Below are 121,896 nucleotides of genomic sequence, written 5' to 3' on the forward strand. Positions count from 1 at the left end.
TTGGAGTCCAATTCTCATTAGAAATACAACCACAACAGTGTGCGCCGGATGGAGTTGCATGCCTCCCCTCATCCTTCAGCTATCCCTCTATTCCCAGGTTGTAAAGTCTGTTCCAGTGGCTCTTAGCTCCAGGAAGTTTCACAACATGAGCAATGGTGTGAGGGGAGATAATGTGAGGAGGGCCGGCTCTAAATCTCAGTTCTGCTCATCTCCTCTCATCCTCCGGTTCACCTAGGCGGCCGGCTGACAGATGACACAGTGTGCGGTCCAGGCTGCATCTCTCTTCCTGTTCCATTGCTCCTGGAGTGATAAGTGGCTCTGTCCTGCTGTGGCTCATCCAGCTGCATACACAGTCAATCACAGGGTAGAGCCACAGCACAACAGCATCCTGTGGAGGACAGCAGAGCAATAACAAAACTCCAGGTGACATCTGTATCACCTGAAATGACAAAAATGTTTTCTACTGTAGGTCCAGTAAAGGACTAGTTGTGCTACTTTTGCCACCATAACTTTTAATGACCCGCAGCTAGTTCTGTTCGTCAGCCAGCCGGGTCGCCAGGATAAAATGTTGGCAGTCAATGTTTCTGCAAATCATTGATGCGTCCACTTTTGTACTATCATAAGCTACGTACCATATTGACCTTTTGACACATTACATGTTACATTACATGGCTACATTTGTAAGTGTTTAACCACTGGATGTTTTTGACAGAGGACCAGGTATTTCAACATTTGTAGGCCACCATTCCATCTAAGGGGACAAGTGGACCCAAACCAAACCAAGGAAATACACCCACAGCATGACAGAGTCCTGTTTGTCATGTTTCTCCACTCATTTATTCCATTTTTTTCCTTTGCTTTGTCACCCCCCTTTTGTTCAAGATTCAAGATTGGGTAAGGGGATTCTGTTTGTAATTCCTTAAACTACATACACACACAAACTGATTAATAAACACTACTCAAGTCAGAAAAATAAACTATGGCGGAGTGTTGAGGACAAGTTCAGGAGTCTCACAGTCTGAGGCAAGAAGCTGCTCCATAGTCTGGTGGTACTGCAGCGGATACTTCTGTATCTCGTCAGATGGCAGCAGGGTGAACAGACGGCAGCTGGGGTGGGTGTTGTCTTTTAGTATCCTTTGGGCTCTTTGCAGACATCTCACATCACAGATATCATTTATGCTTTGTACATGGGTAGCAGTGATGTTCTGGGTGGTTTTATTCACCCACTGTAGAGCCTTCCTGCCCTGGGCTGTGCATGAACAATGACAGTCTGTGATGTTTCCAATCAGGATGATTTCTATTGCTCCTCTAATCCAAAGATTTCATAGTACTTTTTTTTTTTTAAATGTGGTTTGAATTTATTTATGCATTCATTTATTTATACATTCATTTATTCGTAATGTGGGTGAACTACAAACCATGGTGTCACAAAACCATGTCCACACATACACACTGTGAAGTTAAAAGAATAGAGCCTGGCTATAACACTGCCAGGACTGTGGCTTGATTCCGTCTGGGATCACCCTTACTAGAGACATGTGCACTTCTGACACTCTAAGATGCTCTGAATAAAAGTGTGTGCTAAGGCACAATCCCTAGACACACACACACACACACACACACACACACGCTTCACAGGAGATAAATGAAAAGAAAATGAATGCAGTCCAGAGCTGAATTCATTTTACATCCCACTGCAGGCTGACCGAGCTGCAGCCTTGTAGCGCTAGATGGCAGCACAGCTGCACTGCTGCACCGCTTCCCGATTGAATATTTAGACATTCACACATTTCACTTGATCATTTGTTTGACATAACATGATTACATACAATGTCTGTCCATTCACCTGCTGTTAGGTTGACATGTTGCCTCCCCTCAAACTCCTCATGTGCTTACCACCCTCCCCAGCAAGAAAAAAAAATCTAATAACATGGCTGACTAACTGCTCAGCCTGCATGTCATGCTGTTGTGAGCTTGCACGGAAAGAAATATACATAAATTAATGTGGAGCTCTGACATCAACTCGTTGGCCTTCTAAACCACCCTCTGGACGTGAAAAAAAAGTCTGACTCTTGGAAGAGAATATTCCTGTTAATCCTCTGGACCCGATCGCACTTCGCCAGGTAATTCCTGGAACTTGGCACTCTATCAGTGAAAGGGAAATTGGGCTTAAGATGTGGGGGCCCTCAGGCCTTGCAGAGAGTCTTTAAGAATGCTGAAGGGGAAGACTTGGAAGTTTGATGTTTACAGTCTGTGCTACTTACTGCTTTAATACTTAGGCTGCTGTTTCTGTTCATGTGCAGGAGTTTACTTTGAACTGAAACACAAACACTTTGTATATTTGCATCCAGAACTCCAAGAATCCACAGGTCATGTCTGGATAGAGACCACAGTCTGTCCATATTGTTGTTGTGAATGCATCATGGGGTGCTGGTGTATACATACTTATCTATTTCTGAGATTCCTGCCTGTCATGATTCATTCCATCATGGTTGACTGTGTTCCCCAGAGCATGAGGGAGAAGCTTATCATCTGTCTCCTCATTTCATGCCCTGTAGCAGGCAGTCTTCAGCCATGGAACAAAGTCAGGATGTAGCCATCATTTGCAAACACACCTTCATTGCTACACAGGAGACATATGCGGGAAGCAGCATTCACATATTTAATCATGGTATTCAAAAGGAGTTTCAGATGTGATATTCTTACAAAAATGTAACCTTTCCGCTGCAGAGTTTTCAGGATAAGGTGAGCTGGGTACAACCTTAAAAATGTGCTGTAAGCTGAGATAACCTATCCAATATCAGCAACTAATGAGGCAGAAAGAGGAGCTGGAGCAGACAGACACTATCATTTCAGCTCCATACGTTTTCTTGTGCAAGATAAGCTTTGTCAGAGGTCAGATACTGTGTGATAGTTTGACCAATTTTCAGCACTATTTCTGGCAACGGCTGTCGATTTGATGGCAGCTTGGATTGCCAGCCGTGGTGAATGATCAGCAGCAGTGCTTTTGGCTCACAGGGGAAATCTGTTTGGGCTGCCTGGAGTTGAACTGCAGAGCACTTTTACTCCTGGTGAGAAGATTGCTCTCATGTTTTATTGAACGTTGCCCCTGGCACCTCTCATCCTTGACAATCTGATTCTACCAAGGTCTACCTCATGACCTTAATGTTCAACCAATGGGGTGTTGCAATTCACTCAAAGTGACCCCTCCATCAACCTCATCAGCCTCATAGGTCCTCTGGGTAGCATTTATGGGCCACTCTGAAACTGGATTAATACCTTTGCTGCCTGCCTGCATTGTACTTAACTGTCCTTGCACTTAAATAACCTGTCATCTTTGCCCTTTAGTTCACTTGTCTGGTTATAGACAAGGCTAGACATCGCTTTATCATCTATTCTTGGTTCGCTCCATTGTTGCAGCCAACAACCTCCTCATACTGAGTATGTACATGTCCTCTTGGCAAACATATTAAATTTGGGTCAAGGCCTCTCAGCTTGCCAGCTACTGAAATAAGAGTCTGTCTAGTCTCCTTGTCTGACCTCTACAGCTGTCACCCAAACTGTATTGTAGTAGAGATTTAATCCACTAAAGCTGTCATGGAGGCAGAGATGCTGCAATGAAAAACAGTCCCAGTCTTTTGTTATCCATTTTACCACTTAACCTCTACACTGTTTCAACAAAAGATTTTATGACCCCAAAGTGGGAAACTACTTCTGTTCCACACCTGCTATCATAGAGCTGGTCAGCCTGTTGGTGTACACAAAGTATACAAAAGGGTGGCGTGTCCATTTTACTGGACACATTCTCACCGAATAGGTGATCCAAGTACAATGAAAATATTATCATTATTAAACTGTTGTGGCATGGAGTAAGTGGGAGGTGTTACTTTTTTCACTGATGCCTCTTAAACTTTTAAACTTGTTTTGAGGTAAAAAGAAGAGTCTATAGCCCTGCTAGCAGTTATGTGAAACTACTTTTGGCACCAAAGAGCTAAAGGCAGCATGCTAATATGCTGATTTTTAGCAGGTAATATATTTCCCATATTCACCAGCTTAGTTTAGCATGTTAGCATGCTATGCAATGTCGGAATGTAACTGACAGTGTTGGGGGTAACTTGTTGCAAAGTAATCCGTTAGAGTACGAGGATTACTTTTTTGTTGTAACAAGTAACATAATGTGTTCTGCAATTCAAGTAATCCGTTATTTAGTTAGTTTTTCATAAAAAGTAATCCGTTACTGCAAAAAATTGCTGTCTTTTCCTTTCCTTTTGTCACCATGAAAATAAAACAGAATCCCTGAAGCATTGTCACTGTCTCTGTCTCTGTCCTGCTGCTCAGAAGGTGGTGCCTGTCAGCAGGAGGTAAACCTACTGTTGTGTCAGGGGCATGTGTAGCTAGCTAATTCAATGTAGCGAGATGGCAGAGAGGACAGCATTAACTTTGTGGGAATATTCCCATTATTTTGAATTTTTGGGTGAAGGACAGGCTATAAGAGCCTAATACCGTATGCCTCTGCCCAGTTTACTGTCAGATTGCTAGCAAAATCAAGAGCTGTAAATGTTATATTGCTTGTCATTCCTATTTTTAGGCTGCAGAGTTAACGACTGTGGGCTGTAAAGAAGGCTACAAACTGAAAGCAGAGTCAATACATTCAAAGGCTCATGTACAGTTGGCTACACGCCGTCTGGACAATATAACCAACAACGAGTCGCAAAGGGGTTTTACTGTAAGTTTTGGTAGCTCTAAAGTACTCTCTCTAAAAAACATGTTACTTTTCTCAGTAGATAACGCAGTAAGGCAAGGCAAGGCAAGGCAAGTTTATTTGTATAGCACAATTCAGACACAAGGCAACTCAAAGTGCTTTACAGGGGCATAAACATTACATTTAAAGCATTTAAAATACATTAAAACAAACCTTAAAACAAGTTAAGAAAAAGGAAAGTAGGCTACAATAGAATAGGTTTAAAAGAGACAAGTTAGAAACAAATAGAAAAGACAAATAAAAAAAAAAAGTTACAGTGCAGTTCAAAGCCTTAAAATTGCTTCAGTGAAAAGCAGCGGCAAACAGAAAGGTCTTCAGCCTTGATTTAAAACAAGTGAGAGTTGGAGCAGACCTGCAGTTTTCTGGAAGTTTGTTCCAAATATGTAATGTAGTAATGTAACTAGTTACTTTTTAATGGTAATAATCTTGTAACGTAATGACATAATTTCAAAAGTAACATTACCAAACACTGGTAACTAAGTACATTTACTCAAGTACTGGACTTTGTATGCTTTACTTTTTTCATTGCTTGTGAGTATGAAATAAAGTTTGAATTGAATTGTACTTTAGTACAATTCTGAGGTACTTTGTACTTGGCAAATATTACTTTATACTCCACTACATTTATTTGATATCTTTAGTAACTAATTACTTTGCAAATTACATGCTGCATCAGAGCTAAAGGAGCATATTTTTAGATTAATTAATTAAAAAAAAAAACTGATTGTGTTAATCTAAAAAAACGCCGAATATCGGATTCAAATAATCTGCCGGCCGATATATGTAGAATTTACTTTTATTTGTACTTTTGATACTTACGTACATTTAATATCAGATACTTTAAGACTTTTACTCAAATACTGTTTGTATGGGTGACTGTCACTTTTACTGAAGTAATATCTGAACATGATATCTTTACTTTTACTCAGGTAAAAGTAGTAGATAGTAAAAGTTGGGTATAACAACACTGGTTTTGGCACAGCAGCACTACACACGGTCAGCATGCAAAAGTGACAGGAAGTACTGTCCTTAAGTACAATTTGAGGTACTTTCCGATTTTTCCACGACTTTATACTTCCACTTAACCCCATTTTAGAGGAGAAAATTGTACTCTTTTCCTCACTACATTTATTTGATAACTTTAGTTACTAGTTACTTTGCAGGTTACATGCTGAATCAGAGCCTTTTACTTAAGTACCATTCCTATGGCTGACTTTCACTTGAATAATATTTTAACATGATCTTTTCTTTTACTCAAATTTACAACATTAAACATTTATTGATTAGCATCAATACAAATTACAGCTAAGGATGATGGGAATGTAGTTAGTTTTGAAGGCATTTCATCATCAAGTATTGGACAAATTATGTTTTTGACCTTATGATGACTCCAGATCGAAATTCACAGCATCACCGGAGTGATTGCAATTCATCCCCGGGGGGCATAAATGAAGTTGCAGTTTAGTTGTTGATAGATTTCAGAAAAAATCCACAAATTTCAACCTCATCATGCCACTAGTCAGAGTCAGAGCAGGAGTCATTATTCAGTTGTTGAGATATTTCAGTGTGGATCATCACTTACATAAATTAGAAATCTAGACATGTTGTTAGCATCGCTAAAAATATAAAAATAAATGATAAATGATAAATGAATGAGAGAGATAGGGATCATCATCATGAGTCTTCTCAGAGATATCTATGCTTAATTATGGCCTGAATACTGCATCACTTATTCTATTTCCTCTACAACCTCCTTAGGATAACTAAACTGGAAATTAATGAGATGATTATTAAAACATGGAGATTCAGAGTGTTACAAATGATCTCGGAGACAAACTAACTGTTTGATAATTGCCTACGATGTATTCTTTTCATCGCCTGGCTCTAAAAGGAAACAAATCTTAAGATGTCAGGACCTGATTATTGTTTTATGTCACTATTGTTCATATATTTCCTGGTTAATTGTCAAGACGGCAGCCTCCAGTAAGAATTATTTGTCTCTCCGAGACATCAAAGCTTCCTCATTAGGCACAAAAGAAAAAAATATGAGAAGGGAGAAATGTTTGCAGAGTGAGAAGAAGCTTTTTTTTTACAGCAATCAAACATCTGGTTTTAACCCAGTCAGATTCCATCTGCTTCGAGACTTTGAGACAGCTGTTAGACTACACAGGGAGATGACAACAGATTTTTTTTTGTTTAGAAATGTTTCCTTGGTTCAATGAGTTTTCACATAACCATCGATTCAGACGGAAAAACACAAATCAAAATTATTCAGGAAGTTTGATGATTTCTCTAGTTAGAACATTTCTCCTCCTCATTTATTAATTAGATAAAACGTTTTTATATGAGATTTCCCTTTGGATTGCTTAAAGGTGGGGTAAGTAAGATTGAAGAAACCAGCATTTTGAAAGTATTCAACCAAAAAAATCCCAACCCCTCCCTTCAACCTCACCGCCAGAGCCACTCCTCCAAAACACATGAATGTACACTGCCTTAATATGTGCAAAATCTGATCTTGCCATGATGGTGTTGCTCCAGGAACATCATAATTAAAATTGCTCTCGGCCATCATAAAAACAGATCTGTTACAATTAGTGGTAAGGTAAGTTGTGAGGACCCGAATGCAAAACACAAAGGGGAGGCAGGATAGAGAACAAAAGGCCAACTTGATATAAACAAAAAGCTGAGAATCCAAAAATCAAGGGGGTCAAATCATGAGGATAAAACTTCATAATAAAACAGGAAACCACAGAAGCAAAACCAGTATCATGACAGTACCTGTCAAGGGACAGCTACCAGATGTCCTAAAAAAAAAAAAAAACACAAAAACAGAGCAACCAAAACAAAACAAAAAGTCCAAAGGAAGCTGGGTGGGTGGAGGGGCTCTGGAGGAGGGACAGAACCAGTCAGGAGGCAACCAGGAGGTTGGGGATAAGGGACAGAACAAATCCGGGGGACGACCAGGAGGTCAGGGTGAGGGACATTCTGAAGGGCCGCCATTCCGAACGTTCAATTTCCTGTTTCAGAATGCCGGCCCTTAATTATTTTTGAAAAAAGGTCGCCATTCTGAACCTGAAACCATAACCCTAACCATAACCCGGTCAGAATGGCGGTCCTTCGGAATGGGTGTCGCCCCCCGATACAGACCGGGGGTGACCAGCAGGTTGGGGCGAGGGACATAACAAGTCCTCTAGAGGCCGAGCAGGAGACCGGTGGCAAAGGCGGAAGCCCTCTGGAGGATGGCTGGGAGTCTGGGAACCACTGGCTGATGTCGGCCGGGCTGCCGAGCTGGGGCAGGGCAGGCTTGGCTCTAAGACACTGGGCAGCGGTGAAGACGAGCACCTGGGCAGCGGCAAGGAACAGAAGACCAGGGAACCAGATGTCAGGAAGTCTGGATGTCTTTGGGTGCTTTTTCAGGGGAGAAACCTTGTAAGCTAGGCAGGTTTCCCAGAAAGGAAACACTTGGGGCCTGTTGGAGGCGTCAACAGTCTTGGTGCCCGTCAGCTTAGAGAAAATCTTTGGCTGGGGGCTAGCAGGCCCTGGAGCTGACGGGAGGCTAGCTGGCTGGTGGCTAGCAGAAACTGGAGCTGATGAGAGGCTAGCATACACTGGAGCTGACGAGAGGCTAGCTAGTTGGTGGCTAGCAGATACTGAAGCTGAGGGGAGACTAGCAGCCTGGTGGCTAGCTGACACTGGAGCTGACGGGAGGCTAGCTGGCTGGTGGCTAGCAGAAACTGGAGCTGATGAGAGGCTAGCATACACTGGAGCTGACGAGAGGCTAGCTAGTTGGTGGCTAGCAGATACTGAAGCTGAGGGGAGACTAGCAGCCTGGTGGCTAGCTGACACTGGAGCTGACAGGAGGCTAGCAGGCGGGTGTCTAGCAGACACTGGAGTTGACAGGAGGCTAACAGGAGGCTAACAGACACTACACAGGCTAGCAGACACTAGACCAAACAGGAGGCTAACTAGCTGGTGGCTAACATACACTGGAGCTGACAGCTGAGGCTGGGGGTGTTGAGAAAGTCCACGGAAAAAGGTAATGATGGAGCACACACACTATATACACACACAAGGGCTGATTACAGACAAGACACAGGTGGACACAGAAAAAGGGCGGGAAATAAACAATGGGAGGAAATGAAAAGCAAAACATGACACATAAAGGAAAGGAAACCACAGAAGCAATACTAGAATCATGACAAGACCAATCATGATTTTGGTAATGTCATAGCTTTGTGACTTGATAAAAGGACCATTAAAATACACACATTTAGCCTCTCAAACAGCTGTTTAACGTTGTAAAATGGTATATTTTAACCACATTTTCCTAAACCTAACCAAGTACTTTTGTTCTCTAAACCATACAGTGACCGAAAACTGATCAGAAACTGAAAATAACCAGTGAACCACAACAGCTTGCTCCATATTTGGTTTTCGGAGCTGTTTTGTAAGTTGAAATGATAATCATGGAGGAACATTAATTATGATCCAGAAACAACACAGACATGAGTCACAGAGCTATGACATCAAAACTTGGGTTAGTTTCAATGACAGTCCTCGAACAATGTCATGCGTCTCTCCGGCCAGCTGAGAGAAATATGTTAGTGGCTCATTCACCATGTTCCACGAGCTCTCTTAGCTTTTTTAGTCCTATAAATACAAACAACTCTGTTAAATACCACAATCATACAAACACAAGCAAAAAACCCTTTGTGAAGTTCCTCAATCCAAAAAGGCTACCTACCGGCTGTAGTTGTGTGCTTTGTGCTATTAGGTTAGCCGCTAACCTCAGGCCTCAGAGGCTGTGTACTGTGCATATGCGCATTCTTGTCATCCATACCTCATGTAACACTCACGTGTAACAAAAAACATTACGATATTGAATGGAAACAAAAAATATGACTATTGTTAATACTCGGGGATACTAGGGGAGTCGGATATTGATCGAAATGACGTCACAATTGACCTTCGAAATCAGAAGTGGAATCGAGGATTTAGCCACGCCCCCCGTGCCAAGAGGGAAAAAAAACACACAGCATGTTGTAGTGTGTCGAGTTAACGTTACCTCCTCTAACCTGAAGCTGCAGCCAATGAGAAGACACCATGGCAACTGCTGATATAGGAGACACATTATCATAGCTGAACTTGAACCCCCTCCCTAAAGTAATAACTAGCGCTATAGGGGTATTTGTAGCATCAGACATGCAACCTTATTCGGTGGTGGAAAACTCTGGTACTGGAACCATGTAACGAAATGCCAAGCAGGTCGCATCTTACCACAAAGGTGTTGCCCTCCATGTATGATAATGTGAAGGAAAAAGTTATTGGAGGTCTGAGCAGTGCAGATTTAGTGGCCTTAACGACAGATTACTGGACCTCCAGAGCAACACAGAGCTACATGACCATCACAGTACACTACATTAAATGTGCACGCTTCACATCTGCAGTTACAAAAGAGCGTCACTAGATTGCAGGTACCCTCCATGACTTCTCTTCTTTTGTTTACATTTAGTTTCCAATGGACTGGTGAAACAAGTTATTGTTACATTTATATTGTTAATAAATTATTTAAATTTGACAATAAGGCCTTAATCTGGTACATTGCAAACAAATAATGGATATTTTTTCACTCATGATATCATGTAGACCATCTAAGAATTAAAAAATGAGTTATCATGGCATAAAACCAATGATCCTACACTAGACTAGTCTAAAAATGGCATTGCCATCTGTGCTAAAAGAAAAAAGAAAAAAAGAAAAAGATCCAGAATCAAATCGAATCGAGGATTTGGGGGAATCATGACACTCCTAGTACTCACTGCTGTCAAGCATGTTAGTATTGGGAAAATTTGGCAGCATTTTCTCTTCCGTTCGTTTACAATTAGCTTGCTAACAGCTTTAGCAATACATCCGCCTCGCCTTGTGGAAGACTCTCTTTATTTTGTTTTTCCTACCCTCCTCTAGCAGTCAGCCTTAAGCTTAATACATCACTTGATTCAGAAGAACCTTGAGAATTGATCAATTTACCTGAATTTCTTTCAAAAAAATTACATCCAATATTTAGTGTTTTTCTTCAGACAGTAAATAGAAAAGATTATTATTATTATTTTTTGCAAAAAATGCTTCTGGAATATCTCACCAACCCTTTTACCAACAAGTTTTGAACAACATGACAAATGTCACGAATCTCAATCACACACATCTCGGTTTGAGTCATTTGTTTTTCTTAACAGAAAATGACTCAGTTTCACTCAAAATACAAGCAATCCACAGCTGCTTCACACATTTTTCTTATTTGTCGAGACATGTAAACATCAATTCAGTCATCAATCATGCGTGAGAGCCAATTTTCATGTAAAGTGGTTGTGTTAACACTGTGTGCACGTGCATGTGTGCGTACACCACAGTATATACTGTTGGTGCAGAGGGCTGCAGAGCCCTGTCCTGCCTGCCATGCTGTGTCTGATTTATCTGTTGTGGTGGTGGGATTACTCCGGGGATTAGCAGGATACTGGCAGCACCCATCGATGGGACGGAGATGACAGTTCCCATCATGTAGTCTCCTGCTTCAACCCCTCGCTACAGCCCGGACTTAAAGTGGCACAAACAGCAGATTACATGAGTACGACAGCAGGGGAAGAAGTCACACATCACACAGTGGAGATTAGGCTGAACAAACTCTTCCTCGGCTGCCTGGGGGTATTCAACCCAAACATGGAGAGCTGTCTCTCATGGCCCAGTTTGGGCTGGATTAGGAAGCTGCAGACAGCACGTCTCTGCACAAGAGTTTGGAAATAAGCACCATTGGTATGCCATTCAATAATAAGCAAGTTTGCAGTTGGAAGCATCACTATTTGCAGTCAAGAACGTTGGCAAGACTTTCATCTCTGTTTCACACCAATGCACACTCTCTACTTCTAAAGACTGTAAATTATCTAACACAGACAGCTTATAATCAAAATCACTGGGATGGTCAAGCGTAAAACATATTTGCATCTACCTCTTGGTGACATCAGCGCAGAGTTAAACTGTACGCCTCTAGGACCCTGCAGGGAAATAAAGACAGATCAGGCTGCCGGGCGTATTTGAGCTCGTGCTTGCTCAGGTCTCTGCTTTGTATGCCAGCTTTCAAGTTTTACAGACCTGCTATTAATGTTTGGAGAGCAGCAACTTGCGTGGGAGTGCAGTGGAGGCTGAGCAGGCCTCTACTGCACTGTAATATGAAAAAGTCTCCAGACGCCTCCCTCCTATTAAGGACGCACGAGCCATTCCTTCTGTTATTTAATAGGAAGGACCTTCCAGCATATCAAAGACCTGTCTATTTCTGTTTTATCCACTGTAGAATATAAAGGAAATCTGTGCTTTAGTGGTATAGTAGAGGGCTCGTTATTCATCGCAGTTTGAACAGTGTAAACTCTTTGAAGATTTATGGGGTGAGAAAGTATAGATGGAGCCTGAAGTGCAGGCGGGAGCACCCTAACTGTAATTGCTTGAAGTGACTGACACGGTTTTAACGCAGCTCTGTTTGATCTGAAGCTTAAGTGGGTGTAGTTGTCAGATTTTATACTTTGCATTATTTTCATTTTGCAGTGCTGAGTGTTCCCATGTTCCATCACAGCCACCACCATCACACCATGCACAAGATCTCCCCGGTTGCCTATAGACACTTATTTGCTATCAAGGTCTATTTGTGTGTTACCGATTCTTCTAAAGTCGTGTCTTATTTTGTACAATCACGTGCCTAGTGTACAGGACTCCAAGTCTGCATTTAGAAAAATAATTAGTGTTAAAATTCAATGTGATGCCAGCCAGGGTTCTTCTGAGTTAATTAAACACCTTCAGCAGGTCTGACTATTGAGCCATATATGCAGAGGTGTTGAATAAATTAACTGAGCAGAAGTTAACTAAAAAAAACCTTGTCAATTCAAATAAGTTACAACTTCACAACAGCGTGAAGCTTTCAGGCTAGCTACGATTCAAGATACATGATTTTAGATGAATTTTCAAGATCAGACACACTTCACAGTAAGGAATGGCACAGTGTTGAGAAGTTTAAATCTGTTTTCATGGGTTCTAAAGGCTCACAATAACATAGAAAGATTAAAAAGTGGTACTACTTTCTTGTGTTTTGGCTGCTGATAAACATTTGGTAAAGCTTAACAAATATGTAATAATTCATCAATAAGAACAACTGTGGTTTGCTAATATCTTTTAAGCTGGTGTTTATTCTCCTCCAACTTTGTCCTTTTAGCTTGTTTTTTAAGTTCCTAAGAAAAAACTCCTCTAAATTGTCTGTGTCCATGTACCTTCTCTTTTTTTCATTTACTAATTATTGGAGGAACAGTTTGACATTTGGGGAAGTATGTGTATTAGCTTTGTTGCCAAGAGTTAGATGATACCGCTTTCATGTTTGTACAGAAAATATGAAGGTACAACCAGCAACCGACTAGCTTAGCTTAGCATAAAGACTAGAAATAGGCGGAAACAGCAGCCAGCGCATCTAAAGCCAGAACTAGCTGCAAAGCAACCACAGGATACTCAAAGAAACAGACGTATAATCATCTAAATTGTCTTTTAGCACTTCAGATAAAAAAAAATAGGCAGGTTTTATTACCTTTACAGAGCCAAGCTAGCTGTTTACGCTAAGCAGAGTAAAGCTAACAAGCTACTGGCTTTAACTTCTGGCTAAGGGACAACTATAAGAGAGGTATTAATTATCTAATATAACTCTCGTCAAGAAGATGAAAAATAAATATCAAAATGTTGAACTTCCTTCAACATAACAACAGCAGACTTGACCGGCTTATTACCTGGGTCTTCAGCAGGGGACCCCTAGGGGTTCTCAGAGTTACTGCAGGGGCACGGAAAAATGTAACCCTAACCCTTTTTTTTGTATTTTCCCAAAAATGTATTTGTCTCATAAAACATACATTAAAATTATTTCAACATAATTTAACAATGATAAATTTGCGATGAAAAAATGATGATAGTTCCTCGTGCAATCGTGTGAGCAAGCTAACCTAACCGTATGCCAAATCAACGTCTATCCATATCAGCTAACTACAGTACGTGTTATTGAAGCAAAGTGGCCAGTTTTCTGTATTATTATCCCAAGTCTATGGATATTCTAACAACAATTTTTTACAATATATGAAGAAGGGGGCTACTGCATGAAAAACACTGAGGATCTCTGTTGTCTCTGACTGTTAGAAAGTCAGAAATTCAGTATTCATTGAAGGGTTAGCAACTTTTACAACTGCATTATTATCACACAGTGTACATTATTGCTAAAAACTAATTAAGCAGATAACCAGCAGAAATGCCTATTGTGAAATCAGTAACATGACTCTATATATTCAACCTTCAATGGTTAGTTACAATGTTGTTGTTAATATATGTAAATTTGAGTGCACTCACTTTCTGAGTTTGCAATGAAAATGAGAATGAAAACATTAGAGCCTCGTGTGTCGCTAAATGCACCTCAGCACGAGCTACCTCTATCTGTCAAACAGAAGGATGATGTACATTGAAAACACATTCCCTTGCTCCTGGCACTCACATCTATCACCGCTTTATGGCCACTCTCCCCACTCTAACACATCTCTGCTGTGACATCCATCTATGTCAACGTCCTAACTTGCATATCCAGAGGCCTGTGTTGTTTCTCTGTCCTTTAAGTGTTCAAAACATACTCTTGACAGGTTTCACCAGATGTTGTCTCTGCACCTGCGAGCTGTTGTGAATGCTTCTTATAGAGGTAGGTCACACAATTGAGATTTTTTTTTTTTGCACATCTTAAATGATGGGTGAATGTGTGACACGTCTGACAAGTGATTCAACTTATGTGCTACATCAGGTGACTAAAAAGGCAGTTTCCTTACAAGAGCATGTTTCGGTGGGGAGATTACTCAACCATTCAGCTGCCAATACCTGTTTAATTTACACAGCAGAGGAAAAATGTGGTTCTTTCAGTTATCAAAGCCTTCAGAATCACATGAAATATTTGTATTTGTATGCATGTATGACAGGCATTCATGTCTTCTTCATAACGTCTCTAGTTCTGTGTCAGTGAGTATGAATGTGCATGCAACACTGAGGGTGTATCTGCACCGCTCACACAACAACTTCAGCACCAGATTTGGGGGCTAAATCTTCTCAGCCTTTCTTAACACACACCATAGTTGCTGTTTCTGTGTGTGTGAGGAGCAGGTAAATAGGAAGGGATCTAAATGATCCTACGGCAGCGCTACAGCATACTGGAGCAACCCCAACACACAGATACTGCTGCTGCTGTTGCTGCTTATCACAGTGCTGCAGTGCTAGGGAGGAGCTCAAATAAGCTCACAGCAGTAGCTTGAAGCAACTTCCTCCTGTCTCCAGATACTGAGAGGTTTGGTCACAGACACTGTGTGTTGATATGTCAGTTAATCCTCTGTATTAGTCAATAAAGTCCCATTACATTTAGCTCCACAAGTCTGCAAACAAGTAACTTTTGTTGAAGTAAAAGAAGTCACTGAGTTCTACAACTGAGCTGTAAATATTAATACTCTGTTTCCATTTCATGATTTCATTCTGCTGAAATCTGCCCCTGCTCCCGAAACATTCTAAAACAGAAAGTGTGGATGGATGCATGAATAAAAATTCTACTCATCATGTTCTCTTTTAACAAAATGAGCAAAAATGTGTTGAAACCTTCTAATTTCTGATGCAACTGGGCTGCAAGCAGAAGTCAGTCACTCACCTTTGCTTTTACTGACATGAAAACTCCTCTTAACCATCAGAGGGCACTAAAAACCAGCCTGATGCACTCAAACATTCAGAGCTCATTACATTTTAAATAGCAGTGGAATTAAAGCTGATCTATTCTTTGATAAACAATATGTAAAAAAAAAAAAAAAAAAAAAAGGGTTCAAGGTTTGGTTATATTTATAATGTAAGAGAAGATTCATCGTTAACCAATCTCTAAATTTTTAATGAACAATAGTAATGAAGTAAGTGTGATGAAATCAGGTCCTAATTAGCCTGATTTGCCCTGGTTGGATTGTGATTTTTACAGCCCATGCACTCTATCAGACAAAGTCTGACAAGGTTGCAAGTGATCAGCCATAATTTGGGGTAAAGAATAAAAAAGTTAGACGTTAAACAAGGCAGAAAACTGAGTGAAATGATGTTGTAGGGAATTATGGAAATTCAGGGGAAGCCAAAGTTTCTTTTTCCAAATTGTGTGGTGATGCAGTGTATGTAAATTAGAAAATCATTCCATCATTAGAGAATTATCAAGTGGAACAAAAATAGGAAAGTATTGATTCATATTTTCTACCACTGGAAATACTTTTCTCTTTTATTTGTATTTGTTTAATCCTACTTTTAATATTTCTACATCATAAAGACACAAGATGAATCTGAGAGACATCCATCATGTCCATGCGTCCAGTTTGAAAGTTTATCTTCCATAATGTCCAAACACTGCAGGCTTCACTGCACTCTGGATCCACATACAATGAAATCCCACATTAAGAGATTCGGTGATCAGAAATCAGCAGTCACATTACGCTTGATCATTTCTTCCGACCTGACATTTAAACCAACGCAGGGTTAATCCTACCAGCAGCGCAATGGACGCGGCTTCCTGAGCGGATGAACAGTGACAGATGATGAGTTCAGTGCCCTGAGGATTGCGCACAAGACAGTCAGTGATCTGCTAACAGCCGTTTAACACCACAGAGTCCCAGCCGCGGAGGCAGAGAGGGAGACCGCGCAAACTGGATGACTTGTTGAGACAACTCGCTGATTAGGCTGACATCGATCGAAACGAGACATTCTCCTACACAGACTCAGCTTGAGACTCCCACATCTCCTGACCGGACTCTTCAGGAGGGACATCTCCAGGATCGTTACGCACAACTTTTACGCACAATCTGCCGATGAACACATCTCGATGCGCTGTCCGTGTTCCGTGCAGAACGGATTACTACAATTTATACTCCCACAGGTGTGATTATGTTAAGCATGCGAACTGCAGAAATGGATGAAACGATCCGCTTCATACTCTGCTGAAACGAGACCAAACCACGGACACTGGGAACGAGTCTGGAACAGCGAGCCGCGCCGGGTGCCAAAATGAGCATTTACTATCAGAGCTGGAGGATCTTACACATATTCTTTGCAACAATTACAGCAGTTCTCACACAAGGTAAGTGTCCTGAGAGTAATTGGTTGTGCGTTGCGTTGCATTTAAATCTAAACTGCCCATCAGGGACGAGTACAACACCAGTTTATAAGCCAAAGCGCGATGTATTAACCTGAAGCCTCTTGGGACTCTCACTGTTTAAGTGTTTATACTGTGTCCACACAGCTCACAGCTCATTAAACCAGCTGAAACCAATGGGCTTTTTGCATGTCCCTCTTGTGCACATGCGACTGATGGGAGGTTGGCCTTTACTCAGCAAAGCCTGCAGTGAAACAACCTCCTCCAGAAGTCTAAATAATATATAAATGTCCTCATTTGTGCCACAAACTTACATCCCACTCCACAGTGATACAGCGTTCAGTGAGCGTAGCATGAGCATACCGTTTGTGTCTTATGTGTGGCAAAGCGGTGTCACAGCAGTGAGTGGGATATAAAACATTCAGGATGAAATTGGTGAGGAGTAACAGACTTGATGGTTATATTACAACTCGTGCTGGCCTTAATGCTCAGTACTTTGCTTCACTTTTAAAGTATTACTTTCCCTTATGAGTGTCTGTTGGAAAACCAGGGAACCCAATTTTCACAGCAAGGCAAAAAAGAAGCAGACAATCTAAATTCCAAACTTTTATAATGGAAAAAGAAGAAAAAAGCACATCACAAAGGCATTTACTCTAAAGCCTATAACTGCCTTGTAGATGGCTATTTCCAGGGAATGAAGGCTGGCTGATTTGTGTGGATAAAAAGATGATAAAAATGGAGAAATTGTGGTAAAACAGATTTTTTAAAGCAGCTTTAAGAGTCTCATGAACATGGCAATCCCTACCAATCACTGCACAAGCTTAAGCCTCTCTCTCTCTCCCTCTCCCTCCCTCTCCTTATCTTTTCCACCCTCTCACTACTCAGGCCATCAGAGCATTACATGCTATATGATCAGTACTACATCATCTTTATATGTTTGTATCAAGCACTTCCAACAGCATGGACGATGAGAAAATGCTGTAAAGACTGCGCCTCGTGAGATCTGACTGATAAGAAGTGCTGTAGTCTAACATTTACCCTGCTCTGGGTACACCGTTTTAAGCACATAATTCACCATCATAACTTGAGGTAAACGGCATGACAACAAATCAGAAACTAAATATACTTCTAACACTAACAACTGATCTTTCTATTGCATTGTGCTCATTGGAACAACCCCAAAATTTGAGAGCACAACTTCTGAACTCAAATTTTTTTGTGAATTCTCATTTAATTGGAACCACAATGCTCCAATTAGACACAAATAGCAGACACCACATTGTAGCACTGCTTACCTTTCCAACACACGATGTCTTCCAGATCTTTTTGGATCCCACTTTCAACATGACCTTTGATAATTAACTACAATGCTGAAAAATACTTTTGCAGCTTTTTTTTTTTAAAAAAAAGAAAATCCTGGGAGAACTAACAGCTTGTCTTCCCTGCTCATTACCTCCTAAGATGACTGCTCAGTGTCTAAGTGTTCCACAAAAGACTCAAATCGTTGTATTTAACAACCTATTTATGAGCAAGCAGACCGATCCGCTTGAGACTTTTTGGTGTTTCATTAAGAGTCAAAAGATAAGAACACATCGTCCTAACATCAGCACCAGACAGAGAATGTTGTCTGTTACAGGTGCTTAATTAGTTCATTAGCATCTGGGCCACTGCCAACATTTTAAGGCTTTTGTAATTAGTTTATTCCTCGATATGTGACCCATAAAAATGTTCAAAAGCCTTCCCAGGAAAGAGAAACTTTAAGACACAAACAACCCTTTTATTCTCCCAATTACCGATTAAAATGCAGACATCCACTGTTGTCTTCTGTGATGCTATTGGGAGTCGACTCACTTCTGCAAGCTGTTTCGCACATATGGTAAAAGTCATTACTGCACATTAGAATTCAAAGGGCTTGCCTGGGCTTTGTGCATTTTAATAGAATAATACAAAGATTGATTACAACTGAAGAAAAAATGCAAAAAGACAAGCACACTGAGAATAAGTTAGCTGACATGCCTAAAGATTCTAATATAGAGCCTTGAAACAAACTCCAGGGCAAACTGTAGCTCATTTGATAAAACCGTGTTTTTATTAAAACTGGTGATGAGGAAAATTATTTTGAAATGAATCTGTAAGTCTCAATCCCAAAGTAAACTTTGGAGATACACCACTGAACACATTTCAGGGACAGTACCACACTTTTCAGAGTTAAGTACCAGGATTATTTTCTTTTTGCATTTTACTGCTTGGCTGGAAAGTTCTTATTGTGGCTAATACGGTGACCCTGAGGATCAAAACACGACATTTTAGAAAAACACTGAAAACTCTGAAATGTAGTTCTGTTTTATAAAATGCCAGTGTGTTTGGTGAAATGGTGTTTTGTCTTCTGAAATCTTGTTATGTTTTCTAAAATATTGTGTTTTGTGACCTTCAGGGCCACTATAGACCAGACAGAAAAACACATCTCAGCACAACTGCGGAATATTTTTCACATGAAAATTTCTATTTCAAAAAGACACATATTCAGTTTGCAAAGAAAATCAGTACCTGAAGCTTACTTTCTTTGACCACTCAATGGTGCTTCAGTGCTAGTTTCAAATAATGTGATAAAAAAACAACTCCTTTATCTAATTTCATACAGGGGGCATTCTCATTTGGACGCAGAGAGGCATGAACAAAGATTTGATTAACATCATGTGATTTAAACCCTGGCATAAAGGGAATCTTGTGTTTTTTTCTCCACAGAGAAAGCACTTAACCTACATACTGTAGAGTAAAAAATAAATTAAAGCAACAAGGCATTGAACATGTTCAGTTTGCAGGAGAGCAGTGTTGGAGAGGTGGCTTTTAGAGGCGGTTGTAGCATCTACACGGCAACACTGATGCTTTCTGACTCGGCCAAGGAGGGAGCGAAGCTCAGGGTCCTCAAAATGAGTGATTTGAGAGGCTGGAACAGCTGGTACAGCGGATTTGCTCTCATGTTTATCAGCTGAGGGCAGAACTGTCATCACGATGAGATGACCAAAAAAGAAGAGTTTTGCTCACATTGGCTACTTGTTAAAAATCTGAAATATTGGCAGAGGAGAGGGATACATATCTTAGCCCATGAGTCATAAACAAACTGTGCCAGAAAAGTCTGCCACAGCCTTCACAAATAGACTTGGTCTTATAGCAACCCAGTCCCCAGAATAAATGTTGTCAGTGTGTGTTTCTGTAAAACCACTGATATGTTGAAACTTGACATTTTTTTGGGTTGAAATTGTGCATTTATTTAGGTTCAATTTTTAATTTTATTTGTGACAACGCTGTGCTTATACTCTGGTTACATTTAGGCACAAAAAACACTTAGTTAGGGCCAGGAAAAGATCATGTGTTGGTTTAAAACACCTGTTTTTGATTGCCACAAACACAGCTGAAGATGTCCAAATGTGCCGTCAAAACAAGAATGTTTTTGTTAGCCACAAACACCTCTGGAGGTCTCATTAAAACCGCCCAGTGTTGTCCCAGCTAACTCGGCTGGAGATGTCCCGACGTCTCATCAAACGTCTTTTCTTTGACTGGAGATATTCAAACTTCTCATCTAAAATATGTTTTTTTTTTCGCTCTAGTATGGCTAGAAAATGTCTCGAGGTCTTGTTAAAAACACCCAGTTCTGTTGCCACAAACATGGTTGGAGATGTCCTGGCTTCCCGTCAAAAATATATATTTTTTTAATTTTTTTGCCACAAACACAACTCGAAATCGTTCCGAGGTCTCGTTAAAACCATCCTGTTTGGTTGACCCAAACAGGGCAGGAGATTTCCTGACTTTCCGTCAAAAATATCTGTTCTTCCTCACTGCAACTGGATGTCATACTTGCAAATGTTGAAGTTATATCTCCTAGTCGGTCACTGGCTTCACTTCCACCTTCAGACATGAATGTTAGCTCATAATCATGAAGTATGAATGTGAAATGACATGTTTTGTTTGTAATATGGTACGTAGCGAATCACTGGTTTGTAGAAATGTTAAGTGCCAACATTTTATCCTGCCCATGGACTGCTTACAGTATGCATTTATTTAAATTGTCTCCTTTGGGTTTTTTTTAAATGAAAAGAGTGTGAAATAACAGGAAGAGCACAGATGACCCATCAAACACGACTGTAAAAGGGATGAGCTTGCATGTGAAGTACTTTGTTGCTACATTGGCAATGCATTCTCCCTGCAGGAGACAGTGAGCCAGTTTATATTCACTCCAGCCAGAGCTGCTGCCAGCCCTGGTATTAAACAGCACATCTGTCACTGTGGCCACTGGTAGGCTAAGCCAGAACAGCCACGTTCCCAGCTCAAGTCTCTCATGCAGAGTGTTGCCCACTCTGCGAACATGACTGACACTCTTGTCCGTGTGTGGACGAGAGGAAAAAGACGACGTCTCTGTTGTCTTTCTCCGAGGGCTGCTCGGTTGACATGATTGTGACGCACAGTGTAGTTATGGCTGTGTGAACTGTCAGGCCATCATGACGGGCTCTTTGCTGAGGTGGATGAGCGAGGATGAAAAAGCAGAAGGGACCGTGATAGACAGACCTGTCAAATGCCAGCAACCATAAGGGACATGACGACTGATAATGACAGCTTCAAACCCTCCTCAATGGATAAATAACTATTAATATTTCAGTGACTTACAGCTCTACAGCTTATCATCACTTCATAAATCTTCCACGGGTGTATGGATATAGATATGTTCTCTGTCGTCAGACATTGTGAGTTTTGTGGGATGATGATTTGTTTATGTCTAAAGCTGTTTTTTTTACTATGCTAATGCAGCTTCTTCCCTTTTGCCATAATCTACAGAGTAAACACCAGTGTTTTTTCCTTCATTCACCAAGTAGGGCAATTAGCCACCAGATAAACAAGTGCACGGTCGGGTCAGCTGCTATAATCTTCATAATTCTATCAAAATGGACGTTTAATGAGGACACATGATGGCCGAGTGACCCCTTCCTCTGAGGCAAACACTCACCATTAAGCTTTTAAACCAGATCAGAGAATATTTGTGCTGTTGATTTGTTTTTACTCACTCATGAAAAGGTCATTCAATGCACTTGTGATCAGTATTTAACAGTCAGACAGTAACTGTTTTAATCGTTGTACTACTACACTGTCCAACACGAAACAACTGACGCATGAATACACTTTAGTGTCAAATAGACAATATTTTTTAGATAGCTTTACATTTTCAATAGAAACATCGTCTTTTACTTCACATAGTTATGCTCAACCACACTTGTTTTTCATGGAGGATCTGCCGTGTACTCACAGCCTGCTGACAATCTGAAAAGCCATTTTAATCCCAGTTTGTGATGGCTGATCTCCACCTTGTGCCAGATGTATCAGATCCCACCTCTACTCCCCATATAGAGAAAGCAGGTCATCCATGAGAGAAGTAAAAGTGGGGCAGTGGAAGTGAACTATGGAAATACGACTTTGAAAAGGTTTGAAAAGTAAATTTGACAGGAAATGTCGTCACAATCTTTTGAGATTATCTTTCTGCGACGTGATTAACTACCTGAACAAAAATTAAGAGATGGTGGAGAAGGGGACAAAAATGGGGAAGGGTTTTGTAATACAATTATTTTCATCGTTCATTATTCATCAATTTTTTTCTTGATTAATTCATTAGTTGTTTGGTCTATAAAACAAGAATTTTTTTTACCTCAAATCGATTAATTATTCATCAAAATAGCCAATTAATTTATCGATTAACAATTTTTAGCTCTATTGTAATTTGTCTTTTCTCTGACTTTTTTGGGGAGAGTATTGTTTAATCACGTTGTGTGAGGAAGGTTCAGTGAGAATATTAATAGCCTTGTGAAGGGCCTTTTTTTCTCGTCTCCGCGTTGGCGATAGCCGTGACCTCAGGCATTATGTTTTTGTGTTGTTTGTTTGTCCATCTGTCCATACGTATATCTGTACATCCCATTCTTGTGAACGCAATCTCAAGAACGCCTTAAGGGAATTCCTTCAAATTTAGGACAAATGTCTGCTATGACTCAAGGATGAACTGATTAGATTTTAGCAGTCAAAGGTCACTGTCCTCTCATGGCGTCTCATTCTTGTGAACACAATATCTCAGAAACGCCTGGAGGCAATTTCTTCATGTTTGGGACAAAAGTCCACTTGGGTCAAGGATGAACTGATTAGTTTTGATTGGTCAAAAGTCAAGGTCACTGTGACCTCACAAAACACATTCTTGGCACTCAACAATTCATACAATAAGTATGACAAACAATTTTACATGTCAACCAGGATAAAAAGAAGAAGTGATGACATTGTATATCCAAAAGGTCAAACTTCACTGTGACATCATAATATTCTGCAAAAGATGCCCTGGTAGTTATTCAACACTATAACTCAGGAATAGAAACTTGACTGGTGTGTTGAGGCATACAACCACTAATTCTAGTTTACACAAGGTTCAGCCCCCCACAACTAGAGCCATACTGATACATCAGTCATACAATTTATTAGCTGATATTAGCTATATTGGTATCAGCTTATTTTATCCACTATGAGCCAATATGAAAACTCTTTTTACAGAACATAATGATATTGATGCTTTGGGTAATTTATAATTACTCAATTCCTACTGATGTTATTTTGGACAAGAAAGTTCATTGTTAAACTGCAAAATATCCTTCCTCCATTAAATATCTGTCAGTGTTTGATACATATGTATAATAGGAAAACATTTGATGATGAAGATATGATATTTGAATCCCCACTCAGTTGGCCTAGTCTGACTTTTTCCTTCCTGGAACTTTGCTGGTACGTGTCAGAGCATTTTAGTGTCAAACACAGTGGAGAACTGAATTCATTTCTTCTGTTTTTTGTTTGAAGTAGATTTCTGGCTGATAAGAAATGTGGCACTATCACATATTCCCATGGCTTTTACCAATAAGTGTCATTTTCTATTTTTACCTTTCAGATTTGAGCAGTAAAGAGCTGCTGGACAGCAGGAGCCCAGTACTCAGTGCCTTCTTGCCGGTTAACTACGAAGTGCGAGATGCTGACTACCTCTTCCTGAAGGAGGCTGGGCAGGACTTCATGAGGAACTCCAGCATGCAGACTCACACGCAGCCCTTCGTTATCTTAAGAACCAGTCGCCAGCCAGCTGTCAACGCCAGCTACGGCACTATGTCCACAGAGCAGCCTGTGTCCCTGGATCTTGTCCAGTCGGTGCAGCTCTTCAATGCTCCAGAGGTCTCTACTTTCAACTGGAAAATCCAGGCCTTTGTGCTGACGCCTCGGGTTTTCTCCTCCAAGCCCAAAGTGCGCGTGCTCTTCTATGTTGCGGGGAGGGACTGGGGCAGGGGAGAAGGAACTGTGGATGAGCTACCATGTGTGACAGTGTTCGCATTCTGGCAGACCCAGGAGGTGAGGGGCTCCTGTGGCATGGGAGGCGAGAGGGGAACCTGCATGGCTGAGCTGGCTCCTGCGCCTGGCTGGTTTGCTCCAGGGTCAGAGGGCACCAGCAGAGAGAGGCAGGACCCGTCTGCTGGGAACCCTGTGGAGCTGTACTACCAGGCACAGCCCAAAGTCAATGGGAAGTGTAATTCTGTGGATGGAAGTCGTTGGGGAGGCTCACAGCAGCAGGCAGAGTATGTTCCCCTCACTCCCATGCAGAGGATTGGCAGCGTGCGTCTTCTGCAGGTGCCAAAAGGAATGGCAACACTCTCCAGGCTCAAGCTTGGCAATGCTATAGTCATACGAACATCCTCCAAACCGCTGAAGAAGACCGACATCGCCACCTTCTACATACTCATGGCCAGCTCCGCTCAGCTGACCAACTTCACTCTCAGGTAAGACTTACAAACATACAAATACTTTGCGACTGTACACTTTTCAGGTATCTGTGCTTAACTATTTATTTGTCTGACACATTTTTACTTTTCCTCCCTCGTTTGAACACAAATATCTGTACTTCCTTCTCTTATATTTTCAAAACAGGCTTATTACTTTAGCTTTCATGCATTTGAGGGGAATTATCGATTATTTTTATTTTGCGACATTGCACGCCACCTTCCCAACATCACAAGACTGATTTCAACCTATCAGTGCATATCATGCACGGCAGATGCAGCGAGACAAAACAATGTAAAAGATGTAACAAGATGTAACAAGTGGGAAACAGACAGAGAGGGAGACTGGAATGGGGAGTCAGTATCTTGTCTCTAGAGACCCTGCAGCCTTCTGCCTGGATTTTTTTATTTTCTCACTTTGTTTCTGTGTTCCGGACACTTTACCAACCCAAAATGTTAGTATTTCACTTGCTGGGAATGAGACTCAACAATCAATTATCTTTGTGGTGCATTTACGAATGGCTCGGACAAATCCTACTGAATCTACCTTTAAGGTTAATAGTCTTTGAATTATATTAATATGATGTGAGGTTCAGTTAGCTTTGGACAGAAATGGTCGGTAGAAATGTCCTTCAGAGGGACACTTTTTACTTTTATACTTTGAGTATATTTCGGAGCCTGTACTTTCTTACTTCTACTTAAGTAAAGAATGTGTGGACTTTTGCCACCTCTGGTTTTCTGTGGTCAGACTGGCTTTAATGTAAAGATGCATCACCATACACTGAAGTGACGTACTGCCTCTGTTTCAGAGGGCCCTGAAATTTGAATTCAAGTCCAAATAAACGAGTCAAGTCAATGCAGGGAATCTGTTCACTGACGGTATTAGTCCTCTTCTGTAATTCTTGCTCAAATCCTGCACCCTCAAAAATAAGGGACTGTTGGAGGAAAAAAGATTTAGCGTGGATTACGGCATTTCTCTGAAAATATGATAGAGGTTATCTGTCTTTCCTGGAACTGTGGTAGGTTATTCAAGTTGAATTAGAGAAATAAATGTTTGAGTGAGCACAGCCTGATGACATTAAGAGTTGTACTCATAGAGGTTAACATGGATCACCTAGAATCACGTGCAGCAGTGACTCAGTGTTGCTCTGCTCTAAAGGGTATGCTCAGGATCTGTGTTTTATCTATATATAACACAGATCCCACAGAGAGCCAATGAATGCATGAAGATGATGGGGATTATCAACATGGCTCAATTTAATTTAAGGCTCTTTTTCCATTTGGCTAATGTTCCTGTTTGACCTGAGATGGGAGCATTTGTAATGGCATCTTAAAGCAATAATTATTCCTCTGAAGGTCTCTGTGACATCCTTGGCAATAGAGGCTAATTTTCCTCAGATATCTTTTTAAAAAAATGTTCCTTTATATTTCCCAAGAATCAATGCCTCATCCTCCGCTGGAAGAAGCACAATACAAATGAACGGAAGAGAGAAAAACAAGATTTAGTCTGTTCTCATGGCTTTTTCTCAAAAGCTGTCAGTCTTCAGGGTGAAATGATGCAACATGGGAGACTGGCACCTCAAAACTGGATTTAAATTAAATGCCTCCTTCTTGCTCTCACCGTTTCATTGATTGGTTTTCATGGTCATCCACAGCGTATTACCTTTTTATTATCATCATCCCAATGGAGATCAAAGAGACCGGCGTTGCAGCGTGGCTAGATTTGTCGAGGTTAGCTGTCAGAGCAGACAAGAAGAGATTTACGCTAGCTTGATTAGAGGCTGATTTTTTTGTTATTATTCAAGACATTATCTGCTTTACTCCTAGCTGGTGAATAATGGACTGTCAGGAGGCGTGAAATGCGTTTTTTGGCATGTCTCAGTTATTTATTTGGTTTGTGTGTAGATTTGAATCATGAGTAAAGTATGTCATAAATCCTTCCTTCAAATGCGGTTCAGTTTCACAATCATAAGAATGTCCATGTTGCTGTGTTGTTGAGTGATTTCAAGTAAGGTATCGTGACTGAAAGGAAAAGTTCAACCAAAACTAAAAAAATTCAGTCATTATCTACTCACTCCCCCATCAGGTGAAGTTTCCCCAAAACATTTTTGGAGCTTCACAGCAAAACAGTGTTAGAGCATTCTCTTAAACAACTGAAGTAGCTGGGGACTTGTTTTCAAAGGTAAAAAACACAACTGAAACTAGAATGGCACAGTAGAGCGCATACATCTGCCAAGGCCCCACAGTCTCCTTTTGTACTCACTCACAGATACCAGCCACCTAAATACATCTGAATTTTCTTTTTTACCAAAATGAAAATGTCAAAAAAATTCCTGTACCATAATGTTAAAGAAGGTAAGAAAAACCAACCCTGGATCTGTCCTTTTATTCATTATTGGGGTCTATCAGCAGTCTATTTAGCGGCGGTAAAAAACATAAAATGGCTCCATACAGCGTGTGCATTATAATCCAAGCTTTCATAAGCCCTGAGATCCCAAATTGATTTGAAAATATGTTCTTTACAGCCTTTATAAAAGGGCCTGTGTTGTGTTGTGCTGGGAGCCGAAAGTTAGTGTATGTTTGCAGACTCTTAATCTAAGTTACTAAATTAACTTTAGCTGCTGTTGCTCTCTGTTAGCGGCGTGGAGAGAGGCACTGAGTCGAGGCACTTGAGAATGTGCATAAAATCACATCCTTTGGACTGTCGTGGTGAATCAGACTTGAGCCCTTCAAGAAGAAATCCACAGTCCAGCAGCATTAATCAAGTTAAACAAATCATCCACAGGCTTGTATAGGTCTCATTTTTCACATCACTTTACGATCCGCTCACGTATGGCCAATAAAATAGTGATTAATACATGTAAATTGCTGCAAATTGTCACGTGGAGCCCCTTTAAACTAAAATCTTCACTGTGGCTGTAAATCTAACAGCTCACAACTGATCTGAAGTGGGTGCATAAGCTTGACTGTGCATTGAGGCTGGAAATAATGTCTTTTCATATCATTTTGGGATCTGAGGGCTTACAGAGACTATAAATACGCCAGGCAAGGGTTGTTTTTCGGTTGTTTTTGAAAAGGTGTGTTTTTTTGTAGCTTTTTTTGTTTGTTTTGTTACGTTTTAATGCCGCTGTAAACGTTCTGGTCCTTTTAGTTAACCTCCTGTCCGTATTGCAGTTCCCCCTCCTTAATCTTCACCACGCAGCTCTTGCCTCTTTCTTTTCTTCAAGCGTTTTTCATCACTTGTGTTTAGAAGAAGAGCCGTTACTGGGCATACTGGAATTGGTGGCTTTCCCGGTTCCAACATAGCCAGTGTAGGTACCAGAACAGGAGGATCCTGCTCTCTACATGTTTCCTGATCAGACAGGATCGCCTCTTTAAGAAGTTCTCCATCGTTTTGTGTTTGGCAAAATTTGAAATTCAATAAACTTTTTAACTAATAAAGTTCTCCGTCGTTATTGGATAAACTGGGAAGGGGCAGCTTGAGCAGGGGGTGGAGAGACATGGGCTACTGACCAAACACTCTCTAACAGTGGTTACTGTTGGAATATGCAGCTGTATAACCCTTTTCAAATAAGAAAATTACACTTACAGCAGCTTTAAAGTCCCTGTACTTCAGTCGTTTAGCAGAATGCTGCAAATCTTTGTTTTTGTGGAACTCAATAAATGTATTGTGGACTACAAATCTTAACCCGGATTTCCATCAGCATAGGGGTGAGTAGATAATGACTGAATTTCCATTTTTGGATGAATTGCTCCTTTAAAAACTGACTTTACAAGAAAGTCCTTGAAGGCAGCTGAGCCAAAAGTGTGTTTGTTCCTGGACAATAGTCACAGTCTCTCCTCATAGATTGAAAACACTGCACTACACGTTCAATACGTAATAAATAATTTCAGAGTTACTTCCGCCTTGACTTGTTCGTAAATGCTTCAGTGGAGGTGAGGAGGTGAGGACACAGTCATGGTTTATTAATTCCCTTTTCACCTGGTCCTGTGTTCATTCACTTAGACAGTCACTTACTCTGATCAATTGTGAATGCGGGAATAAGTAAATATTGATTGAGCGGACAGCTGTGCATGGATGCACTCGCTCTTCTCGGCAGGTTTCAGAGACATTTCTCTCAGGTGTCCTGGTCTCTTCTGGCAGACCAAACAGAAAGAAAGAAAGCTGAAGGTGTTTCATCCCACATTTCATGGATTGTCTGGATTTCCAGGAGTATGTGATCATAAAATTGTGTTACAGATTGTGCATTCATGTATTTTAAAGGGTAAGACCAAGAATTTGAATAAATTAGCTGGTTTCTTTTGCTCTGTCTCTTGATTCATTCTGAGGTAATGAAGCCAAAACAGCAATCCTGATTTCCTCTCTTCATTCTGTCACTTTTAATCACTGCTGCTTTAATTCATTTTCTCAGTCACAAATGTTTCTGAGCAAAAAGCAGAGAGCAGAATGTTGCCTTCCTCTCCATTCCTTTCCTTTCTTCTGCTTTCCTTTCCTTTCTATCCTCTCCTCTTGTTTAATTTACTTTCCTTTAACTCTCCTCTTTATTATCATCTCTTCTTTTTTCCTTTCCTTTCCTTTCCTTCACTTTCCTTTAACTCGCCTTTCTTTCCATTTCCTTTCATTTCCTTGACAGGAAGATTGACAATCTTGTAATAATGTAAATAAATAAATAAATAAAGCAGTAATTCAACTTGTATGATGGGCACCTGTGTCTATATAGTACACATACACATTATATATGTATTGGTGACCAACTCTGAAATTCAATTTCATACATAGTGCTTCCCTCCCCCAGCTTATCAGCACATTAACAAGCCCTGTGCATCCGCTCCTCAACAGCTGTCTGTGTGCTTTATCACTGTCTGAATGTCCCATTAAGCTTTGCTTAATACTCTCTCATCAGCATGATAAACCTGTTATTGATGTCTATAGCTGGAGTCAAGGGACGAACAAATTTGAGGTCGATTGAGAAAAAGACAAGCCACACCTGTCCGTTCCAGCCAAATTAAACCTGTCATTCTTAGTGAGAGTTTGATAAAGGTCATAGATAAAGTATTGTACCGCCGTCATCACACACTCACAAGAAGGCTATTAGATTATCCCTTTAGTTAATGCTCAGGAAGTTGAGTGTCATGAGGCATGAGCTGACGACTTTAACTGCTTTTAAAAGTCAACAATGGAGCAGATGAGTTTGTCTTGTTTTATGTTTTATGCAAAGGCAGCATTTTGGCCATAAATAAACCATAGCCTCTGTATCAATAGGACGTCGTGTCAGTGAGCTCTTCAACTAGGTAGCCTAATCATTCATCTGTGTGACAAATAGGACTTTTACATCCGTTTTTAGTGCTGTGGTGCCTGCCATCTGGCAGGAGTGTTGGCATGAACGTCTCCCCAACTCCCTAAACTGCTCCATAAGTACGATAAGCACGTTGCCGATGGCTGGCCATCAGACTGGCTAAACGGTGGACATTTGCCTGCATAATTAACGATTGCATCTGTTTCCGATTGCACTGGGGTTCACCAATGGTACTGTGGCCCCACAGTGCTGCATTCACAAAGCCAAAGATGGGAACACAAATTATATCAGGGAAGTAATTACAAACCCTATGTAGCATTCTCATAGCAGGCCTGGTGATGAATGCATCTGGGCCAGACTGTGTAGCTCACACGGAGGATAACTATCTTTGATCACATTTAGTTTCTGTTTCACTAAATTAGGTATTCACTTTTTTCTATGTCTCATTCTTCTACTCTCTGTGGTTGGCCATGGCTCTGTGATCTCTCAAATAAGTTTAAAGAAAACAACATTCCACAACTAAGTAAAATAAGGAATTGACTCAAAAAGGCCAAGAGCCAATGTGGTCTGCTTTGAGCATATTTAAAAGTGTGTGCAGCTATTTGTGTCATAGCTTACATGTGTGCAGTCGCAGTTTTACATGCATGCATGTGTGTGTGTGAGTGAATGAAGAGCTTGTAAAAGGTGAAAAAATAGCGCCACTCACGCCTTGCCTGGTCAGAAGTGAGATGGATGGCAGGTGCAGCACCTGAGAGTTGCTTTTCGCACACACTGTCACCTTCAGTCTCCACAGCCATCCATCTTCCCTGCCCTGGTGCCTCCCCCTGCCCGCTGCCTGCTCAGGGCCTGCTAACCAAAGCCATGGACACTGGTTCTTGCTCTCCAACCACTCAGAAGAAAAACGCCTCTTCCAGTCGCTGGGGATGTTTTATTTCTTTTTACACAAGGGGGACGGAGAGAGAGAAAAAAAGGGGCTTCAGATAAGTCCTCTTGTTACTGTCACTTTTTATTAGTTAAACTCTGCTCCACTCAGCTCAATACACGTGGTGTTCAGAGATGTTTCATCAGAGCAGCGCATGTTTTTCAGAAGTCATTACTAGAAAAACTGTCCCCCCAGATTTTCTCATTAATAACCTGAACAAGCCACCCTGCTTACCTCATTGATTATGTCGGATTAAAGTTGCTCCCCATTGAAAGCAAATAATCACATTGCACTTACAGTTCTCTATAGTCAGCATCAGTAGCAAGTGTATACAGAAATAAGAAATGCAGGCTGGAGAAGGCAGCAGCGTTGAAGAAAAACCCAAATAATATTGCACAGTTTGCAAGTGCAATGTTTAATGCATTACATGAGATTTCTCTGAGTCACGCCAGCAGCTCCAGGGATTGCGATGTCTGATATTTGTTACAACGCAATCAGCAGAATAAATGTTGGCATTGTACATTTCTGCAAACCACAGATATGTTGAAACTTTACTTTTATTTCACCTCACAAAAATGGCTGGACATTGTCCACGCTATCAAATGTTACACACTACTCCAACAGTGGTCTCCAGTTACAAATATGTTGTGGTTTCATGCTTACAAAAATTGAAATTCTATCTTTAACAGTGGCCTCTTATTAAAAGCATCAAAAGGTTTCAGGCTTACAAATGTTAAAGCACTGTTTCCAACACTGGTCTCTTGATTTCGATTTTAAATCTAAAAATTGTTTGAAATGAGGCTTCAGTTTTGGCAGTTGAAAACAAATGCAGTATCGACAATCGTGTCGTGAAGTATCGTCCACATCCGGATCAAACTGCAAGTCATTTCTATTGATCAATAAATTCTTAGTGACGTAGCCTGAGATCACATTCAGCTATGCTGTTCACAGATGAATGTGGTTTTAATGTGGCATATTTCCCTGTCGTTGACATTGTGGCAACAGCTGGAGAGAGTAGAGAGAGTAGAATTGTGTGTTGTTACTGCTGAGTTCATGCACGTTACACTGGAGAATTTGTTATCAGATACATACCGTGTCTCATTTACTCCAGTACACAGTTTAAACAACTACTGTAAATGTAGTATGTAGTATGTCTGAGTCAGAAACAGAGCCCGCCAAGCACCAAATGTGGACATAATTTCCATTTGGCGAGTAAATCTTGTAAGACTCTGCCACACTGACAGTTTGTACTCAAAGTCATTCAATAAAAAACTGCTGAGCGTCTCTGCCGTGTTTTGGTGTTGTTTAACTAGAGAGTAGAGTTATCTTTTATTCTCTCCCCTGCTGTCTGTCTGTGCTGGAGTTTGACAGATTTGCTCTTCATGGCGCATTCAGGTGCACGTCTTAAACTCTGAAATCCACATCGCTTTATGCGGCTAAGGATATGTGTGCTGGGACTGGTCATTACGTCACTGAATCTTGCTTTTGGGCCAAACTGTGGTGACAAGTCTATTGAAGTCAATGGAAAATGCATGGAGAAACACATGGAAATCCAATATACAGTATCTACGTTGTATGACTTCTGATGCAGGAGTACCTCCAGAAAATGAAAGAAACACTTCAGAGTAGGTCAACCACTGATTTATTTTATCGACATGTTGTTCGGCCCTCGATTTCGTTTGGGAAAGGCTCCTGTTCACAGTGTAATTGCAGTCTCATCAGGAGAAATCAGTTGGACCTGCCCCGTTTGTTGACAGTATAATCTGCTGTGTCAATCATTTGGGAAAAGAAATCAGTGGTTAACCTACTCTCTGAAGTGTGTTCTTTCATTTTCTGGAGGCATTTCTGCATCAGAAGATATGTTTGGTTTTAGTGTATTTCTTCGTGCATCTCCCATTGGCTTCAATAAAACTGGCACCACAGTCTGGCACCAAAGCAAGATTCAGTGACGTAACGATCCTTCCTTCTTTTTTAGGTTCCTTAGTGCCGACAGGGACGTAATGGTGTGTTCAAATGCACCTCATAAAAACTGTAAAAGCCTTAGTTTAACAAGAGCATTGCCGTCAGTGATGAAAAAATTTCAAATCAAAAATCAAATAGAATCATGGATTTGGAGAATCATGACACCTGAGTTTCATATTTAGAAAATGTTAAAATGCTGTCTCCAACTGTGGTCTCTTGTTAAAACTATCCAGTGGTTTCACTCTTACAGATGTTGAAACACTATCTGTATCAATGGTCTCTCGCTTGGCAGTCGTCTCACCCAGCTGTAACGACACGACCATCCCCTCCACCTCAAGGCGTGAAAGTCAATTCATTCACACATAATATGAACATGATATGACACATATTATAGAGATGTCAATATGATACACACACATTTGAACACATCTGTGGTTTGCAAAAGCGCACAAATGCCAACATTTTATTCTGGTTACTGGACGGATTGCCCGTTCCATCACTTTTGTGGATTTTTGTGATCCTCTAGATTCCTCTCGAAATGTTTTAAAAACGATTGGATGGATTGACACAAAATTTGTTTCAGGTGTTCACCTCCCCCTCCAGATGAATTGAATAAACTCTGGTGAGCCCACATGTTTTCATCGAGCGCCGTCATCAGGTCAAAATATTTCATTCTTCCAATACTTTGGTTTATGACCAAATACCTGCAAAACGAATGACATTCCCATTAGCCTCAGCTTGTATTTGCGCTAATTAGCAAATGACCAGTTTGAACCAAGCGTAGAAAGATGTGAAAATATGGTTTCTTACATCACATGCCAGCTGGGGGTACTGCACACAGAAATGTTCCATTTGAGACTGCATTTTGTATGTCAGTTCAACCTAAATTCAGTCGATTAGAAAATTGCAGAAACCGAAATAATTAACATGCTGTTTCCACCATCGTTTTGTCATTAACATGGCTGACATGGTGCAGCCCCCTTCCTTCTTGCTATCACCTCATCTTTCATCATCAAACACGTATGTATTTCTCTTTGTTCATTCAGCTCAGACTGAGTGTTGGTCCCCTGTGTTGCTGGCTCTGCTGCCTCCTGGGAACCTTCTGACTGATAACAGTGGACTGGCTGACCCTCTCTGTTTATTCACTCTACTGCACAGTACTCTAGTTTCATTTACTAACACAGACCATGCACCACCTACAGTATTTTGTTTCTGTCTGTGCTCCATTTGGTGGAGCCGCTTGGAGCCAGCATTGATTTAATAAGTTAGAGTTGGAGCTGTACGCAATCCCTGTGGTACAGAGTGAGAGGTAAGAGGATTCAACAGAACTACCTACTTTGTAATTAAAATGGTCACTGGTCAAGTATCCACTGACTCTAAAACGGTGGCATTCAGCTGTGACGAAAAGACTTGCAGGTTTACAGCACCAGATGTTTTGACCCCTTGGCCCTCTGCTCCCTGGTTGAACCTCTGTTAATCAGATAAATCGGCTGCTGTTGTTTGCAGCTGGGATGACAACCGTCAGCCTCCCGGGTCATAGCGGCACAAAATTAAAACCACCATTGGGGGGAAAAACACCACTCAATCATCCCTTTTTAACTGTGACCTTCAACCTGTGCTGCACTTGTCTGATTGAGCTTTTGTCACAAATGCTGCAAGATGAGCCAGATTTATTCTTTCTGAGAGAGAGGAAAAAGGAAAAACCTTTCCACTGCTCAGTCTGTGGTTAAAGGAACAATTCACCCAAAAGTGAAAATATGGCCATCATCTACTTACCTCCATGCTGATGGAATGTCAGGTCGAATTTTGTCATCTGCAAAAAAATTCTGCACAGCAAAACAGTGTTCACAGAAACAACTGAAGTAGCTTGGGACTTGTTTTAAAACTCCATACAGCTTGTCCAACATAACTGATTTGAAAAGACATTATCTACACCCTTTTTAAATCCTAACCTTTACTGTAGCTGATAAGCTAAAAGTGTTAGTGCGCAGCCCATCTGTCCACAAGCTCAACTGTATGTCAAACCAGGGTGTAAATAACATCTTGTAAAAATAATTTTCAGCTGTATGGAACACTTTGTTTTGTTTTGTTTTGTTTTTAAAAAAGTCTCCAGCTACTTCAGTTGTTTGGGAGAATGCTGCAGCACTGTTTTGCTGTCAATCTCCAGAAATCTTTTGTGGATTATGAAACTTCACCCAACTTTCCATCAGCGTGGGGGTGAGTAGATAATGACTGGACTTTCATTTTTGGGTGAACTGTTCCTTTAAGATAATGACTGAATCCATAAATTAGAAATGCTAAATAATACATACAAACATAGATAACTGAACTTTAATTGTTGGGTGAACTGTTTCTTTTAGTCACCAGGTTGTGTCAGGCTCTGCAGCAGAAGCTTCTTTCCTAAGATCAGTGGCCACTCGAGACATTTGAGATGTGGAGGAGTCACACATTCATGCACGACTGAGTTTTGTTTTGTTTTTGTTCACACAAAACTCACCCCAAATCCATTAAGTAGTCATCTTAAATATTTCACAAAGGAGATAATGCATGTAGACGGTTCTGTTTCATTGCGCTGAACAGGGAGCAAAGTCTCCTGTTTATTTGCCTGGTTTTCTCAGCCAAAACCCGGCCCAAAGCATGAGAAGTGCTCAGATTGCTGTTGCTCCTATCACAGATTACACTTCCTCAGAGACTCATAATACGCTAAACACTCTGTGTTTATCTCAAAGATTCAGAGATAAACAACACAGCTTTGCATGCAGATGAAAACCAAAGAATTACACGAGGATGTTGTTCTAAACTATTTGAGACAACTTGTCTGAGCTGCTGCTGAGTATTCAGGGAGTCTCAAAGCTCTGAGTTTACAAAGGAAGGAGCAATACTTAGTGAGAGTAGTTGACCATATGGATTAGTATTGTTGCAGCAGAGGACTGGATTTCTTTTTTTTTTATGTGCATGCATCCGCTGGTCTTACTTGATTTCTAATTCTTGGAGAAGAATATCTCATTAACATTTGACCTACATGCAAGCTGCTTATGCTGGGGAGGTCCACCGGGAAGGTTTACATGTTCAGCTGCATAATGCTTCCCATTTACAAATTAGAAGCCAAGAAAATTAATGATCCATTTGTTCAGTTTAAATAATGAGCACACATAAGGAGGAACAGAGAGACCAATGCTTTCTTTTCTGTTTGAAATGCACGCGTACATGAGGGTGGATGAGGGTGGGGTACGGGTGGTAGTACATTACAGGTTTTTGACGTTTTCTTTCTCAGTTTCTGCCATTTTTTGTTTTAATTTGATTGATTGCTCATCTAATTCTAATAAATATTCAGTTTCATCACTATTCAATGCATAATATCTAATATACTGTATGAGGATGTATTCTTGCTATGTTCGATTTATTATCACAACCTGGATAGGTTGTTTGAATTAATAAATCAAAACTATCATTCATCACAAAGAATGAAAAAAATAAGATCAGAAAAATGCAACAAATACGTTTTGGTTAATTGTTAACATTATAGATAACTAGATAACCACTGGTTGTTATAAGTATAGGGCTTCCATTTACCATATTCTTGACCTTTTACGCTTTTGATTTTTCACAGAGCGACAGTAAAGAAAGGTGTGACCTTTCGAACAGCGACACCCAGTAACTCTTTACTGTGGGACATCACTCTGGATATGGGTGCCGACGGAGCCATTGCTGTTGTTTGTCAGAGGAAGGCTCCCATACCTGGGAAAAGGCAAGTCTGTTCTCATCACATTACTCTTTATGCAACTGCATGCTATCTATGTCTATTTTTGTTGTCGCTGGGAGATTTCTCACATATGTATCAGCCTAAATTGCTAAATTCCATTGTTTGAATGGAAATCACATGAATTTTTCATGTGTTGTTGGTCGCCACAGTCTCTAACTGTTAAAAGTGGCACTATTGTAATGTATATTCTCCAAAGCATGGCAGCATTTGTCTCTGCACCTGCGGAGTAAAATACAAACCATCTGTGCAGTATGAGCCTGACAACGGCTTACTGCAGAGGCCTACTGTGCTGTGTCCTGGGAGGACATGTCTTTCAGTCTCTAAGCACAGGTTGGCTGCAGGTGCTCCTGTAAAGCTGCCCCTTGTAAACGGATATTGCTTTTCTCCCGTCATTGCCACTTCTCCTTTCTGCTTTAACAATTCCTAAACATTTACCAGCCGTCCATGTCCATGCATTCCTAGTATGCAGTAAAATATCATATTATAGATATAATATTCTACCCTATGACACAGAACTTTGGTGAGCCATTTTCAAATGTCACACTAAAACTGTTTACAAGACATCTGCAGGTTGGTCTGATCAGCTCTTTGGGCTTTAAGTACTTAATTTGACCCATAACCTCATTAAACGGGGCTACACCCTTTCCCCAACAAGCAGCTTATCTCAGACGTCCTTTCAAATTCAGCTGAGGGCAGCTTTCTTCGCCCACGTCTCCTGCGATTATCGGACAATGTTTTTAAGAAAGGACAGATGACTTTCAAGCCCCGTCTGTCTTACATGTTGGCTTCTTACCTCGATGCCCAACCCAATCGTACGTTTCTGTAAACCATGGATATGTTGAAACATGTTGCAGCTTTATGTCTCTTTAGGTTTTCTATTTCATGTTGTAACAAAGCTGTGTTTATGGTCTGGTTAGGTTTAGGGGCAAAAACCACTTTGCTAAGAAAAAGATCATGTTTTGGCTTAAAACACCTGTTTGGGTTACCACAAACAGGGCTGGATGCAGGGCCGCCAACAGGGGGACACACCCTGCAACTTGTCCCGGACACTGGGTCATGGAAAGGCCCAAAGCTTCAAATAATCTCTAACCCTTAAAATAACAAGCAAAACTATTGGTGGCCCTGGCAGGAGATATCCAGAAATGCCATTAAAAATATAATTTTTTTCCCGCCACAAACATGCTGGAAAGATGTCCCAAGTCTCAAGATCATTTTTGGCTTAAAATACCTGTTTTGGTTGCTACAAACACAGCCAGAGGTGTCCCAACATCGGAACTGAACACTGATTGACCCAACTTCTTGTCAAATATATTAGGTTTTTGCACCACAACCACGGCTGGAAATCTTCCTGAGATTTCCTTGAAAATATCCAATTGTTTCACACTTACAGATGTTGAAAAGTGATCATTGGCTTCCTAGCCTTTTTGCGTGTAAGCATGCTAATGATGACAGGACCCTGCTGTGGCTGTCATCCAGGCGAGCTAATTGTTCTAGCTTGCCATCTAGCTGTCTTGAAAGCAACATTCTATTCATGTTGTTGTAGTGCACTTAATTTTAATCATTGTTTTGCCATTCAAACTTGCCAGTGCCTCTTAAAACTGATCCACTGAGATTGGGCTCAAACAGTAAGATTATTTCCGCCTCTAGAGCAGCTCCAAGAAATGCTTGTAAAACTGACGCTCTAATCTGTGTGTGAACGGTTGGCAGGGCAGGAAAAGAGCAGCCAAAGAATAAGCAGCCAACATTCCCCTGAAAAAAAACTAATATAAGCAGACATTGAACAACATCACTCCAGTGCAGGGAGTGCAAATTTGACTTTAAAATTCCTGAGGCAGATCATGTGGGTTTGTCTGTCAGTGACTCTTCAGAGGTCAAACAACAATAGACACAGCTTGCTTTAAAGCTGAGCCAGAACGCTGACCTTATCTGCGCTCGTCATTATTGGTTTGACCTCATTAAGTTGTTTTCCCCATTTGCCGTGGATTATGACATTGTTTATCACAACTTTATGGGTTAACATGTTCTTTCACTCAGTCATTTCAGCTAATCCGCTCTAAAATGTCATGAAACTAACAGAACCCCTGCAGAGTGTGTGGGGACCCTCTGACTTTTTGTCTTACTGGCTTTAGTGAGCACTAAAAGTATTTGCTGTATCCATACATTAAAGCCTTTTTATCCTCTGTTGCAGCTGCTTGGTTCGGATCTTAATATTAAAGCACTGTTATTCACATACAGACTGCCGCCCGTAAACAAGTTGTTGAAGCATCGTTCGCCTGCAAGCTTCACAAGAATGACTGAGGGCGTAAATATCACAGCAACATCCCCTATCTTATCTGGATATCTGTGTTAATGCATACTTAAGGGGATATAGGCATGCTTATGCGAGTCAAGCATATCTTGTTTTGATATTTGACCAGAATGCCTTTATTATCTTTTAATCTCAGGTCTCTGAGCAATATGCTAAGATTATTCAATTACACTAAATCTCTGTCTTGCTCCTAATAAGGGCAGACATAATGGAGCAGTGAGTGAGATGGGGATACAGAGAAGGGCATTTTTATGCTCTGTTGTTCAGTTTTGGAACTTAATGGAGGATTAACAGAATATGATTTGCAGTTTCTCCAATTGTTGTTGCTTTAATGCAGAGAGGCAGCTGGTATGCAGCCCTTTAGAGGTCATTTTCATGCAGTAAACAGGGCTTACTGTGTGTCTCCACAGCTCTGACACAGATATTTATAACATGTGCACACACAAGTCTGATAATGCCCATGTGGGTAAGCGCATGCGTTTTGTACTTCTATTCACCAGTATATATAGGATTTTTCTATGGTACAATACAGTTTAGAAAAAATCTTACTTGGGCCATGGGAGAAAATTGAATTTATGGCCAAGACACTCTGTTCTAGCTGGCATTGCTGAGAGGCCATTATAAGTTAAGGCTTGTACGTTGTTGTGTATGCAGGACGATGCTGTCCTTGAACCAGCATTTATTCATCTCACATTTAGCAATATCAGAAACTCAAGGGTAGGGTCAGCACAGAGAAATTCAGCTCTGTTCCTGTTTTGTTTTAGTTTTTTTTTTTTAGGGGGATTATGTCTTGTCGCAGCTACTGGGATCACATCCCTCTCCTAAAATCTCTGCATTTTCCATTCATGTGGCCAAATTCATAGCATCTCACTTTGAATTATGAGCTGGATAGCCCCAAAAATCCAGTCTAGATCTTAATCAGGTTACGTTCTGCTACAAAACAGCTTCCTAAATATGAAATAATGGCAGATTTAAAGTCTGAATGAATATATTATTTAACAGTTCAAGTGAAAATTCAAGTTGAAATTTTGTAGTCCATAAAATGTTTCTGGAGCGTTGAAGCATTCTCCTAAACAACAACATATACCACTATAGTATATACTATACTATACAACAAGCCATGCACCCACTTCAGACGGGGTGCGTACTAAAGCTTTTAGCTTAGCAGCTACAGTGAAGAATTCAGCTTTAAAAAGTCTCTAAATAGCTTTCTTTTTAAATCAATTCAGAGACTTGAATTACGACAGATGAGCAGTATGGAGCTGTTTTATATATTAATTGTGTATGTCAAGCTCCAGAAATGTTTTGTTTGACTTCAAACTTCGCACTGCTTTCCATCAGCTAGAGGGTGAGTGAAGCCATAAATGGTAAATGCATGGTGTACGGTCATTGTGACCTATTGCATACTGCCAGTGCATCATACAGTAAATACTATGAGGATAAAGTTTGGTTCAAAATGTGTCAATTCAGCAGTGGTGAAAAGTAACTAAGTATATACACTCAACTGCTGTACTTAGAAACAGTTTTGAGGTACTTGTCCTTAAGTATTTCCATTTTATTCTACTTTATGCTTCTACTCCACAACAATTCAGAGACAAAGATATACTTTTTACTCCACTGCATTTATTTGATAACTTAAGTCACCAGTTTCTTTGCAGATTTAGTTTAATAATACAAACAATAATTGATCATGCTGCATGATAAGTTCTTTTACTTCATGTACTTAAAGTTTGATGTTAATACTGTCATACTTTTACTTAAACTGCCAAGTCTTTACTTTAATGCATCATTATGATGTAAATGCTGATTGCACAATGCAACAGTGATAAAACAGGCCAAAAGTTGGCTCGCTATAAGGTTCACTTTGGCCAGCCAGATGTTTGTGGTCTTTTTTGTGACACAATGCAAAGGTGGTCAACCAATTAAGGGAACCTGGAATCCGAGTACCATATTGCATTTTAACAAAACAATACTAAACAATAACAGTAGGTATTTGCTATTTGGTATGTTTTTACCATAGACCACCATTAAGTTTGAGTTTTGGCCCTCCAAGAGAAAAAGTTTGGATACCCCTGCCATAGAATAATGACAACATCAGCATTTAGATTGGTTCCCTGTAAACCTTGCTTTCACTATGCTATTCTGTCTGCCACCGAGCAGGAAAATGAAGGCTGACTCTTGATCCAGTCAGGCTGGCAGCCTGGCACCTTTTCTATCTGCTTTCACGCCTCCATTATAGATATAATGAATTAATAAACATGTTTTTGTCCTGTGTTGTTGGTAGCTGCTACTCTGAGGAAAACAGAAACAATCCAGTTGTATTTGCAACACGGCACCAACAACAATACCACTTGGAAACGCTTTCACTTTAAGTGACAAGTATTTATGCACAACTTGAACTTGTAAAAGAAAATTTTTACAAGAACCAAAGACTTATTCCTCCGCTGCCACTCAGTTATCTGTTGTTTCACATGTGATGAAAAGCATGCAGGTATTTTAGCAGGTAATACATTCTGTGTATATCAAAGAGATGACGAGCCTAAAGGAAACTAGAGCACAGAGGTTTCTGTGCTGAAGGCATGTTAGCATGCTGATGTTGGCATTCAGCTGTAAGCACTACTGTGCCTCAGAGCTGCTAGCATGCCTGTAGACTCTTAGTCTTGTTTAATGCTATTTATCAAATGAAATTTCTCACATTCTAATTCAAAGTGTGTCTTCATCAGACAAAGACAAAATAGAACAAAAGCACGGTGATGCACTTTCCTTTGGGCTCCCAGCCCATAGATTTGGATCCACACTGACTTGTCTTGCTCTGAGAACAATGAGCCACAGGCTGGAGTGCAGGATACACTGCGGTATAAGCACAGCACTGCACATTAATTCAGACATAATTCTCGACAGGAGTTCACTGTGTGGAAGAAGAATTGTTAGACCCCAATGGTGAAATAATCATATGAAGTATCAGTTGTTGTGGTGGACAGATTCTGTCGTTTTGTTGCTTATTTGCATTTTGAAGGAAGTTAAAAGAATTAGATCCCTCACAGAAAACGCAAATGTAGCACTTCTTGCACCAAATGATACAAACATAGTATGAGAATGGAAGGCCGCAGTGACATATATTTTGTATTGTTTCGCTGATTTGCATATCACTTTTTACACAGTAATTTTCAAGAAACCTTTTAGAAAACCAAGAAAATTTGTTGCAAATTTTGTGTTTCTAACCAATCCTGTTTCTCCTTCAGGCTCGAGAGCAGTCTGCTGGAGGTGCTTCAGATGGACTTCGAGGTGGACGAGCTAAGCAGTCCTCTCGACAGTCAGGTGATCATCTGGAAGCTGGATCTACCATTGACATTCAAAAATGAAGCCAAGACTGAAGGAGCCATGAGGATCTACACAACTCAGAGAGACTTTGTTGGCCTGGCCCCTCTTGTGATGGTGAGTTGGCTGACAGCTTCCATGTCACAACTAATCATTAGGAAAACTGGCATCCAATGCTGTGACAGAGTTTTTCCAATAATGCCAACACTTGGACAGCATCCTTTGAGCGTCGATGCATGAAAATATCAGAAAATGCACTTTGCTCTGATCCATTCCTGTCTGGTTTGCATACACAGAAGACTGGATATGCTTTGGATTGTTTAGTAAATGGGTTCTATTTTGAGCAGAGAGTGACCTTGTGTTGTTGACTGTCAGCTAGCTGATGTCTCTCTTCTGTTTTGTTATGCTCTGTTCTGGCGTGCAATATGTGGTCATCCTTTCCGCCTAACAGCTGCTTCATGTGCTGCTATTTTGGTGCTATTCATGCTACCTCTATAATTAATAGATGACATAATCTCCACTGTTGAATAAGGAACATTAAACAAGAGGTTAAACCACTTTGAATTACAATATTGAATCCGTCACCAGGTGACGTGTTACCAGGGTCAATGGCCCTTTCAGACTTGATATTAACGTCCGTCCTGAGTAATCCGATCACAGGTGGACAGTTCACAGCAGTTTACTGTGTGTAATCAATTCTGCCTGTTGTTGTGACTTCTTCTTCTTCTTGTTTCACAGAGGATGTCAGTTGAGTAGGCGGTCCTTCAGTGTGGCCCAGGACACATGTCCGTACAAACTGCTATAAGAATGTGGTCACATGAGGCCCAGACCACCTCTGAATGTGTTCACACGAGTGATCAGATCTCAAATGTGTCCTCAATGCGTCTTTAGTGCATTCACACGAGTACCTAAAGCTGTCTGCTTGTGATCGGATCACTCAGGACGGATGATAATACAGGTCGGGACAGGGTCAATCTTCCTACACCGCTGATTGCAGGAACAATACATGATCATGACAAAGACATTACACTGAGTCACATAATACACTCAGACTGCTGCTTTCTGTTTCTTAACAGTTGTTCAACCAATTAATATTGATGAAATATGTAATTTATACAATTAAAACGTTAAGAATGATTATACTTTACGTCATACTTTTGGGCAGGATGTGACTTCCATTTCACAATTCTCTCTGCTGCATTTCCATCATAATGGTGCCAAAGTGCTTGAAGTTATGAGGGTAGACTTCAGTGTCCTGATTTGTGAATTTGACATGGTTCATCTCTCTTGTGGATTAGAAGCCGACCTCAGGCAGGGGGCCAAACATGAGGAGATTTGATGGTCTGCTCGAGGGGACATTAACGCTGACTGATCACTCTTAGCCTTGCTCTGTGAACTCCAGCTAGTGCTGCTGCTCAATACTTCTATATAATGGTGAAAGCCTCTCTGACACAGGCTTCAGATCTGTATTTTTTAACTATATTCTAATGACAATTTTAAAAAAATGATGTTCAATTATTTCAGCCTCATTTACACCAGTTTTCACAGTCAAGGGACTCATATCCATCTGCTTCATTTTTGTACTGAGTGGACGAGTGTCTCGTTAAATTTGATTCAACTGATCATTCACAGAACTTGACCGAGAAGCACTTCACTGCTCTCATGCTAATTCACACACATGCACACACACACAATATTGAATTATTTCAACTTCATTTACAACAGTGTGTTTTCTCAGAGGACAACACATATCCATCTGCTTCATTTTCATGCTTTGATTATGCATCCATGCATATAAATTCACATCTGTACAAACACACACACACACACTGCATTTATATAGCATTTTTATCCAAAGCACTTTACACTTTGAAGACAGCTACCCTGCAAGGCGCTGGCCTAATCATCCTGAGCAATAGGGGCTCAGTGACTTGCTCGAGGAGACTTCGACATGTGGCCAGAGTCACCCAGGGATCCAAGCAACCCACCCTGCGATTAGTGGACGACTTCGTTGTACCTGCTACAGCTGCCCTATTTAATAATACATCAGGCATTAAAGGACAGGTCGTACTGTATATGGGGAGAGATTATTCTTAGTCCACGTCCATTTGATCATGTCTGAACTGATAGGTCATCGCTCTGAGGGACATGCCTGTGCAGAAAAGTCCAAGATTAGCTCTTACTTCCACGTGGTGACCTGGCCATCACCCAGCCTTAACTCCCCTTAAGCTCACCCCCTGGCTTCCCACAGGGGGGACCGGCACTTCTTACCTCATCAGGACTGCTGAGTCACTGAGTTACACTTCATCGCTCCTGTCTCATCTACCTTCAGCGTGTTTTTTTTTTTCCTTTTTACAGTGCTCCTATCTCAGAAAACTTTCTTTATTGCATGGAAATATCAGATACCTGCATTGGCACCGATTTCAATTAAAAGTTTCGCCGGGCTGTGAGGACACTCTGCATGCTCTAAGAGAGTTTGGGTGCAGCTTCAAGAGCACAGAAAATCACCGAGAACAAATCATTCTGCGATCACTCATCTGATCCACTTTCTTTATCTCATAAAGACACAGTGATTTTCCGTAAATACAGTTTTTAGCTTTAATTTTATGTGAGATCTATTTTTGACCTTTTAATGTTTAATCAGGGTTTTTTATTATAATGGTTGAGCACCATTATAATAAAAAATAATCAGGCTTAAAATTGAAGATGTCATTAGTTGGGTTTTATTATATTATCTTATGTGAAATCTTGTATTCAAAATAAGTATTTAATTTAATAAAATGATATACCATTCGTTAAACATTGGATTTACATTGTTTAAAGATATCAAAATACTGCTGTATATTTAATTATATTTAAAGGTATGTTAACATTGTGCAAGTGCTTGACTGAGTTACCAGCCAATATAAGTTTACCAACAATATGTCAGTATCAGTGTCCAGTGTATGTTAACCCTTCAACAATTTTTAACACAGGAGACACGGAGTTATTATCACAATGCTGATTAATAGCTGTGACACCCAACTTACCAGTGGTAAAAACTACAAGCAGCACAAAAATAACAGTTATCAACTTACATTACAAACACAAACAAAAAATAACATTTGCATTTTAGAGCATAAAACAGCCACCTTAAACTACACGGCACAAGGCATTATGGGAAAACTGGGCCGTCTTTGATGCCATTAATCTCAGCATTGTCTTACTCACACATTCAAGTGGTGTCTTCACAGTGAAGTTGCTCACTACTTTGTGAAATACACTGCCAGAAAGTTATTAAAAACACATTTATTCAAAGTTTTTATTGTGAAAACTTCCATAATTATATATAAATACAGTATCTGTCAATTAGCAAACACATCAATGTAACTACAGAACCAACATTTCTTTTACTGTTAATTGTCACTAATTGTATCTTATTTAATACATACAATTGCAGTAGCAAACTTGAATGCAACATTTTTAATAATTAAAAAAAACAAAATAATGTGAAAAAAAATTTTCTGTAAAAAAAAGTACATTTTACGAGTATTCACAATTACAGATCTTTTGCGGAAATTTACATTAGATATGTGCATTACATTTACATTTCTTTTTTTTGTATTTTATGGATATGTTCATGTATTTAAAAAATGCAGGGAAAATCTGGAAAAATATAAAGGAAAAATCCTATAAAACTATTGATTTTTTTTTTTTTTTTTTGCAGTGTACATACACAGTTGTGCATGTACTTCTCCCTTACTTTCCACAACAAACCCGTCAGAGCAACAAAATTACCCACTATGTATCATCACGTAGCCTAAATCTAACATCTTTATCTTTTATTTTTCTCTTTCTATTTTGTTTAATGGATTAATATGGTATTTGCACTGGAGAGTGTCCGGATCAAGCCCCACTGAGGCCTTTTTGCACCTCTCCACCACATCTGTTGTTGCTCATGTTTATATTGATCTGTATTATTTGTATATGTGTAAACTAATGTAAACAAACAAACAAAAATTTTAGGCGGGCATAAAACTCAATGGCGCCCCCACAGATGGCGCCTCGGGCTGAATGTCTAAAATGTTAAATTAAAACAAATTCATTGTATGTGTGATTCTATTATATGGAATGATTTTCCTCTCTGCAGGACACAGAGATCCTGAATACAGCTATCCTGACTGGAAAGAAGGTGGTGATGCCTGTGAGGACAGTAGCTGTGGAAGAAGACGGAGTAGTGACTGATGTGTCTGACTACACAGACTGCAGCTCCACTGATGAAGATGTTCTCAAGGTAGGATCTAGTCCTGCTCTTTGTTCCATACTTTCACATACTGTAGAGGAAATAAGTGACCTCTAGCCTGAAATAACATCCTCATTAGTTTCTACTGTTTCACACATTTATGAGTGCAATAGTTTTATTGTAGCGATTTTATAATGAGGACACACTGACAATGAAAAGGCTCTTCATTCAACCTTCACTTTTGCTGCAGAGGAGTTGTGTATAAATCATCTCATCGCTGCATGTACAGTAAATGGTAACCTGAGAACAGAAGATGATTCTAGCAGCAATAGATGGAGAAATGTGAGCTGTCTGTGTCTTGTCCCGCCCTTACAGCAAGTGGCGTGGGGGCAATTTGGAGTGACTGTCCATGGGGGCAAGGTTGGTTTCATGTTTGATAGGTGCGGACAAATAAGTCGTGCCAAAGTCACCTCTGCTCTCTGCCTCTTTTCCACACGGTAAAACAAACTATTAGCTGGGCTCTAACAACATCACCCATCAATCACCCCGAACAACGAACAGTCACTGAGCTAAATCGCTCACCACAGATGACCTCACAGTCTGCCACAGTGCTCCCATCCGGTGACTTGTCCCTTTTATCCCGCAGACCTGAGCACGGCTGACTGCCAAAAGCCGGCTTTGTTTACTGATGAAATTGAAAGTCGGGTCCCTGGACCCTGAGGTCAGAGGCTGTGAATGTATTTACTCAAGGGTAAAGTGGGATTGTAAACAAAGAATAAACACATGCAGTAAACTCCAGACCTCTAATAAGGTTTTTTTTCTGGTCAAATTCATCCCAAAGTAGGTTTAGCAAACAACACAGCTCGGCTAATAATATTCTGTTCAGAGTGTCGCTCTCTGAGGAGATCCACAGTACAGTGTATACAGTAAATGCACATGTATTAAAGTGCAGATGGGTGTCAGTTAGAAGAAAAGCAGGATTACATGAGGATGTCAAGAGGCCGGATGTGGCCTAAATAATTCTTTTCCACCCTGTAATGTAGCTGTCTTTGTTGCTGTCCTAAGCCTACTGTAGCTCTCAGTGTATTTGCTGACCGGAGAGCAGCTTCAGTCACAAATATTCCCTTTAATCTTCTTAGTCTAACAGCTTGACTCAGATATTTTTTCTCTTCTGGTGTGCCTGAAGAGTATCAAATCTGCTAGTGATAGATGGGGAAGGATTTATGTAGAATGGATCGCTCACGTGACAAAACAAAAGCAAAACAACCTCTAATCTGAAGTGATGAAGAGGTTTTTTAAAATATGCATGAATGATGGAGAGACTTAAAATGTGCACAGACATTCTCTTTGTCAGTTTGGGATTGAAGGATTGGCACTTGAACATTTTAAGCAGGGACATATTGCGCATGGATGTCTACATGGTTGATTAATCAGGACGCTTTATGGCATGGTAGAGCAATTTGACTAACTGATTTACATCAAGGCTGAACTCAGTGTAATGCCTGAACTTAATTTGCCCCTTTGCAAAAGATATATTATAGTACTTCTGCATAATCATTAGAACTTATTTAACTGGTGCTATTTGCACAAGGGATGTAGTCACAGTTGTGTCAGTGACGCATGCATTTCAGCGTTTTTAAATTACTGCCAGTCTTTAATACTGTACCCAGTGATGAAAGTCAAATCCCATTTAAATAAATATTTACTTTGACACCAAAAACACTGAGGGATATTCTTGGCTGCAGAATGAGACTGACTAGGATGAGTGGGCGGTTGACACATTAAAATGGCATTCCCTTTCAACTGATGCTTCACAATATTATTTGAACATGGCTCATAGAAGTTCAGTGGAGCTCTTGGTAGACGCTTGTCTGAAAAAGAAGAAATGAGCTCAGTGTCTTAGATCATGGATGACTGGTTGACTGCCTCCACACCCAATTAAAACCATGAGAACTCGAGAGGACTTCACTGAAGTCAGTTCTTGTCTATTGTTCCATGCTTGCATTAGAAATTTTCCATAACAACGGTTCAAGGGCTTTCAGCGCCACATATTGTAAATCTGCTCTTTGGATATAAATCAAGCATAGGATTATTCTCAGAGAAGAGGTCAGTCAGAGCAACTCAGTTAGCAGTGAGGATGACTCACAGTGATGTGGCCATTCTAAGGCTTAAGCTCTGGTCATGGGTTCAGGATGACTGACACTCAGATGCAATGATGACACAAGATCCTCTCAAAAATAGCATATCCATGTGACAGCACATCCTCTAGCTAACTGTTGGCTTCACATAAAATGAGAGCGGGAATGTATTTGCTATTCCTATTGCTCCTAAAGCTATCCGTCAAAGTCACTGCCCCCCCTCCACTCCCCTGTGCACTTCCAGAAGCTAGTGACAGAATTCCAATGCCGTGTTAATTATCCAATTTGTTTAAAGCAGCGGTTGTTGAGACCAAGAAAAAAACCTATTGACTCGTGTCTCAAAATGTCCATGAGATCTTTGAGCAGTCGCCCAAACTTGCCAAGGTCACTTTTGAAATTACGGAGTAATGAATGCACTTGGCTGTGAAGGACTGATGTTCGGCACAGCACCACATGATATTTTGATTTACATAAAATTGCAATGCCGCCTCTTCCTAACGCTTCGGACTGGTGATCATCGCAGTGGTTTATTACAGCAAGCTGACATTACTATGGTAACACATGCAGTGCAAAACTGCCGCAAGGCCATTTGTTGCTGTAAGAATGGCCTATTTGTTAAAATAGTGACTTTTATGAGAATATTTGATTATTTTTTGTCATTGGTGAGATGACTAACATCTCCCACATTGACTACGGTCTCATTCAGAGTTTGATATAGATTGTTTACTCGAACGTACTTACACAAAGTCTTTGATATTATCAGGGAAATTAAAATGATAATATATTCATGTTGTGATGGATTGTTCCCTTTATATATTATTTCCTCCTAACCAGGTGTCGGACAGGTGCGACTATGTTTTCGTGAATGGCAAAGAGACGAGGGGCAAGGTGAAGATGATGGTAAACTTTACCTATAGCTACCTGAGTGCTCAGCTTGAACTGAACGTGTGGATGCCCCGACTCCCCCTCCAGATTGAGGTGTCAGACACAGAGCTGAGCCAGATCAAAAGCTGGAGGGTCCCCATACTGACCTCGAAAAGGTGGGACACACAAACAATCCATTCATATAAAAACTCCTTTTATTTGGTTTCTAGATGAGATTTCTAGAAGCATCCTTTAGCTCACACAAATCCAAATCATATCTCTCCAAGGGTTTAAGGTTTTGATTCCATTACATAATGTGCTGCAATATCTCAATGTGATCCAATCAAGCAAAGAGACGGGCTTGAGTGATTGGAGTATAGCAGCTCAAAGCATTTAACGTGTGACAGGTGTGACCCGCACGTGTGTTTCTGTGCTCATGTCCCAGAGCTGGCTGGAACAGTGAGGAAGATGACAAGAAGGGGAAGGGCTGCATGCTCCAGTTTCAGCACGCCACGGTACGGGTGCTGACTCACTTTATGGCAGAGCAGGAAGACCCTCGGGATCCTAAGGTCTACTTCCTGGGCTCGGATTGGCAGGTGGATGTCACAAGGCTGGTTCGATACTTCATGAAGGTGGAGGACACTCGAGTGGCAAGGCTGCAGGCAGGAAGGGTGCTGTCAGGGCGAGACCTTGGGACCACCAGCATCCAGGTATTAAACTGAAATAAAGTTAAGGTTGGCCTGAGCAGCCTGTGACCAACGCCACAGCAACAAGCAGTTGGTCTTTTGTCTTTTTGTCTGATCAAGGAGTAAAGAAAAGTTGGGTTTAAGGTTCATTGAGCTCAACAGTGACCAATCACATTGGCTCTGGTTCCCAAAGTGAATCTCCTATTGAAATCGAGAGTCTTAAAGAAAAAGTTCACCCAAAAATGAAAATTCATCTACACACCCCCATACTGATGGAAAGTCAGGTGAAGTTTTATATTCCACAAAACATTTCTGGAGGTTCACAGCAAAACAGTGTTGCAAAATTCACAGAAACAACTGATGAACGGGGAAAAAATCCTAAAATGGCTCCATATACCTCATCCAGCATGAAATGACAAGACTTTATTTGCACCCTTCTGTAAGCAGAAATCTTCACTGTTCACTGCTAAGCTTAAAGCGTGAGCACGCACCCCATCTGAAGTTGGTGCACAAGCTCGACCGTGCGACAGTGTCAATACCGCCTTTTAAAATCAATTTTGGATCACAGGGCTTCTGGAGACTAGAACTTTAAAAGCAAGTCCCCACCTACTTCAGTTGTTGAGAATGCTATAACGCAGTTTAGCTGTGAAGCTCCAGAAATGTTTTGTGGACTACGAAACTTCACCTGACTTTCCATCAGCATGGAGGTGAGTAGATAATGACTGAATTTCAATGTTTGTGTGACCTTATCTTTAAAGGCTGGAACCTAGTCAACCAACTACGAGATGAATCTTAACCATAAAAATTTGACTCAGAGATAAAAACAATAAGAAAATAAATCAAAATAAATGGAAAACTGAAAGAGGGCAAAGACATATTATTTATGAATGATTCTTTTCCTGCAACTTCAAACTCACAAACACTCATACAGGGTCTGACTTGAAGTGATTTTCATCTCTTTGGACACTTTTCCTCATCTCTTAATAAGTGCAGCATGTCAGAAAGGGAAATCATGGTCGCTCTGTGGTAAATGTAACTTTAACAATCTGATTGCAGTAGCAGTAACTTGCTAACCACCATGACTTTGACTGACTTGGTAAAAACATCCATGGTAACAGCGAGTTTGACAATTAGAGACATTGCTGTTACACTAGGATTGTGGGTAGTGTGGTACTTCTTCATGACCTTATGAATATAGCATGTTTTTCTTAAAATTTGGTTCATATCATATGGACTTGCAGCCTCGACAGGAGCATATATCATCGTTTCACAATCTCATAGCTAGTGGTAAGTCTATCTCGGATGGTGAAGACATTATGGCTAATAATCATCATCCTCGATTTGAAATACTAATGGGATTTTCCTTTTCAGAACCTCATTGTTCAATTCTACTCAGGGCCAAGTTTAACTTTGAACAGGGGCAACTGAACTGGTCCTGGTAAGGTGATACAGTCTGAGGCACCCTCATTAATTTACTGTATCTGATATTGTTCTGTGACAGGTGTTTTCTCCACTGTCTGACACAATCTTGGCAAAAACAACCATCAAAGTCGTGGATGACAAAGTGACCATCACAGAGTTGGGGGTCCAAATGGTTACAGGCCTCTCCATGACTTTACAGCTGAGCACTGGAAGCAACAGGGCCATCCTGGCTACTACGACCGCACAGGAGGTTCTACAGAGCCCCAAACAGGTAACAGTCCTAATCCACCTAAATGTCTCACAGATGAACCACTGATTAAAAGCACAGTCACAATTTCTCCTATTTTCTGTTCTTTTAGGAAGCTCTGGTGAGTGCCTGGGTGATGTTCAGTGATGGAAGTCAGACACCTCTTGACATTTATGATCCTGCTTACTACAGAGTGACTGTGACATCTCTAGATCAGGGGGTGGTGTCAGTGCAGGGCACGCCTCCAGCTGTGGTAGCAGAGGGTGAAGGCGAGGGAGTCCTGGTCAGAGTAGAGATGTCCATCTGTGAGGACTGCCAAAAGTCCAAACGCAAAAGCACTGTGGCTGTGGGTAACGGCAACCTCAAGGTCAAGTTTCAGGTGAACAGCCGGCGCCCAGGTGGAAATACTAGCAGTAACTACAACAGCACTGTCAGTGGCAAGGACAGTGGCAATGCTAGGAACGATGGGGACGAGGTGGACAGCGAGAGGAAGCGAAGAAGGCCGTCCCAGGATCCTCCTGTGCGCAGCTCAACCTCTGATAAAGAGGAGAGTGCCGTGCAAAAGATCACAACCACCATCAAATCTACACAGCGGACCTTCTTGACCAGTGGGACCCTCGGGGGTGTGGGTAAGACCGGCAATTCAGGAAACCCCAGCAGCCCTACAAGCGTGGTGAATATCAGCATGATGAGCAGCCCCAGTGACAGCAGCAAAGCATATGGCTCAGACAATATGATTGTGGAGGATATGAGCAGTGTTAGCTTTACTAGCACTGTGAAGGCCCCTGGGAACCTGGTAAACTATAATAACTTCCCCACCAAGGTGGGAGTATCTGGGCAGGAGACGGAGATAGAAATTGGCGGTGAAGACTTGATGGCCAACCGGCCACTCACTGACTTGGAGATTGGCATGTATGCTCTGTTGGGTGTCTTTTGCCTGGCCATCCTGGTTTTTCTGGTTAATTGCATCTCATATGTTGTTAAGTTCAGGCACAAGAAGCCTCCCTCTCATGGCCAGGAGCCCACAGGACACAGACATGACTGGGTATGGCTCGGCACAGACGCTGAGCTGGTGATGAGCGTGCCGGGCAGTCCTGTCCAGCAAGGCCCCCAGACTACAACCACCGTCATAGACATTGGGCCTGACAAGTCTGTCTCTCTGTCCAGAAGGCCCAGCTGCCTGGCCTCTGTTACAGACTCTCCCATCAGCTGCGTGGGCTCCCACAGGAGCAAAACTATGCACAGCGAGTCCGTCCACTCGCCCACCAGCAAGAGAAAGAGGGTCCAGTTCACCACCTTCTCCACCATGGAACGCCAACATTCACCACATCTTCCACCCAGGGAGAACGGCCATGGCATCCATTGGGTTGGGAAGCAGGACAGTTGTGAGGAGGAACCCCAAGTGCCCATTACAGAGCCTGGGGAACAGTTATAATAAAAAACCTGATCGGACTTCACATGTACAGTAGATGTGGCTTTGATCACCTCAATGCCTTTGTTAACTCCAACAACTGTCTAATTTATGTGATTTTGGAATTGCCCTTCTCTACATTTCATTACCTATCAAGGCCTTTTACATGTACATGTACTGTATATTATTGTTAATATCAGACTGTGGAGGTGTGTGGTGACGTTTAAGATGGTTGACCTGAAGGACTTTTATTTACACAATGTTTAAAGCCACCAAATGTTAATGCTGCATGTGAATATCTACTTCTCTAAAGTTTTGCACTCACATGCTGGTATATATCGTACAAAGACACACTGAAAAAGTATCCCAAATAAAAATGACAGTATATTGATTACCAGTAATCAGTCTGACAGATATGGGTTTCACCAAAAATGTGGCTTTAATTAAACATAATTCTAACTGAAGTGGGTGTTTCTATTATGTAATATCAAAGACCCTTTGTAAATTTAAGTTGATCTAATTTTCATTTGTTTTTTTCATTAAAATACAATGATCTCAAATATTGCCTTTCACTTGATTTTCTACACGTTTTTACTAGAGCCATATGCAGGTCAGATACTGATGTTTCTCTATATGTTGTGTAATGCTCAGTTTTACAGTTGCATAAAAAACGTGGCACAGTGCAAAACTTTTGACAGAACATTCATGTTTTTCTCACCAGCCATTGCCCCAAAAGAGTCTTTGCTGGAAACTTGCAACCGAACCGTTGCACTTTATTAGAAATGAATGTGGTGGCGTGCAGACTGCAAGCAAAAGACTATTTTTAGGAAAAGTACATTGGACTGTGCAATCAAGATTTAATGGCACTTCCAGAATATTCTGTATGACAAATAGACAAGTTTTCTTAATAGAGGGAATGATCATTTTACAACTCAAACATTTTCAGACATGGCAGTGTCTGAGGGACACAAGGGGAAATAAAAAGGACACCAGCTGCATGTGGTTGCACAAGCATGCAGGAACTTGTGATTGTGAAACAGTTCCAAACCCTGGCTGAGATTAGAATTGTTGTATTAAGATTGAAATGTTAACATTTGAAGTGTTGCAAACTGCCACTGCATCACCTTTTCTCCACTGGAAGGGCACTATATCATGTTTTATCTACCAAGGGGGCGTTCAAGAGGGCACATTTGCAGCTTTTATTTTTTACATGGGGACACACTCCATAGTGCAACAGTGTTTTCAGATTAAAAAAACATGCAGTATTGTAATCCCTTTTTATTAATCCAAATGAATATACAGAGAATAGATCTTTCTATATTTTTACTAAACCATAAATAACAGTACATCGTCAATTTTAAATTCATAAAATATAGTTTTTAAAAAGACAACCAACCACTTCTATATTAGATCTTTGGTTCAAAGTGTTCTGCAGCATATACAGGATAAAACAGGATTAATTGCACTTACACCTTTAAGGTGCAATTTCTTAACATACTGAGAATAAAGACATCTGAGATATTTTTTATCTATGTTAGGAAAATGTCGCCGAAGTTCCTGAGAAAGTATTAAGATTGGGGCTGAAAGCTGTCTCCTTACACTCAGAGCAGAGTGTCCACCAGCCGCTGGTAGGTTTCTCTCTCCTGTTTCAGGCCGTGATGCTCTTCCACGTAGAGTTTTCCATTCCTCACCACTCTCTCTCTCAGCTCATGATCTGACAACAGCCTCTGAGATTGATGCACAAATTCCTGGCGATGATAAAGGCAAAACATCTCATTTACTGCCAAATGCCACTTAAAGCTCACCATTGAAGTCGCCTGAAGATATATTTTTTTAAAGCATAAAAGATAATCCAAGGCAAGAGAACAGAACCCAGATAAAAGCCTGTGTGCTGATTAGGAAATACTTCAAAAATGTCGGCATTTTTGCCAAAGGAAGGATATATTTGCAGCTCCGGATCCAAATACGGCAATAGCTGCCACCTCTCACTGATTAAGAAAGAAAAAACAAAGTGACTGCTACCGCTGACTGCTACAACGATACTACCACAACAGCTGTCACGGGGACAGGGGGAGGAGAAGATGTGGATGAAAATCAAAGATATCGCTCAGCACTGAATGAGATGTGTTGTACCCACACACCATCCTGAATCCCAGTTGCGCATGTGTTGGCCCGGCAGACAGATGAAGTCTCCAACATAAATGAAGTAAAAGTGTCTTAAAGTGTTCCTGTAACATTGGAGCCAACATTTACTGCAGTAAAGAGCCAAAGGGTACACAGGGTACACCAAGTTTTAGCTGCTACTAGTCAGCAGGCCAATTCACTGTACTTCACTTCATTTAATAGATGTGATTACGTCTGGAGAGGCTCTTGGAAGGAAACAGCTCTTGTGCATGGCTATATGAGAGCTACAAATCCTTAGCAAAAGGATTAAAGCTCAACTTATGATCAGCATGCTTATAATAATTTCACTGCTGGTGCAAATTATAGAGGCAGGCAGAGAGTGCTGTTTTTTTTCTTTAAAGCTTTCAAGTACTTGTGTTTCTCTGGACACATTTCTTGATACCTATACTTCCCACGCAATTACATTGAAAGATTAAAGAACCAGAAACACTGTCAATCAAAAATAAGAGAGGATTTTCAAAGCATGCACAAGAGTGCGATCCACTTCAGGAAAAGTTAAAGGCCAATAGACTCACACTCGCTGCCTGGCTGAGGTTTTGGCTTATCCAGCCCAAGTTGCTGCAACCATCTGTGAAAGCATCCTCCTGGCAGATCAGCTGAGCGCACGTGACCCGTCCCCCCCATGGAGAGGACTTATCTCTATAACAACATTACGCTAGAGCATAGTGTCTTGACTGGATGGTGCTCAAGCCCTCTGTCATCTGGCCTTAACATATGCTATTCTCCACGTGCATTAAAAGCCATAGGCACTGTTTGAACTTTAAATTTGGGGCTTAAAATAAAAAGGAGTGTAACAGAAGCTTTGGATGAAAATTAATAACCAGGATACCGGTAAGTATCTCGACTGGGGATATGATGGAACCGAACTCCAAACTGCGAAACACGACAATAAACTAGATACAGATCGAGATATTAAAGCTGTCCAGAGATGAGCCTTTGAAAAAAAAAAGAGTATTGTCTGCCAAAAAATGATGCTGTCTCTAAGCAATCGTATCTTAATGTTCACATATCTGTAAATGAAGTCAATTACAGTCTGATTTCTGAGTATAGGCCTAAACAATATAACCTATAACTTTAATCCCCTAATTGTGTTTACCAGAGGTGGGACATAATGAAGTACAAATACTTTGTTACTGTATGTAAGTAGATTTTTCAGGTATCTGTACTTTACTTGCCTGTTGTTTTTTCTGACAACTTTTTACTTTGACTCCCTACATTTGAACACAAGTATCTGTACTATCTACCCCTTACATTACTTAATTATCTCATTGCACGCCACTTTCCCAACATTAAAAGACTTATTTCAACCTATCAGTGCACAACACGCACTGCTGACATAACGAGACTAAATGACATAAAGGACCCAACAAGACGGAAATAGACAGAAAGGGAGACTTGAATGGGGAGAAAGGGTGTGTTAGTGTCTCCTTTCTGCGGAGACCCTGCAGCCCTCTGCCTGGATTTTCTGATTTTCTCACTTGCTGTGCTTGCTGTCCACTTTACTAAGCCAAAATGTTGGTAATTGACATCCTGGGAATGAGACTCAGCAATCTGCTTTCTTTTTCTGGTGCATGTAGGAAAAGCTTGTTCAAACCCTCTGATTCTACCTTTAAGTTTAATAGTCTTTGAATTATATTAATATGACGTGAGGTTCAGTTAGCTTTGCACAGAAATGGCTAATAAATGTCCTTCAGCAGGATACTTTTTACTTTTATACTTTGAGTACATTTCAGAGTATCTGTACTTCTACTTGAGTAAAGAATGTACAGTATGTACTTTTGCCACCTCTGGTCTTCACTGATTATGCCGTAAACTGCAAACAAAGTCTTACGTTTGCTATTATTGAGGAAGTGATGCGTGGATCACAGATAGCCATAGGCACCGCAGATAATCTGCGGATTGGGCTAGTCGGGTAAAAAAAATTAAGAATGATTAATAGTGGATGGATTGCGGGTGTATGAAAAATATATCATTAACGAGGAAAATATGACTTTACCTGCAGCGGTTGCTCAACAGCAGCGTGTGTCTTCTGTTGCTGCGTATTTACGCACGAGGCACAGCAGCTTAACTTTATTGATTATTTAAATCTCCAACATGCCGACAGCACTGGTCAGGACTGAATGTTCATTAATGTTTTGTGTTCCCATACATGTGCAAGAGGTCACACATACTGCCCAGGTTCATACAGTGAAATTGTTTGGAGTAAAGCACTCCATCAGAGTTTTGTAAAAAATATTTATTTCAGACGCTAAAAGTTTGATTCTGTTTCCTTTGGAAAGTTTCCTCTGTCACAGTCACATAATTAGTTTACCTTTATTATTTTAGAGCAAGGCATTACAATACTGTAAAATATCAGTTCTGTGCATTTTTGGTCACAGCCACTAGGGGGTTCAGTGAACCCCCAGAGCCAATGCAAACTGCGCCTGTGATTGAGCCGTATTAAATATCCGACTGAAGAGTTCTCATGGCAGCTGCACTTTCTTGCATTCAGCTATGTGTTGCATCACTGTGGGGAAATGTGGTATCTTTGCTCTGTCCCTCAGGGCTGCATCTATTGATTCTAATCTAAGCACCTGAGGAAATATCAGCCTCTTTTTATATATTTGTACCTGCTCAGACTGGACTAATGATGAGAATTTCAAGTACAAAGTTTTACAAAAATTATAAAAAGTCTTCCTACTCAGACAAATCTGTGTCAGGAAGGGGACATCTTGAAAGAGTGCTTCAAAAGTACTTATCGAGTACTAAGTACTACTGTGGTCATTTGAGGCGACGGGGGTAGCTGCACGTGCTGTAAAACAAGTCCATCAACACTGTCAGTGTTAGAGCTTAACAGGGCTTAACACATGAGGTCACCTGGTCAGTGTTTGTCATTGTATACCTGAGGAGACGAGTACAGCAGGCCAGTGAGCTCATGCTGCACTATGGCTGCATTTCCTGGAATGTCCCTGGCCAACACGGGTACCCCGAGATCCATGGCCTGTCAGAGAAGAGAGATTAAACAGATTAAAAAGACTAAAGTTACTCACTCGTTCTATTTTTCTTAAGCACCTTGAAAATTGTACAGCTTGGCTCTTTTGCTCTTCGGTGCCTTAGTTCACTTACAGAATTAACAATCCATATCAGATAATACCTTCAGCAGGTTGCTGAGTGAAACATGCTAACACACTAATCAGACTTTAAGCCTACTGTGGATTGTCTTAAACGACAGTCTTTAAAAGAGATTAAGTGGATTTGCAGGTTTTGCTCACTCAGGAATGGGAAGATTGGAGTTAAGCAATTAATTTGGGTAATTGTCCCTGAAGTGGTCAGATAACAGTATAGCTGAGTGAGAAACAGTGAGATAAAGACTCCTGTAAATATTCACAGGGTTTGAACTTTTTAAGGGCTTTAGGTGGCAAATTCTCTATAAATCAAATACTTATTACCAAAATAATATTGTGCACCACAATGCATGAGCTATAAAAAGACACAGCTGAGTTAACAGCTGAATTGTTACCCATGAGCCCTGAAGATGTTTACCTCCAAGATGGCTGCTGACATGCCCTCTGAGATGGAGCTGTTGAGAACAGCGAAGCACCTTTTCATGGCTGCGTGAAGCTCCTGTTGGCTCCTCTCCTGGGCCAAGAAGACCCCTGCTGTTCTGCAGAAGCATAGGCAGAGCTCAGTTCTGCGTGACTCAGGGCTCACACAGGCGTGAATGATGCTAAAGGGCAGTGACAAGCTCAGGGCAGGAAACACGACCGCGCTATGTGTGACATGCACAGAGAGTCCAGGTAACGAGAGAGGGCATCTTCCTGCCGCAAAGATCTTTGTTGTGGTCAGGGCCCTTGGCGATAAACTGAAAGATCAGCTAAGACTTAAGAGTGGGAGGGCGGATACAAAAATAAAGAAGATCTTGGCCCTCCCCTCAGAATTTCATTCTGTTCACATTATATCAAGATACACGTGAATTACATTTGCTTAGGTAATTCTTTTACCACATGGGATGAATAGAAGGAAAAGCAGGCTTCAGATTTCTCTGAGGATAAAAATCTTGAGTAAAATATTGGCAGATCTGAAGCTTTGTTTATATGATATGAGATGTGCAACTGATGGAAAAAAAAGAAAAAAAGAGTCTTACCTTTGAACAACAGCTTCCACTTCAACAGTGAGCACAGGATCAATCTAAGTCAGACACATTACAAAGACAAGTGAAAGCCATTTTCTGACTGTTAAAAGCTCTGTTTTTGTCAAGGATGCCAGCAATGACTTAATCGGGAGGATAAAATAAACAATGACACAATTAATAATTTCTATCATGAGCAAATCATTCTATGAAAATCCTGTATTTTCAGAGATTGGGGTCAGGGTCGGGTGGGTGGGTGGCCAATCTGATTAATTGCAATGTGGGATTTGCGTGCATTAGCCTGCCCACAGTAAAAGTCAAAGCATAGCAATTTAGGTCAAAGATGTCGCCAAGCAAGCTGCTACTTTATTCTCTCTCATTTTACAGCTGAAAGAATTTCTAAATGCAATCTGCTGTAAAGCATGTATGCATTAAAATCAAAGAATATAGACTGAGAATAGTTTTGGAGCACAGTCTAATCTGGGATTTAGCAGACACTGTAAAACCAGCAGGGGATAGATCATGATAAAAGCTGTATTACAACAAACAAATGATTTAAGCACTGATTCTCTACTGTCCCATGGTGAATCCACAGGAAACCTTTGGTACATACGCGACCAGTAAGAAGGGGAAGGCAGATATTAATGCTTTCATTCTTTTATTTCATTTCTATTCTATCTGTCATATATTTCCTGTTTTGTGATAATGGCAACGCTGTTTTGTCTCTTTCTTAATCAGCAAATATCTGGTGCAAAAGCTTGCTAACATTCAAAATCTAACATTACATTTTAGGAATAAGTTTAAGATCTATTTTATCATTAATAATGCAGATTATGCTGCAAAACGTACAGCTATAGAGTGAAATGTGTCATCGCTGACAAACTGACCTGAATTTTCCTCTTAATGACAGATGCTGTGAAGCCACGGTGCTTATTACTTGAATGAAGTAGCTGTGGATTCACAGTTCATCATGACTCTCTGAGTAAAGTCTCATTTTATCTCCTGTTTGTAGATTTACAGTTGCTTCATTTAATCTATCAATTATATTTTTGTTTAACCAAAAATGGAATCCTAGAATTATTACAAGGATCTGGTGGTCAAACAAAAACATGTTTATTGGAATAAAAATAATAATATATGGCTTTCCATTTCTCAGATAAACAAACAAACAGGCTTCCACTGTGATTCAGGGGTGTCGAGATGAATCATACGTCTCCGCTTCCGCTGAACCATTTCATCAAACAACAACAAAGCCGAGCAGTGCAAGAAGCGACAGTAAGAGCGTGTATAAGCCCCTGGCCGTGTCTAATTGAGTTGTTTCAGAGCAAGACTAAAGCAGAACATACCTTTTGCCTGACACCACTGTTTGAAAGAAAGAACAGGCACTAAAATACTGTAAACTCATGTCACATCAAAGCAAGTTGTGAAGGGGGAGACAAGATGAAGACAAACAGAGAGACAAATAAATGAGACAAATTGGAGAAAAAGAACAGTTGTAAGAGAACTGAAGCTGCTGCTGTTGGCCGGAATATGACTTACATCTGCAGTATGTAGCAGCCAGAAAACCCATCAGTTAAAGAACTATTATATTGAATATATAAAATATCCCTCCTCTGATTTGATTGTCTTGCTGAATTACTTGATTTATGAATATGGTAAATCATGGCATGTTTAAAGAGCTCAGTTATTTTGTTTTTCCAATTATTAGACCTACATGAAGCCACAGAGCCTGTACACTGTATGTATAGTTCAAGGAACAGCACACCAAAAAATGAAAAATCAGTCATCATCTATTTTGGAGCTTCACAGCAAAACAGTGTAGCAGCATTCTCCTTCAACAACTGAAGTAGCTAGGACTGAAAACAGAAAAAACACAGAAAATGGCTACATACAGCTCATCCAGTGTAATCCACGTCTCTGAAAGCCCTGAGATCCCAAATTGATTTGAGAAGACTATTCAAACCCTTGATGCATGGTCAAGCTCGTGCACAAGCTACAAGCTGCTCTGGCTGTAATTTACACCAACACATCTCCAGTAATCTGTCTATCCATGTGTATAAAATGAGGCTGCTCTGCACAGGTCACTAATCAAAGGCAAGTGCTACTCTGGAGTGAGCAATGCATTAGTATATCAAGCAGTCAGCCAGACAGATACAGATAGAACCGGAATCACTGCTGCTGCTGCTGACCCTCGCCCTGTTTGCAGACAGACCATTTCCTCCCAGTGTTAATTCCAGCTAAACAGCTAAAGCCAGTATCTCTGCTACATCCAATTAGAGGCCACTTGAATTCCAAGGGATGGTTTCTCTACAATTCCAACAGTATGGAGAGTCTCTAAACAGCGGGAGACACATGGCAGCTATGAAAAGAAATTTGTGTAATGAGTGTGGCCTTACCTTTGGACCAATAATGACCAACACATTCTGTGGATCCTCACAATGCCACTCTGAAAGTGAACACAATCACAATAGTTGGGGAAAACTGAACAGCAGCAGATTCACAAAAGCAGGGAGACTTGTTACTTGCTTAGTGCACCGTATATTTCATTCAGCATGTGGAGAGTACAGTTTAATTCCAAGATATACCACATAAAAATCCACACATCTCCTATCTAGATCAAACATTAATATACAATTTGACGCCCTCTAGTGCTGTCTTATTACCATAACTGTGTGCTATAAGAGTCACATAAAATAAATATATATTTAAAAAAAGCAGCCACTGATGTGATGCCACTGAACGGTGGCATGTCTCACAGATAAATATATGGATACACATGAGAAATGTATATCATAAACAGTGCATATAAGATCATAAAAATAAAGGCAAGACTCAGAAAAAATGCCTTTGTAGGGCCAACATGAGATGTCAGAAGAATCTTGTTGCACTCTCACATAAATTTTCAATTAGCTGAAACTCAACCGCAGAGATCTAACTTCATTTCTAATTGATGATGACATTACCATTGCCTCTACCACAGGGTAAAACAGAAATACAATCAGAAAGGGTTTGTAATTTGGGGGTTTACCTGACACAAAGGTTGTACAGGCTGGAAAACATGCGAGCAAGAAACACCTCTTCTCTTCTAGCTGGCCAGATTGCAGCATTACTTAACTATTTTGATTGCATGATTACATATTAAAAATGGATAGTTTCTAAACACGTTTAGATGGTTTACCTGAAAAAACCTCCACCAGATAGAGGGGGTCCTTGACTCTTCTGAGGCCGCAGACCAACAGGAAGACACGCAGCTCATCCACATGCTCACTGCTTACACCTGGAGAGAAGCCAGACACACAGAAAGACAGCAGCACAATATCAAAACACTGCATAATGAATGTCCCAAGTACATCGGCAGATAATGAAAGCAATACATCACCCAAGGTCATGAGGAAAATAAGACAGGAGTGACTAATGTGCTCACACAATTCTCTGATCACAGTTGTAACACTCAGCAGGGAAAAAGTCTGTTAAAAACATTGGAAGGTTGCAGCCTAATCAGTGTGTAATACAGCATCACAACTACAGAGCCGGAGTGTTCGGGTGGCAATTTATTCAGTGACTGGCCTCAGATTAAAATGAGCTAACCTAACATCATGCTGACAACATCAAACATATCGAGAACCTTGCTTTAATTGTGGCTGTGCCACTAAGTTGGCTCATCCAACTTTCAGGACCAATCCAGACATTAGTCAGAAACTCACACTCACAAAAATATAATCAAAGATCTTTTATGAACACTGATGAGAGCGGTGCATTTCGCTCAGCGCTCCATCAGGCTTTAGTTTACGCTGAGTGAAAGTGATCCAGCGGTTGCCCACATCTTCAACCCTGAAGCAAATGCTGCGTTTTTTTCTCTTTTTTTATCATAGCTTGGAGTGTAAGTATGCTAAGCAGTGATGTAAAAAGGAACCCCAAAGTCATACTTGAATAAATGTAAAGAGATCGTGTCAAAATATTACTTTGGTGAAAGTGAAAAATCACCCGTTAGGAATAGTACTTGAGTAAAAGTCTTAGAATACCTGATACCAAATGTACTTAAAGTAACATTATGCAACTTTTTTTACCTTAAAAAAACAGCTTCAAAATCATGTTGATGGTACAGTGTCTTGTAACAGGGTGAATGGTGTCTCTGTCTCAGCCACTCCGCCCCCTATCACTTGTTACTGCACTATGTAACTTCAGTGAGAGGGTCGGATCACAGCGTTACATACATGTTTACTTCAAGGTTTCAAGACATAACATTGTGATGACATAATGAGTTTTGTTAGAAGTTAGCACCTACATCAGATCTGACAAATTGTTACAGACCTGGAATTTTTATTTACGACAGTGTTGTTACACTCAGAAACTGTGGGGGGCGCCAAATCACATAAAATACCAATTTCTACATAATGATGTTTTAAGTATCAAAAGTACAAGTAAAAGTAAATTATACATATATTTACATATATGTACAGTATACACTGTATGCTACAGGTGCCTAATGATGGCACTTGATACAAATTTGTGGGATCAGCAAATCATAATTTATCCATGAATGTCAAATTATGTGGCAACCCATCAAACAGGCCAGTCAAGCCATTTTATTTAAAACCACAAATGTCAACCTCATGGTGGCGCTACAGGAAAAGTTAAGGATACTTCATCTGGGAACCATGATTGCCCGATCAAATTTTTTACCAATCATTCCAGAATATGTTGAAATATTTCACTGAATAAGTTAAAATGTTGACCTGCTGGTGGCACTATAAAAACAGTTTGGGGATCACTGATGTCAGTAGGTTTGATCCTCTGGGGACCAGAACTTTAAAAATTGTATACATTTTCAAGCCATTATGCTCAGTTTTTTTTTTTTTTTTTTTTTTACATCGTCTGAGAAAGCAGTCTTGGTTTTAAATTAAAAGTGACACTTTAAGGTCAAGGTCTGCTGGCTAATTAGAAAAATGTTAATCTTCACCAAAACAAGCAGGTGTAAAGGGATATTTTGACATAAGAGGGTTGCCCAAATATCAGAAAATACATTTTTAATTCTTGATCTTAATGTTTGACAATGACCCAAAAGGATAGGCTAAATCATAAATAGAGTTTAGATGGTTCTGCAGGCAATGGTTTTATTGAAAAACACAGTGATTTTAATTGAAGTATAAAATAAGCCCATCACAAAAAGTATTTTGAAAAATGCCAAACTGAATAGGAATAGGAAGGGCACTCAGAGACAGCAGCACTCTGTCAAGGTCAATAGTCCATCTTTTAAGATATGCGAATATGCAAGCACAGCCACAAATGACTGGATAATAGGGATAGGTATTTTAAGTAATTTTAATGTTTGAGTACTCACATTAAATTATTATTGACTAGTCACAAAAACATAAATAAATAAATAAAATAAAGTAAGAATATGATCTGCTTGAGCACCTGAGCCGAGCCAAGCCAAAATGTGGGTCGGGGTCAGGGTTAGCAACACGTCTTAAACAGAAGCAAAAGCTATGTTGTCTACACTTCACAGACCAGCCCTCAAATTTCAGCATGCTTTTTCCATACATATTCTCCACCTTTCTTAGTATTTGTTTTTCGCTGCGATGGTAGCTTGTGCTTATAAAACACCATAAGCTAGCGGAAGCCTTTTTCTTCCAAAAAGCTTAACATCAACATATCTCCTGTCACCGTTGGCTGGCTAATCTGCTAGCAAATGAGGTGATGACAGATAACAGGCTGTTATCTACCTCCTCTGTTTCCTTCTTGTGCCTCATGCACAAATGTTTAATCATCAAACTAGTATTTCTATGATATCCAAACATTACATAGTTTGCACTTCACATTCATGTAATTAATTTTGACAAGAAACTTCTAAACATCCATCTCACACCCAGAGGAGGCAAAAGTACATACATTCTTTATTCAAATAGAAGTACAGATACTTGCGTTAAAAAAAAAAAGCTCTGGTAAAAGCAGAGGCACTGATTCAACTTCTTTACTCAAGTCAAAGTAATAAAGTACAGGCTCTGAAATGTACTCTTAATTATAAAAGTATAAATTATCCCTCTGAAGGACATTTCTACCGACAATTTCTGTGCAAAGCTAACTGAACCTCATGTCATATTAATATAATTCAAAGACTATTAAACTTAAAGGTAGAATTAGTAAGATTTGTCCGAGCTGTTTGTAAACGCACCACAAAGACAGTTGATTGTCGAGTCTCATATCCAGGATGTCAAATACTGACATTTTGGGTTGGTAAAGCACAGCACAAAGGGATAAAATACGAAAATCCAGGCAGAGGGCTGCAGGGTCTCTGCAGATACGAGACACTAACACACCTCTCTTCCCTATTCCAGTCTCCCTCCCTCTCTGTTTCTGTCTTTTTATGTCTTTTACATAGTTTTGTCTCGCTATGTCTGCCGTCTGTGGTATGAACTGATGAACTGAAATCAGTCTGGTGATGTTGGGAAGGTGGCGTGTAATGCAAAATAAAAATAATCGACTGCCCTCAAATGCAGTAAAACTAAAGTAACAAGCCTGTTTTGAAAATGTAAGGGGTAGAAAGTACAGATATTTGTGTTCAAATGTAGAGCCAAAGTGAAAGGTTGCTAGAAAAATAACACTCAAGTAAAGTACAGATACCTGAAATATCTACATTAGTACAGTAACAAAGTATTTGTACTTCCCACCTCTGTGTCGGCTACCCCAAAGGATTGCACTATCTAGCAATGTCAAGGAAATAAAAAAAAAAAATAATTCTGTATCTGCCCTGTGATTCAGATCAGAATATAATGGGTTCTTCCATGGTCCATGCTACACACTTCCATAAGTTTCATGAGAACCGGGCCAGTAGTTTTTCCCTAATCCTGCAGACAGACAGACGAAACAACAACAAAAAAATCCAACAACAAATAAACCAAAATGAAAACCTCAACCTCCTTGGCAGAGGTAATAATATTGCAGACACACACGAGCACATGCTTAAAGCACAGTGACAGTCGAGTGAAATCCCCTGCTGCCAGATAAGACCAGATCAGGAGGCTGAGGCAGCTCTTTTAATGCTATTAAAGAGCATCTTAAAATGACGGCGTGGAGTCCGGGCACTGACCCTGATCCTAAGGAGCCAACTGTCAAAAAAGCTCTTCATCTGGGGGATGTATCGAACTTCCTTGCATTGATCCGCAGGATGAGAAAGCGAAAGGAAGCAAACTTGTCACAACCTCACTACACGATCCAGGAAAATAATGGAGGATAGCAGGAGCACAGAGCACAGACCTGTCAAAATGAAGAAGAAATTCACGGAAGAAAAAACCCAATTCATCTTTCCTCGGGGGAGAAAAACAAATTGTACAAATCATTTGTTGTGCCAGCAGCAATCTTTTCTCCCTCTCTCTCTGTAGTTCTGTGAGTTCTATGCAAAACACATTTTTGTTCGCTTGCCTTTGATTTCAGGAGGGCATTCTGAACGATCCTCCAATGCTTTAATCAGAATGTGTGCGAGTGTGTGCGTGTATATATGTGTGTGCATTGATATGGGAGCACACATCTATCTGAACAGCTGCAATTAATGTGTTGAGTGATGCAAGGTGACAGAGGGGACAGATAGAGTGGACAAAATCATGACAGCATCGTGGAAAAAATAATGTAACTTAGACAATCACTGATACTAACACAGCTAGACAGGTGACATATATTAGGTCAATTACCATTAAGTCTCAATATTAAAAAAGGTTTGATAATCAACTTGCCTACTGCATATGTGAGGTTTTAAAGCAGCCCTTATGTTCAACAAACAAAATTGGTAGTGCACAAATTGCAGGTGCTTGTCTTAACTTCTGTAATTTCTGCCAGTGGGGGTCTCACAAACAGAACAAAACAAAGAAAAACTAAGAAAAACAAAGCCGCTGCTCAGCTGCTCAAAGCCAGCCAGCTCTTGAGAAGAGAGTTTTGTGCAGAGCTAGATATTTTGGAGGAATAAACACCCGGAGTCACATCAGGTTCTGCTCTGATCCGTTTACAAATGGGAGGAGAGCTCAGAGATTACTTTAACTTTTGGGATTAAAAAGTGGATTTTTCTTTAAACAGGTATCAAACTGCAGCAGTGATCTGCGGAGGTGACCTCCATTGTCGGGTTTTTATGTTCTGCAATGTCAACTGTCGACTGGAGCTGGAGGGGAAATGTACTTAACTTCATGAGCGTAACATTACAAAAAGGAGATGGGAGAAAGAGTGAGTGAGTGCTGAGTTCAATGAGCGGTCGCCCCGAATTCAAACACACATACATTAGCAGCTGCTTGCAAGCATACAGCTCAAGGGCAATATATGGCTTGAGATCGCTCAGCAGCTGGGATTCACTGAAGATGCTAATGTAGCTGATATTCACTTAATTATTTTACATGTTGGTCACAGAAAGGGGCTTTTGGCTTTTGGGGTCCAGGGGGAACTTATTGGGCCTCATTCACAAAAAGTGAATGACTATATCTGATAGTGTAGTGTATGTCTTAATGATTCTGCAAACAGGGGGGATGGGAATGAAAATGGAATATGGCAGCACTGACAATTCGCACTGGAACTGGTGTGCATAGTTGTCATTTGAGAAATTGGATGCAGATTTTCCCTATTGCCACACCACATTTTCCGACTGCACTGGTGGGAAACGGCTTTTAACACAAGTACACGAGTAACAGGAATAAACACAAATGATCCCATGGTCAAACTAATTTTGTTGCTGATGAACACACCATTAAACAACCACCACTACTGATGAAAGTCTATTTGATGTGAATCAGACACAATTGTCTATCGACAAGGTAATGTTTTAGTATTATTCACGCTATGTTTAGGTCGTACGCCAACTTCCTTTCTCACTCTCTGACCTTTTCCTGGATGTTATAGCAACATAAGACCAAATCAAACGCATCATTACGTTGACTAACCTTTTTCTGGGTTTGAACATTGCTGGAAACATTTGGAATAATGCAAGTACACAACTCAACAAAATATATAACAATGGTCTCTGTGTTTTTACACATTTCAATGCAGAAATCTTACAAAATGTATCTGCCTGTGACCTAACACTTGGGGGTGGGCCAAGTATAAATGTGCAAATATGCATTTAAAATTACTAAGGCTGGAAAAACACACTGCATTGTTTTTGTGCATGAGTAGAAGCTACACAAATGACAAAAATTCTTGGTTTCAATACAGAAACAGCAGTCTGAAAACTCATACATAATGACAGAGGAAGACGAGGTCGTATTCAACTATGGCTTACCCCCCATGGCACAAACACTGCTCCCTGATCATGTTCCTACACTGTAAGATGAGTCCAGGCATTGCACTTGACATCTCACCTTGCCTCATCTCACCTCTTCCATTTTTAAAATCATGCTCTCATACACAGACTTCACTGAAAGATTCCTGTGTAAATTATTCAATAATCACGATATTCTTTGAGGAGCGAGTAACTGGACAAGGTAACAACAGCCCCTGTGCCCGTTTCTCATCATCCTTCAGTGACTCAAAGCATCTCTGTTTACTCTATACTGCTGTTCTTCACGTATCCAGCTAACACCACCGCACAAGGGCACACAGCAGGGCCCAAAACAACATATACCGAGGGGCTTTCATAGACTGACAGCTTCTGGATCCCTGTGCCTCCGAAGGGTTCATGACACCCAAAGGATAACAGAGACGCACGCAAGGTAGGAGGGTTGCTCTGCCTCTTTAATGTTCACAGGTGGGGGTCTTTTTAAAGTGTGCCCCTGCAATGTTGGGCCACACAAAATACATTTATTCCCAAAACTCAAACCTCCGTACACCTTCATTAACCTAGCCTACATACAATATACTAGTAATGATTTATTTATGTCACACCAGAATGCCAGTTCCTGCAGGGGTCACTTCAGTCATGTTGTGTTTTTCCTCAAACACAACAGAGCAGTCTGAAGTTGCTGGTCGAGCTTCAAAAGGAGGCTGTGTAACATCTGATCTTTTCGACAGCAGAAAGCCAAGAGCACCCAATAAAAAAAAAAAAAAAAAACAGCTTTATGACAGCTGAAAAGGTAACTCCACCAGTTTTACATATTAAAGGTCCTATTTGTAAAAAAAACAACAGATTTTTGAGACTCACTCTCAATTTGCTTTGGGATTGTAGGACGACCCAGCCGCCATCCCAAAGCGTCAGTTTCTGAGCCACATATGCAGTAGTACCCCCCGAGACTTTAAAAACACACAGTATGTGTAAAATTGGCGGAGTTAACCTTTAAGCACAGTTAGAACTGGGTATTGCCACTGATTTAAATTGATTCTATTTAGATTCATAAGGTCCTGACTCGATTCGATTTCCGTTTCCATTTGACTTGATTCGATATCAATTCAGTTATGGATATTTCAGTTATAATACCAGTTTTGCTCTGATATGAAAGAGATCCTGAGAGAACTATTGCTGTTAATTGTACATGGAACCCTCTAACCATTATTAAAAATATGAATTTTTACATTAAGCATTGAATTTAGGAATGGACTGGTTATAGGGGCAATTTTCTGCCTTTTTCTGATTGCCGATAAAATAAACTAATATAAAAATGTGCTGCTTTGGCTCTGATACAATATCCTCTCACAAAACATCCCACTCACAACACTATCTGATTGGTAACACATCACAATTAATAGCCTATAAACAATAAAATAAATTTAATCTGCAAAGTTGCTCGCAACAAAATGTACCAAATACTGTACTACTGTAATACGCAAGTAAAGAACCCCACAATTTTACTTAAGAACAGTACTTGAGTAAATCTTCATTACATCACTTGTTGTTCATTTTTTACGGCAAATGAATAATGGTTCCAAATATAGGTTGACCGTCTCCTTGATTTCTAATAATCGGTATTGGCCCTGAAAAAGCCATATCGGTAGACACTAATTAAATTGAATGGTTTTGGAGATTTGTGGTTTAAGTCTGCCTATGGAGAAATGAATGGGATATTGTTATGATTGCCATTTAATTATTTAAAATGCTGCAGTGAAAGAACAATAAAGCAATGACAGATGTAGACCTATGTATTTCAACAAAAGACAATGAGAAAAAAAGACACTTGCCCGTTTTCAACAAATCTTTTTAGCCATTTAGATTTCAGAGTTTATGAGGTGCATTTAAGTGAGTCTGAATGCCCCGTGAAGACCTTGTCCCTGTGTTGTGTGTGTGAAACTCTGAAACAGACGGATAGCAGAGGTCACGATAGACTTTAAGCATGGTTTTTAATCACATGCCCATTTTGGTACAAACATTTTAATTTCAGTGAGGCGGATTGCCGTTGAAGATTTACTTGTCAGAAGGAAAATCTACACAAGTGGCACTTGGAGGGTGTTAATTTTGGACCCTGACATGCATCCATAATGAAAGATCACCTCTATATTTTATGAATTGATATTGGATCATTCAAATCAAGATTGATTTGAACTGAAAAATCAATTTATTAACCCAGCCCTAAGCACAGACAGCAATATTAGTTATCACTTTATTTATATGTACTCTGCCTTGTGGGTTGCATTCACTCATCCTTATTTCATAAAAACACAAGTAAAAATCAAGAGCATGTGTGCACTTTCAAAATATATATATCTTTTTCTTACTGATATTAAATGCATTTGTTCCACATCTAGAAAAATAACTCAGACAAATTAACACCATCAGACAGCAAACACACAGAGCACACACTGGAGCACTGTTTACATCTCTTACAACAGCCATGAGTCAGATTACAGTGCTTTCATCACATCTGAGGAAAATCACAACAGTAGTGACTCCTATTTCAAGTATAACAAATGTGGAAGTGACTATGGGCAATTAGTATTACTTGCACTGGTTGTGAAGCGTGGTGACAAATGGCCCCAGGCTGGAGAGCTATTAATCAGCTGCTGCTCTCTGCTCTCTACGGTGCTCTCTATGAGCACTAATGTACCTGGGATGGACATCATCTTGCAATGTCCAATTTAAAATCCAGGCTCTTTGTGGAGGGGATGCCCAGCGTAACAGTGCATATTTAGTGGGCTATTCAAATGGGAGGTGGAAGACTATAGGTGAGAAGGCAAAAGAATGGATGAATGGAAATCTGCTACAAACTCCCTGACCACAGCAATGATAGATCTAAAACAGCACTGAGTAGATGTATGCTTTCTGATTGGTGCTTTTGGGGTTGGGTTGTATATAAACCTATTCCCTATACAGCTACCAGGTGTGGCTCCACTGCAATGCATTCACAGTCTGTGACTAATATTGGACAGAAGGATGAGGTCGTAAACGTACAATACTGCAAACAGTCACAAACACATGGCACATGTATAGCTGCTGGAAGTGGCATGTAACCTGATACATTTCCTCCAGTGATGTCGCTCAGAGACTAAGTTGCATTGTGGGTGATGTAAGCACCAGGTTCTGAAAAGCAGTCCACTGGTCTAGCACTGCACTCCTTTAACACTGTTAGCCTCATTACGGACAATTTAAAAACAATGATCAAATTGATACATCAGAACCAGAGATATCACCTGTTTTATTCCACACATTCTTCTTCCTTTTCAAAGCCTGCCGCCTACATCACACAATGCAGCTTAGCCACTAAGTGACATCACTGGAGGAAATTTATCACATTATATGCAGCTTCCTCTGGAGCCACAAAAGTCTATTATTTTTCACATGTACAGTAGAGTACTACTGTAAAGACCAAAGACCTGTAAACACATTTAAATTGGTAAAATTGGTGGAGCTACCCTTTCTTTTTTTTAACAGAAACGTTGTCTCTGTCTCCTGCCCAGGGACTGCATATGTAAATTAGTTTATAGCTAACTCTGGTAAAGTTAAGAAACTGTGCACTGCCCCTGACAAATAAACAAATAAATAAATAAGCTTTCTGTGGATTATAAAGGCCCACATTATACAACAGCTAGAATCAAAACAAACTGAAGCAGTAACAGCACCTGAGCTCCTCAAGAATTCAGTCCAGCAGAATTTCTCTGTCACTTCTGTGTGGATACCTTTAAAATAAACACAGACAAATTAAAGGCATAGTGTTCTTGGTGAAGCTCGAGTACAGTCTTGTCTGAACTTTGTTGATCACGTGACACACTCAAAATGATCCGATTTGTGATTGTTAATCACTTCCTTTATTCTTAATTAAATTTATTTAGAATATACACATAGATTAGTGTATATAGTTGTTATAGTGTATATTAGTATAAAAAATCAATATGAATCTGTACGTGAAATAGATTTAATGTATTCTACAAACATCATTTTGTGTGGTCCATGTTAAAAGCACTCGAGTGTGATCACTATCTGGTGACAAGCATAAAAAATAAGCTTTCAGTGGCCTGGGCTCAGCCATGCAGCTAACCAAGGCCTCTCCTCTAATCTATGAAGGGACACTATTTGCCAAACAAGGCTACTGGTGGGAAACAACATGGAAGAGTGATTTGGGCTGTCCTACATGGCACTGTGGCCAATGGCAAGAGCAAATACAACTCTGTACTGCAGACAGCATGATAATGGAGGAAAAAATGTCAAAGCTGATTAATGCAGCACTTCAATAGCGAGGCAGGGATGCACAGCATCAGACGAGGATATTCATCCTGCAGAGCTTACCTTGGGGCTGCACATAGATTTTACTGCTCTGGGACAGCTTTAGAGGAAAAAAAAAACATTGGTCTCTGGTTAAAACAAATACCAACAAATGAACACAGAAGTGTTTAAAATTAGTCAGTAATGATTTGAGTGTTGGTTTTCAGAAGTCACATTTGATTAATACTAACTGTGCTTCTTTACCAGCTACATTTCGTATTGCTGTCACCTTGTGAGTCTGTGTTTGTGTGTGTCATCATGGTAAAATGTGGTCCTGGAGAAATGCATTTTAGCAGCAACTGCTACAGAAGGATTTTGCCAGGTGTTTATATATCTGTCTGTGGAAAGATCTTTGTGCAAGATACAGTCACAAAGCTATACAGGTGTGTAGTTGACATCAAAATGAAGGCAGAGTTCAAAGATGGGTGTGGCCCAACCCATGAGCACTGAGAAGTCACGTAATAATGTAGTAATGACTACTGAGTACACATGTAATCATGTAGTGGTGATTACTGAGTACACATGTAATAATTTAAGGATGACTACTGTGTGCACATGTAATAATGTAGTAATGACTACTGACTACTCATAATAATATAGTGATGATTACTGAGTACACATGCAATAATATAGTGATGATTACTGAATACACATGCAATAATGTAGTGATGATTACTGAGTACACATATAATAATATAGTGATGATTACTGAGTACGCATGTAATAATGTAGTGATGATTACTGAGTATGCATGCAATAATTTAAGGATGACTACTGTGTGCACATGTAATAATGTAGTAATGACTACTGACTACTCATAATAATGTAGTGATGATTACTGAGTACGCATATAATAATATAGTGATGATTACTGAGTACGCATGCAATAACGTAGTGATGATTACTGAGTACGCATGCAATAATGTAGTGATGATTACTGAGTACGCATGCAATAACGTAGTGATGATTACTGAGTACGCATGCAATAACGTAGTGATGATTACTGAGTACGCATGCAATAACGTAGTGATGATTACTGAGTACACATGCAATAATGTAGTGATGATTACTGAGTACACATATAATAATATAGTGATGATTACTGAGTACGCATGCAATAACGTAGTGATGATTACTGAGTACGCATGCAATAATGTAGTGATGATTACTGAGTACACATGCAATAATGTAGTGATGATTATTGAGTACACATGCAATAATGTAGTGATGATTATTGAGTACACATGCAATAATGTAGTGATGATTACTGAGTACACGTGCAATAATGTAGTGATGATTACTGAGTACACGTGCAATAATGTAGTGATGATTACTGAGTACACATATAATAATGTAGTGATGACTACTAAGTAAGTACTAACTAGTCATGGGCCAGAACGTCAACATGTTGCCAGGCCTTGCAGCTGATGTGATCCCATCACAAGATGGTCTCTAGTTCTCATTATGTCAGACAATAGAAAGTCAATTAACACTATTTAGTCTCCAAACATATTTAATCAAAATCCAAACTTTAAAAAAGAGTCATGAAAGCAGTTGCTCAGATAATGGGGTACTACAAAATAAATCAGAGGGGATGAAAAGGAAATTGACTGGATGTTATCACACTAGATCCATCCTCTAAGTGTGTTTTCTGTCACAATAAAAAGCGTGGTGATGCCTCTCAGTGCCTGCCCTGTCTGCCTGCTGTCAGCACTAAATGGCAGAGATAAAGCATGCCACTCGCCTCAATCTGCAGCCTACGGCGGGAAACTAATCTGAAAATAAAACACGGTAATATTGTTTTAATGCCAAACTATTACGAGACAGGGCAGGATATTGTGTTTGTATAGTAAAAGCCCTTCTGCTCCATTTATTCAAGCTGTCAGGCTCCTGCTGTCTGCTGATGTGCCATAAGCGAGACAAAAAAACTTTTGCTCTCTCTACTTAATTTTTATTAGTAGCTTTGAGCATGGGTCAATATTTTGTTTATGTTAAAATATTACTTCTTATGACAGTTGCTAACCTTTCATGGGGGACTGGGGGTGCAGCACAGCAGCCAGTTATGAACACACTGATGAACCATCAATCAGGCTAATACCCATTAGATACAGACTTGCACATGCAAGGATAAAGTAATCAGGGCTCATCAGATATAAACCACTACAGTTTGTCTTTTAAAATGCATATATCGCTATATAATAATGTACAGAAATATAACCTTACCAAGCATAACTCTGCCTCCTCCTTCAGCTTGTCAGTAAATGCAACCGCGAATCTGAAAAAACAAAAAAAACAAAAAAATAATAATTAATTGTCACCCCTGTGAAAGCTGTTTCAATAAGAAAATGTGTCACTGCTAACAGCAAGTTTTGGCCTTTAACAAGCAACAACAATTTTGACAACACTAGAAAAAAAACAGAGTTAACCACAGTAAAACACAGCTACAAAACAAGTCTCCAGGCTGAGAGAGACGTGTGAGAGCAGAAACAACGCTTGGGTTTGAAGGCAAAGTATTTAAGGGTGAATATTCCAAGAATACAAAGAGAAAAACAAAGGGAATTTGGAACAATAACAGTGGGGGGATATTAATATGTGCGTGTGTGAGTGCATTATTAAATAGGCCAACAGGCTCAGAGTGGTTACTGAATTTTATGATCAAGGTTTGAGTGTGAAGGCACTAACAGTGGGAGGTGCGTGGATTCAGATGTTTGAAGTCAGGAGATCTCATGGATCTCCCCTCTTCTCCCAGAAGGCAATTATCCCCTTAGATTTATGAGAAGGATGTCTGACCATCTATATTCAATATAATGATAACAGAGACATCGGGGTTTGACACCAGGACACAGGACAACATATTGATAAGCCTGTGTGCACAATGTTGAACTAGGAAAGGAAGAAAGAAACACTCAACCTGTACAGCTGGGGTTGGCTGGCATGCATTCAGCCTCATTCTTTCATGCCAGTCCTCCAGGCACATACATAGATAAAACTCTAGTCATCATGATCCAAATGCTTTGCAACAATTTCAAAATTTTGAATTGTGATGTAATTTTTCTATCTACAACAATACTAAAAGGACGAATGCGATTTACACAGGCCAAAACAGCATTTATTTATAGCAATATCCCATTTGTTCACGGTCGTCAAAAATGTTACAGCAGGTTTGATTTGAGCTTGCAAAGCTACAAGAGATATGTTAGTATGTCCAGAACTGAAAATCACAGTGCAAATCAGAGGTTGTCTTATCTACTTTCATTTGTTTATTTTCAAAAATTTGAATTGACAGGTGTAAATGGTCACAGTTACTTCCTGTTTGCACTTCAGGGTATTAACGTCTGCCTCAAACCTCAATAAAAGGAAGTGAGTAAAACATGCCGTGATCATGCTCACAGACTTATTCAAACGGACCCAACAGATCTCTCTCATGGCAGATATGTAACCTTGTGAGGTCAAAAGCTCCAGCAACACTTGTAGTATATCGAAAAATTGTATTACTAGACTGACGTGTTTCAGCTTGGGCCTTCACCAGGGTCATCATGAAAGAATTTAAAAACAACATTTAAATAAGGTAGGTGTGACAATGCAAAAAAAAAAAAAAAAAGCAAAGAAGTAAAATAAAACACAGAAAAGACAACAATCATGTTGGTTGGTTATGTGGTCATTTGGCTTCAGGACAATCATTGTCAAAGACTGACAGAGAGGTGAGGGGAGTGTCCAGTAAAGGACATGGATGATGCTATATTTGGTCCGTTAACTGGAGAAGATGAACTAAGAGGTGGTACTAAAGTTTGTACGAACTTAATTGCAAACTTTAGTACCACCTCTTAGTTGCTCTTCTCCAGTTTATGGACCAAATACGATATATCTTATGAAGGCCAAGAGGCGAAACATGTCTCATAATAAAGTTGCTCTATATACTACAATTGTTCCTGGAGCTTTTGACCTCTTTAGACCTTTTCCCTTCTCCATGCACCTTGGAAGTAGGTGAAGTTGATCCAAAAACCTCTACTCTGGTAAATATATAGATTAAAATATTTTATAAAACTCCATCATTCAATAATTTCTGGAATATGGCTTATTTTTCTGTACTTTTCACTGGCTGTATTATTACATTCAATGTTTTTTATTCAATAGACAGATATTTGATCTGTGTTGACTTCTATGTTTTGTATCTTTTCTATCTTTGAACCATTACAAGCTGCAGTCTGTAATGATTTGGCTGGTTACTAGACTATTTCATCTTGTTTCCTGTGTCTGGACAAAATATTAACTTTATAGGTCATATGTTCAAAACACATAAATAATGGCAGCGGTAAAGAGCATTTTCCCTCACAAAAAAAATTGCTTAGAAAAGGTGTACAGTCTGTGTGATGTGTTGAATCAAGGAGTAAACATTATGTACTCAGTTTGGAGCTTTTTGGAAAACAGTGGGTTAATGGGTTAGTTTTTCAGCAACATCACCTGGCTTTCAGCAGCACCTGCTCCATAACCACACGCTTCTGCTCAACTTTCACATCTTCATTTATGTCTGTTCCGCCAAAGATAACGCCAAAGGGTACTTGGATGTCTGGTGTAAAGGTTAGGCATAAAACAGAATAGTGTTGACATTTGCCCCTGTGAGACAGATCGAAGTGTACTTCTATGTTAACTATTATTCTGATAAACACAACGGAATGAAGGTATGGAGAAAAGTAGATAGATCATGTAACAGCGAGGATGTTTACCTAAGAGAAGTCTGCCTGCTCTGAACAGATGAATAGCCAGCACACCCTCAAACGGAGGATTTCGAGATACAAGACCTGCCACCTCAGCAGGAGACTGAAACTCTGCTGCATCTCTGAGCTCACATGTGTGTCCTGCTGATTCAATGTGGGACCTAAAATTAAATAAATATACAACTATGGATGGCTGGAGGGAAGACAGGATGGTAACAGCAAAATGAATGGAACTTTGTCTCAAAATTATTTGGTTTTATTCATCAACAGTCATCAAGTGTTTTGCTGGTTTCTGAGCTTCACCTCCCTCAATCATGTTACAGCTGATTTAAAGTCACCGTACAGTAGACAGTTTACAGGAACTTTATTTTCATGAAGCCATGTTTAATAGTTAACTACACTACACTAATAACTACAGTACATTCACTCAAGTGCTATACTAATAATCCAGAACAGATCTACTTCAGATAAATGGTAAAACACTGACTGGGAACCTTCTAGTGCACAATGGGTACTGTTACTGTCATACCGTAAGTACATTTTTTTTTACTTAAGTTTATTTTTAAAGCAGGACTTTTACTCGTAGTAGAGTTGCCTACTTTCACAATGTGGTTAAGTTATTAGCATTTGAACTACTTCCTACTTCCAGTACTAATAAATTCCGTTAGCAACAGCTGTTGTAGCTAGCTACACTAAGCGACAGTTCAGTTACCTTATCCTCTCAGCTGTGGTGTGGTTCCCAGTTTGGGGGCTGAGACAGGCAAGAAAGAGTAATTTCATTTCTCTTCTAAAGGCTCTGACGAGCTTACTAGTTAGAATGTAAACATTAAAACAACAACAGCAGAGGGAATAATGCAGCAGGCAGTGGCTCTGTGTGCTGTTTGAGTAGGCTCGCTATCCTCAACACCTATCACATTTCCTGAAACTCATGATTACACCCAGCGATAGATGTGAGCACCATAAGGCTAGCTCATTAGCTGGCAACGCACCCACGCTTGACATGTTTACAAGTCCGTCTCCTATTTGATCCCCCGGAAACACATGACGGTAGCACATACTGTACAGGCACTGTTGACCTGTTTCAGTATTTAGTTTAATTTTTGGACGGAGACAACACAACAAAAAAGCCCAAGCCAGAGCACGACACGTGTGTCAACGCTAGAATCAGCGGTTACAAAAAAAGAAAAAACAACCACACGACCACTTCCTTTTTCGACGGAACAAGGTTTGCGCAAACGGAACTAACTTCCAAATCACACGGATAAGGCTGACCGCGTTGGTTTAGTGGACACTTCCGGTACGGTTCACTTACAAATCGTCTCCACAGCTACGCAACTTGTGACAGCTTGTTGACTGAGCGGTGTGTCACGCGACAGTACTGTGACACACTGTTTTCTGTTGACTTCCAGTTCTCCTTTGACGAAGTATTGACTTAAGACGAGACAAAGTAAACATTTTAGCGCTGTGTTAATGGAGATAACCGAAGACCATTGGGACGTGTTTGAATAATTAAAGGTAATGTCAAACCAAACTCTTACCATGCTAGCGTTATGCTGAAGCTAGCTTACTTTAGGTCTGTTTAGTGGCTGTGTTGCATATGATAAGGAAGGGTTATTTGGGCACTGCTAGCTGTTCTCTCTGTGTGAACTAACTTGTTTAACCTCCTCTGTATTTTCTTTACAGGTTTGAACTCTTACTATACAAGAAGAACTCAAGTCACTGAAAGTTGAGAATGGCTAACAACAGGGATGCCAGTGAGAGCACCCCTCTTTTGGACTCTGATTCTGGCCACAGACCTCCACCACCATCAGTTTTCCAGGGAAGGAGACTGGCATGTGCAGCCATCCTGCTGGCTGAATCATTAGAAAGGATTGCATTCTACGGCATCACATCCAATCTTGTTCTTTTCCTCAATGGTAGTCCCTTTTATTGGGAGGGCACTCAGGCGAGCCAGGCACCTCTGATGTTCATGGGAGTTACTTACCTGATTTCACCATTTGGAGGCTGGTTGGCAGACGCATACCTTGGAAAGTTCTGGACAATAGCCGCAAGTTTGATCCTGTATTTTATTGGCATGCTGTTTTTCCCTTTCATTTCGAATGATGAAACCAGGATAAACCTATGTGGAGAAGAGATGGCATTTCCTGTGCAACCTGCTGAGTGTCAGAACAGTACCGATTCAAGCAATGTAACCTGCCCTATTCGTGCCCCATATTGTGGCCCAGTAGTCTACACAGGACTTTTTTTGATTGCATTAGGTGTGGGTACTGTGAAGTCCAACATCACTCCCTTTGGGGCAGATCAGGTAAAGTATGGACAGCACTTTCATATCACCCAGTGTAAATTAAAGAATGCAGAGAGGAGGTGACATGGGGTTCATTATAGAACCAGGCTGATATATTGGTTGGCCGATTATTATCGGCTGATATAGACCAATCAGAGAAAAATCAGTGTTGGCCTATATGTTGTGACATATCGACCAGTGAAACCTTTTTATTTTTATTCCATAATATTGGCATCGGCCCCCAAAAAATCGCATCGGTCGGGCTATACTTCGTCATAAGAATAAGATTTGTCTTCTGTATACAGTAAAATTGGGTATGCAGTGTGACATCATGTCAGACATGTGATGGGATTTCTGTTGCACCGTGACAGTTTATTTAGACATGCATTCCGTTGATCGCCATGGCCCCTTTTACGTATTTCCATTATAAAGTCGCCACTGACAAATCCTCTGTCTCTCTCTCAGTTACACTAATGTACACACACACAAACACACAAAAACAATGCCCGGAATGATACCTGCTACTAACAAGAAACACAACACATCTGTCAGTTTGGTGCCAAAATAATGGTAGATTATCTACAAGAAGCATTCTCAGAAGTAGAAAAGTTCATCAATGGGATCATTGTTTTCCAAAATAATCTAACCCAGCATGGGTAAAACCTTTCAAAGGGAACTGGCAGTGTGAATATGATTAGCACTTGATTAGTACGCACTACGCTTGTTACAAGAGTTTCACGTTTCTGTCAATGCTCTCTTTGATCCTGCTTGAACACACACAATACACAACATCAAGGAAAATCCATACATTGCAGGGAAATGTAAGAGTGAGAGACTACAGCAGCACACAAAAGAAGCAATAGAGGGAATAAATCGGCTCCATTTTGCCAGTGCTAGTGAGTGTCAAAAAGCCATTATGAAAAACTGGCAAAACAGGTTACTTTTTTATGAGTAGTTAAGATGTAATATGAAGTTCATCACTTAAAGGCACAATTTTCCCACTAATTCTCCTCCAGCTGAAAGTCCTAATTAAGTGGCAGTGGGAGCTGTTAATACTTGAAATGCGTCTGGTTCGAGTAAAATTGTAGATTGCCTGTTACGTATGGCTTGATTTCTGTCTAAGAAATAATTGCACCCTCGTGCAGTGTGAAAATTGCTACAGTCACTGTTGTGAGTGTTTTTTTAACGGAGCACAGACATAAGATTACAGTTTAAGTACTTCAACAATCTAGACAGCTTTTTAAAGTCATTCATCTGAGGATTGTCAGGATTATCTCAAGTCCATTTATCCCGATAATAAAAATTATTGTGAGTGTTTTTATTTTTTATTTTATTGAGATTCGCGATAAAATATTTTATCGTTTGCAGCTGATCTGTAAAATGGAGATTTTGGACATGAAATAAGACTGGATACAAAAAGAAAGGACACTGAATTTTTCTCCTTTTAATGAGTCACTGCAGATGTATTGTAATATTTACTCTCCATATTCTGTATTTGATGAAGGTTCAACACTGAAAATAGATGGTAAATTAAATGTCCTGTACTGACATGACAAAAGGTTTGAGGTAACATTAGCACTTACTCCGATTGATAATTTGTCAAGACTAAATGTACAGTAGGAGCCACAAAAGCACCCCTCTCTAAAATGTGTTTTAATGCAGTTTTTGGTAACGCATGGCAATCAGGTGGTCAGTTCGAGCGTGATGATTAATTCTCTAACTGCATTACACAGCTGCAGAGAGGAATGCCAGCAAGATTTATGCCTAGCATCAGCTTGTGAATGCCATGACATTATCTTCCCAGTAGTTAATTGTATCTGTACAGCTGCATCTATTGTGTTCATATATAAAAGACATACCCTCTTCATCACGCATTGATAACATCTTTTCCTCCACGGGGATAACTGTATGTGGAATGAATCAGTGCCATTATGAGAATAATATTATTTGCTGGCATAGATATTTAACTGAATTTATTGCTATTTTGGTAAGTTAATGGTGTAGGCTATCGTAGCAAATCCTGTAAGAATGCTCACAGTCAGCAGATAAATGATAAACCAAAAGTTGTTGTTTGTTTTGGTTATCCCTCCTCTACGAAAAGAAAAACAATATCACTTGTTGTCTTATACTTCTACCAGTTTCATGTGGCTATAGACATTCCATGCAATGATGGAGCTGCAAAAAGATGTCACTATTAGGGTCCAGTGAGTTGGATACAGGGAGACCTATTGGCAGAAGTTGAAAATAATATTCATCACCTGAAACTCGGCTTGACTTGGTTTGACTCTGCACATCAGCCCAGCGCGGCAGCGATATGCATTTTCATTACAACAGGACTTCCTGCTTGAAGGTGTGACTTTAACAGATGATGAGCTTATCTTGAGTAGTCATCAAAGGAACGGTTGTAAATGTTCTTTCTCCCTGCAGTATTATCGAGGAATAGACGCTAACAAAGCTTCACTAATTCCATTTTAAAGGCTCAATTTGTGAGAAGGTGGACGGCCCAACTTATGAACTCAAAGCATTGGTATTTGACAAGTTGGGAATAAGGCTCAGCAATCAGCTATCTTACAAATTGGACCTTTTAAACACGTTTCATTTCCTATAAATTCTTCACAGTAAAAGTCCCCTGTTATTTAGATATTTAAAAAAAAATTTCTGAAACAGCTGAAAGCAAATGAGATGAAACAGTAAAATAAAGCAGATATCTTGAAGTACAAAGAGGAATACTGAAGAGAACCTTAACTTCAAACCACAGAGATTCAGCTAAAAGCCTCAAAAGTACTGAGAGCTGACACACAGAGACTTTTAAAAATGTATTTTTCTTTTATCTTGAGGTGGACAAGGTGGGTTGTCATGGGTCACTGCAGCCCACTCGGTGCAGCCAAAAGTGCCAGTGGAAAAGCCCCAAAAGAATTGTTGTGTTTTCCTTACCTTAGAATGAGCCTTTTCTATCTACAGAGGGAGTGGGTCCTCTTACATGTGTCTGCCATGTTGACTGTCATTTTTCTACAGAAGCCTAGAACGGACAAACTAAACACTAACTCTAGGGAGGGACTTTGCATTTTACATTTCACATTTTAGCAGCCAACGCTAGGGAGGGTCAGACGAGGGGAGTTCAGTTAGTTGCAATCTACAACCTTACTGGTTTTGCAAAGTAACTAATAACCAAAAGTTATCAAATAAATGGAGTGGAGTGGAAGTATTAAGTAGCAGAAAATGGAAATACTGAACAAAGTACCTATGTGTTGAGTGAAACTTGACGTTACATTTCTGTCAGTTTCAGCTTGTGATCAATGTTCCTCTTTGTCACTGCAGTTTGCCTTTTCTCTTACTTTTTTGTCAGGATTTTTCAAGCATGTATTAATGACCAATGCAGCTACCATTTAAATGCATAAGATTTGGATTTTCCTCATGTGACCGGGCTTCTTCTGTAGCTGACATATTCTGCTAGTTTACTATCAAACTGGTCTAACACATAGCTGTAGTGATGTTCAGAGCTTAAGCTCTTTTCTATAATTGCTTTAAAATTCTCCTGTATGTTGTACCAACTTACAATTGCATGATATTTTGCGGCCATCCTGCATTGTGTGCGCTCTTAGGTCAAAGACAGAGGACCCGAGGCCACGCGAAGATTCTTCAACTGGTTCTACTGGTGCATCAACCTAGGAGCCATCCTGTCTCTGGGAGGAGTGGCCTACATCCAGCAAAACATCAGCTTCGAGCTCGGCTACATCATTCCCACTGTGTGCCTTGGGATCTCCTTCCTTATCTTCCTTCTGGGCCGGACTGTCTTCATCACCAAACCTGCTGATGGCAGTGCCTTCACAAATCTGTTCAAGATCCTGGGCTTCGCCTGCTGCTCCCAGAAACCAAAGGAGACTAACCTGCTCCGGTGAGAGTGGCATGTTACCTTTGGGTGTCGTTTTAGAGCGCTTTATGTGGTGATGGGAAAAATACAGCACAAAACTGTATTGTCAGGCAATAAAAGTGGTGATTCATTCCTTCAATGACAAGTAGCGCACTCAGTAACTGTGGTGTAGCAAAGCATTCATCCATCTCAATGGCAAGGCTCTTAGCAAGTGTTTTGGTTCATGGCAGAGTTCTGTGGCATGGGGACGCTCATCCAGCAGATTATCAGCCAGGTGTTGTTGGTAGACTCTTAAGTTAAAGCCTTGTTTGATCCCCCTGAATAATTCTTTTTTTCCCGACTGGTCCACTCATTCATCTTCATTCCCTGTGGTGAAAAGTTATTCTGAAGTGCTGTAACTTGACTTTGAACCAAAGTAGTACAATTGGTTCAAAAATTTGACATTGAATATTTTAAGTTGGCCAATCCTGCAGCCTTTCAAGAATTCTTTATTAAGACGTATTCTCCAGAGATGGGGATTATAGGCTTTAGAATAAAGTTTTTTTCCTATCTCTAGAAGTGCTGTTCACAAGAAAGGCTGCTTAAGTCTCATACTTAAAGAGTTTAGGATACAATATTTATTTATGTGTTTATTTTAGGTCACAATCACTTTGAAGTTTTATAGAGTATTTTAAAGGTCTTTTGATCTTATTTTATTCCCATGAAAGCAACAAGCCAACACTGCTCGACAGCGCCAAAGTGACCTATGGAGGGAAATTTCCAGAAGAGAAAGTCGAGGAGGTGAAAGCTCTGGTGAAAATCCTCCCAGTTTTCTTCGCCCTAATCCCGTACTGGACTGTGTACTTCCAGGTAAGATCATCCCTTTTTAAGGTGAAACAAACTGTATGAGCCTTGTCACACATAAGATAATAAATATGAAGAAATTGAATATGGCAATATGAGCTTTCCAGATGGAGATATGCAAATGCATGTGTTAATATGAGGAAAGATTATTTTCTGTTTCAATATTGGAGACAAATGGTTCTGTGCCAGATATCCTAGTGATCATTACACTGAGAATTACTTCATGCTGAGACCCTAATCTCCTTATTGTGTTGCAGATGCAGACAACCTACATCCTGCAGAGCCTTCATCTGAAGATCCCCGGTAGTGCCTCGAACAACACTGCTGAATCCCAAAAGGTAAACTAAAGTCCAACTACCTGCGATGCCTGTGGCTTGACTTTTTGATTTGTCATTAAGGAGCGGCTGTATGATTTCATTGAGTTAAACACACCATTTTAACCAACCTGCCACCACACAAATAGATGTGAACTAGATTTTACTGCTAAAACTAAAGGAGTCAGTAGGTCACCGACGCACAATGGTAGACAACAGCTGGAGGCTGCAGCAAAGATGGTAATGCTTTGGGGATTAAGTGAGAACTTGACTTCACAGACTAATACCTTGCAGATCAGCAACCTGGCTGTGATTGTCCCCCCAGAGCAACACTTCCAGCTGATTCTTCGTGACTAGTGTTGCTGTTTCTCACTTTGACAGACTGTTTGTTGTGTTCTCGATGACTGAAACCGTCTGTTATTCCATGCAATACATGACTCCTCAAAAACCAAAGTTTTAAAACTGAGCAAGCGTACTGCTTTGTATGCTTGTTCGTCTTTTTGAACAGGCACGCTTGAGGTGATAGTGAAGTGCACCGACTTCAAGGAAATGTGAAGTGAAACCTCTGCCTGTAAACCACACAATCTAACCTAAATATACACATACAGTATATTCTTACATTTTACAATAATATGCACTGAAATTTGTGACACTGTGAAACTGTCTGACGTAGTTTATTTACTTATAATCCACTGTGTTTAACTATGCTTCACAACTCTATTTTTTTTTTCTTCCCTTCACATACTATTTAGTATCATAACAAAACAGAACTAAGCCTTTTCTGCTACTAGCGCAGACATGTCTCAACATCAAAAGGGAAGTGAGATTAGAGAGATCTGTGATTTGCTCCCTCACCTCACCTGACACATTTCAATGACTAAGATGAACAAATACTGTCTCTTCAAGGAAACGGAGCCCACACTAATAATAATGATAATAACTGGGAATGGGAGGCAGTAGTGAATGTGTTGTAATTAGTTTTAATTAGACTTGGTCCTGATATTTCTACTCCACCTGTATTTCATGTCTCCATGTAAATGATATTTGAATTAGTTGTGGCTTGAATTGCATTTACATTTACTTTCTCTTAAATTCAGCTTTATGGTACCCTGTGATAGGGCTGCACAACGTTGAAATTAAACAGCTCTATTTGGAAATAATTGATCATTGTCAAGTAATTGGGGTGATTTTGAGAGGGAGTGCATTTTATCAAACAACCAAAAGAGGCCCCTGTTTGATGAACTGATCAAAAATTAGCAACAAGCATCACCCCCTGTATCCAAATAGGCTTGGGCCGATATTCGATATTATTGACTATCACAATACTTTTCAGATTGAATATCAAACAGCTGTGTGATTCTTCACCTGAGAGGAACTGCTCTGACTGTATTTAAATTTTAAAATTTTAATTTATTACAGTATTATTTGGCCAGCCCTCTAGAGTTTCGAGAAAAGAGAACCAGTGACAGACTAGCTGACAGATATCGCCCAAGCTTAATACATAACCTTTAAAGGTCCCAAATGCCAAATTAAGTACCACTAATGGTCGCAGCTCAGCACCAGCATGTTAGACCAAAACAAATCTGCGTGTCAGCCACACCTTCCCTTCGCCCCCCTTGCACTCCGCCCTCTCTACCTCCGAGTTCTCAGTAGCACACAGGAAGGAATAAGGTTAAACTTTTGTGGATGATGTCAAGTGACAATGTAAGTACATTAGGCAAGCGGGAGGAAATACATATTGGCTTATTTTGCTTTTGTAACTAGCAAAGTTGGGAACGAGAGGTGGATGCTAGCAGGTGAAGAAAAAGTGTGTGTGTGTGTGCGTGTGCACATTCTGACTAATGCCACTTTTGGGGACAAACACCAGAGTCAAGACCGCATTTGCATTAAATGACTCAGTAGCCCAAGTCCACAGTTTTCCCACACACACAATACACACAACCCTGCTCACTGTGTCTATTTAGAAAGAGGGCGGTCCAACGGTCCAAAAAGCAGAGAAGCTCAGTAACAACACACAGAGAGGGAGTTTGACGTCACTCTCTGCTCAGGATATCTAGCTGATAGCTGTTTCCTGACATCTACTGAGGCTGAATGTTGTATATTGGACCTTTTAAATTAGAGTAAAATATGTAATATTAGACAGACTGCTCTTGCAGATAAGTAATGGAAAACTGTGTGAGTTTTCCCTTTGTATCAAGCAGCAAAAAAGTTGTAACAGGATGTGATCGCCTTACTTGACATTGCATGTCCTGTGATGTCACTACTGCGTGTGTGCATGCTGCAATGTCAATGTTGAGATGCTATATTGTGCAGCCCTACCCAGTAGAGCCCTGCTCTGGAGCCCGAGGGGCCCGACAGCCCGACGGGCCAATTACCACATCATTACCTCGGACACGGGCCTGGCTCGGGCTTGAACGCAGCAGCCGCTCTGCCCCTCCCACTCCGCTGCACGTCACTCACATCATATTATACTGATCCCATTTGCGCGTCCAGCCCATAGGTCCCACCACAAACATGGACAACATAAAGAAAAAGATTGAAGATGGTGAACAAAATAATCAATTAAACAACCCCAAAAATGCTTCAAACACTTTTCTAAATAATCTTAATATTGAAAGGAAACGAAATATACCCACTTATGCCATTAAAAGTGCTCAGATAAGGTCGGAGGTCTATAACTGCACATATATGTGCAGTTGTAGACCTCCGACCTTATCTGGGTATATTTTGTTTCCTTTCAATATTAAGATTAAGATATAATGAATATAGCTTAATACCACGCTAGAAACCCCAATTAAACTATTTTAATGTCTACAGGTTGTTATGGGAGGTTTTAAAAAAAAAAAAAAAAAGTCGGGCTTTTTTTCGGGTTCAGGCCTGAGAAATCTGAAAACCTGTCGGGGCGGGCTGGGTTGGGGCTCCACCCCCTCGGGCCAGGGCCTGGCCCGGGCCCAGGTAATAGGCCCGTGCAGGGCACTACTACCCAGTGATCCATATAGAGAAGTGGTTGCCAACTTTTTTGGCTTGTGACCTTTATATTAAAAAAATCAGTCACTACCCCTTTTTCAATAATAACACATTTTTAACTGAGTAATTTTGACCTTCTCACATGTGGTACCTGAAGAGCTAAAACTACCCTGTAAGTAACTAAAAAATAATCATAGTTTTGTCTCGCATTAATTATCTTTCTTAGCATTTCCTAACTTGTTTATCATGATGATAAACACTAACCTGGGCATCAGAATATATATGTATATATATATATATATATATATATATATATATATGTACATATATAAAAATATATAAACACAGTGTATATATAGCAATTATTTTGATAAATATTACGATTGCCTTATGATTTACAATTTTTGTGAATTATGTTTTTTGCATCACAATTTCACTGAAAAAAACTATTAAAATTCTGATAATGTGACAAACAAACATTTTTTCTTACATCTAGAGAACAAGATTTATAGTCTAGGGCATCACTGCAGCACTACACTATTTCATTATAATGCTGTTTTGTCATATTTTACCTTTATCAAAAAATTGCAGCTTCTGCGATGTGGATGTTTCATTTATATTCAGTGTGATCTTGATAATATTTTGTTTATATGTGCAGCCCTTTGACATGTATATCATAGGTTTGGGGAAGTAGAAAAAGCAGAACATCATGCCCACCGCTTACCTGTTCCTGCTGGGACACCTCTGTCGTTTATGTTGGGTTTTCCGTGGCAAAGAGAAAGTCTCACTTCACATTTTCTATCATTTTGAATATGATAATGGGCAAACAAGGGAGGAAAACACTTCTTAAGGAGCTGCGTATAAATTGCCAGCGGTGACTCCAAGAAATGGAAATTCAATTTGAGAATAAATGATGCTATCAGAAGTGTTAAACCAGAGACCCATCAGGAGCTCAGATGGCACTTTGGAATTTGAATTGCAAAAAACATCCGCAGCAGTTTGCAGTCTTTCATTGCTCACTCAATGAGATGTTGCCGTGTAGATACTTTGTATGCTCACAATGGCCTTTCTCTCTGATTGTTACGTCTTCCACTCTGTTTGCACAGTGTAATTATTCCTTTCATAGATTGCACTTTATGGTAATGGATTCAGATTTGTGCTGAAAATGTTAATTTTGAATTAAGTCAGTTACCTTTTGTTTTTTATGCCACTTACATATTTAATATGCATGTTAAACCAGCTCTACTTTTGATGATAGTAATAACATCAACAATAATTCTACTATTTACTTTCTAATAATTGATATTACTGTGCTGTCTTTTATTTGGATTAAATAAATATTTTTCATTTCATTATGTTTGGTTTTGGCCACCTGGGGGTGCCAAAGCAATATCAAGCCCCAAGTACACACACTCGCACACACATGCACACTCATATGGACACAAACACTTGGTGAACTGTATTTGAATGCACTGACATTCTCCGTAGTTGTCATGCATTGTTGCCTTTTGCACAGTTATACCTCATTTTTCTCCCCTGGATCCCCCAGATGACGTTCCACTTCCCGGCCGCCTGGCTCACCATGTTCGACGCAGTGCTCATCCTTATGCTGATTCCCCTTAAGGACAAAGTGGTGGACCCCATTCTGAAACGGCGCGGCCTGCTGCCTTCTTCCCTGAAGAGGATTGCAGTGGGGATGTTCTTTGTTATGTGGTCGGCCGTGGCAGCGGGTGAGTGCACTAACAGACATGTCCTCTCTGTGCTCTCACATAAGTAGGCCAGATGAACACTTATGAAACAACAAAGTTAGCGCTTGTGGTAAATGCCACATGCAATTAGTACTTCCAAGGCGAACGAGCAATGCAGCTTTAGTGTTACATCTACATAATTAATTCACTTTAATTCGAAAAATTCTTTAGAAACATGGCACTAATATGTCAGTTCCTCACCCACAATGATACAAATGTGGCAGGCAGTATGGGGAATATTGTTGCTTAGTATCTAAGTATGATTAACAGATATTTGGCTAAATCCTTCGTTTTTACTGTCTAAATTGCCTTTAGTGTGTTGCTTTGTGTGAGACTCAGCAGATGGTCTGTCACAGATGTATTAATTGCCCCTGAATAAAAACATCACTTTTCATCTGGAAAATGGGAAAAAAGCCCTAGAGGTTTTTTTTGCCCTGCAGAGCACAGGGGGAGCTGTGGCATCTCTCTTTTTGGTCCTGATCGACTGCACCCGCATGCAGTAGCGCAGCTCAGTCCTATTCACTTCCAGCCTATGGATTTCATTGGAAGTAAAGTCTCAGCCAGGTCTATCAATGGGTGCTGCTGCTGCATTGATACATCCAGGCTAAAATGTTTTGAGGGAGACAAGCCTGGAGGCAGGGAGAAAGCAAATCAGTAACACTCTTGAGAATCAATGCACAATATATTTTCTGCAGCCACTGCCCTTTCTCCTTCCTCAGATGCACAATACACTGGCCACTTTGATTATGAGCATGTTATGTCATTAGTGACCTTTTAGGAATCGACTGGTGTGCGTCAACCTGTTTGCCTATTGACTGTTAAACATGCACTGAATCAAATTTGACAACAATTTTGAGTGGTAAGTTTATTAAATACTTGTTCATGCGATAATAATATCAGATATGATTTACATGTTGCCAAAAAAGCAATTCTGTATGTGTATCCTGCATGAGCAACCCCATGATTAGACTTGCAATAGGACTACTGGAGCCATCAAATAAAATCAAACTTACTGTATATATCATGTTATATTCACAAACTGGTAATTATCTTCATCCTCATAAACATAATAAAGTAATTGAAGTAAGAGTTCACCCTAAAGTTTCACAGTGAAACAGTGAAACAGTGTTGCAGCATCCTCCCAAACAACTGAAGTAGCTGGAGACTTGTTTTAAAACATAAACAAACAACCAAACAAAATGTAAAATGGCTCCATACCGCTTGTGTGGCATAATCCAAGTTTCAGGAAGCCCCGAGATCCCAAATTAATTTGAAAAGATGTTATTTACACCCTCGATGCACAGATGAGCTCATGCGCCAACTTCTGAGGAACACTGACGAACACAGTGAAGAAAATGGTGTAAATAATAATATCTTTTAAAATCATTGTGGGATCTCGGGGCTTTCAGAGACTTGGATTATGGAAAAACAAGCTGTATGGAGCCATTTTACATTTTGTGTGTTTTTTTTTGTTTTTTTTTTACATATTAAAACAATTCTCCAGCTACCTCAGTTGTTTAGAAGCATGATTCAGAACTGTTTTGCTGTGAAGCTCCAGGAATGTTGATCAATCACATGACTTTCCATCGGCATGGGGGTGAATAGATTATGATTGAGGTTTCATTTATAGGTGAACTGCACCTTTACTTTTTTCCTCTTTCAGAGTCATCTGACAGCAGCATGTGTAAAAGACCACATGGTCAACAGACAAATACATGGATCTAAAAGAACATGTTTCATATATAGTTAAAACTTAAAGCTATTTAATCAGCTCAAATAAGTCAACATTCTCAGTGGCTGATTTAACCAGCTGTACAGTAAATTGTGTGTGTGTGTGTGTGTGTGTGTGTGTGTGTGTGTGTGTGTGTGTGTGTGTGCGTGTGTGTGTGTGTGTGTGTGTGTGTGTGTGTGTGTGTGTGTGATCTATATGCTGAATGTATGATGCATAGATTAAAAGAAATAGACCCATCTAAACATCTGTGTGCTGCTGTTTTTATGGATACAAGATTGAAACTGGACTAGACTCTCCTTCCTGTGCCTTACTTTTTATGGACATGGTGAAGAAGAGATGAGAAAGTTTGTTGACTGAGAGTCTGAGAGTTATGAAAGCCTGACTGAGCCCATCAGAAACATCCTTTTCAATCAGCCCGATGCGCTAAAAGGTCTATTTACCAAATCTAATACGTCTAATGTGTTCGGTTTAAAGTGATATTTTCTTTTCAGAAGACATGAGCAATCTTAGGAGGAAAGGTGCTCGAACATGTTCATTTCTGATGTTCAAAAGCCATTCAGGTATTTACTTTTCCATTTGGCTTCTTGAAAGAAAGTGCAATCCTTGCATTTGAATTCAGACTCAATAAATTCTGAATATTACAGAAAGCAATTTTGAGTCCTGGGAGTGGAGAGAAAGGGTTTATGATGGTGCAGCAGTGTGGCCATTGGTCACAGAACAGTAGGTGCATACACAACTAGTGTTCAGCACAGTTTTGACCTGGATTTAAGAAGACAAATCAGACGTCTGGATCAGATCTGTACACTAATGTAGTTTGTAAAATGAGCCGCAGTATTAATGATATTGTATCTGCATCTTATTTGAACGATTATTCATCCAGGAATAATTTGCTGAGCCTCAGTGCTGTTTATCCTCAGCACTGCCTTGCTTCCCACTAATTCAGTTACACACATTGACTCCTGGGAGCTGCCTGACACTGTTAAACTACATTTCCCTCAGCTGGGTTTCTGTGGGTCCTCGGTGCTTATCTGCATCTGTCCACTTACTGAAATCATGTTGTGTTCAGAGACTGACAGATGGGCAGTTGGGAATAACCAAGTGTGGCATCTTTTGCCCAGAGAATAGCCAGTCCAAATCATTGCATTGTCAGCCTGCCGCTCTTTGTCCACAACATCGGCCACACCACTGCTGTCAAGAGTTAGAATCAATTTCATCACCATGTGCAAGAAATGTGCAGGAGTTTGTCATGATGACATTGGTGCAGCGATATTTCACTGGCTTTCGTCGGCTCGGTGACACGCATGGCACAAGGAGGTCTGGACCTCCCATGCAGTGAAAAAGGATGGCTGAAGACATGCTGTCAAGCGGACAGTGTACTGTTTTCTGATCCCCTTTTCATTTGTGTCCAACAGTCCTAGACTTCAGCCGCATACTGAAGCCAGCTCTGAAAAGCTGCGCTGACATTGCTTTTGAAGAGATATTTTTTTTATCACATTCTTTTAACTTTATATACTAATCTGCTTTGGTTACAGCTCAATGGCTTTTAGGTGTCCAGAACCATCTCTTTCTTTTTCTTTTTTTTTATATGAAAGCTGGAGGAGAGTTGCCAAGGATCACACTGGGTTGTTTGATGTGTGATGTTTAGAAAGAGAAAAAAGCAGGGATGTGTGTTTCTAGTGAGACTTGCTCTGGGCAGCCCAGTGGCCTCACTGCCTGAGATGGACGCTTGGTATTATAGGATAGCCGGATTACAAGGCTGCAACTCCTCTCAAATACAGCATTAAGTGTAGTTATGATAGGAGGCTGTCTCTGGGAGTTATCTGGAAATAGCCGCTGGTTACATGATAATAGCTATCGAATAAAGCTTGTAGGAGGCGGCGGCAGTTGATGACAACTGCTTGGCTCGTATTATTGAACCGTCTGCACTGATCCATTCTGAGCTGCCATAATATGGAAGCATGCAGATGTGATCTTAATGAAGTGGTATGGTAGCCTTTAAACTAGCTAAATGCTTAATGGGCTGTCACTGATTCCTCTAACTCTAACAGTGTCCGGCTGTTTGTTTGTGTCATGGCCTTTAACGAGAATTTCTTCATCCTGACTGAAATATTCAACCTTCACACTATGCCCAATTTATATTTTTTTCTTTAGTTTAGTATATATATGTTTCAGAATTATAACTCATAAACAGTGTTGCGGAAGCAACTTTGAAAGCAAGGCTATGCATGCTACCAATTACTTTACACTGAAAGAAGTTGAACTACAACAAAGCTACTCAAGGGAGGAATCGAGTTTGGTTAGCCAAAGCTACTATATATAAAAGAACAAAGTGACATTTTCACAAGAGCAATTCCTGAGGGGGACACTAGAACTAGTGTTATTATTTTTACTAACAAACACGCCGTCACCCTGCAAGCTAAGAAATGGCTCACTGCTTCATTTGTTACTGTAAACGCTTGTTAATGTTATTGTGTCTCGCTAGTAAAGCTCAGCTAACCACTTGCTAACATATGTGTGAGTGAGCTGTTTTTCAGTGCAGAAAAATTTTAAAACTAATTGGTGATTATAAATGTGTTTTTATTGTATTCAGTGGGAGCAGTAAAGAAAAGGTCCAACATATCCTTTGTTTGACATCTTACTAGAGGTCAGCAACCAGAGACAGACTCCAGAGGGGGTAGGAGGGGGTTTGTATCCCTCTGCCCCCGGTGGGATTTTTGCCTGTGCACATGCCTTTCAAAAATGCCACTCCAGTTGAGTTTACTGGCAAAAGTGCTCACAAAAAAACCATACATACATAAACAAAAAAAATATATATATAATACCCCACTTATCAGTCCAAGGAATGTTGGCTCTGAATTACATTCGAGAAGCAATGGTAAGCTAAATAAAAGATAATTATTTTATTGCCCAAAGTTGTCAGTAGTTTCAGCAGTTAACTACACAAACATGGCGAAAATGTAATGTGACTACTTTAATCATTTTGAAAACCCACGTGTTCAGTGATTTTATCTGCTTTATTATTGCATGTTTTACTCTCCTGTGTGTGTCCTGTTTTTATTGCTTTTAGCTTGTTTTATTCACTTAATTATTTTGTTTCGTTTTGCTCAGCACTTTGTAACTGTGTTTAGAAAGGTATTGTATAAATAAAGTTGTTTATTATTATCATTTACTATGCAAATCCAGATTTAGCTGAAGTTCCGGCAAGACACTGCGAAAAGTAGTTAAAGTGGAAATAGACAACTTTTCAACAGTGTGGTTGTTGGCACCTCCATCGCCAAGACAGCATTAGCAACATGGCTAGTGCTGTGAAGCCTGGCCGCTTTCCAAAGCAACAAGCAACTGTAAGAATCCATATTTGACCTAGAAACGATGATCTCAGTGCTATAAAAAGAGCTTTGTTACTTATAGATCTAGTAGAAAGAATGCCAGTTTTAAACTGTCTCAAGTACTCATGGTAAACAGACTTTGACACAACTAGGGTTGGGCGATGTCTGCTGAATTGGCATATAACGCTGTCTACAGTGAAACATCGTGATGGACGATGACATCGTTGTTTATGAATTATGAGGCAGCGTGTCCCCTCAGTGTTGTCGTAAGGCAGCAGTTGTGTATTAGCTCACCACTGTAGCCACCGCTGTTTCCCACCATTGCTCTGACATGAATCTCCAACTGTGTCACCCTGTAGAGGAAACTCCCGCTACCAACGACATACATCCCTATGCCAGGTTGTCTGTAACTTGGCTTTGTTCAGCCTCATATGCATAAAACAACGTTGGCCGACTAGCCAAGCAAGCTAAGCTAAGAAAACTGTGTATGATAAAGGCACGACTGAGAGAAACAGCGGCCCGCGGGAAAAGAAACGCTGATGCCACAAATTTAACAGAGGCATTGGGTTAAAAAACAATGTCTCTTCCAGTTTTGGTTACACAATGGTGGACAGGCTTCCTTTCTCCATAATTGGAGCTTAATTTTTCCTTGAAAAATCTAACCTGGTGGCACAGTGAAAGTGAGGTCTGTCTGGAACCAAACTGTACTCAAATAGTGTCAGCTTTCTACAGCCATTACACTGTGTAATCAGTATTTATTTCAGAATAAATTCAAGCAAAAAGGTGGTCTTTTACCAGCTTAAACTTCTAATAATGTAATAGAATGTAGTCCACTACTCACAGCGTGTGTTTGTGTTTTTGTGTTTTACGACAGTACTTTGTCTGTTTTTGCTTACATTGCCTCTCAGCAAACTGCTCATACAAATTGTTTCTTTATTTGACCCCTCAGGTATCTTGGAGACCAAACGCCTGGAGATGATACAATCAAATGGAACCATTGACCAGGTGGTTGGGAAAGTTATCTACTACGCAGCAGATTTACCCATATGGTGGCAAGTGCCTCAATATGTGCTGATAGGAATCAGCGAAATCTTTGCCAGCATTGCAGGTACATTTGCTTGACATCTCCTGTGTCTCGTTTAGCACAGCGGTTAGGCAGACATGATGATTCAGACTAACAGTGAAATACAGTACCCTCCAGTGAAGAAACTCATGGCCAGTGAGCCACTCTGAAGGGATTGTGGGGCAAAAACTGTAGTGTCCATTCTTCTAAGCAAACTGCAGTGAAGACTAATGTGTTAAACCCTTTTTGAGCAGTTTGTTTGATTCATTGCCAGACTACACCGGCTTAATGTGTTTGCGGGTTGTAGTCCAGAGTAAATAGCCCAAGAAGTCGATCGATAGTTGATTATCCTGATTTTTTCACACCACGGCAAGACACTGTTCAGTAATGGCATTTTATAAATAAGGTGTGGATAAAGTAACCTTTTGAAGTTGAAATGATGATGACAGCCACAAACTAGCATCTCTTCCTGTGCTTGTTTTTCAGATACAGTAGATACTAAGACGAATATGTACCATATACTGTACCATGTATCCCGAGGGTATCGTCACCGTGACAACACAATTAGCATCATAACATGAACTTTTCACCTCCATGTTCAGTCAGCTGTTGTGCTGACATTTACCTCTATGAACTTTAATACATACAGCGTATGAAACAGAGAGAGATAATAATACTGACAAATTGTACTGCAACACGCTGTAGTGCAAGTTCAAGTCTAAATTACCCAATCAGAATCCTTCCCCAGCTATTCATGGGGACATATTACACTTAATACACAGGAAATGATGGTGTGTTTAATTAGCAGTCCAGCACTTAAGTTATACTTAAATGCCTACTTGCCTACTTAAGAGGCATCATACTGTAGAGTCTAATGACTGCAGGTATTAAAATAATCTGCAGGTTGACAAATCTCTCACTCAAAAATAGTTTAATCTCCATTGGGTATTTGCAGCCAAAGTTCTAAAGCCATTTATATCTCAACACCTTGGCACAATAAACTTAAACTTTCGACATGTCTATTTAACACTTGTGAGTGAGTGTGACTTCAGTTAATTCACTTTTTTCTGATAGTTTTGTAGAAACCCTCCTCCCTCCACAGGATTCTATTACAAACTACACAATATTTACACCTTAATCCTATAGTCTCTGATGACGTTTGAGACAGGAGAGAATGTGGACAAACTTTAAAGATGACTTTATTTGTATACCACTTTAAATATTGATTGGATGATACAGAGTCAATAAATAACCAACAATTAAAGGAAAATCGAGTTTGATATTGAATTAGGCTTGGTTGTATTAAAAACTGTCGGGCCTTGGATGAAATATTCATTTACTGAGTGCCATTCTAGTTTAAAAATGGACTACTTTGGCCCTGATGCAGCATGCAATCTGTGATCTAACTAGTAACTAAAGTTATCAGATATCAGCTATCAAAGTGGTTCACTTTCACCTATAAAGACTTGAAAGGCAACACGCCATCATACATTAGCACTTTATTAAATTGGTCTCATAGTAACTTTTCAACACTTTCAAGTGATTACTTAATGCTCAACGTTCCCCGGATTAACACTGAATTTGGTAAAAATAAAATGCTCTCAGTTACTCTGCTGCATCGTCCTGGAGTACTTTACAACAGACACTCAAACTCAATACAATTGTTTCCATGGACCAATTTAAAAATATGATTTCCAGCTACTCTGCTTTTGAATGTAACGGTTTTTAACAATGTTTGTTTTTGTTGTTGTTTGTCTCTTTGTTCCTCTGTGCTCTCAACATGCAAATGAGTGGTAGTATGAAGTTGGAGAAAATGCAAAAACTGTAACAAGACAAATAATATACTTTTATCTATAATACTTAAACGCATTTCATGAACACAAAAGAAGCAGAAGGAAGAAGAATAACTTATATGGCCCCTTTCATAATAATAACATGAGATACTGTATATACAGATGGCCATCCCTTTTTCCTTTTCACAGATCATAAAAAGATTCAACAATACAAACTCGGATACAATAATAGTCATCCTAATAAAAAATATTACTCAGGTCAGCATTTCCCATTATTTCTTTCTTTATAAATATATATATTTTTATAAATTTAAATTGAATAATATTTGAGCAGCGTTTTATGTGATTGTCCAAAGAATTCCACAGTTTCACTCCATGTACTGAAATACACACCTGCTTTAAAGGTGATCTATGTAACAATTTGTAGCAATTTACATGTATTTAATATATTTAATTTCTTTATTAGCCATATTTGAACAGATTGTAACATGACGTAAAAAGTGAGACCTCCCCCGTCTCTCTTGATTGCCTATACAAGCCTCCAGACGATTTGTTGAAGTTGTTCAATGCTGGTGGACTGTGGATTTCTTTGTGAAGGACTCGGACTTTGTGCGACAGTCCAAAGGATGTGACCTCATGCACATTCTTGAGTGCCTCGTCTTCATGCCTTTCTCTGCTCCGCTAACAGAGAACATTTCATGTAGTATACTCTACTTAAGTACAGTACTTAGAAAATGTACTTAGTTACATTCCATCGCTGAGGAACCTCTCCCAGGGTCTGATGTGAAATCAAAGTTGTATCACTGTTGCTACTAAGATGAGTTGTTCCATTAAATAATCCGTCTAACACACATGCTCATCAATGTAAGGCCACCCATAATCCTTCACTGGAAATATAGCAGTGTTTGCTTTCCCCCGGAGAAATAGATTCCTTGTTTTTTTTCCAGAAAATGATTAGAAAGAAAAGCATTGAATCAAAGCAGGTCACAATAGTTCACGCTGGAACTGACAGCTACAAAACTCCTCTGATACTTTGAGGCTATCAGCTGAAAACTGCTCAGCAAGCCAGCTCTCATTTCTTCTTTCTCTCTGTTTGTGAGCCCTGACCTAAACAGGAAATGCCATTTCATTAAAAGCTATGGGAAATAAGGCCGTATTGCCCCAGTAATATAATAATGTGACAAAGTGAGAAATAGCTCTAATGTTATATCAAATTGCGGCGGCAAAATCTCAGACAAGAATGGAAACAACAGCAGCAATATTCTCCTTTATTAAAAGAGGGGACTTTGTGTCTGTGAGAAATGCACCGAATGTGATATAGAACATTGCTGTGTGGCAGCTGTGGCTTATTTTTATCCTATGCTTGAGTCTGCAGTGCACAACAGAAAGCCTTGTATTGTGTAGATCCATTTTGTGTCTATCTATCTGTCTGTATAGGTTTGTTCTCTGTCCTTTATGTCTTTTTCTCTGCAGACATTATAATGGTTTCAAGCCTCAATTATCTTAGTGATTCGAGCCTAGAGCCACGATTGAGTCATTTTAGTATTACTACGTGGCATGTTGTAGGTTCCTCTATATAGTGCTCGCTTTATTTCTATATCAAGACTGAAGATTGAACCATTAATATTTAAGACTTTTCTTTCCTCAGTACAGTGGAGGGATTATCTAGCCCATCCAGTCACTACTGGAACATTCACATTCGTCATCTTTAAATTTAAAATCCATGGATACTGAAATTTGTTTAATAAGCGTGAGTATTGTAAAGCCCTTGAACAGAACTCCATATTGCTCCTGTAAAACACTGGAATTCGCACAAAACCATCAGGGTCCCCATGAAAGTCAAATCCAGACATAACAAAGCTATAGGGATCCTTAAAATAAGCGTACTCTCGTCTCTCCCTCCATACCATCCCACAGGGCTTACCTCAAGGAAAATTGGCTGACAGAATTGTGACATATGTCTGGTTAGGAGGAATATTTCCCCTTAGTCTTCTTCTGTTTGAATAAATCTGTTTAAAACCTCCAGTGCCGTCAAACTTCCTTGCTGCAATCCCCCAGTCTTGTAGGACGTGGGGTAATTCTTTGCTCGTACATGATCCGAGTTTGTCTGTTTTCAGGCAAAAAGAATATGCAAAAAACTTCTGCAGGATGATTCCCTACGGTACTTTTAATTATGTGCTGCACTTTTGAAGATGTTTTTTTCCAAGGAAGAATAATCACTCCTCCAAGACAAAATATCTATATGCATTATAAATTCCATCCTTTTCATTTTTTTCTCAAATGATTATACCTTTTGGTCGAGAAAGGTCAAGCAGTTTGTCTGTGTGTGGTGAAAGCTAATGACTGTCTCTTTCATCTTTGGTGTCACAGACAGCTGGATTAATCATGACGTTACATGTTTGTCACACGTGCTTTCCCTTTACTATGCAGAGCCGTATCTGAGAATCCTCACCAACCTTTGCAATCCTCTGTGATATGCATAGCTATTGACCAGTGTTTGTTGCTATCAAAAGGTTAGCTTAGGATATCAAACAAATGTGTTGTTGTGAACTTCTGGAAAGGTCATTCATGTTTTCCACTGAATAATAACCTTATATTTGCCATGCTCTTATCTCATTCCTTATTTTATAAAGCTTTTTTTTGCACAGCCAGCACAGGTATCTGTAAGTAGACTGTTTGTCACATTAATTTGTGCAATGTCCCCCTCTAGAAAAGACTTAAACGGCAAACGTATTTAACCGCAGTTCCCTAATCTCTCCCGACAGATGTAGCTATAGGGCCTCATTTGAAAATCACATGTTTGAGGTGCCATGAAATTATCAATGTCAGCTTGCAGGCAGACACTTCTCCGGGCAGAAAAAGACACATATTTGATGTTTTTTTTTTTTCTTCCTCATCTCTCTTTTTCTTAGGTCCCTTGCCCATTTTCTCAGTTCTTTTATTTCTTTCGAGACACAGTAAATACTGAGTGATGTGTTTTCCAGAAATAAATGTTTTTTGGAGACCAGTACCAGGCAGAGTAGGTACCCAACAATGGCGCTGCAGACCAGTGCCACCATGGAAAATTCGCTGTCAAGCAGCTGCAGAGGAAGCCTTTTGGTCTCACAGACAACAAACTGAAAGGAAACGGTCACATTCAACAAAACCCATCATGTTACTTAGATGTTAAGCATAGATATCACTGCTAAGTGTACATGAATTTGACAGTATGTTTTCAGGCTACATTGCACTGTAACATGTGAAGCTTACTTTAACTTATCTTTATATTTTCACTGTTTTATACCCTGCATATTCCACAACAATTCACCAAATATCTGTCTTTTTACTCTGTCTTTTGCAGGTCTGGAGTTTGCCTATTCTGCGGCCCCCAAGTCCATGCAGAGTGCCATCATGGGGCTCTTCTTCTTCTTCTCTGGGATTGGCTCCTTCGTGGGCTCCGGTTTGTTGGCAATCGTTTCCTTGAAGGCGATTGGCTGGATGTCATCACACAAAGACTTTGGTAAGAGTTACAGTAGCTTGTACACTCCTACTATGTGCAGTCATAGTAGTAATCCAACACCAAGATGTAGAAAATGTCACAAAGTAAAGCAGCTATAATCTATATCATTATAATAACAACAGATGGAGGGAAATGTGATGTAATGTGAAAGGGGTTGCTCGTACCCACAGAGTATAATCACCTGACCCTGCTGTTTCTGTCAGCTCGCTGGAGCATTATATCTTACATTAAAGATAACTTTACTGTTTTGGTTCACCCTCACCACTCTCGTAGTGTCATTTTCAGCCTCTGCAGGCAGCTTTTTTCAACATAAAAGCTCTAAAAACACTACCTGCACAGCACCAAACAGACAAGGTTTGTTGGTGAACATAGTGGAGCATTTAGGCTAAGGAGACACATGTTTCCATCAGAGTTGAGTACAAAGAGAGCTGAAAGGAGAGTAGAAATTGTATTTTCATCAGGTGGTCAGAACCGCACCTTCAAAAAATGACAATCTTTACTGTGCTTGCTGGATGTGTAAAGAGGTTCCATCCAAGTTCACCATAAAACATCACTTATTGCAGGTTTAAAGCTTATCATTGTTTTAAATGTAATCCATCATCATTTTATACCACTTCACATAAAAGTAGTGACATTATCCTGCAGGCATGCACAAATTGTGAAGTTCTGGGCCAGTGCCGCTACCAATTTATTTTGCTTTTGTTGTAATTTATTCCCCCTCTTTACCTCTACTTCTTAAGGAAAGTTAAGAGGGTTACATTCTGGTGCCAAGTTCTCTTTAACTTTTAAATAGGGGCAAATCATCCTGGCTGGCAACCTCACAAACTGTCATGGTTCGTGCATGGTCCAAAACATTATTGGTATCCATTTACGGAGCATCAGTGATATCGGTAAGGTGTGTGGGAATAACCCAGCCAAAGCCTGCTCACCCTGCTGCCATCTTGCAAAACATACAGAAGTATCTGCTGCTGTACCACCAGACTACAGAGCAGCTTCATTCCTCAGGCTGTGAGACTCCTGAGCTCCTCCTCAATACATCATAAAAAATAGTTTTCCTTCTGTAGCATTCAGGGACTACAACCCGGTCTTGTAGAGTGACAGTTAAATGAACCTTGAAACTTTTTGTGCAAAGGAAAAAATGAAAAAATCACTGAGTGTTTTTTAAACAATTTAGCTCTTCATTATACTGTCTTTGAAAGAGCACAAATAGGATCATACAAATTAATAAAACAACCTTTAATTAACCTTCTTTCACATAAAAAAAGATTGTTTTTGTTTTTAGCCTCCTAAACAACAACGTACTTGAATAGAATTACAGAGTGACGAAACAAACAAAAAGCTTTGGGGAATGTGTTTGCCATTTTATGGACACAATGATTAATTGCTTGATCAATAAAACAGTCAACAAATCAATTATTAATTAGAACAATGTATAGTTACAACCCAATTACAACCCAATTATCATTGTCATTCCATAGCAGATGTAGATGTAACAAACATATAGTATTACATGAACAGTATGTTTAGTGTTTCACAAACAGACATGACTAGAACATAATCAAAGAAAAAGCTGGTCCTTTTTAAAGTGCTCTTATGCCAGCCTCTTGTTCTTCTACTGGAGTATTGAGTCTCCATTAGTGAATGACTTTCCCATTCAGGCTGCAGGAGAGCAACATCTGCCACTGCTGTCTGTGAATATATATAACCTTTATTTAAGCAGGAAGTCACATTGAGATTAAAATCTCTCTTATAAGTGAGACCCAGCCAAGACAGGGTCAAAACTAGCAGTATGAACGACATGACAAGACAACAACAATATCATCAAATCGAATCACAACAGCAGCAGTAAGTATAAAAAAACCAAACACATTTCATAATACAGTGCATGGACAAAGCCACAAGATGTAGGCATGTGTGAAACAACTGCAGCTGGCAATGACCACTTCCATTATTCTGCATTTAAATACACAAAAAAATGTGCAAGTGAATGTCATCTTATTTGCAGGTAGGCCAATACCAGACAAAAAGGCAAATAGCAGCCGATACAGACTTTTAGCCGACATATCGGTTCATCGTTGTTATCATGAATAAGGAGCTTTAAATGAATATTAATTAAGCAGCTCATTTGTATGTCGCTTTATACAGTATGAATCCTGAAGTTGCACAGATGGGACATTCCAGCGTCTCTGTGCGTGTTGACCCTGTAGCTGACATGCATGCAGTCTAACAGGAGTCCTCCTGCCGTTTAACTTTAAGAATGATGCTGCGCTCTTCAAAACACCTTCAGCACAGAAGTGATTGAGCTTCACTCATACAGTTTTCTTGGGGCTGTCCATAATCCTCCTGAATTGAGCATTACAGTTGTCAGGCCTGCTGTTAGTGCACTATTGACTTTGCACATTGACTGAATGTATGGACTCGTAGAAATAGAATAGTTAGTAATGATTCAGAATGAAGACATTAATTGTCCAGAGACATACCTTAAGAATTTTCATAGCTTGTGCTGATTTAAAAACCACTTAAAGACTTTTTTTGATTGGATGCAGAGGGTGGGGGTGGGGGCGGCAACACTCTGTGCCATTCTCTTGTTTGAAGAGTGTTTCCCATAATAAATAGACATGTCAGATGTACGACAAAAGGTTTGTGTAAATCTGTCCGAGTGGTAGGATGAATAGCATAGTGGTGGCAGCAGATGGATTGGCTCCCTAGTAAGAGGAGGCTCCCAACCCAGATGCACTTTTCCCTGAGCATGCGGTAAATAAGCCAACACTGTAAATTGTTTACACACAAACACCTAATAGCTCATTAATACAGTGTGCCGACAGGTCGGGAAGTACTTTTGATGATGTTAGCACTGGAAGATGCTTGGCACGCTTCATAAATCCATCCTTTTCTCAGCCTTGCGTCACTCGAGGGGTAGTTAAAGTAGAGCCGGATTGCCTGCAAGACTTCTTTTTGCTTTCCAAAATAAGTAATTTAAAAGGTGAGCTGCAGAAGTGGAACAAAACATCCTCCTGGCCACTGATAAAAGACACATAACATGAAGCTTAGCCACTAAGTGCACTCGGGAATCATGCAGTGTATTTTCGTGGCTTTTTTTTTTTTTTTCACATTTTGTTGCATGTTAGTTTTTTATCTCATGGCTCTCTAGGTGGAAAGGATTCAACTTATTTCCATGGCTGCAGGCAGAATGGTGTGCAGTAAACAGCATCTTGGGTGAGCTGTGCTAAGTCGTACTGAGCTGCACGGGCCTGAAGACAGATGAGCAACATTAATCACAGACTTGGGGTCTGATTACATAGCCCTGCTTCTCTTAAGTAAAGCTGTCCCTGGAGCGTTACATGGGGACGGCACTGCTTGTCTGGCATCACACTGGTAGATGCTGAGCTCTCCTGTCGTGCTGTTGGGCCATCTCTCATAATGTTAGACAGTATTGTGAAGTGTCACATGAGTCCATCCAGTTACCAGTTGGATTCAGAAACTGTGAAGTTAGTCTCAAATTCTTGGTTTGGTAAAGATGTCAGGGGAAAATAGGGAATGTCCACACCAGATACCAAATACCCAATTTTTTTATTTTGATTTATTTTGGATAAATGTGTTGTCTATTTTACAGAAGTCATAAGTTGGAAATTGACTATCCTTTTAATGTCTATTACAGCAAATATTTTATTCTTTGGTAACAATTTTACTCTTTAGTAACTATTTTATTCTATTCTTGCACTACATGACTCAGGGAAATGCTTCTTGCTTCTTGAATTTTGAATCTACCCCATGTAACACTGAACTCTGAAGATATAGGGTCATTGTGTAAGCCAAATAATTACAACATTCTTTTTTCCCTTCCTCGGTGAAACTTATTAAAGGGAAACTAATGGAGGACAGACAAAAGGGTCGGGGTGCAGTCAGATAACTGTAGGATGTTTTTTTTTTTTTTTACCATGGTGCCCTTTATTGTAAGCATTTGAGTTAGATGTATGTTAAAATTCCTTTATTTTTTGTTTTAGTTAATAATGTTGCTGTTTGCACATTTGTGGTTTTGTTAAGTGTGTCATTTTGTGAATATGTCAATGATATTTTGGTGATTGTCCGAATAATAAGGAAGCTATATAGGTTGCACAATGAATCGAAGTATTATCGAAATCAAAATATGGCCAAATGCAATATGCAAATCAGAGAAGCTGCAGTTCTTTTGTAAAAGGTAAAATGTGTGACAAAACAGCACTATAATCAAACACTAAAGTGCTGCAGAGATGTCTTGGGTGAAAAATCTTCTCTAGATGTAGAAGTAGTAGGAAGACATATTTTTTTGGTATAGACCCCAACAAATCTCACATAATCAAGATTGTAATAGTTTTTTTCAGTTAAAATCAAAATTAAACAGCAAAAATGAGAATTATCAGTAATCGTGACTCATTAAAATTATAATATCTGTCAAAATAATCAAATAATCACATAAAATAATTGTGCAGCCCTGGAAACTTTGAGGTCCCATTGCAGCTACTCTGTAACATATTGGTTCAACTATGCTGTGTCATCATTTTGTGCATAATAAGACACTTTACAAGCAAATTATGAATACGTTTTTCATTAGAAATACAAAGCATAATTTTTCAGATAATCCTTAATTTAAATGGCATGCACAAGAAAAATTTATAAAGGCTAGAACTGTAACAATTATTCAAACTGATTTAACAGTGTAGTCCAGATATATTCAACTACTTTTTCCTCCTTTTCCTCATTTTACATTCCCTATGTCTTAAAACATTGCACTTTTTATTTTTCTCCACTTTGTTTTTAGTTTTTCACAACAGAAAAAGAAACAATACAGTACAGGAAAAAAAACAATGTACCTTTTTAATCCTTGACGAAGGTTGTCAGTTTAATTCTTGTAAATTCCCCTCTGCTTTAACAGCTCGGGTTGAATTTTTTAAATGAAATAAGAGTATTATTTGTGATTAGCAACAGACATAACTGATGAGCCTACTAACAAAATGGTCAAAGGGCCGGAATGAGGTTGTTAAAGGACCGCCATTTGAACAGGTCTGTAAGTCGATTGGGCAAAAAACTTGATTGGCTGTTGTGATTACTGATTCATCACTTTTTAAGCAAAAATATCACTAATAATATTATAGTCGACAGATTAATCCATAATGACATTAATTTACAGTGTTAGCTCAATTACAGTCATTCCTGACAAATAATTGAGTTGCCAGCCTTTGAGCAACAATATGAAACATCTGTGAAAACATGTAGCAGAATATGTATGCAATACAACAGAACATAGCCAAAGAAAATCGTGCTTCTTCAAAGTCCTCTCATGCCGCTCTTGTTCCTGAAGTTAATGGCTTTCCCATTTAACATGTGGGACTGAATGACCACATGTGCTGGTGAAAGCTCATGGCATCAGTGTGCACACAGTGATGAAAATGATTATTATAAAGTATTTTAGCCACATCTGTTCTCTAACTTAGTGAGCTTATGTGTTGAAATTATTGATCCGTCATATCCCACAGCACATCATTTCCCTCCTGTGGTCACATCTGGTTGAGCAGTCATCCATCACAGCCTTTTATTTGGTACTTTTACGGGCCTGGTATAACACCGTCTCGTCCTTTCCTGACAGCATTGAGTTTTTTTTAAGTCATAAGTCAGTCAAATATCAGCCTTTCCTCTCTTCACTGGCACTCTTCTTGACACACAAGGTTTTTGTTTCTAGAAAATGAAAGGTTATTGGTCACCACCATGGTCACATGACAGGAAATGGCTTCTTTGGCAGTATTCGAGTCCTGGCCGATCTTATATTAGATGTCTGGGACGTGCTGAGCCACAAGAGTGAGCTGACATTCGCACATCCTGCTCATGAAGTGGTGGATCACACTCAGTGAAATGTCAGTGTTTTAATGGGAGCCTTTAATGTCAGATCTGGCAAATTTAACTCTTGTTATGTACGAAAGGGCTCTTTTTGTAAATGTCATTTTTGCCGCATGTATCAGACATGTCAAAGGTGGCAGAGGGCACATGAAAATAGTCGGCACATTGTATTTACAAAACTCCAGCATCAATCATAAAGTTTAAACGAGCAAGTGGGGAGCCGCAGTAATAACTATATTTATAGCTGAGACAAACATGCATTGATTCCCACTCTGATCTCATTCCAAGGATGGCATTGAATGCATTGGAGCATTAAAAAGTTGGGTCATTGCACTGAAGGTCTGGATCAATTGATCCATTTTCAAACGTTAAATTGATATTGACCCATTTCATCTGGACTCGCATGGTCTGCTCGAACCCACTCGCAGGTAAAGTTTATATCACTGAGATATTAGAAGGCTGACCCCTTCTGTTGGGGCAGTCGGTGTAATCACAATCTTGTCATTTACTAACTGTCAAACAGGCCCGCAGAGGAAAACATGTGGAAGTCTTAGAGGAAAAACTGTGTAGCAGCGAGTACCTCACTCTGATACCATAGAATTTGCCTTTAAAGTAACTGTCAAATATTTATGGGCTTCATTAATGTGTTTTACAGAAAGTCCTTGTTTAGTCTTTTGCTGCTGTAATTAGCATTCCATATTTTTCGAAAATGCTTAACAGCCAAGTGGGCCCTGGGGGGCGGAGGCTGAGAGGAGGAGGCAGAGCCCAAACTTAATGTATAATGAAATTAGAGCAAGAACCATTAGAAAACTGAAACCTTGCACAATTTTCAACACTGCTCCAAAAAAAGAGATGTTTGCTCCTTTGCCAGTCGCCTTTTTTTTTTTTCTTTTTCATTCCTTGGTCCCAGTTAAGAGAGTAGTTTTGAAATCTGGAACAAAGGTTGAGAGCCAGTCATCTGTCAGAATAATCTTAAAGCCACAGTAAAAACATTCTCTCCAGCTAAGGAGAAGAAATGTCCTAAAATCAGGATTTGTTACATGCCTCATGCTGACATTCAGAAACTGCTTAAGAGCCAACTCATAAGAGTGTTGCTGTATATCCTGTACTTATTTTCACACGGTCCATGTTCTACTCTAATCCCATCATATTTTACTAAACACTCTGAATATTGCTGTTTGCGGCAAGGATACATATGTCTTCAAAATAATTTGTATGCTGTATTTCTTGTTGTTTGTAAGCCATACTGCTCTGTTAATTAAGACTGCAGAGGCAGACTCTTAAGGTGAATTATCGATTTGAAAACACAAGTGCCCTTGCTGCAAATGCACTTCCCTTTTCCTGCTGTCCTGTCCTGTCAAGCACATTGTTTTGCACTTCATGAATTATTCAAACACTTCTTTTGTGTTTGATATATTTCTCACATTTTAAACTTTTGACCAGATTAGGATGACAACAAAATAAGATAAATCTGTGACGGGGGTCAGAGTGTCAGGTTTTCCATTTGCCACTCATTTCATTAATGCTCTGGCAGCACTTCAGTCATGAGCCGGTTCTCTGTTCCTAGATCAAAGGTTTCAGGCTATAGAGATGGCCTAGTGCAAAGAGCACTGATGAAGAATCACTCCTGTGTGATACATCCTTTTATCGAGGTGTTTCTTTATTCCCCTCGATATCTAATTACCCACAAGAGCACGCACACAACAGAGAGGCTGGAAAAAGAATTATTTATATGCGCGATGGTGACATTATGGAGTGTGATTTGCTCCGCTGATCGCAAGTGATCATGCAAAGCACCGGGATCACTTGTTTCAAATGAGTTAATCCTGTTCTTTGATCAGTAGGGAAGGACGCCACATTAAATCATGTATAAGAACATGAAGGTTAGCTGATGATGCGTTGTGACACTGCTGCCTGTAACACAGTGAGGTGAATGTTAGGCAGGCCTTCGTTGTGAAACACTGCCATGTTATAATCACAGCTGTGCCATGTTTTAATCACAGCTGTAGTTATACAGTCACGTTTAATCAAATGTATAGATTACAACGGATATGTGTATATTTACAGAACATCATTTTACTTGAGACTATTCTTGAAGAACCAATTCTCTGTTCTCCTTGATATCTTATTACCTCCACCAAGGAGGCTATCTTTTTCACCCGTGTCCATTGGTTGGTTGGTTTGTCAGCAGGAGTACACAAAAACTACTGAGCAGATTTCCACAAAACTTTTTGGTACAGGATCCAGGGATCCAGGAATTTTGTTTCTTACATTCAATAACATTGTGAGATGGGGTGTTTTTCAACATTTTCGTGAATTTTACATGGAATAATGTATGGATCTTGACAAAAAAAACAAGAAAATAACAGGCCTATTTAGGGGGGGGTCCTGTGGCTCAGAAGGTACAGTGGGTCGTCCAGTAATCGGAAGGTTGCTAGTTCGATTGTCCGGCTCCCCTGGCTGTATGTCAAAGTATGCTTGAGCTTGAATCCCAAATTGATTGGCTAGATTGCATTAAAGGGGACCGTTAGGTATGCGCTGCTCGTAAAAGTTATGGTCAGTATTGTAAAACCCCAAAATGCCAATATCGGTTGATCGGCCCGACACTTTGGTCCAGATTGAAATATCAAAATTTGGTAATGTTTTTTTTTTTCATTTATTTATTTTAGTGGTCTGTAATTTAAAATATTTTATGTTGACTTCATTAAAGAAAAATTACAATCATTTTGCAATGTAATTGATTCTGCTTAATCGCTAGACTGACCAAGACAGTATTGTAGTCATGCATGACCACAGGCAAGCTTACAATTCAACATAATAATGGAGAATTGTGTTTTTAATAATAGATAAATATTAATTAAATATTGTTTGTATTGATTTGGCTTCAATAAAATGATATTTTTGCTGTAATTAGTTGCAAACAAACTCCTGCATACTGACAAAATAAAAAAATACATTTACCGTGAATACATGTATATGAATTTTGGCACTAGACCTTCATCACGCAAATAGTTTGTTACAATGAGAAACCATCTTAAATAGGCTGGATTCAAGTCTGCAACTAGTCACATTCCCAAAACAAGGACACCCTATTACACCCTATTAATAGGACTTTGTGTTTATTTTGTTCATGCTTAACTATTTACGCAGTTTTTCACTCTTCTTGGCTGTAATTGCAGTTTCCCTTGGAGACTTTTGGTGCCCACTCAACATGAATTTACATATTTATGTGAACATTTTGGTCTACATTTTTGCTCATCGCTGTGTATAGTAAAGTATAATATAGGTTTGGTACTTAAATGTCACAAACCGATGTACTTTTGTAAGTTTGTGCAGGAGTTCACTTCTGGATCTAATCATCCCTCTCCTACGCACCTGGTTCATGAAAGAAATGTGCAGAAAAGAAAGTATAAGAAAAGTATTTCTGCTGCAATTAGAATCAAATTAGTTTTTTCCAGGAAATTATTGGAATTAATGTAAAATGTCACATTACCGTATATCTTCTAATTATCAGCATAAACCACTAGCATGGCTGTAGACTCCCAACAACCCCTGATATTTGCATTGCCCCTCTGTGCCCAGCACACGGTGCATATGTGGGAGATTCATTCAGATTCAAGCAGCACAAAGTTGTGGGTAATTTGGTGGAAAATGGGTCTTAGGCTTTACCGTGAAAATAGATGTCTCAGAACAGCGTCAGTTTCCATCACAACATCAATCTGCTGCAATCTGCTGATTTTATTAACAACATCAAACAAAATACTTGAAGCAACTGCGAAGCAATAACGGAAAAATGTTTAAAAAGTAAGCAAACAGTTTTAATGAAACTCTTCTCAGCCAGTAGATGTGTTTACATTGGCATCAAAAAATCATATTTAATGCGGTTAAAGGAGTGAATTGCTTTTCACTGATTTATTAATATGAGTGTTTCTTAGAATATCTGTTGTCATCAGCTGCTGTATTCTTATACTGTGTAAAACGCTTCTTGCTGCAACGCATACAGTCATGTGAAAAGATTAGGACACCCCATTAAATATTCAGTTCTTTATTAAGAAATGTTCACATATCGATGTCAAATCTTGTTTTTATCTATCTCTGGAAAAGAAAGTGATTTAATTGCAGGTAAACAACAAAAATGAACATTGTTTTACTCATTAAACAAAAGATATCAACAAAAATGCGTATTCTAACTGAGGAAAAAGTTAGGACACCCTACCCCCTAATAGCTGTTGTTACCCCCTTTGGCTGAAATAACTTCAGTGAGACGCTTCTTGTAGCCATCTACCAGTCTCTGACATCGGTCTGAGGAAAGTTTACCCCACTCCTCAACGCAGAATTCTTTCAGCTGTGAGATGTTTGAGGGGTTTCTTGCATGTACAGCCCGTTTCAAGTCACCCCACAGCATCTCAATGGGATTAAGATCTGGGCTTTGACTCGGCCATTCCAGGACTCTCCATTTCTTAGTTTTCAGCCAGTCCCTGGTGGATTTACTGGTATGTTTTGGGTCATTGTCATGTTGCAGGGTCCAGTTCCGCTTCAGCTTTAATTTTTTTTACAGATGGTCTCACATGTTCCTCAAGCACCCTCTGATACACGGTAGAATTCATGGTGGATTCTATGATGGTGAGCTGGCCAGGTCCTGCTGCAGCAAAGCATCCCCAAACCATGACACTTCCACCCCCATGCTTCACAGTTGGTTTGAGGTTCCTCTCTCTGGAATGCTGTATTTGGTTTACGCCAAACATGTCCTCTGTTCTGGTGTCCAAATAATTCAATTTTAGACTCATCTGTCCAAAGAACATTATTCCAGAAGTCCTGGTCTTTGTCTACGTTCTCTCTGGCAAACTTCAGTCTGGCCTTCATGTTTTTCTTAGAGAGCAAAGGTTTCCTCCTTGCACACCTCCCATGAAAGTTGAACTTGTGTAGTCTCTTTCTGATTGTAGAGGCATGCACTTTCACATCAACAGTAGCAAGAGCCTGCTGTAGGTCCCGTGATGACATTTTAGGGTTTTTGGTGACTACTTGTAGCATCTTGTGGTCTGCTCTTGGGGTGAATTTGCTTGGACAGCCAGACCTGGGCATGTTGGCAGTTGTTTTGAATGTCCTCCACTTGTAGACTATTTTCCGGACAGTGGAATGGCTGATTTCAAATTCTTTTGAGATCGTTTTAAATCCCTTACCAGACTCATAAGCTGCTACAATGTTCTTTCTGAAGGCCTCAGACAGCTCTTTCGATCTCACCATGGCGTTCACTCTCACTTCAACAGTCAGGAGCACACCAAACTAAATGTCTGAGGTTTAAATAGGGCAAGCCTCCTTCAAAATGCTGAGTAATGATGTTCTAATCATGTGCACCTGATGTGATACACCTGTGTGTGATGCATTTTTTTAAAATGACATTTTACAGAAAGTTTTAACAAGTATTTTCTTCAGTTTTAATTGTTTAGTTATATTACTTGAATCTCTCAGTATTGTTAAAATTTATATTAAATATCCATATGTCCAAATATGGTAAAAAAAACCACACAGGCTTTCATAGGGTGTCCTAATTTTTTCACATGACTGTACATGTGATAAACCTGCAGCTTCAGAGTAGAGAAGTGCCATGCGACACCGGCCTGCTACAAAATAACCACACACACATTCACACACTTTGGACTGTAAGGATATAACGCTGCATTCTGCTGTTTATGAGAGACATCGGATTACCAGAGCTCATTAATCCTGTGCATCACAGCCTCCCTTTCAATTTATAAAAAAAAATGTTTTATTCTTGAAACCCGCTACAAAGCAAACACCGCTGTGTCATATTTTCTGATATGATGTAACCACCAACAATGTGAAATACAGTAGAATTCTGACTGAAATAGCATTGGTCTCCTTCGCCAAAGAATTTTGTCAGTTTAATTTAATTCACTTCTGTCATCATTGTACTAAAAAAGAACACAGCAGCTGCCTTCTGCTATAGGTTTATGGTCTGCGTGTTCACATAATGCTGCTCTGCCCAATCCAGACAACATTATGATTTCCTGCAGAGGCATCTTTTCAATTGTTGAACTCTGTGATTGGCACAGTTGTTTCAGGGTGATAAGACCAGTAATGAGACTGGCTGAGAGTGCATATAATAATCACCACATCCCCTGCATGTATGCACACAGATCAGCCAAAACATTAAAACCACTGACAGGTGAAGTGAATGAGACTGATCATTTTCGTTACCATTCAGTGTTCTGTGGGGAAACCGTGGGTCTGGGCATTCATGTGGATGCCACTTGACAGGCACCACCCACTCAAAAGACAGTAATCACTTCTCATCACATCACATCTCATGACAACAGCACTTCCTGATAGCAGTGCCCGCGCCCCCCCCCCCAGCAGGAGAGTCCATCCTACCACCACAAAAAAAACTGCTGGTGGTTAAAGGCTGATTGGTGAATATATTGTATGGATTGCCATTTTTATGTATTATTGTATTTAATTTATACACCTCTTGACTGCTCTACTCTATTCTCATTTGACGTGTATTCCACTTCAGCCAGCCTTTTTGCACTTTGCTCTCCTGCACATACACAAACCAAAATAGCTCTTGTGCTTGGAGACGCTCACACGGCCCTGACCTACAGCTCTGCACTTGTTACTGTGATTGTGTAATTAAATTGGGATTCTTAGTCTTGTTAACATCTTGCAACAGCAACACCTTGTCTGTAAGCACATCATTCCAAGAGCGATTCATGCCCTGGTTGTGTTACAGCAAAGGGTGATGACCTCAGCTGTACTGTTTATTTGAATAGTTCTTTCTCTCCAAACCTTAAAAAGTTTTAGAAACTACGAAAACAACAGTTTGCAAAGTATGTAGTCGGTCTCACATTGAACATGTTCCAAAATCAGCCCACAAAAAAGCCCAAAAGTAAGGTGGTTCAGTACATTCACTCACACACATACCCACCCACCCACACACGCACACACACGCACACACACACACACACACACACACACACACACACACACACACACACACACACTCTCTCTCTCTCTCAGTTCTGCCATGTGAACAGGCAGAACTGAATTGACAATTGTCCCCATATCTAATTAAAATCAGGCCTGCTCCTCTGTCTCTGGCTCTTTATTCAGTGTGACAGCTCCACATGGAGACGCTAATAGAAGCTTTTTAAAGGGAAGCCGGCAGATCGCTCTGGGCCTTCACATCAACTCATTTGACGATAATGTAGGATGTAAGCTATAGGTATCTCTGTCCACTGATGAAACTGTGCCTTACATGGAGCCTGTTACATAAATGGAAGGCATGTTCTTCAATATTCTGTAGCAGGAACAAAGATTAAATCCTCAGTTTTGCCCTCCTAAAACCAGGTCACCCTAAAATTTCTCTTCGTCCAGCAAAGTAGTCATCATTCTCCCCTCATGCTGTTCACTACAAAGTCAATTGGTGTGCCTGACATGGTCAAGAGGCCAAAAGCTGCTCTAATGCCAATCCAATTGTCTCTGTACTTGAACAGTGGAGACAATTGGACTGTCGTCAGCTTTGCCCTTCATGTAAAACCCCAGCGAGGAGAAAACAGGATTTGTTTGGAGCTTTTCTCTTGAGCTTGGTTGCTGAATGTGAACGACCACTTCACTCAGCAGAGCAGCAAATGTTAAGACTGTTACTGCTGAAGGCTGCTCATTTAATTCTCCAGACCCAGCAGGAAGGAATGGGTAGACGATGTCAACAAATAGCATTACTCGACATTTTAAAGGAACAGTTCACCCAAAAATGAAAATTCAGTCATTATCTATTCTCCTCCATGCTGATGGAAAGTCGGGTGAAGGTTTGTAGTAAACAAAACATTTCAGGAGCTTCTCAACAAAACAGTGTGGCAGCATTCTCCTTAACAACTGAAGTAGCTGGGGACTTGTTTTAAAACTTTAAAAACAACCACAACAGGTCTCCAGAGGCTCAGAGATCCAAAATTGATTTGAAATACATTATTTACACCCTCAACCCGCAGTGGAGCTTTTGCACCCACTTCAGAAGGGGTGTGCACTAATGCTTAGCAGCTACAGAGAAGATTTCTCCCTAAAACCTAATATAGACCACATTTCACCTTTCAGTACAAAATGACATGACTGTACATGTCATGACATGACAGTACACATTAATCACTATCGTCTCTCGTTCAACCTACAAATGAACAAATTATCTGAATAATTACAAAAATATGGCGCATTGATGTTCTAACCCCATTTTAGATGGTTTAAAAAAAGACTGCAAAAAAAGATTTTATACATTCAGACCAGATATCACTCAGGTTTCAACCAAAAATCAACGTTAAAATCCCAGTTTGTGCTCACTTGGTTGAGTGGTGTGAATGCATTATTATTAGCCCTAAATAGGCAATTCAGGAATGTCACTTGATTTTCTGTAATGGGCAATAAATGCTGGGGAAAAAAGAAATTATCAGCTATTTATTAACAAAACTTAAGGTAATTATTGTGTTAATTTGGGGGTAATTAAGTAAATTCAAATATGTGACTTGGTAATTATCACCTATCAACTTTACTCCCTTTACTCACTTTCCATCAGCATGTGAAAGAGTAGATATCGACTGAATTTTCACTTTTGGGTGAACTGTTCCTTTAAGGCTAGAAACTTATCGTCCTTAGTTCTGTCAGCCTCAGCGAGGTCGTTTTGTCTTCTCCTCCCCCTTGTACACAAGTCATGCAGCAGATCACAGTGGAGGCATCAGTTTATTTTTTCCTCGTATTTATTGCATCTCATTCCCATGAGGAAACAAACCTCCCTTTCATACAGATGACAGACTCCCTGGCTCGAATCACAGCTGAGTGCCTGTGCTGCTTGTGTTATTTCTGATTCTTCAGTCCCACATCATCAATACAGCCTTTCTGTATCGACGGTGAAGAGCCGGGTCAACCGTCTTCACTTTCAGAAGGTTTCACACTGTGGTGAGATGAGAAGTAACAAGCCCCTCCACTGAATCCTAATTCCTGACAGAACTCTGTTTCTCTGCCACACTCACTTCAAGCCTTCCTTTCATGTCTGACAAAAACACAGCAACCTGCCACATTAGCAAGCTTGTGGCCATTTACCTTTACCTTTAGTATTCTTTTAACATGTAGTACTTTGTGATAAAAGAACCCTCCTGCTGTCCCAGTATGAATGTGTCGAGACTGGCTCTTTTGTTCTCTAAATTTGCATATTTGTCATTTTGCCGTGCACCTCTGAATTTTCATCAGAATGGCAGTCTTGCTTCTCATCTCCTTCTAATAATGTTCTTGTGTTCTCTTTTTCCAGGTAATATCAATGAATGCTCTCTGCACTACTACTTCTTCCTGCTGGCGGGGATCCAGGGCATCACCTTGCTGGTCTTCCTTATTGTCTCTGTCAAGTATGACAAGCAGAAGAGCAGAGCAGGAAGCCAAAGGCAGGGACACACCTCCTCTTGACCTCCACATGTCCCATATCCCCCTCACCACACCTGCCTTCTCCAGTCATATCGCTTAGTGCCCAAAGACCCTGACGAATAGGTAATGAAATCCTACAAAAGTTTGCTTTACCTCTTTCAGAAAAGCCACAAATGATCCTGTCATGACTAAATATTTCTTATTTATGTTTATTTTACCTTTAAAGCGGGGACTCTTTATCCTTTTTTATAACCATAATGGTTTTAGATCGCTGTATGAATGCACAGGTATGTGCTGAAAGTAATGCAGGAGCCATGTTTGATTCTCCTTCACTCCTGTGTGTTTACTCCTGTTGCCTTTCTTTGATCATTTGCACTTGACATGAGGAGTGGTGCCATAAAAAATACAATATCTAGATATTTTATAATCATAAAGAATACTCAGTTTTTAAAGTTAGACTTTTACTTTCTGTTTTCTAACAAAGTCTTATTTTTGGACTAACCATTTTACTGACCCGGTGTTTTGTCAAACTGACTGTTTAAATGATTTCTCGACTTGCAAACCCTGATTCCAATATAGTTCGGACACTATATAGAACATAAAAAACAAAATATGTGATTTGCTAATCCTTTTTGATTTAATCTCAATTGAAAAAGTACAAATACAATATATTACATTTTTACCTCATAAACTTAATTAATTTTTGTAAATATATGCTTATTTTGAATTTGATTATTTGTATTCTGTTTTTATTTGCTTTTTTACACATCGTCCCAACATTTTTGGAATCAGGGTTGTACATCTACAGTTTAAAATTGGGCTATTTGTGCATTAAATATACTTGAATGTTTGCATTATTTCTTTATAACAGTTACGTGTTGGGCTTGAAATAACTAGGCAGTAACATAGCTGTGATTGCATTAAATGGGAAATTTGTTTTAAATGAACAGTTAACTCAATGATATAAATTCAGTTATTATTTACTCACGCCCATGACGATGGAAAGTCAGGTGAAGTTTCACATTTCATGAAACATTTCTGGAGTTTCACAGCAAAACAGCTTTGCAGCTTTCTCCTAAACAACTGAAGTAAACAACCAAAAAAATAATAATCAAATGGCTCCATGCAGCTCATCCAGTGTAATCCAAGTCTCCAGCAGCCCTGAGATCCTACATTGATTTGAAAAGATTATTAGATTATTAGAGTGGAAATCTTCACTGTAGCTGCTGAGCTAAAACCACTAGCCTGGGTCTGTGAGCTCGAGGGTGCCTTGAGCATGTAAATAACATCTTTTCAAATTGATTTAGGCTCTTGGGGCTTCTGTAGACTTGGATTACGATGGATGAGCTGTGTGGAGTAGGGCTGCACGATATTGGAAAAAACTAAGATTGGGATTTGGTTTTGTGCGATATATATTGTGATGTGAAAAAAAATATCCTCAAATAACCCAAACAGCTTTTTTGGAGGAAAAAAAATCATTCTAGTATGACGTGGCTGATTTTGTAAGTGGGGTGCATTTTATCAAACAAAGCAGGTCATGCTTTGTTTGATAAATTGATCAAGATTGATTGAGGCTCACAACCATGTATCATGGATCCATTAAATCTGACTAAATTATGCAATATTAGACAGATTTCTCTCGAAAATGAGTCATGGAAAAAAGACTTGTGCGTGTTGTAGCACGATGTATTTGAGTTAATTTGCCTTACTTGACATTGCACAGGCACACATTGCGATGTTGATGCTAAAATGATATATTGTGCAGCCATATGGAGCCATTTAATGTTTATTTTGGTTGTTTTTTCCGTTTTAAAACAAGTCCCATGCTACTTTAGTTGTTTAGGAGAATGCTTCAATTCTGATTTGCTGTAAAGCCCCGAAATATATTGTGGACTATGAAACTTCACCTGACTTTCCATCTACATGGGGGTGAGTAGATAACAACCAAATTTAAAATTTTGGATGAACTGTTCCTTTAATGCTGGATGGTATTGCTGTCAGTGTTGAGACAGAATAGGGCTATGTTTGAGGAGATTCAAATAAACTCTGTTTGGCTAATCTGATATTCAAATCTAATATTGAGAGAAAAACGATCTCCCACATTTGTTTCCCCTGCCTGTGATTACATACTGTAAATCCACATAAATCCGCCTTAAATCCTCAAACAGCTCCATACATGAATAATGATAACTCCTCGTGTTATAAATACTCCATGTCCCAGATGAAGCTTCACAGCAGTTTTTAAATTTCTGGTCAAGCTGCAAAACCGCACGTCTGCCTGACAAACAACTAATTAGAAACTAACCTTAAGCTTAACAGGCAACCTTGAGTGTAGATCTTAAAAACATCCACTGCATTAATGCTTGGATCGTGATGAAAAGGAGTGCTGGATTTAATTAAGTACAAATAAAAAAGTGTAATCCATTCACATTGACATCATATTCAGATTTAGAGTTTCAGAACAAAATAAGCCACAAATTTCACAGTATTTGTTGTCAGCAACTTTCTACAGTGTTATCACAGCTTTGCAGCTTTGCCAGGAAATATGTTGTTCTTGTATTTATTAGACTGTGATGCATTTATTTTAGCTTAAGAAATATGTGTGTGTGTGTGTGTGTGTGTGTGTGTGTGTGTGTGTATTCATGCGTGTGTTTCTCAGAATAGGTACAGCACAAGGTACGGACTTTTATTAAAACAAAAGAACTCAGGGCTCGAGCAAGAGCACGGAGTGACATAACGCTCCAGGAAATTTAAAACTGCCTTTCAAAGCACAGAACAGTGTTTATCCTGTGGTGTACATACAGTTACATTTGTAAGAGCACATAAAAAGGAAGAAGCTATCTCAGTACAGATGGTATGTGATGCCTGTCTTTTGTGATTTTTGTTTGTATTTAATTGGTCAGATAAATGGATGTTCCTTGTTTTATTGCATATTTTATAAACATTTTTGCTTTGACGTCTCAGTCTCCTGAAAAATGTAGATTTATTTTGTTTTCTTTTTTTGGAATGATAATTTGTTTTCATAATGCTACAGAACTGGAATATTGTTTCGTGGTTATGTTTTTAGCCATTAAAGTTTATTAAAATGAGAATTGGGTTTGTCATTTTCAGCCTTCACCTGTCACATCACTTTACATGCTGTCTTATTCCTGGGAATGTATGTGAAATAATTCTACAACACCTATCCCAGTCTAGCCCAAAGTAAATGTAAAGCTCTCTTTTGAAAAGTTATAAGCAGATTTTTTTTCAGTGCTTCTGAAAGCATTAATCTATAGGAGTTTGAACACACTGAATTATTTTCTTTTTTAATTTGTTTCTCACCTAAATATGAAGAAGAATATGAGAATATAATATGTTTTTAATGCAAAAATAAGCCTACAGATTGCCTGTAACTGCCCCTATTAGCTGGAAAACACAATGGTGTCCACATCATACTGTCTTACATGGTCCTAAATTTAATAACAATATCACTGGAAAGATTAAAAAAAATATCCATTCGCATGACATAAAAATGTTTAGTTCTTTATTTCCTTATTTACAATAACTTTGTGCATATAACAAATTCAAAAACTAGTGCTTAGGTGGAAAAACAGCCATTCAGGGATGATGCATCAATCTTTCAGATGGTGGCCTGCAAGTGGATCAGGAGAGAGGAGAAAGAAAGGGGGTTGGGTCATTGGTCTACGTGATCACTCATTGGCTATTGTAGGCCCTAGGGTGGGCATAGAAGTTAATTTCTCCTCAAATGAGCTATCAATCAAATGGCTGCCATCAATGGTTTTCCAGTGTTAAAGGATATTGGTGTCCACTGTGAAATAAGGAGTCTTTTTTTTACAGGTAAAAGCATGAAAAAGCATCTGCAATCACAGTTCTTTTGCCATTGTGTTGTTTTCGTTTAACACTTTATTGGTGAGTTGGCAAAACTTTGTACAAGCTAGTTTCTTTGCTTGTTTGTTTGTTGATCGTACCTTGCTGATGTGGATTTCTCTTAAATTGTTTTCATGTTTGTAGAAAGCTTTATTTTTTAGGATGCATATTGAGTATTTTTCTCACAAGCCAGGACTGCTTACAGGATGTGCAGTCAGGAGTTACATATACATATAAATGAAAATTAGGGGCCTTCTTTATTCTAAACTAATATATGTTGTAGTTCACTCCTGTATTCACAAATATTTTCAGTGTCAGAAAACATTAATAACTTAGAGTGATAACATGTTCCAGTCCTGTGTTTGAAATTTAGGCAGCGGGGGGACCCTGTTGTTGACATGGGAATCACGGATTGTGCCTTTAAAGCCTGCCAGAATTCTTTCATGATTAGGGTTATGGTTTGTTGACCCTGAGAGAAACTCAAAGTAGAGTGCTTAAATTATTTATTTTACAAAAACAGACCCTGAGGCATACTGTTCGGAAAAAAAGTTGCAAACACAGAGGTGTAAAGCCTCATTTTGCATTCCTATTAAAGACGGCAGCATATTTCTTCTCAGTTTCATCAGACACAGATTGAAATCAACACGTCATCACAGATCATTTTTTAATGCTGAGCCCTCCCAGCCATGAGGCGCGGAGAGGGCCATTTCCTGTTTAATTTGGTCAGAGAGCCCACACAGCCGTGACTGAGCTTGATGTTTGAAACCAACACAATGCCTCCGGGTTATAATTCTCGTGTGGCGGCTTGTTTCTCATGTTGAGAGGGATTTCTGACACATCGAAGTGGTTATGGAGGCAGAATTGCAAGGCAATAACACTGAGATATATAGTTTAGGGACTGGCCTCCCAATATTTTTAGATAATTTATTGGACAGGACTTAAGCAAACAGCAGTGCCTTAGAGAGAACCTCCTGCCTACATTTATACCTGCTACTGTTTTATGTTTTTTGAGCATGTTCTCAATTTAACAGAATATATTTTAAACCATGCCAGTGGCATGTTCAGTCTAGAATATCTCAATGACTATTGGATGGAATGCCATCCATAAAATCTGTTAGATATTCATGGTTCCAAAATTATGACTTCTGATTTTTGATCATAATTTGATGTTAACCTGACAGTTCCTCTTAGCACCACCAGCAGGTTAAAGGATAACTCCACTAAACTGATGCATTTAAGTGTGTTTACAGGTCTTGGTCTGCATATGTAAAAAAAAAAAAAAAAAAAAAAACGATACAGCAGAACAGAGATATCCCTGTGGTT

General features: G+C 39.8%; 3 protein-coding genes across 5 annotated transcripts; 2 read left to right on the forward strand and 1 right to left on the reverse strand.

The window, feature by feature from the left end:
- The first annotated feature begins 16,796 nt into the window (after window positions 1-16,796).
- LOC140996699 (transmembrane protein 132D) lies at window positions 16,797-53,743 on the forward strand. The gene is made up of 9 exons (XM_073467168.1): window positions 16,797-16,955; window positions 23,935-24,808; window positions 36,600-36,737; window positions 42,303-42,495; window positions 46,508-46,651; window positions 49,573-49,778; window positions 50,048-50,312; window positions 51,790-51,981; window positions 52,070-53,743. The coding sequence occupies exons 1-9, from the start codon at window positions 16,883-16,885 to the stop codon at window positions 53,390-53,392; spliced, it is 3,408 nt and encodes a 1,135-aa protein (XP_073323269.1). The 5' UTR covers window positions 16,797-16,882; the 3' UTR covers window positions 53,393-53,743.
- An 810-nt stretch (window positions 53,744-54,553) lies between these two features.
- glt1d1 (glycosyltransferase 1 domain containing 1) lies at window positions 54,554-79,167 on the reverse strand. 3 transcript variants are annotated; one of them, XM_073466878.1, is made up of 12 exons: window positions 78,688-79,151; window positions 77,985-78,136; window positions 77,722-77,827; window positions 75,484-75,535; window positions 73,285-73,321; window positions 72,621-72,677; window positions 62,839-62,937; window positions 62,057-62,106; window positions 59,676-59,719; window positions 59,075-59,195; window positions 58,434-58,532; window positions 54,554-55,116 (listed from the first exon to the last, which is right to left on the reverse strand). In XM_073466878.1, the coding sequence occupies exons 1-12, from the start codon at window positions 78,753-78,755 to the stop codon at window positions 54,970-54,972; spliced, it is 1,032 nt and encodes a 343-aa protein (XP_073322979.1). In that variant the 5' UTR covers window positions 78,756-79,151; the 3' UTR covers window positions 54,554-54,969. The 3 variants fall into 3 exon arrangements, with proteins under 3 accessions (XP_073322979.1, XP_073322981.1, XP_073322980.1); XM_073466879.1 differs by having other exon boundaries at window positions 55,029-55,116; window positions 59,075-59,190; window positions 78,688-79,167; XM_073466880.1 differs by lacking the exons at window positions 77,722-77,827; window positions 77,985-78,136 and having other exon boundaries at window positions 78,688-79,160.
- Window positions 79,168-79,349: 182 nt separating this feature from the next.
- On the forward strand, window positions 79,350-119,798 carry slc15a4 (solute carrier family 15 member 4). The gene is made up of 9 exons (XM_073466943.1): window positions 79,350-79,490; window positions 79,659-80,280; window positions 83,862-84,154; window positions 84,838-84,979; window positions 85,231-85,311; window positions 89,804-89,984; window positions 96,010-96,168; window positions 101,257-101,415; window positions 116,597-119,798. Exons 2-9 carry the CDS (start codon window positions 79,708-79,710, stop codon window positions 116,746-116,748), a joined length of 1,740 nt encoding a protein of 579 aa, XP_073323044.1. The 5' UTR covers window positions 79,350-79,490; window positions 79,659-79,707; the 3' UTR covers window positions 116,749-119,798.
- Window positions 119,799-121,896: the final 2,098 nt, after the last annotated feature.

This window comes from Pagrus major, chromosome 5, assembly GCF_040436345.1.
Source record: "Pagrus major chromosome 5, Pma_NU_1.0".
NCBI classification, from domain to species: Eukaryota; Metazoa; Chordata; class Actinopteri; order Spariformes; family Sparidae; genus Pagrus; species Pagrus major.

Excerpts from the sequence above, each read along its gene's own strand:
- LOC140996699 (XM_073467168.1), top strand. The coding sequence starts at position 16,883 with ATGAGCATTTACTATCAGAGCTGGAGGATCTTACACATATTCTTTGCA. Across the intron at positions 24,809-36,599 it reads CTGACCAACTTCACTCTCAG|AGCGACAGTAAAGAAAGGTG; the intron begins GTAAGACTTACA and ends GATTTTTCACAG. Across the intron at positions 36,738-42,302 it reads GCTCCCATACCTGGGAAAAG|GCTCGAGAGCAGTCTGCTGG; the intron begins GCAAGTCTGTTC and ends TTTCTCCTTCAG.
- glt1d1 (XM_073466878.1), bottom strand. The coding sequence starts at position 78,755 with ATGAAATTACTCTTTCTTGCCTGTCTCAGCCCCCAAACTGGGAACCAC. Across the intron at positions 62,938-72,620 it reads TGAATTCTTGAGGAGCTCAG|GTGTAAGCAGTGAGCATGTG; the intron begins GTGCTGTTACTG and ends GCTTCTCTCCAG. Across the intron at positions 59,720-62,056 it reads TGGTCATTATTGGTCCAAAG|ATTGATCCTGTGCTCACTGT; the intron begins GTAAGGCCACAC and ends TGTCTGACTTAG.
- slc15a4 (XM_073466943.1), top strand. The coding sequence starts at position 79,708 with ATGGCTAACAACAGGGATGCCAGTGAGAGCACCCCTCTTTTGGACTCT. Across the intron at positions 80,281-83,861 it reads CTCCCTTTGGGGCAGATCAG|GTCAAAGACAGAGGACCCGA; the intron begins GTAAAGTATGGA and ends GTGCGCTCTTAG. Across the intron at positions 85,312-89,803 it reads ACACTGCTGAATCCCAAAAG|ATGACGTTCCACTTCCCGGC; the intron begins GTAAACTAAAGT and ends TGGATCCCCCAG.